We start from the raw sequence: 144,179 nt of genomic DNA on the forward strand, positions 1-144,179 counted from the left end.
GGAGAGATGACAAGGATTGTCTTTGGATCAGGTGTCCTTTTCCAGATGGAGATGGTGTGTGCTGAGACCCCAAGGAGGGGTCAGTAGAGGATCCTGTTTTGTTCTGGATCTTTTAAAACAATTTAGAGAGAGGAGCACACAGTACAATCTCCAAGTTTTTGAATAATACTAGACTCTTCGGGTCAGGAACCAATTTAAGCATTGGGATTGCTCGTGACCATCTCAAAATGGCCACAGACCCAGTGACTAGATTTGTGACAAAGAGCCACTGTAGTTCAGCATTGCGCATATGAATATTAACTAGTGGGCTACGGTGTTTGCAGAGAAGGCAGTCCTAGGTAGTAGGAGGCCTGTTGGCGCATGCACCATATTCACACTCACCAACGGCCCCCATTCTGCTTGGGAGATCAGTCTGTGCAAAGGCTGAAAGCATCTCACAACACTGATGCTTGGAGTCACTCAAGAACACCCTGATCCTGTCTTCCATTAACTGGTTTGTCTTCAACTGCTTTCCCACTACCTGGGAAGAGCTGGAGCAGTGGGGCTGCAGGGGAATGATAGCCATCTTCTGCTGGTTGTGGGCCAATAGAAGAGCCTCCCAACAGCAGGTGGCAGACTCCAGCTCCCTGAAGAGAGCCATGAAGGTGGCAGCCTAGACCCAAAGCTCTACATTCACCACCGTGAATCCCATGCTCACAGCACTGTGTAGTGTCACTGCAGGGACTGGTCACCTGGGCCCAAGATCGGTCTCCACCCCTGGGCCAGGGCCACCAGGGTCTGATACTGTTGATGGAACTCACGCCTCCTCTGGGGATGAAGGGGTACCCACATGTCTCTCTCCCCTTTTCACCCACCATTCCCACCACAAAAAAAAAAAAAAAAAAAAAAAAAAAAAAAAAAGTGGTCTTTTCACTCAGTTCTGCGAGGTCATTCGGAAGTTCCTTGTCATCCAAACAGCATTCAACTACCTCCATGTCTTATCTGCAAACTTGGAAACAGCAGCGAACACTGAGGAATTTCCAAGTTATTGTTAAAGATGTTGAATAAAACTGGGTCTAGTACTGACCTTCTGACTCCAGTGCTTCAATATTCTGGGAAACCTTTGTTAAGCCTGCTCTTTACTTCCTGCACTTTAACAAGCTTTTAAGGCTCAACTGATTAGGGAACCTTATGAAGTTTTATACACTTACCGACTTATACACTTACCAACAGTGTATGCCCCAGGTCCATCTTAGAAATTGGAAACAGGTTCTCTTCCAACAAAGCTGAGATGGAGAGCCCGGGTTTAATCATAAATAAGGCCCCAGGGCCCATGGCAGAGGGTGTGAGCAGAGGCCCCAGGTGAACAAAACAAAACCTCTGCAATCCTAGGAAGGGTGGTGAGATTTTTTTTTCCTTCCTCCTCTAAAAAATATTTTATACAACTTTACAGTTAGGCTTAGGTATGTTAAAGTTGCAAGTTTCATCAGCTGATACATTTAATACCATCCTCAAGACTGTTCACCTCAGACAAATACAGACAAAACCATGACAACACTGGAGTTACCGTAAAACTTACCTTGCTTTATTTCGATTAGTTTTGACCACAACTCTTTAGAATCTGAAACTTATTGAGTGCATCTCCTTCCCTTCTATTTCAACCTTGCCTTTTCTTTTCTTTTTTTCTTTTTTTTTTTTTTTTGTACTTGCCCATGAAATCTTTTCAAGGAGGCTCACGGATGGGGTTCATTTTTTTTGCAACTTACGGATGGGGTTCATTTTTTTTGCAACTTAAACCTAACTGCTTGAAAATTGAAATATTAATTTTCCATTCTCTAGAGCTGCACAGGCAGCAGCTGGATCACAAAGAAACAGCTATTGCTTCTGACTTAATTATCTAGGCATACATATCACCCACAAGGAAGCTTGGGGCTAAGGGCAGTAAGACTTTTGTTATTCGTCTTACTTCAGAGACATAATCAGACCTCACCGTGATTTATTACTACTGACAACTGAAATGAAATAGGGAATATCCAATCCATGAGGTACTAAGAACTGAAGGACCAATAAACCAAAACATGAATAATAAAAATGATCCATCAAGACAGACTGTGATATAAAGGCAATGATATACAGTACAGTTTTTTTTTTTTAAAAAAAAAAAAAGCTTTCTTTCCTCCCTGCCTCCATCAGATACTTTTACATTTTTCCTTGAATTCTTTTCTGCTAATTCTTAGCCAAAATAGGTTTATTTTTTCAAAGCAGTTTTATCTCATGGTGGATCACTGTCAATAGACTCTGCGTAGGCCTCCCAGCACTCCATGTACATTTCAGTTTTTCATCTCTATTGCCTTCTCTTTCCTATGTAGAGGGATGCTTTGAAAATTCCTCAGGCTCTGGCCACTGTTTTCACTCTAGATATTAATTTGGAGCCTTAATTTAAAATGAAAAATATTTTATGGCTTAGTTCTTCATCTTTCCTACCTGTCTCCAAAACGTCACAAAGTGTGACTGTCTTTGGAATACACTTTAACTCTTTGCCACTTACATTTGGTCACTCTTAGCTTTTTACACATCCAGTTTTCCTTTTCTAGCACAATCTAGCTGCCACATTGATCAACTAAAATTGCCTCCTCCTAATCTTTTCCATAGGAAGGTGGTGACAGTCCAGTTAAAGAACCTGGGAGTATGAACTCACTACCCCAACAGCTGCTTTCACAATCAACCCAACCATGTATATATAGATCCTTTAAATGGCATCAGAGGCCACCAGATGTCTGTTATATCCCATGATCATAAAAAATAGAGGAGTGCTCAAGGGAATTTCAGTTTTTCACCTTTCCTGAGGGGAAACAAGGAGAGTGTATGTGCATTTCTGTATGCCAATATTCAGGCAACTGAATCTTTTTATCATTGGTCTGCTCTACAATGATAATTTTGGTTCAAAAACATACAGCTTATGACTTTAAATTCCTTGTTTTGTAATGATATGCACAAAAAGCCATACTAACTATATTGTGATAACTGATATCCAGCCTAAATATTGCTTATAGGTCAAACAGATCCTTTCAGATTATTGCTAGTAGGTCAAATTTCAGATTGCTGGAGGCTCTTAAACTAGACATAGTCTCATTAAAAAAGGGTGTTCTCCCTACTCTTAACAGAAAGGCAACACTGCCTTAGTACTGACAATGCAACTCAGTTTTTAATCCGACAGCTCATACTAAAAACTACATGAGTACCTTACATCTACCTTTATGTGTTCTTTCGAAATAAATGGGACTCCAATCCCAAATGATAAAGAACTTGCCTACAGCCACTGTTACTGATGAGGAAGAGGAGCTGTTCAGTACTCCAGTTAAACAGAAAACTTAGGAATCAGTGAGAAGTTCAGGTAAAGAAGGCTGGGTCAAGTCCTTGCTTGAATTTCAGTTAAATAAAGGTTCAGGACATTTTTGCTAAGATAATGAGTGAGTTTGGAATTTGAATATTTTAAAAATGCTACAAACTTTTTTGGGCAATAGAGGAATAAGAACTAGTAATATCTAGAATGAAGAACCTTCACTAGAAGGTATATGCTCCTATTGGCCTGTATTTAGCAGGTCCTATAGATCAGAGATTCCTCTTTGTAGGCTGAAACATCACAGCAACAACTACAGTGTAGAAAGGCAGGGTGCTCTAGAAATGCTGCTAGGGTAGCAAGCCACGATGAAACTTGTCAAAATCTAATTAAGGCATAATGCTGAACTATTTAGACTGCTGTTGTACAAAGCATTGGTCTAGTCCAGGAGTTTAGAAGGGCTTCTCTATTTAATGTGAAATGAGTAACAGAAAGATGCATGTGCATAAAATTTTGAATCCTACCTAGGCTATAGTGAGCGAATAGGAAGTCCTGAGCACCTAGTGAGGCAAGGATCATTAATACCATAACAATTGCTTCCTCCTCCTCCTGCCCCAGCTTCAATTTCAGGATACTCACTCAGTAAAGTTTGCCTTTTCTTTTTTTGTTAGATGCATCAACTGGAAAGAACACTAGAATTTTACTATGCTCATTCTAATGCCAGATTTTCTTCCATTTTTACTCCTCTCAGGAAGATGTAATCATGGAAGTTTTTTCTTGAGGACGATCTTTTACAGAAAGCAACAGCAGTGTTAACAATCTGCTCTCTGATTCTGGCAACACAACTTCTCTTTGTGCAACAAAACTGGAGTTTACCTGTAGGACATAAAATTCCGCATATTACTGAGTTCTTGCTTGAGGAAACAGCCTTCAGTATGCATAATCAGAAAATCCCTGGATAAACTGCTAAATCCAGGTTTTACAACATGGTGGTAGTTTGTAGATTTGCAGTTTCTACAAGGCCTTATTTCATAAGATATACAGGAAAGGTGAAGTTGCTCTACAAAACAGGTAAATCCCTCGTTATCTTAGAAATAAATAAAAGTAAGTCCAACTGAATAACAGTAATCTCCAGCTCACCACAACACTTGAAATATTCATGCCAGCTGTAGTCATGAAAGATGAAAGCTAGTTGTGGATACATCTATAGCTAGCATAGATGCTGCAGTGTGATTCAAGCAAAGGAACATTTCCCTTTTACTTTGCTCTTAGCATTTTGTTTTTTCTCACTGATTAGCCAAATGATGGTTGTTGTGGTCTTTAATAAGGAGTGGAACATTTTGTTTCAAATTAAATACTATAGTTTGTTTCTCTGCCGTTTTAAATGTTTATTACTTCAGTTTCTCATTTCATTTTGAATTAAAAAAATACGATCTCTCAACTGAGAAGTAAAATTTTATTTTCTAAGTTTATTTATACAATCTTTTCTATGTCATCTTTATGACTAATAACATATGTATGAAATCTATAACAATATTTTGGGAGAGTGTTAGAGCAGGTAATTGTGCTAGAAATTAACTGTAGCTTTTTCATCTGATTTAAGGAATAATTCATCCTGTATGGACAGATAATAAAAACAGATAGGCTAACTCAATTTCTCAGCATTTTCTGTTTAAGAGTTACAGAGTATGATCATTTTGATCTAATAAAGTCATAGCTTAATAAAGTCATACCAGCTATAGTAACTGACTTGAAAAATATAGAGAACAGCAAGTTTTAATGGAAGCAGATTATAAATTTGAGCTCTTTCACTTTACTTTCCCATAAACTGTGATAAATAGGTTAATTTCTCTTCCATCTCCATGTAAGACTTTAGTCTGATATCTGGTTCCTGCTCATTAAAATTGTTTTTACCAGGTGCTTTAATAGCAAACACACACAGAAACATCACTGATGTTGTAATTTTCTTTTACTTCTCTAAATATTACTGCAAGTTCTCCATATGTATTGAATTTTATGAGAAGAAAAAAAAAAAAAAAAAACACCCCACACACACTATTTCTATATTCTTGCTCACATTCCTGACAGCAGATATGATCTTGGTTCACTCATCATACTTACTGAAGCTTTGGAGGTTTTTCTGGGTTAAGATCAGTAAGTTAAAAATTTTTACTTTATAACCATCGTTTATCAAGCTGATAACATTAAAGAGAAAAATATTTAGTAACAGTTGATTTCAGAAATAAATTCTGAGAACTGCTAACACATCTGCATCATTAGAACCTCTCTGCTGTTTCAACCCTATCTGGGATCCTCTTGTCTTCCTGTCTGTTGCTTTTTGTGATTCACAATGCATCATCTAGAGGTCCCACTTGATACCAGGTCTTCGTTATGCAGGACACTGCATACATGTAACAAAACCAGTGCCTCTGCCTCAAAGTCCACTCTGTGGTCAGCCCCACACAGACAATCCAGAGGATGGCAGGAACTGTTCTTTACAGCATATGTACAGCACGTCTTAATCCATGGATCTGCCAAAAGATCCAGTAAGTAAAAGATCCAAAAAGTGGAGAGGGAAATGCCTTGTCATAAACACTGAAACAACCACCTCTACTTTCACTACAAGTGCCTATAAAGCAACACACTTAATGAGGCAGCACTGGTCTGGTTTTGTAACCAGACTATGTCACATTAGCTTTTTTTCCTGTAATAATGCTGAGAATACACTTAGCTGACGTATATACGCATAAATTGCTAGCAGGATACCACACTAAAAAAGCCACAATAATAACATCAAAGTATGTCAGTGGAGGCATTCCCAGGAGATAGTGGGAAATGTTAGTGCATTACTTTGGTGATCCATTATCTCAGAAGCAGGTCCACATCTAATGACCTATACTCAAGAAAGATCAATCTTAAGAGTTACGTGAAGAACACCTACCAGAAAGATAAAAGGGGCAGGGGGTGGTGAGAGGAAGGGGACCTGCTTTAAGGTAGGCTGTGGGATAATATTTGCTGTTCTGATTTCAAGCAATTCTCTAAAAGAAAAAGAAATATTCTATGCAAGTATACATACCTGGGTATGTGTATGTTCATGACTTACATAATGGGTGTATGAATTACCAGCAGGGAAGAAAATGAACTCTTATGTTTGAAAACAAATGACTGCTAATGACCCATGAATAAATATCCATTTGAAACCGAAAATGGCATCTAAGACCATTAGAACATTCTGAAAGTTCTGAAAGTGGTTTTTGAGAAGGTTAGGATCAAAAACGTCTAACAATTTTAATTGCATCTTGGTAAGTTCATGCCTGGGCTACCATCAGGACTGATGTGCTCACCCACCCAAGAGGTGTTCCTCAGTTCCACTGAACGATGGCAGCACACTTTTGGGTGGCATCATAAGACTATAGTGTGCCCAGGAAAATTTGAAATAGTTTAAACCTATGAGAACAGCCTCTGTGAAGCAGGAAATGAAATGGCAATACTAATGAAAACTTTTAGAAAAAATCTTGTATTTATATTAGAACAAGGTACACATTTAATTATCCTTATATTCCAAATTTTTATTCGATTTATAGGCATCTACATCTAAATTCATATTAAAACTGCATCTTAAACAACTGCTGGTGATTACTTTACATCCCTAGCCAGCCTCATCCTTGCTCTTAAGTGACAGATTTTTATTCAGGTCCACAACTAACTGCAGCAGGCAGCCTTAGACCTTCCCTGTAGACACTGCTGAAGGTTATGTCTTTAATGAAAATTAATTGACTGACACGATAACTGAAATATTCAAAACCTATTGACAGAAACTCATGGGAATATTTCTTCCTGCAGACAAAATGAAGGGTAAATATGCAGTCGCTAACAAACCCAGATAATCTGAAAGGCGTGAAAAATGCAGAGGCTAAACAACTCGCCTACAAACACGCTTTGCAGCAAGCTTGGGGGCAAAGAGACACGAGAAAGAGGAAACGGGCAATTTAAACAAGATGACACCAAGAGCGCTACAAACCCACAGTCCCAGTAACAGTAAGGGTAGGAGTTTTCCTCAAGAAATATAGATGAGATTCTTCAGACTGTCTCAGTGTGTTTATATAAACTAAGTACAGAACTACCTCCACAGCTGAAGAACTATATCATTTGCTTCTTAAATAACTTGCTATATACAGAATTTCTTGGACCCTGACATCATTGCCTTTAAACTGAAAAGGCAAGTCCTATATAACAGATATAGTGCACCATCCAGCATTTGATGATGTCAGAAGCCAACAATCAGCTATACTTTCTATTCAAATTTATCCATTTATTCAAAGGAACCACGCTCACTCCTTTTCCTTCTTGCCTTCCTCTATTTCTAAATGACTATGTTTTCTATAAGAGGATTTGCATCAAATAATGAAGAGGGGAAACTCTTACTAATATAGTTCAAACAGTATCTGCAAGTATAACTCGAACAAACTTACTAAATAACAAAATTTCCAAGAATATGCCATCATAGGAGAGATTTTTAGACATAACATTGCTGCTAAGTCCACTATTATGGGTATTAAATAACAACAATGACATCATATTATGGATATGAGCAAAAAGTCACCAGGTGACACATCTCAGTTGGCAAGGACAAAGACCACAGTGGGCAGATTTGATATCTGAATACATACTATTTTGTTGGGCAGCTCCACAGACCACTTCAAAATAGCTTGGCTATTAGGCGAAGGGCTCCTTCCTTGCAGGCCACTGCAATGCGTTGCCTTAAGGTACCGTGGGTGCCATCACACACAAAGCAGCTTTCTGTGGAAAAACCAGGGACACTGGAGGAAGAGAAGAATTATTGGAAAAACAAAGCACCACAGTGGAACATTGTAATAGGTCATTAAGTGAAGCTCTGAGAACTGCCCAGCAAGCCCAGGATATGATGCAGAAAAGCAGAGAGCAGAGCAGTGGAACTTGCTCAGCGAGAGGTGGAACATCCACACTCACCCTTGAGCTAAAAGAGCTGCTACAGGCCACAGTTAGCAAGTGCTCTCCTGGTTGGGATCCAGGGCACTGGGGCGGTTCCTCCTCCTTGAGGAATCGGGGTTTATTGAATGAAGCAATCCAAGCTCTGGCTGCAGCCATCCCAGGCACTCTCCAGCTGCAGGATGAACGGGAAGCAAGACAGGCAAAACGGCATGCCACCACTGCTATTGAAAACGTCTGCTTCCCCACAGGGGAAGACTGTGGGCCACAGTTACTTGCTCCTGGGAAGGAATTCAATACGCCCACAACTGATTGCCCCAGAGATGGGAACACAGTCCCATGTTTTGCCTTGGACCGATTCATCGACCCTAAGGAGAAACACTTCTCCAGAACATCTGCAATACGTTCATGACAATTTCCCCACAGGAGGTGAGGAAACATACAGTAGTTTTTGAAAAAGATAGGCCTATCACTGAAATTCTGATGAAAGCAGAGTTTGCCAGATAGACTCTTTGATTTTAGACTTCTACACCATGCAACAGAAATGCAATTCCTACACAAAGTGGATGGATGAAAGATTACGTATACCAAATGAAATGGTAGTAAAGACCAATAATTTTGCTGAACCCACTAGCAAAAAGGAAACTCAGTATTCCTTCCTGGGAAGGAATGCAGATGCACATTTCTGGACACAGCCACCTTGCGAAACTGCTGCGTGCTGTGACCTATATGCAAATGCTAGGAACAGAACCACCACTTACACCAGTGCCCTGACATCCAGTTCTGCACTGAACATTAAATGGGAAGCCACCCATCACACCTCTCCCTGAGGGACTACGAAAAGCAGTAGAAAGGACTCCCCTCACCAACTGTGTGGAATAGGAGAATCCCCTGAGTCTGCAGATGCTAAAGGTGTGTAAACTAGCTCCAGAAGGGGCTGAATTTGAAAAGGGGCCAGGCTCTTGTGCCCACTTTCAAGTGAACCCCATTGCTCCATAACAATTCCTGTAAGGGATTTATATATATATATATATATATATATATATACATACACACACATATATATATACACACACACACACATATATATATACACACACATATATATATATATATATATACACACACACACACAAAATTCTCCCTGTTGGTGTTAGCTTAAATAATTACAGTACTTTTTCCCCCTCCACTTTTCTACTGGTCTTTTTAAAGATGGATGTCATTTATTTTTGGATGTCATTTAAAGTAAGAATATTCCTTATTTCCCTAACATTCCTTACCCAAACTTGCAGTAGAGGCTAACAATACCAAGAACAGCTGTTTTCTCCATGAAAGTTCGTCAGTATGAACTTTCAACCTCATATCATGACTCAAGGGAAAAAAAAACTCCACCAGTTAATGACACAAGATAAACATTTCACTAACCTTATTCCATTTCTATTATAGCTTTCTTCTGATCTGATTTCAATCATAGTATAGATGTAACAAGCTACCTTCAGAAACAGTCTGTTAACAGTCAGCTAAAATTTGTATCCAACTGTTGTATCCCCAATAACCATGTCTCTTTATATCAAGATACAAAAACCCACAATAGCCCACAGAAAGATAATATAGTCACTGCATCTAAGAAAGCTTAAGACAGGCTAACATTCATATACACAAAGGTAAACACAAGTAGGATTGCAAAGCCTATCTCTCCCAGGCCTTTTCATTTAAGTCGAAAAAAATATCAAGAAGTTTGTATTACTAGCTACCTAGACTTACTCCTTCAGTTGGTATTTCGGGAAATATTTTCAAGAACAGTTATAGAAGAAAAAAGGTTAAGATCTCTCTACAACATTTTAAACAAATAGAATGGCTTAAGCCATACAGAACAATAACAGTGACAAGGCTAAGGTAAGTCATAGAAGCTCTGAATTGCAGAGAACTCAACAATTGGTGACCCAAAACCACTCAGTATTATGTGAAAGAGGAATAAATGATGTAATGGGGTACAATGGACAAAAAAAGGACACCCACACACCCCATAAATGCCTAAGTTCTTTCCTCTTTTATTCTCATTTTCTTTCCTCACCTCCCAAAGGTTCCACTAATCTCTATTGGCTCCCTGGGCGCTTATGTTTTTGCTGTTGTTTTCTCCCTTCCATTTCTCCTTCCTCTATAGCCCATTGCTCCTCTCCCCGCCTCCTCCCCACTTCTGTGTATCTAGAGAACCCAGTATCACCAATCCCTTTGATTGCAATTTGTGCTAGTCTCTTATTACTATGCCTCTAAGCAGATCCTGTTCATTGCAGAAGCTCCTTTTTTTATCACTTTCCTCCTCCACAAAAATCGTTCTCTGCTTATCTGGAGACTGCTTACCTCACCCTGCAGCCAGCCAAAGCTCTTCAAACTGCTGTCTGCCTCTGGAGGGACTCAGAGAGATGAAGTAGCATATAGGTAGCTAAAGCTTACTCCATCTGGAGCACATAGCATGCCTTTCCAAACCAACCTTTTGCAGCCCAAGTTGTTGCATCCAAAGCCGTTATCAGCATTTAACACCCCCACAGGGTTTCCTTCCTGGAATTTTATTTAATTTCAAACTCAAATAAGATTTCACATATCAACCCTTTTTCAGGAAGAAATTCTGCAGCTTAAACCAGAGGTTAAGAAAATTGTTTCATTTTCTTGCTTTCAACCTGCACCTACACATTCTGTATGATGGTGTTTGCCTGTTATTAGAAGAGACTGGTAACTATTTCCTAGCCTTATTTTTCTAAACCTTTGTCATGACTTTGCTATCTCTTGTCAAAGGTGAAAGGTCCTAACCTGTGCCATCTATTTAAGCCTCACTATCTAGAAACAACCTAGATATTTGATTCTTCTTAGCAATTCTTCCAGTCTTACCTTGTATTCCCAATGTATTTTTCACTATATCTTTTCTCATACTGCATTTTTTGGAGCACAGAAATCAGCATAGCATTTGGGATGGCAGGATAACTGACTAGCGCATAGTAAGAATAAAAAAAACACAGTATCAGTGTGATACTTGTGCAAGGCAAAAATATTTCTAACTGATAATGCATTGATGGAGAAGCAGCCAAATAAATACCCACCGGGTTTAGCCACTGTCCACTCCACTCGGCATCTTGTCCTAACTAAAGGATGGAAGAGATGTAGCAAGTCTTCCCTACACACAAAATGAAGAATGTAAACCAGGCAAGAAATCCATTCAGCCCCAATTTTCCAGACTCTTGTCAAAATGATTACAATTCCTAAAGTGAAAATAAGCCACAGGGTCTTTACTACTTTAAGCAAGTAATGAACAATAGCCAAGTCAGTTGTACTGAGGCTTGAGATTCATCTCCCAGAGGAAATACAGAATTAACAAGAGTGGACACGCTGACTTTTGTCTCTTCCGAAGCCCAGACTTAATTTTTCTTCTATTAGGACTCACTGTGGAGAAATGAAACCTCTTCAGCAAAAAAGAACAGCAACAACAAAAAAAAAAAACAGCTTTAGCTTGGTACAGAATGTGAAAGTAATGCCATTCTGGTCTCTTCTGACAATATTTCTGCCACATATTCTCCTCTTATGTAAGAAAAGAAAGAGACTAACTGTGAGCTTATCTGATCTCAGTAATGAATTCCTACAAAATTAAGAAAAAGCGTTCTTTACAATGAATAGAAAATAAGCTGTGTATTCCCTAGTTTGCAAAGAAGATGCAAGACATTCAAAGAACATAGTCAAAAAGACAGGAAATTCCCTTTAAATTTCAAGTGCAATCATTCTGCACACTTCTTCATATGCATCTTAAAGAGCATGTAAAACAGAGACTTTTATGCCTGATTACCTGTAGTGATTTTTCACACAGCTTTTTGTGAGCTTTAGTTCTCCAGAGGAACCACATTAAACCTCAGACTATCACAAGTAACTGCTCAGCCATTCTAGACTTCATTCTACATTCCTAAATAGCACTAAGTGGGATTTTGTTGTTGTTCCAAAAGTATTAGGCTAAAAAATAGAACAAAGCAGCAGAAATAGAAAGCCAAAATACTGAAACAGAAACATACAAAGAACGCAAAGCTTCATCTTTATACTTCTGAAAGCCAAATTTGAGCATTCATAATTGCAGAGTTTTATTGGACAGCTCCCTTTGATGCATTTGTATGATAAACATTTTATATATGCACTTCATAATTTGTTTACAAAACAAGGCATCACTGAAGTCTAATAAAAGGGATTTCATCTAGAACCTTTTTACAAGATGTGTCTATTACAATAACGAAGCACTCAACCATTCCTCGTATTAAACACTAAACTCTGCAGCATTGCACAACAAAACGGCAAGTAGAAAAAAAAAAACAGGTTTCTTACGGTTTAGCCAGAACACTGAGAAGCGTTCACTGATATACAGCAATGCTCCAGATTATGTTATATCATCTGAGGGACGGGGAAGATTGTTTTCTGTGGAATAGCAAGCCATTGAAAAAAAAAAAAAAAAAAAAAAGTCAAAGCAAAAAAGCCAACTCAAATATTCAGCAAGCCAAGAGAGAAAGAGCAACCTTTCAGCATAACTCACTCACCTGTGTGTGTGTCACAACTTGACTCAGCATTCACCTGATTTACTAAGAGCAGCAATTTCCCCAGCACATTGGTAAAACTACATCAGGAAGCATGTGCAGAAAATAGTTTTAGTGAATTTATGCTACATTCAGATAGTTTTGAAATACTGTAAACTATTCTTTTCAGTAAATAGTCCTCACTAGAAAAAACACAGTAAAAATTAACTCTTACATTGCAACTGAGAAGCTCTCCAGCATTATCAGTTGTTTGAAACCCTTTTGAAGTTCACGTCTAAACATACTTGCGGCCAGCTTATATATATTTGCTATTAAAGGACCAGTATCCTTTAGTTACGTTGCTACCAAATGAATATATGCACATAGGAAGACCAGTCCCCTCTGCCTAATAGTCGAAAGTAGAGCAAGAAGAGGATGAAGGGAGGTGCAGAGCGCATGGGCCTAGCAAACCACTGCTGCTGCCACATAGAGGGAAGGGCGAGGAGAGAATGAAAATGAGGAGCTATGAAAGGGATATCTGCAAAAGCCTGCCCAGGATACCAAAACATTTCGCTCACATTGCACCCCAAGAATTCCCATCTCCCCTCTTTGGGGCTTTTCCCAGTTTAGAGCTAATCTTTTGTGGCCATGGATGACCGAGCTGAGCAAAACTACAGTATTCATCTCTCCAGTGTGCCACATGATGCCAGATGATTTTTTCCTTTTTCTGCTGAAAATGAATTTATACTTCTAGACACTGGCAAGACAGGACCATGCTGGAAAGGGAAGAGTTAGGCAACACGACGTTTGGTCTGTTTGACTGGTAGCTGGTACATTGCTAACATCAAATCACATTTCCCGATCTGGCAGGCTTAGAATTCCAGTATAAGCTCATTGTGTCAAAACTGTCATTTACCTAGAAGAGACTTAAATCCAGCCAATTCCAGGGTTGGACCAAACTGCTGTTTCTCTACTAGCTTTAGCCCATGGTCCGGAAGAGATTTGCTTGATTTCAAAGTGTGCAGAAAAATTTCCAAGTAAATTAGTCAGGTTAGAAGAGAGACTAGAGCAAAATACCTCAGGTACAGTTTGAACCGTCTTCAAATATCCCACTCTCCACTGAAGATACTTCTGAAGAGTGCAAAAGCTCACGATTCCAGGGATAGAAAAGGCATTTTTCTTGTAACAATTCCTGAGGTAGAAGGGAGAACTGTACAGGTGTTTTAGAAAACAGTTGAGTGGCACAGGGAGAGTGTACTGCAAGGTAAGATCTTGCCCATTCATATCCCAATGGTCCTGTTCAAAAAAGTGAGGTATCGGGGCTGTGAATAGAGAACAAAGGCAAGAGGTATGGCACCTATGTAGGTAGCCATACGAAGGATGTTCTGGGCTTTTCTACTGGTGTTTTTAAAATACATAAATAGCTATCATGAAATTATTAATGGTACTTGGATATGCAAAATACTGTACTGCAGACTGTATTTGTACTTTTAGTAATCACGAGGAAAATGCTATTAGCAAAAGGAAAAAAACAGAAAACAGGAGAATGATGATGACCAGAGCAGGGGTACCAAAGGGTCAATGATGGGACACCAGAATGAAAGGCAGAAACACAATGACTAACGTGGCACTCCCTACTCAGCAACAACGGCTGCAGGCAAGATGCCTTACAATAAACAATACAGAAAACTGCAACCAGTTTGTTGGATTAGATTAAGCTACCAAAAGATTTGACCCACCCTCCTTAAAATGGTGGTTCTTTGATTATGAGGCTCAGCTTGTGAAACTAATCTGCAGTATGAATGTCACTTGCAGAATACTAGTCTAAAACCAAGGCCTTGCTTGAGGCAGTACACCAGCAAAAAGGAACAAGATGAAAAACAGATTTTTGTGCCCTTATTTGCAGTAGCTTCAAGAGGAGAAAAAAAAAAATGACCAAACTGAACGAAATGGTCAAGGAAATCTGGGGGCGGGGAGGTAGGGGCAAAGGGAAAAGGGGGAAAAGGAAGAGGGAAATGAAAAACACACATAGACAGAAGTAACTAATCTTGAAGCAAGAAAATATTTAAGATACCATTAAATGCACGCAAGTCCTACGGATTCTGCCTGTTTCACTTGTGACTTCAAGTCTTTTTTAAAAGCAGTGACCAAAAATCCTACCATCTCCCAGAGGGAAAATGAATTGGGGTTGACAAACGCTTAGCTCAGGCTCCCTCAGAAACATATTTCATCTTTCTTTCTTGACATGACTTGAAACCCAGAAATATGAGTGTCATAAGAACGACTTTTCCAACAGAATTCATGGGCCAAAATGTGGCTGTTTTTAAAATGGCTGGGTTTTAGATAATGATATAATTTTCCAGTTTGAAAAGCCTTTGGTTCTGTTCACATTAAGAGTTCAACTCCTATCTATTCTCCCCATGCACATTTAGCAAACAAAAGCTAATTTACCATGACAATTGCAGACATTATGTTACTGATTAAAAATTTTACTGTCACCGAGTCTTTAACCTTTAGAAAACACTGATGATAATAAATTGTACGTTCAGCTAAAGCCAGGTCACACAAGAAACATCTGCAGAAAGGCAAAGAACCCCCATTCAGATGAAGCTGGGAGCTCTTTTCAAGAGTCACTTGCATCAGCCTGACTGTAATTTGTTTTCCACTGACAAGTTGAAAAAACAATAATAAAAAAGGCGTTTCTGGCGAAGCTAGACAAAACCTGTCCGTATCACAGCTCTGTTCCTGGAAACACTTGAACATAAAGAGTCTCCTCTGCACAATCAGCAGCACAGGCACCTGTGCTGCATTTGCACAGCAAAGGCACCGCAGTTAACCCTACGGAGGAAAAAACACGTTTTTGTATCCAGACGCACGAAACGCCAGGTTAGCGGCGCAGCAGCGCACAGCAAATGAACCAGGCCCAAGGTTAAGGGCGAAACCGCTCCCCAGGCCACTGCCCCACACTCCTTGCTGCAAACACACCCCACACAGCACAACATGAAGCTACCTCCCAAGCCCCGCTGGGCCTGCGGAAAGGGGCTCTCGCTCAAGGCAGCAGCACTCCCCAGCGCCGCGCTGCTCCTCACGAGGCGCGGGGCCGGAGCGCGGTCTGCGAGCGCCCTCTCTCTACGCTCAGGGCAAATTCAACGTGGAAAAAATGAATTTCGCTCGATGACAAACAGCAGAGGCAAGTCTGGCAACACGCTGTAAGGTGATGACTAGGAAAATACCACACGAGTCAATTTAGAGTGGTAGAGCCGCCCGAGTTACGGCCATTTCTAGCACTGCACAGGCACTTCCACCTGAAATAAGTAAACTAAAAATAAGTCCACAGGAAAAAAAGTGTTGTTCTTCCCAATTCAGTATTTATGTAAAATAAGGACAAGCAAATTGTGACTGACAACATCTGCTTAAGCAATGCTGGAAGAAGCAATTCAATTCACCTTCACCACAATACTTTTCATAAAGCACCCTTCAGAAAAGGCCTGCTGAGGCCTTGTCTCGTGCACATCACCTTGGCCTTTGAAATTTAGGCACATATTGCATAATGCTTTTTGTCTTGATAATTTGAACTGTGTTCAAGAATTCAAGTCCTCACAATCTCTGACACTTCCTCCCTCCAACTCAGTCCTCATTCCTTTCACATTCCTGTGAGACCACAAAATGCAGGTTTCCACTCCTTGTGACCCAAGCCAGACTCATGAAAAGCACTAACCGATGGCATCTGCCACCTCAGAGATCTCACCTCGAGCCTGGGTGGGACAGAGCCGAGCACCGTTGCATGGCACACGAGGTCACACAGGAGCTGATGCCCATCAGCTGCGTGTGCTGCAGACCAGCACGCAGGCAGAAGCTTCAGCTGCAGGCCCTAAGGGTAAAGGTGGGGGGGTCCTATCATGGTTTAGCTGGGCAGTTTCCAGAGCTTGAAAAACAAAATAATTACAGGGACCAAAAAAAATCTGGAAGATGAAGTAGTTCCTCAAAGGCAAAAAAAAAAAAAAAAAAAAAAAAAAAAACCACCAATAAACATGTCTCTCCAGCTCCTGCCATAACAGAATAATTAAGAGGATTACCTCCTTTCCCCCACTTCCCCCACCTCCTCCTCTGTCTTTTTCCCCCCCCCCCCCCCCTTCCTCTCCCCAAAATGAGAGAAGCCACAGGGAGCCTAATCACTGGAACTCCGGACTCACTATTGAAGGAAGTCACTCTGGAAAATACTTCATCTGATGTGCCCCTCATATCACATTCATACTCCCTAGGAGACAGACAAATTTAGTCATACTGTGAACTCACGTCTAGGTCTTTCTCTTCTTAATCATTTCCAACCATAAGTCTCCACCATCTAGAAGCAGATAAAAATTCTTATGTGTCCAAGCCTTTACGCTAACTGTCCACATAATGACATTTGCCCTGTCTTAGGGATATTAAACTAGCTGTTAGAATCATAGAATGCTCAAGGTTGGAAGAGACCTCTAGAGATCATCTAGTCCAACTCCCCCCTGCACACACAGGGTCACCTAGAGCACGTGGCACAGGACTGCATCCAAGCGGGTTTTGAAGATCTCCAGAGAAGGAGACTCCACAACCTCTCTGGGCAGCCTGTTCCAGTGCTCTGTCACCCTGTTAAAAAAGTTTTCCTTAAGTTCCTGTGGAACTTTTGGTGCTTCACTTTGTGGCCATTACCTCTAGTTCTGTCAGTGGCCACCAGTGAAGAGAGGCCAGCACCATCCTCCTCACTCCCTCCCTTGAGGTACTTGTGGACACTGATCAGGTTCCCTCTCAGCCTTCTCTTCTCCAGGCTGAACAGGCCCAGCTCCCTCAGCCTCTCTTCATAGGGCAGATGTTCCAGGCCCCTGATCATCCTTGTGGCCCTGCGCTGGACTCTCTCCAGCAGCTCCACATCCCTCTTGTACTGTGGAGCCCAGAACTGGACACAATACTCCAGATGCGGCCTCACCAGGGCTGAGTAGAGGGGCAGGATCACCTCCCTCAACCTTCTGGAGATGCTCTTTTTAATGCACCCCAGGATCCCCTTGGCCTTCTTGGCCACGAGGGCACACTGCTGCCTCATGGTCAACTTGTCGTCCACCATGACACCCAGGTCTTTCTCCGCAGAGCTGCTCTCCAGAAGGTCAGTCCCCAGCCTGTACTGGTGTCTGGGGTTATTCCTCCCCAGGTGCAGAACCTTGCACTTGGCCTTGTTGAATTGCATGAGGTTTTTCACCGCCCAGTTGTCCAGTCTGTCCAGGTCCCTCTGGATGGCAGCGCAGCCCTCTGCGGTATCAGCTACTCCTCCCAGTTTTGCATCATCAGCAAACTTGCTGAGGGAGCACTCTGTGCCTTCATCCAGGTCATTGATGAATAAATTGAACAGGACTGGACCAAGGACTGAGCCCTGGGGGACACCACTAGCTACAGGCCTCCAACTAGACTCGGCCCCTCTGATCACCACCCTAATGTTCTGATCACCACCCTGATGTTCTTCAAACATCATGCTAATCCTAGGATTAGGTTGTTGTTACTTTTAGGTCCCTAGCAGTAGAATCTGCAGTCTGCCGTGCAATAATAGCCATTATGTCAGGATGGTTATATTTCAAATTAGTTTCATTAAGCTCTTCAGATTTCACTTCCCTTTTCTTCGTGGCTATTTCATTTTCTATACATTTGCTCCTGATGGACATTCTTCTCTGTTTCTACAATGGAAAGCAATGAAGATCTGCCATCTACCCACCTTATCCCAAGTTACTTAGGCAAAGCTGGGGGGAATCGCAGCCTCAAAAGCCAGCCTCTAAGTGAAGCTTTTAAATCATACTTTCAATGCCATTAATGCTGTTTTACTGTTAGTGCAAGTAACTTACCTACTTCTATAGTAAGTGTGAAGCAGATTTCGATAGGAAGTTTCCACAAGGCATCTGCGCAACTCCCATCAGCAAGAGAAGAACTTGGCACTCCAGTGTTTTCGTAACACCCTATGCAAACCATTTCTTCCACATATCCACACTGTGCTACCATTTCAAATGCATGTCAAGTAAAATCAGGAGAGAAACAAAATTCGTTTAATACTACAAAGATGATGCAAGTAATTCATTTTAGTCATATTGTTTTACCGTTACAAATGCAAGTTGACTGAAATCAGAAGAGGGAGAATTATGTTTATTAATAATAAAACCATAAAGATGCAAAAAAATCATTTTAGTCAGGAAGATTAATAATTTTTCTTCAGTAATCTGTGTTTTTTGACTATGCATTTTGAGGAATTGACTCCAGAAGTGAGTGTATTCTTATTTCAATCAGTGTGTCCTAGAATTTGCGGAAGTATTATTTCAATTTCAGCGTAAAGCATAAGAAAACAGAGTTCTTGTGTCATTTTTGCCCTATTAAAATACCTCATAAACTAACAAATACTGTCAAAGCAAAAAAAAAAAAAAAAAAAAGCTTTTTTTATGGTATCGGAGAATAATTTAAATTTAAATGTTTAAATTTTAAAAATGGGGAGAAACTCTCTAGAGTCACGTGGCTCAACCTCCCTAACTTTGAAGCTAGATTAGGTTTCTCAGAGCTTTGTCCGGATAAGCTTTAAGAAGAAAATTTCTACAAATTCTCTAGGGCACTTGTTTTAGTGCATAAGCATTCCTCATTTGTAACACACACATCCCTACAGTGTATGTAATTTGCCTGATTTTTCATTTCCTGATCAATACCATTTTTAACAGATAAGTGGAACAAAAAGATAAGTCATTTTGTCAACCTTTGTAGTAGAAAGAAAGAACCTAGAAAGAAAAATGAAGCACAGTTCTCTTCTTGAGCAGAAGTGATAGCACTTTCTGCTGATCTGAGGCAAGCAGATCTGTTGACTATTCTCACCTGGTCTCTCTCTGAGCTTATTAAAATAATATTTGCATTTGCATCTGATAACTGCAATTGTTACCTTCACCCAATTGAGACTGCACATTGGGATAAAACTTTTTATTAACCTGCCCCCTAGGAAAATTGCCATGCAGCAGAACAGAGATGACTGGATGATCCCTTCCATGATCCAGCTGCCGCTGTTCCACTGAATATACATCAGACTACCCATGACAGAGGTGTTCATAACAAGATCACAATTCTGCTGGAGACTCAGCAGACCTTACACAGCTTCCAACAAGTCTTGTGGGACTGCTCACAGGCACAGTCTCTGTTGAGGCCCCCATCAGCAAGACACGCTCCACCCAACCAACAGACTGTGCACCTGTTAATCCACAAGCATGACAGTGCTATCAGTAGTACTTCACAGCAAACTGACACATACTTTCTTCTCCTGAAGAGGAGAGTAATGTGTTGTCTACTTAAATGCCCCCTTAATGTGTTGGCTACTTGAAGTTGGATAAATGGTCAGTATTGCACTTCTAAAACCATTTTCTGTTACAGGTGAGTTGAAGAAATCAATCTAGATACAGATATTTATTTAATAAAATCAAAATTGCCACTTTAAAATAATTTACTTTACAAAATCACCTAGCTGGCTGTCTCCCCTCTGTGCTCACCAGGTCTTTACTTCGTTTCCCAGCAGGGAGATTCCTGCAGGTAGGTCAGGCAGGAAGCTGTATTAAGCTCACGCTGTGCAGCTGCTCACAGTTACCAGTCCGGAGTGTTACCATATGGGATCACTGGCTATCTCCCCCAGTTGCTGTCTCCATGAATTGACCTGATCTCCCATGTTTTCCCCCACTTCCATGACCTTTGCCAAGACACCTGCCACCCTCTTTCTCAGGCTCCCTTGTTTCTAACACCATCCCTCTTCAAGAACCCTCTTCTAGCACTTCATCTTAATTCCAGGCCTGGAAGTCCCCAGTTTTCCCAAACTATACAATAACTTGTGTGCAGAGCACAAGACATGGTCAAGCATTGGCAGTTGTCTCAGGTCTCCATGCAGGAGGTTTCAGGACAGGACACACCAGTTTGGTCATAAGAAAATCTACAGCCAGCTCATACCACATGCAGTAAGTAAGTAGCAGGCTCACAGGGCTAGAGAACTCCCAGGAACTCCCAGTAGCATTACTGTTATTTGCTACAAGTGATTACAATTCAAGCTCTACCTTGGACATATATCATACTCCAACACTGCTCAGATTGCTGCTATGCCCATTCTCCTCATCTGTGTTCAGGATGCTGTTCACTAAACTTTCTGTGGAAGGAAATCAACATTGTACCAGCAGGCAGTGCATCCGTATCTTCTTCTCCTGCGTACACAGGCGAATGAAGGAGACAGTGATAAGATGACATTAGCACTGACATCTCTTGACAGTTCAGCAGGACAGTGACCGAACTTTTTCCAGGACATACTGTGTGACCACGCTCATCTGATCTGCAGTCTCTTCGCACATCTGAAGTGCAGCGTGGATTTCACCTGTGTATATAGTACAGAAATCATGGTCAGTAAGGCTGGAGAACACATCAGATGGATATCTCCTTATTTTTGACAAGGATTCAATGGGACCCAAACTCTCAAGCACATAAATGTTTCCCTAGTATTCTCCAATGGATATTTATTAACACTGACCAAGTATCACAGACCCGTGTCTCTGAATCCCTAGTCCTGCACCACAGTCTGTCAAATACTTCAGTTCAGCAAAGAAAAAGAAAAAAGGCAAAAAAAAAAAAAAAAAGGCAGATTTGATATTTGATTAAGTCTCTTAAGACTCAGTATCTGAAGTTTTAAATGTGACACAGTTAATGAAATTCCAAAATCTTCCTAGAAGGTTAACAGAAAGCAACAGTGCATCCCCAGAGGCTAAAACTTGGCCCCCAATTTTGAAAGCAATCTGGAAAACTTAGAAGGATTAAGAGATGATATAGAAGGTTATCTCAAAAGATCCTTTGGTCCATCTTTTCTTCTAGGAATACTGTAGGGAACCATCTTTAACTTCTTTGTTCACATGTACCCATCTAGAAACCAAATGCCATGTTCATCACTCCCTTTCTAAACACGCCAAAGAGGAGACGGACTTACCAGGACGGAGAGGACATGTTTTGGTGAGGGCATCCATCCCTCTTCCAACCTCATTCTGAAAATGTTTTGCAGGAACAATTTAAGCATATATTCAAAGTGCATTTTAAACTGCTAGATATGGCCAATTTACATCCTCCATTAATTTTATCATAAAGATGTACAGAAGAGTGTCTGGTCTCCAAAGTTTATTAAAAATCAAAGAATAGAAAACTTTACATAAAAATATGTCAATTTTAGCTTCCACATAGTTGTCCACACAAAAAAAGTTAAACATGATTTTTTAAACCTGTAGCACATAACCACAGTGATAGCCAGGCCAATTTATTTGGTTCACCATGACTGAAATGTTACATGATACCACTTTTTAAATGAATTTTGCTTGAAAATGGACGCTAGTATAAGACACCAACTAAAGCCTTTGAAGGCTCCTTAATGTAGTTTTATGGTCAATATTGCTAGTGTGTGAAGACTAAGCGGTACAGGCTCATGTAACAGCCCTTAAATATTATTCAGGAATCAGCTCACAATCTTTTAAAATTGTGATGAGTCTGGAGCATTAAGACAAACTTGTTGCAAACAGATATGCACTACTCTACTTTGGAATGTTGCCCTCTCTCCCCTCAAAGACCTGTTTGGATGTGACAGATTCAGCAATAACACAAACAACTCCTGCTTCAAAGGCATATCGCATATTGAAAAGCTTCATCATACCAGGCACCTCATTTTAATAGCTAGGCATCAGTTTTAAAACCTTCTGTAACTGCACACGGTGTAGGCAACCTGTTAACAGGACTTTTCTTCAGCTCTCCTTGCTAATGGACTTTGAAATAACTGATCTGGAGTTCTCTGCACAGTTTAAGAACTCAATAAAAAAAAAAAAGGGGGGGAAAGTCAGAGGGCATGAGATGTGACCTACTCCCAGGACAACTGTGGTGCTTTAAAAACTCAGGGTTAGGCAGGATGTGTTTTTCAAAAAGTTAAAGACAGTGTTTGTCATGGCAATACACACTTGCATAGTATACCTGTATGCATCTGTAAATTAAGTGCCAGCCACTCATACTGTGTACAACACTGGGCTGTGCTCTCCTGCAATACATTAAAAGATACTTCTTGCAATGCTTAAAGCAGTCGAAGTTCTTTTTGTATATTTGCTCTTAACAGAACTAATGCATACTGCTATACAGATTCCTTAATGGAATCAACATATTTCCTTTCTCCACATTCCTTAAGCCGGGTACCTCTGTTTAATAACATTGTTTGAACCTCAACATTAACAGGTTACATTACTAAAATGCATCAAAGCACGTAGCTCACAGCTTTTAAATTTCAAATCAGAACTTAAACCAACCTTTTCCCCCTTCCCCTCGGAAGTTTTACTTCTGATACTACGAATGCTGGATTTGTTTTCTAGTTAAAGAATAAACTAAAACTCATTGGTCAGAGCAAGACAACTGATAAAGGCCAGACAATGAGCTAAAAAACATAGAGTCAAAATGCTTTGGAGCTTAACAACTTCTTAAAACCGTCAGCCAAACAGCCTTTTCTTGTGAATCAAGAAGCCTTGAATATTACCAAATGTCACGTTTGTAACACTGCTCAGACAACCTGCCAAAACTATGAACCCAACTTAGATAATGCAACCTGGGAAAGGATCTGTAAATTAAAAAAACTCCTTAAATATAACTTATGAGACAATATGAAATTAAATTAAAAATTCCAAGTTATTGCACAAATTATACTTCCAATATTTACAGAGCAAAAAAAAATCTGAACTTTGAAACAAAAACAGAAGAGCAGCAAATTTATTTTCATGAATTCCCACTGGATTTGCTGCAAGGAGGAAAAAAAAAAAAAAAAAAAGAAGAAGTTTCCTTCACTTCTAAAATAATAATAAAAAATAAAAACCCACAAAGGACCAGATGTAGCCACAGCAAAAAAAGCCACAGCATTTGTAAATGTCCTTGCAGTTCTACTGTCAGAGCTGCTTCGGCACTGGATAAACCGTTGTGGGAAGGCAGAAAAACAAACATTTAATAAGGCTTCACAGATAAGCACAACTACTTCTTGAAGATGGACTGAACCACCACACAAAGAAACATGCAAAGAAGTCAGCAGCTGCAGATATTTGGCAACACCAATAAAAGAGTGTGCTGGACGCTGGTCTCCATGCCCCGAGTCGAGTGGCACTCGCTCCTTTTCAGTCCGAAGTGGGGAAGGTCAGCCTGGCATCTGCCATTATCTGCTGAGACTAATGGGCAAACTGTCTCTGTGTTTTTTTCTTCTCCATATATTACGATTGTACTGGTGGTGTCCTCGGTTACCCACTGGTTGCCTCATGCCTCCACTGCTGACAGGACTGTAGCCATTGCCTTGGTTATGGTTATGAGCCCCCTTCATGGAAAACTTCATTCCATTGTGCTGCTAAAAATAGAAAAAAAAAACAGCACTCAGTTTAGGCATACAAACAACCAAAGCAAAGCACTTATATCCAGTTATATTTCTTCAACACACAAGTCATTTCCACAGAACAGTGCCTGGAGCACACACTGATTCACACTTGTCTAATTTAGCTGCGTAAGTTCAACAGCACTCACAACTTAAGCAATATTTTCTGAAGTAACCAGTCTTCAGATAAAATGGTGTCAATTTAGAAGCAAAAGTCCTTAAACCCCTTTGATCTCAGTATTAAGCATGCTCACTGGCATCATCCTTATAAAAACAGACCTTTCGCATGAGATCACATATGGCTCTTGCAATCATTTTCTCTGTTCGGCCATGCCTGTTCTCAGCAAAAGCAGAAGCAAATGAGATACTCAGTAAGGCTTTCAGAAACATTATCATGCAGTCATGGAGGGACGTGAGGGCAAACCGTATGAGCCAACCTGGGACAAATGCCACGTGCTCTGCCCGTAGGTGAGCTGGGGCTGGTTTGTGAGGAGCCAGGAGAGCGCAGCACAAATCCTCCTAGTTTGATCACAGGGCCACCAGGGCTCCTGCGGCTATATGGCTCCTAGGCCATTCCTCACACGCAGAGCAAGGCAGAACAGACACAGGAAATGATCAGGATCACGTAATGATACTGGACTTGCATAGGAAAAGTGTCCAGTAACTTGGAACAGCAACTGCTGAAAAGATTTAGTGACAGCCAGAATAAACCAGCATGTCACAAGGTACTACAGATACTCCTATCACAGATTTAATACACCTTATGCCAATTTTCTGTATGCCATTAAGTACAAGAGTTTCAGAAAAGGAAAACTGAAACTGACTTTCCAAAGCAGACTTTCCAAACACTGGTAACTTCAAAACAAACTTTTTCTGATGTCTGAAATAGTAACTTTAAGACTGACAACTGGGCATCTTCAAAAAAAGAGCTAATAAAATGTTGAAAAAGAAGCCTAATAAAATGTTTTATCTGCTGAAGTGGTTAAGCAGGAATACCAAAGCTAACATTTGACTCGACCGCATAGAACATGAGATACCTTCAGCTACTTTACTGACCTATACTCCCAAACAAGCCTGCAGTGAAGACAAATACAAAAACACCAAGACATCAATCAAATTGCATGGGCACATACAAAAACAGTTAAGGCACAATTCTGTAAGTGACACTTTATATTCAAATCAGGATTAGAAGAGACTGAACATGAAGAAAAACAAGCTGGAGGAGACTAATAGTTAAGGAATAAAGTTAGCTGCATGGCAGCAGTAACAACCCTCTCCCCCTATGATGGGTGCCCTATGGTGACTCAATCAGCTTCCAACATGCAAGTCATACACTCCCAGGTAAGACAGGCCAAACCCTTTTCTTAGACTAGCAGCAGGAGAAGGAGAAAAAAAAAATCAAGGACAAACAGTAAAAAGAAACGCAGAGAAGAATCCTTCATTATCAGAAAAGAGGCAAAACTGTCCAAACTTTATTTACTGAAAGATACAGCTACTGGAAGCTATTTATGGAAGCCAACATATGAAGCTGAAAGCATTTTAAATGTATATATTTGATATTGGCAAAAGGTCCTCAATTCAGTCTTTATCTTGAAGATTTGGCAGGAAAAAATAGCACGAATCATCTTAACTCCTTGAACCGGGTCACCACAAGATCAGGCAAGGACCATTGCCCATGCAAGAAAACAGACGCAACAAGTGTATCTTCCTGTAACCTACAGAGTTCTGCTACCCATGGTATGTTCAAAATACAATTAATTCTCCAAAGAAGGGTTAATAAGCTAACCAGAAAGTGACCCCAGTTTGTCCCAGTAAAGCACTTTGTATTGCATTTTAGGCCATCAATATAAAATCAGATAGAACGTGATTTTATCTAACCTGCTGCCTTGTCATCAGCTGGCAGCACCTGCTTCAGAAGTGTGCTCAGGACTCCCAGGGCCAGAAATGACACCTTTACATTCATTAGTTCTCAGTGAGGTATCATTCACAGGTTTGCTCAAGGTGTTTTTGTTTAAAGCATCCTGGAGTGGCAGTGTTAGCACAGGGTAAGTGTCCTACGCTACAGTATTTCACAGCTCAACTACGCATCACTGTTCTGAATGATTTTTCAGTTCTTAGTTATATATTATGTGTCACTGCTACTTGCCTTCTCCTTACTACTGCTGACTACAGAGACTTCTATACCGCCTTATTCCCTTCTCCAGGTGATGAATCATTCATCTGTTATACATGAACTATTCCACTTTGAGCTCCCTCGCATCCTTCGCTAATTCTATTCTATTTCTATTATAACTTTCTTCTGATCTATGAAACTACTTGCTGCTCATCGCATTAGAATATACATGGCTTTTTGCATATTTTCATCTTTGCTGTTTTCCATTCCTAATGTGCAACACCTGAATTGACTCAGTTTTCAGTAGGAAAGAGATTATAAAAATATTTTCTACAACGAAAAGCCAAGATCTCACCCTAACAAGTAGTTCTCATTGCAGCCCCACCACTCTATGAAGTTTGAAACATTTCCTTCTCTCCTGATACATCTTTTGAAAAGTCTTTCTCAAATCTTCTCAGCTTGTCAGCTTAGTAAAACCAGCAAATTTTGCCCTAAGTTACTCATTAGCTATTAGATGTCAAGCAATATGATGCCTAGTACAAATTTCTGCAAGGCTTACCTTTCCTGCAAGAGGACGAACTACCTTTACTACATAAACTGAAACTTATTGTAGATATTTTTTGTCTTTAAACAGCAAACAATTTGGAAGAGAATCTGCTGCTTTTATTTCTTTCAAAATTTTTAGTAAAGGAAATTTACATAATGCCTTTTGGAAATCATAAGCTATACAAAACAGCATCCCCTGCCCCACACACATCATTATCTCCCTACACTCAGGTGTTGACCCCTCACCACCGCTGAGGGCTGCAGATGATGGCTGCAAAAAAACAGATAACCAAAAAAGCAAGCTCTTTATCTGTGATGTGATAGACAAGTCCGGTTTAAATGTGGGCTTGACCTCTTTGAATTTCTCTTGATAGAATAACTTCCTGTCTCTGTATATGGCTGTTTTGTACTTAAAAACAGGCCAGGGAAATAAATTCCATAGCACGTACCAGGTTAAACAAAAAGTTTCCATGCGTTTTAATAGAAATTTTAAGTAAACAAACAAAAGCACTTGTTCTTGACGTTTATTTCAGAACAGCAGGAATCTGATGGAAATTGGAATACCAGATAGTGACTTGCTGAAGCAATCCAAGTTTTTCTTCTAAAATACCAGCAAATTTACTATTTCAAACTCTTACACTCAAAGACTGTCCTCATAAAAAAACAGAATTGGCAATACAGCCAAAGATAAGTCACCTACACATGGTAAAATAACACAAGTATCAAAAATAGCTGCAGTCCAAACCAACGCTTAATATTTCTCTGTTCCCCTATAAGTAAGGAAGAAAACAGAGAAATGTTAGCCATGAAAACAAACTACCAGTATTCTTTACTTTAAAAGAAAAGAGATTACACACACATACAAGGCTCAGAAATAATTAAGAAGGACCTAGGAAGCTAAAGAAAAAGTTTAGAAAAGGATTACGTCAATTTAGACAGGATATATACTTACTACTACATTGTTAACACTACAGGATTAATGGCCATGATTAAACCCACTCTATAGTTCATAGGAATTGTAATCACTCAAACTTGTATACTTCAAAATCATCCCAAGTAAAATACTAGTGTAGTATTATGAAGACTACTACACCATTAACTTTTACTCTATCTCCCAAAAAAACCTCCACATATATCCTCAGAAAATATTTCATTGGAAGATTTTTTCAGTTTCTCACTGTATTTCAAACTTGTTCATTTTAGGCTTCTACTAAAAGAAAAAAAAAGGGTCTGTTTTGAAGATTTGCATTCGCTCCTCATTCCCATAGCATCTTGAACACAGGCAAAATTTTGAAAAACAGAGGGCAATGACCTCAGCAACTTCTTAGAAAGGAATATATGGATGGTATCAAATATTATAAGATGGTTCAAGCTATCCTCAATATTTTAAAAGCCAGTTACCTGGATCCTATACAATATTTATTGCAATTTTTCTGCTATTGGAATGTGGGCCATTAAGTGGTTTTATCTAAGAGATAGATTTTCTAGCATATAATGTTGACAATTTTACATCTTTAGACCTTCTGTTGAAAGTTGGACCCTAGATTAGGTCATCCATCTAGTCAAGCTGAATGAGTTCCCATGCAAGGAAGGAAAACACCAGATAAAGATTATATGTAAATATGTGAAAATTTGATTAAGATGACAACTATTACCCGAGTACTGTTTTCAGCTGAACTGCCTCTGAAATTCAGAAGTATTTCTAACTCTTTTTCCTTTCTCCATTCTTTAAGAGGAAATGTTACATATATCTTTTCTGAAAATTACACTAGGAAGAGAAGCAGCAGTCGAAGTAAAAACAAAATTCAACTTCTCTCAATTCTTGCATGCAGTAAATCATAAACTGAATGATATTGTCGTTTACAAGATGGGAGCTTCACATTTAAATTTGAAACTGATTCCAGAATATGTCATAGTGCCATCCTCCTCCTTTTGCCTACAAACACACAAGGACACTGAAAAAAGAATTCTAAATAATAAGGACTAAATAAAGGACAAGAAAAACGCACTTTGATTGAACGAAGAAACTTTCAGTACCCAGAGAGCTAATATTATCTCTGAAGGAATAAGCCAAGCCCTTTCTAAATTGAAATTACCATACTAAAATTCTGATGCATGACTTTTTTCCCTAACAGCATTTAGTGTATTGGTACATCTGAACAGTTGAGGGCACCTGCATTCTCAGAAATATTTGCTAAAATGGACTAGAGATCAAGCTTAAGATGAATTAAAGCATACTTTCAGTGATCAAAGTGATCTGCATACAGACCTCACATCTACAACTCACCTGCAATGTCTCTACTACAGCTTTTCTTGGACAGAACTTCCTACAAAACAGTACAACACAAGGACCAGAACTCATTATTTCTAAATATTTTGACTCAAATTTCTCGTATTTGCTTAACACAAGTCCAGAGAGCACCCATGCATAAAGCAAACTCCCTTCCTCTGCATGCCTCCCCGCTCCCCCCAGATTCGCTCATTTTAAAAACACAAGTTCTTCACAATCTCAGAGAACAGTTTTGGAGCCCTGGAAAGCACAGCCAAGTAACAAAGACAGAAAAAGGCCACCAAAGCGTTTTTCAAGATTCAAGCTTTCAGTCAAGATCCAGAATTCATTCAGTGTTTTGCCCCTTCACAACTGAGGCAAAAACTCTGGATGCCAATTTGTTTTGTACCAACAACTGTTTTACTTCAGATCTGTTTTAGTAACTCAAAACCAAGACCACTAAACAAGCCTTCTATCTCTTCAGATTTACATACTACTTGATAGACAAACTACCCACGTGAGGTTAATATTTTAAGAATTGGAAGTTAAAGAATCTAAAAATCTATAGATATCCCACCAGATTAAGGATGAGGAATGCCAAATACTAAAGGAGTGAGATGCCTGATACACTCTCTTTGAGGAGCCAGCATGGTGTATAGGGGCTCACATATGCCAAAATGCAGCTCCAACTCTGGAGCATTTCCCACCCGTTCTTCTACCCTCACTTCTAATACAGCAGGTGGGTAGCTTTATGGTGGCATGGAATTCAGTGCACGCTATTTGAAGGTTGCCCTTCAGGGGTTTCTAGACCGACAGCACAGCACAAGTGATCTACACTTCCAATCTGATCATTTTCTCGTCAAAAAATTGCTCCGTTGAGCTGGCTCGTACCTGATTACTGGCGGCCACTATCAAGGCTCTCGTAGGCGCAGATTGGGGTTTACCACTTGGCATAGGCAATGCAGGTGGTAAACTGGCCATAAGCTGAGTCGGTGCTTGCAGACTGAACTGGTAAACACTAGAAGTTGTGCAAGGTGGTGTATCAGAATCCTTTTGGCAGAGAAAAAGGGGAAAAGAGAAGCAACTTTACAGAAAGCACAGTACATACAGACTATGCATTTGAAAATGCACCTAAATACCAACTCATGTGAATAGAGCTTAACTTTTTTTTTCCAAATGGTAGAAAAACAAAACAAAACAAAACAAAAAAAAAACACACACACAAGCCAGCACTAAGTTTATTTCATACATCTAGTAAAAATCTAATTGAAGCTGCATCAAGGAGACAATTTAAACATGCCTATGACAATCACAGATCAGTTTCCAGTCAGCTCAAACCAAAGACAAATACACAAAGTTATTTCTCTATCAAGTTAGAATTAAAAGGGAATGAAGGGTGAAAGAATTAGGAGCAGTGACAACACTGTTTGCTATAAGGGCTATAATTTCAGGTGTAACAGTATCAGTCCTCTGAACGGTGTTCTGATTTGTACTTATCTGTACACCAGAGTAATTCACTAATTGTTACAGTCTTCTCCCATTCTAACCACCAACAGCGAAGTTAGGGCTCCACCTACCAAGAAACAAGATGATGATCTGCCAGCCACAGCTACTCTGTAAGCAGCAGGGATCCACCTCCCTGCTAGTGAAGGCTTCTCTTCTTATCACTTTACATGGGACACCTGAGTGATAGTTCATTAGAGGGAGCAAAAAATAATGTAGGGCTACAGAAAGTACTGTAATGGAATATTATGAATTTCCTCCTACCAGCTTAGAGGAAACAGCAGTTAGAAAAGCGTTAGAAGCAGCAAGTCACATTGGCAATGTTAACACTGCGCTGCACGGAGCACTTGAACAATAAGCAAGGAAGCAAGCAAAGAGTTGAGGGTCACAGGAATTACTGAGGTCTAAAAAATGCCCAACTGACTGCCTGCATTCCTAAACGTATAATTCTTTAAGTCAAAATAGTTGCAATGCAAGTTATAGCCTTTTGAAGCAACTCTGCACATAGATCTTGAATAACTAAACTTTTTTTAAACCCTAATACAGTGGCAACAGAAACAGGTTTCTCCACCTTATGAAGGTGCTCCCCCCACCCCCCTTCCTCCTTAATTCTAAAACAACCTAAACAAAACTAAGAGGGTTTTGGGGTTTTTTTTTTTTCATATCTGAAACCTATCCCAAGCTCTGTTCCCCATTCCTATCTGTCTCAAAAATCAACAAGAAACAGGTCTTGGCCAACAGATTTAACACAGACCACCCCATCAGCTACTGGCAGTTCAGGAGTTATCAAATGAGAAGATATTCTGGCTTAGGTCAATGATCTTCGCTGTTAAGTCTACTGCCCTCTCTTTAAAGATTAATGGCCTGAAAGCAAAAACTCTTCACTCAAATCAAGCCAACTTTAGTGAATGGAAACAAGTATTTTAAAACATTTGTCTTGGGCAAGGAGAAGACTGTTTAAGAGAGAGCGACTAAGCAATTCATCGCTAGGAAGCGAAACTTCTACATCAACGAAAGTGAACTCCTACACAAGAAACAGCCCTCAATAAATCCATCAGATCTAAACAATCATTTCTTTATTGGCCCATATATTCTTTAGTGAACACAAGTGTAAGTTATAAAATGAAAGGCGAAAAGGAGCAGCTTCTACCCTTCTCAACTAGTGGGAAAAGTTAGCTTCAAGTACTTGCAGCAAGAATTCACTAAAGGCAGACCATACTAGTAACAAAGACAAACTATGCAGATCCTTAAGTTATTTACCAAGTGAAGTGTTTGCTATAAAGATGTTCCATGAGCAACTATATACTCTAATAGTGTTTAGACAACTATGTTTGTAATGGAGGTGAATGCAAGGCACCCTGCGCAGGCGAGATAAGTTTACTCCTTTGCCTCATCCAACAATATTAGCAGCTGAAAAAGACTAGGGTCTCTATGAAGATGAAACTACCATGAGATAGCAGAACTCAGACACAGATAAGAGACTGGTGCTAAGATCACACTTTAGGCAGTACTGGTTGTGCAATTGTAAATTACAATGCAAAGGAGGGAATAAAGGGAGGCGGTCAGTGGTTTGAAGGGATGACTTGAGAGCATGCTCATAGTAACCACGAGCAGGCAGATGGGAAGGAAAGGAGGCCTTAAGGTCTATCCAAACCAGGACATTACCTTCTAGGACCCAACCTTCACAAATCTGACCAAGTAACAGCTTTAGCCTTTTCCCTCACTCACAGTCTTCCTTTTCTTTCAGGCGAGATAGGTAATATTAGACCTTCTGAAGATTCACATGGCTGTCCAGCTGAAACACTTCCCATTTAAGACTCTACTGTAGAAGATGACTGGCTGACTTCTCCTTAGCATCAACGCCCATTTCTTACGGAGAGCAGTACCTCAAGCAGTACCTTTCCTTCCCAAAGACTAAACTTGGTGATCAGAAAACCGAGTCTAACCTAAACAAGGACTTATTAGAAGGGCTATATCCATCTTGTTTAAATCTTGTTTAGTCTTCTGGATAGAATTATGTGCCATGTGCCGTTTTGAAACACTACACGAGCTCAGAAGCAGTACAGAATCTGTAACTAAGTCAGTATTCAGAAATCAAACAGAGAGATAAAACCCAAATTTCTTGCTAGGTAGCATTTTTCTTCCTCAAAAAGGAACTGTAGGCATCTTAGAAGAAAGCTTCTAACCTCCTCCCACTGATTACACAACTAGATTTCTTCTTTCCAACAACATACAGGAACTAGAAATTGCTCAAGAATAGCGGCTTCAATAAAAGCTATGTTCTGTTTTTTTGAAAGGAAAGAACTTGAACATAGTCAGGAGGAAAAAAAAAAAAACACAGTGCCTACAGTTAATGCTTTCCAGCACATAGGATTTTTCTCATGCTCTTGTATGTGTGACAACATTACAACTGCTAGATTGGTCTAATCACTAGCTACTGCCAGTCTTGTCCCTCTTGCCTTTTCTCCTATTCTTGCCTCCTCTGTTGCACCAGTGGTAGCAATTTGACATTTGATGAGCAAATCCATGGAACTAATTTTGTCAGTCAAATTCAGAATTCAGTTTACCATACATAGCATTAGCTGAACATCAGTGCAAAAACACAGGGGCAGAGTCATCCCTAAAATCTAATCGGACCAGCTTAGTATTGGTGTAAAAACACACCTCTTGAAGAGACATTGCCTAGAAGTTCAGGGCCAGGCACTAAAGTCGCATCTCAATGCATACTTCCATATGAATTTTTAGCTCAGGGAGCTTAACTCTGCTCAACAAACTCGCACTTTCCCAATGTGATTTTGTGGATTCATACCCTTGCCCCATTTCATGTGCATTAGTTTATACCATTTTTCTCCTTAGTAGGTGGAGCCATAACTTTAATTCATGTAGCAGATTAGAAAGGAGAGGAACAGAATTTGTGTGGTGGGTCATAGGATAATGAGTTTGATAGGCATCAATACGGTTGCATCATTTCCATTTGCCAGCTTATAAACAATATACAAGTCTTCAGTAATATGCAGTTGGTTGAGTGTTTGTGTCTGAAAGTACATTACTTTTACAAAAGAAAAATATGTTAGTCGTGCTTACAGGAGAAGGGAAGAAAGAAAAGTGAAACGAAACGACAGATACAGGAAAATCAAGCAGGCATCCTCCCTCTAGAAGTATTAGTGTTTTACAGAAAGACAACTAAAAAGTTAATCTAATTAGCATCTACGATAATTTAGGACAAGCACCACGTTATCTTCCACCAGGCCGAACCATGGGCTTTTAGTAGTTGTTTTTAAGTCAATATTCACTGTATTTTAGATGAACCATCTTAAATTTAAGAAGTATCTCCAGGAAGTGTTTCTTTTCCAATCTATTCTGTTACCCCTGATTTGTAACATTTCAAGCTGCACAATTAAAAGGCTTTTCAAATTCAGTAATAAATCACTCAGGACTATTTATGCAAGCTGAACACATCATGTCAAAACACTATAGGCATTCATTTTTGGTCTTCTTTCATCCTAAAGTGGCTTAGAGACTCTTTTGGAGGGTGATTATGTTAGTCTTAAGATATGGCAAAAGTAGAACTAGCAAATGGCATGAGAAAGTACTGACCTGACCTCAGTTTGGCAGGGAAGCAGCATGTGCCTCACCTCACTGAGAGCACAGTAATCAAATCCAACTTTACTTGGTGATTCGCGCCTTTCCTCTTTGCCCTTTTTTGTTTAGAACCACTGGTTACTGAATAAAAAGTCTTTTTAATTTGTGGCTCTAAAGTGCCTCCAATGGCTTTGTGGATATGTGCTCTTATATAGCAAGAAACCGCCCATACAGCTGATTTTGAAAAACTGTAGCGTATCGCGAGATGAGACAGCTCACGATGACAAATAGGAGTTAAAAACAAAAAAGACGTGGGACTATGTGATGATAAAGGAAAATAGTCAAGAGTAGCATTGGAGAGAAAAAAAAAAAAAAAAAAAAAACACTCCTCCCCTCTGATCCAGAAAAGATGTGAGCAATCTGCATAATAAGAACACAGAAAACTACGTTTTAAAGCATTTGGGGGTTAAATTCTTAAAGATTCCAGAACAAAAATCAAGTGCTTTTTTCTCCCTGGTAGCTTCAGATTATTTGTGTTCAGGAGTGCCCACAGCTCTATTTTGAAGACAATCTGGCTGCGAGTCAACGCTTGCGTCTTTCATTAAAGATCAAGAGGTTATTTTTCACAGCACTTGCCTCCCTTGATTTGCTCAGTGATGGAAAAGGAAACTAAGATACAGAAGCTGCATTGCTGATCTCGAAGACAGTTGATTAGCTTTCCACATACACTTTGAAGGGTTACTTCGGGTAGGACATATGAATATTCAAAGGGAAAGAATGGTAGACAAGCTCTTGCTATCACACTGTCTATGAGCCTTCTGCTGTGCCATCCTCTTCCCTGCCAACTCCCAACATATTTCACTATGGAATTGTAAAAATTAATTGTAGTCATCAAGCAGATTTAAAAATATTACAAGGGCAGCAATTGTTCTGAAATGTTGTCAGTGTCTGTCGTGTCCATAAGCATATGCCTTAGATTTGCAAATTTAATCCCTTTAAAAGCAGCATTTATCAGAACAGGGTATGTCATACACTCCCCGATGGGTACAACAGCCTTAGTAATAAACAAAATTCACAATATTTGGCTAATCAGAAAAAATGGCAGATTGTAATAACTACAATAAAGGCTATGTTGAGTTTGACGATTAGGCCGCAATTACTGCAGAGCAACTAACTGCTTCAAAAGTCAAGTAGATCTCATGCTGTCAGCAAGAGGATAGGAATAAAGAGCACTCATTTTTAACCAGCCATTTATATACAATATTAACACCCAATCCAAGTACTGAGTACTTAACATGTGAAGAAAGCATGTTTGGGGTGAAAATCTGTTCCAGGAAACACTTGAGGTACTAGCAGGAAAATCCCCTAACTAATCAAGTAGTGAAATTATGATAAAGCCTTTCATAAGGTCTAAGCAACAATAGTTATAAGCTAAAAAATGAGAATGGTCTGAAAGAACACACTGTAGATATTAATAGAGTTCAGTTTTATGTTTCTTCCCCAAACTAAATCTACACAGGCAATAATTTGAGATGACTATATAGTTCTGAGAATTGAAAATGCTTCATGAAGGAATTTTGCAATAGAAGACCTGCAAAGAAAATTGCCACCAGAAACACTGAGGTAAGAAGTTGTATGGAATTTTTTAAATCCAAGAGACAAGGCTGTACTGGATCTCCAACGTTACGTACACAGAGATCTCAAAAGAGCTTTAAAATTCTACAAGGAATTGTACTAGTAACTGCTATGTAGCTACCATTGTCACATAAAATGCTGAGCATTATTTGGCACAATAGCAGCAAAACTGCAGAGCATATTTAGCAGCAGGAATTACACGAGACCAAAACAAGACCAGAAAGCGCCACCCACACACATCCATAATTGTTTTTACTTGCCAGAGATTGTGTATCAGGCAGTTGCTTCTCTGGCGCTGCTCTAGGGTTTCCCGAGATAATCACACAGAACTAGGACTAATGAAACAGGGATGCTCTATGAGTGAAGTGTTTGACTTCTGTTCCTTAGAATAAAAAAACTCACATATTTTGCATTGTCCTTAATGGAAAAGATATTTATCAAACACTTTCCACAAAGAATTACATACAGCCAGCAGCACTATCCACTCCAATATTTGATACTACTAATCTGGATCACTAATAATCCAAATGTGAGAATGTGCAGTACTCTCCCCCCCGCCCCAAAGTGGAGCGGTAGCCTGCTTGGTTACTCACCTGTGGGCATGAAGGGGAGGACACACACTGCCTTTCTATTAGGGTAGAAAAGGGCATTTTAAATGCTACACAGCAGAATACTGCACTGAGGAAAAATATTCTGCATGGACTGGTTTGGCAGTTACAGAACAGAGGAGAAAAATATCTGCACTCAGGTATGTTCTCGTAACCAGATTCCTCATAGCAGTAAGTCCTTTCCCTGTGTTCCTCAGTTTGCTCCTGATGCGTCCACCACTAACACTTGTTGGTGATGCAAACACAGTTCTCAATGGAGCTGAGGCAGCAAGACAGGAACTGCAGTACTCAGTATTTTGCAGTGAAGCAGATCAAATCTATCACTTGAGACAGAGAGCTCCGTAGTGATGTGTTCATATTAGCAGGACAAATCCATAAGCTGAGCATCTGTTATCACACTTACGTGAGAGATGCCAGAAAACAGGTTCTTCTATTCTAAGCAGTTTTTGGTATGAAATTCACTGGACCTTACAAAAAAAACAAACATCCTTTTGTGACAGATTTTTCACTTTCATAGGACATCTATCATGGAAAAACAGTATAGTCTCTTCAGTCAGACACTGCCATCGTAAGTTGTTTTACAACTAGTTTTACCGTCTTGGAAAATCTGTAAAAATACCTTCTGTACAAGTTATGATTTGATTTCATTAGAAGTCATTCTTTATTTTGAGCTGCATAGATGGTGGCCCAGAAATATGTCCTCCTGTGAACTACTTCTGGACCTGCAGAGATGGAAGCAATTGTCTACCTGAATGCAAGGCAATGGCCTGAGGAAAGACCTATACATTTAGAGTAAGCGAGGAGAGAGGGAACACTGTCCTTGAAGGAAGCAGTTCTCTTTTTCCTCCAAGGTACACAAGACTGCATCTTAGAAACCTTATCATGAGTAGGTCCCTGAAGGAAGAAAAGTGATAGCAGGAACAAAGGAAAAAAAAATTGGAATAGTTACCTGAAAGCTATTATATAGATGGATTATTTCTAAACATGCCTATCCAGCCTCCAGAAAAACCTGCTCCTTTTTTGGTCTATTATAACATCGATTCTCCTGTTGCTGAACAGACCTACAACCAATGCTATGTGAGAATTGCCTACACATGCAAGACCTTGTCTATTCAGCTGCTGAACCATATTTATGGAATATAAGACAAAAACTGTAAGGAAGCAAACTCTTAAAGAGAAACGTATAGCAAACTATTATAAGCAACAGCTCTAAACAGGATGAGCTACAGGTTTTATGAAAGACGCTACTGCATCTGTGATTAAGATGCCCTGCTTTGACAGGGCTTGGATACTTAACTGCCAACATCTCACCCAAGCCGCAGAGGTTTCCAAGGGCTTCCAGGTTTTACTGCCAGCGCACAGTCCTGCCAGAACTTGGGGAGCTCTGTGCTGGAGCAGGTGGGGGATATCCAAGCACCGGGTTGAAAAAGGCCACGTGGGCAAGCGAGGCCGCAGGCAGCCCCCTCACTCAGCGTGTGCCCTAAGCAGCCCGTTTGTTACCCTGGCAGAGGGCTCCTGCCAAGGACAAGGTGCAGCCGAGCACTCCGTGACCAGTCCAGCTTTGTCACCAAATGGAAACGCGTTACTCCCTGTTGTGTCGGGGAGACATTAGAGGGTACTCATAGCTGATGCACAGGAACGGGTATTCTGCACAAACGCAGAATGCACACCTTGTGCCTAGGGCAACTACACTGACAGCACAGGGAGAGATTTTAAGATTTATTTATTGCTATTAAAGCACCACATGACATAATATTTCTGCTAGCAAAGGATCAAACTGCCAATCCAAAATCTTCTTTCACTCATGAAGAACAATCCTGCTCAGAGCTAACCCTACGTACACCTCTACGCTGATGAGTTACGCTGTTACTGCCTTGTTCTCAACTGGTACAGAAGTTCACTACAAACCAGCTTGCAAGAAACATGCTAATACAGCATTTATCACCAGAAGCTTTGGCACAAACACCAGGTGTCATGGCCAGTGAATGTTCCCTTGCTTGTATTGGGGCACAGTATTATCCTGGATCAGGCCATGGCAGCCGCTCTTCTCCAGCGGAAGAGGCTTCTCTGCCTTGATCAGACACAGCTCAGGACTGTTGAGCCAGAGCTTGTTCAGCCTCACGTACACCAATGCCAGGAAGATGGACTCATCAGTAGCCTGTCAGAAACCTGCCATTTCATTGCCAAGTAAGGTAACGTGCTGCCTCTCTATTAAGGATATAGTGTCAATGAATGAACAGGGCTTAGACTAGGGCCTGCCACAAATACAGGGGCATTATTTTACCTAAAGGCTTTATTTTGCACTAAATGGTAGCACTTTCATTTACTTTGTGGATGCAGAGAAATTGCTTGCTGTCTTTCTTGCTGAGAAATTCCTTCCCACTTTTAATATTATTTTTTGACATTAGGCGTGTCAGACAAAGATCAGATCACAAACTTTCATCTTTCTGTGTTAAGCAAATAGGGAACTAAGGAGAGGTCCCATTACTTTTTATTTTTGGAGTGCATATTAAGCTGACATTTGCATTTCTCATAAAACTCAATCTAACAGCAATACCCACCTTGCTGACACATTCCAAACAAGGACATGTCTAGTATCACCAGCAAGCATCATGCTGTGCTTTTTTTTCCACTAGCCAGATGGCTGCAACACTAAAGCATGTACTAAAGCATATAAAGTATATTCACTGAAGATGCAGTAAGAGGAAAATTCAACAAGAATATCCATCAGTGTTAAGGAGGGACAGAAAGAAGAGTAAAATGTATATAATGAAACCATTTGTCCCTCCAACATTTGCCTACAATTATTTCACTTTTTACTAAATACAATCTCCAAATTTTATTTCCTTTTTAGACCAACTTTTGAAAGCAGTCAAGAAACAACTACGTAGACATCTCTTGGTATGACCCAGTGTTGCTCAGTATTGTAGCCCAACTGGGTATTACATCTTGTTCCACTCACTATCTGCACTTACAGCACAGGTGGCCTCAAGATTAAAATGAGCATGTCACACCAAGTAACGTAAATTTGTGCTTTATAATCTACACTGCCCAACTCTGCGTTGATTTAAAACAACATCAAAGCAAGATGCCTACAGAAGCTGTGTCTGAAAACACAACTAGGGATTAGTGCCCTCTCTCTCAGGAGGTTACAGACTACACTTTCAAACTGTAAGCCAAAAGCAAGACTTTACCTACGAGGGTCTCCAGGCATTCAAACATGAACTGATTCCTCATTTGAAAACAAGGAGTTTTATTCACCTTCACAACAGGTTATGATGCTTATGATCAATTTTAGATGCAGGAAAAGAGGAGTGAAATTTGATAAAAGATTTTGCCTGATAGAGGAAGTATTTATGAATAGATATTTCTACTCTACTAATTGGTTTTATTAGTCACTTTTGAGTTGGAGGTTTGTAGGTTATTGTGTCTAAGCATCACCACTAAAGGTACCAAAGGCTTAGGACGGAATTAATTTTCATCCAATGAAAAAGTGTTTTTAAAATTTAAATAATTTTCTGAGCAGAAGTTACTCATTTGCCGTGGAAGCTTAGTGACAGCCATTACATTTAGGGCTGCTATTTTTGTTCTGAGGCTTGGATGGGCATGGTAGAAATCCGCTTCTTTGGAGCATTTTAACCCATTCAAAGAAAAAGCTTACAATGTCACTGCTGGAGAGCGATGACACTGAAGAGGCAGATGACCCAGAGGATAACTGCTGGGTGCTGGCCAGCGACAGAGCCAGGCGCTGGTTGTAAGCTGCCTCCGAGTCTCTGTTCGGTTGCTGTCCTCCATTGTACGGAGCAATCTGGTCTCTTATTTTCAACCTGTTATCTGTTAACAAAGGACACGAGGATCATTTTAAGAGCAGAGAGCGTAAACATATCAATCTTGCAGTCTAAAAACAACTTCAGTTTAACTAGCAAACAAAGTGAAAAAATAGGCTTAATACAGAAAACTAGTTTTAGGTTAGAAAGCAATAAATTGCTTTAAGTTTTGCCTACATATTTGAACCATTTTTTTTCAAAGCACAGATTTTTTTCAATTGCTCCAAGAACATACCAAGTTCAGGTGATAAATTAATTTTGTTCCCCCACTTCTTTTTAATCCAGGCTCTGTAGTCAATCACCTCTTGGGTCACTTTGATGATTCTACCTAACGTGCTAAAAAAAAAAAAAAAAAAAAAAAAAAAAACGTGATTGTTAAACAAAGCCATTCAGTTACATATTTGCAAACATTTCAAAAAGAGATCAAATTACAGTTAAATCAAAGCAAGTTATTCACAACCAAGCATGTTTCTGATCTTTCACTTGCTTATAGCAGCATTTGGGCCACTGAAGAGTCATGCTTTTTAAAATTAGTGCATTACTTACCTTCTGCCATACTAATATGCAAACAGTGACACATTAATAAAACTTTTTTTTCTGTATTTCTAAATCATGCATCTTAGCTATTAAGAACGCACATACAGATGCTAATGCACCTAATACAGCACTTCACAGGTTCTTGCATTTCTCCATACAAAAATAAATGTTTTTACAAAATCTGAATTACAACAGCTACAGGATGCACTGAACATGTTAATATCCTAGACCCCCAATTCCTCCTCCTGCTGAAGACAGATATTCTCTGGTCCTTTCTTATAGATTTATAAGAGAAGTTAAAAGGTTTAAGATCCCTGCGGTTATAAAGGAAGTACCATGGATCGTGAGGTAAGAGAAACGAGAAACAGACTGGCTCCAAAACCAGAACGAGCTAAAACTTAAGACGACTCATCAGGGCGAATGGCTGAGTTAAAAAGCCCACCTTGTCCTGTTGAACAGTGACTAATGTAATACATTAAGTGCAGAGCAGTGGTTTACAAAATAGCCTCTCAATATTCAGCCACTTGCATTGAGGGCCCTCTTGAGCAGGAGCTGTTTGAGAGTTTATCTTTTGGCCTTTTCTTTTATCAGGATCTTTTTGTTGAAATTCTTACTATTTACTCAATGATCAATATTTAAGAATGACTGACTACTGCGTGAAAATGGACCGTGGAAAATTACCACGTTGGGAGAAAGGCAATTGTATTTCAGCTTTGAAAGCTCTCAATAGTTCTAAATAAGCTTATTTCACATCATAAAGGTGCAACATACCTTTACTGGCATTTAGTTTTGTGTGTTCAATGGGAAGGGATGACATCTGTAGTCAAAACGCTTCAAACTATCCAATAATTTCCTAGTAAGACTTTAAAAAGGAGCAGTGATTCTCCTACTAGGTTAGGGATTCCTACTTCATTGCAACATCAAGTGCCATGTACTCAATGTTTAGACTTTCAACTTTAAAGACACATCACTGTGTTAGTACTGAGAAAGCTGCCCAGCATCTAAGCACATATTGGACCAAATGATATCACCTAATGCGTAAGTTAGGAATCCAGTGGGTGCGCAAGGACCTCATGGGCATCTGCCATACTGGCATCCACCATTTTATTACTTAATATAGATAAATGAAGTGATACATGCTGGAAAACACAATCTAAAATAGCACATGAATAATTACAGGCTTTGAAGTAATTATCACCATTCAGATGGTAATGGCCTGTGTTATAATAGTAATTTCTTTGAAAAGCAAGACTCAAAAGCTAAATAGAGCATTAGAAAAAGGAACAGAATAAAAGAGGATAGCATTTTGTCAGTGCACTAGCCCATGATGTAGCACTGTTTTTAAACACTCTGCGATTCCAGCTTCTTGAACTCAAAAAAGAAATATTTGAAAGCAGAAGGAAGACAAGACTGAAAGACTGCAGGAATGTGGCCCTGAAGTTGCAGTTTCCAGGAACTGCCAGCATGGAATTCAAACATAAAAACACTGGCTCTTTAGCTCTGGGAGAAAAGGAAATCCAGGAGGTGGACGTTTCACTCCAACAAGCCTTCAAAGAGACACAAGCTTTTATTCCAGGATGACCTATAGATTCTACAACTATTATCAGCAGTGGTCTTAGAATTAGAAAAGGAACAAATGAATGAGAAACTCTTCAGGAGACAGTTAGCTTGTCATGTCTGAAGCTTTGCCATGCCTTCATATACCAGAAAGAAAATGAAAGACCTAAGATGGCATTTTTATTGTCCTGGAAGACTGGTATAAAAAACGGTGTAAGCAACAATTCTATTGCCACATCAGCAATTATGGTAGCATATGATAGCATGCAGAACCCAGGAATCTTCTCTTACCAGCTCTGTTCACAGAGGAGATTAAAGCTCCAAACTGTGCTTTTTTGGTGGTTGTAGAGTGGAAGATTTATTACTTACCCACCAAAATTTAAAAGTCACTATGAGACATCAGATTTTGAAAGGTGATTACATCTGGACTACCATAATACTTAAACAGCAGGGCAGAGGAAAGGAGAAGCAAGTGTGACCAACCCAGACACTGCTCTGGGAAAAAAACAGATGTTTCATGTATGGGATTCAAACATAACCTTAGGGTCAGTAGACTTCTCAAATTTTTTTTTGAAATTGTGCTTATACTTCAGTGCTTTCAGCCTTCAAATGCTTAGGAACAAAGAGTAACTGTTGATCTGCCTGGCCACTAGTACTAGGGGATTCTACTGCTTTTTTTCTTTGGCAAGGCCAGGAGTTCTGCATATGAGACATTCCTAGCAATCTTCTAAAGTCAATTGTAAGAAGTGGAAAAATACCAAGTTATGTGGTTAATAAAATTAGATAGCTCTCCTATGAAAGGTGGCCCACTTAGAGATTTTTCTCTGGAAATAATACAGTAAAAACAGAAATAAGCTACTTGCATAACCCAGGCTCCTAACAACTATTTCATGATAAAAGTTTAGAAGCTCCAGTTTAACATACCACACAGTTTTTCTGCCCACCTATTAATTTGCAAGCCCTCAGGTCACAGAGACATTGTCATTACAGCACAATTAAGATGCAGACGCACCTTGAAAATACCCTTAACAGGATCAAATTGCTGACATGCAATTCAGTGAAATCAAATATCTAAAAGTCCAGTCAAACTCCACATGAGAAACTGCAAAAGCAAGGAAAAAAAAAGAAAAAAAAAGGGTAAAATAAAATAAAATAATGTAAGGAGACCTTAGCCAAAGTTATGAAGTACCTCCTTGGTGTTTAAAGGAACATATAATCTAAACCTGATTAAAGTACATTTAAGAAGGGTCTGTTTGAGGATAAGTCTAGAACTTTTTACTAGACATATCTTTTGTTTAAGAAAAACTGGTGTTGCTGATACCTCCCAAGGTACACCATGCATTCTAGGGAGTCACCCACTGTTCAAGTTGTGAATGAGACGTAGGACTGCATGTATTTCTAATTCCTGGGTCAGAGGAGCTACCACGTAAATTACTCATTTCCTTTAATAGCTCCCAGAGCTCCCAAGACTATTTTGGCTGCTCACGGACAACCTAACCTAACATACAGACATGCTGGCAGTTAGGTGACCTGTGCACTAAGACCAGGCAGCTTCCTAGCACAGGAGGGGTAGATCACTTCACACATGGTGAAGACTATCGCTGCTTGGAAAGTTATCAGCTATAAATTATAATCCCAGACAAGCAGTAGTAAAGCCAGGTGAAGGTTTCCTCACACTCTGAACTCTAGCCTGTATGAGCACATACTCGTAACCACACGACATGACAGTACTCAGTAAGCCAACATCCTGGGCTACAGACACACTTAAGCCAAGGATGCACTTGTACCCAAAACAGTGGAACTTAGAGCTGCTAAGTGGTGTCATACCACTGCATCTTTTCCAGTAGGTCCCACTGCTCCTGAAGCAGTTCCTACTATAGGAACTCCTGAGCAGTTCCTATTGCTTCTCTTACCTTTCATCTGCCCATTCTGCAGCCACAATACAAGCTGGATCAGCTTATTGACACGACAGCCCAAAGGGTGGATTGCTAAATTTTCTCTCAGAATACAAAGTTTATCTCACTCACCTTCTGACTGCAGCAGCAGTAAATCAGATCCAATGCAAGAGTGCAGAACGGGTAAACTGATGAGGAGGGAAGTCTCTCTCCAGCAGCCCATGGCTAGTTAAGTTATACAAGGTGTAATATGAAATTACACCTTAATATATTATCATTGTCAACCTCCACAACAGCTAGTTGACTAGTATCAAAGAAAACGAATCAACAAATGAAAGTTTATTGTATAACTTCTATTCCTCATTAAACCACAGAAAACTTCATCAGAATACAATGGTAAAGACAGTCACTGCAACTTTAGAATATCACTCCTTACACCCAGGCTTTGTTTAGACAGCTAGTTTAGGAATGGCACAGACATTTTTCTGCCCAGGGTATGAACAAAATCACCCAAAGCACATTCTGTGACTGAGTCTATGCAGAATATGGCCTGTTCATAACTACTTTATAGTCAGACCCTGTGGCCCTGAATCCTAGTGACCTCAAATACTGGAAACATCCTGTGATTTTCAATCATCCTGGTTAAAAGTCACAGCTCCCAAACTGATCTCACGTATGAGGTATACAAGCTGAAAATGAATGGCCAGTCTCTTCTTTCACCTTCCTGACAAAGAAAACTCTCTTTCCAAAATGACAGGAATCCATTTGCTTCCATAAAATCTTTGGAAGTGCCAACTTCTCCTGAAACCTTCTTGAAAGATGATGAGCAAGGCATAGTATGTATAAAACAGTGCAAAGGTAGTTTTCAGTAATTACCTCCAAGTACACAATTTGAGTACTGTTTCCACTAAGTACAGTCATAGAATCATAGACTTGCTACAGCTGGAAAAGACCTTTAAGATCAAGTCCAACCATAAACTCTTCAACACCTTGCCTGCTAAACCATGTCCCCAAGTGCCTTATCAACATGGATAGAATCGCTATAGCTGGAAAAGATCTTTAAGATGGAGCCCAATTGTAAACCGAGAAGTCCAGACAAGATACTTTTAAGATCCATTACACTTTCAAAGCTTTTACTTATATGTTTAAATGAAGAAGCTGGAGAAATAGACTTTGATCTGCCCACAATATGCTGTGTGTCTTATTGGTACAAAACATGGACAAGAGTAAGGTTTGTGCTAAAGGACCAAAAAAACGACTTTTTCTGACACGGGGCTTACCAGAAGTAGAAGAGGGCTTGTACTTGAGTTCCAGGATCACCTGGAAACATGCAGTGATTATGAATACCAAGAAAGATTTGAAAGCTACAGAAATGGTCATCAGCAAAACAGGTTTTAATTATAACTATACAAGTAGCAAAGCTTTATTTGAAAACTTTTTTTCTTTGAAAAGAGTTGATATGAACTCAGATCTACCAGCCATTTTAAGGGTGAAATCTTCATGCTTGTCTGAATTGACAAAACTGAACAAAGTCAGCCTGAGGAATTCAGCTTCTTCTAAGTTCTTACTCTTTCAAGTGCTCCTCACAGGCTTTATTCTGTCTTCTAGCAGAACATCAAACAGCTAAAACAAGTTACTGCTCCTAAAGGGAGCCCACTCCTTATAGCTTAACCTATCAGTAACAAGCCTAGAAAAGGAAAAACAGATCAGGAGAAAGGGCTTCTGAGTGGCTCAGCCTTTAGTTCAGGCCACCCAAAAAAGTTTATATACGTGGACCACTCTACCACCAAATTTGTGGCAGATGGATCCGAGATGTACCTGGAATGCCCAAGCACATCATGTTCAGCCAAAAACTGGGACAGAATGTGGACTGCTCCTGAGCATTTGCCACAAACACGGTCCCAAACAGCACATAGTTCACCTACAGAGCCTCAGCTGTTGACACGCTGGTACTGGGTGAGACAAATCGCACAGAGGGCTTTGCGCAACGCAGCTCACCTTATAACACTGTTCCCTCTAGCACAATGGCAAGTTACAAATGCAACTGCTTCTGAGATAGTCTTCACTGGCATAGAAGTAGAGGAAACACAAGTCAGACCTACCACAACTGAATGCTGCTGCTGAGACTTCACAGGTTTGGAAAATTGTGACAAAAGTCAAGCATTTCCCAAAATAAAGTAAACATAGAATCATAGAATGCTTAAGGTTGGAAGGGACCTCTAGGGATCATCTAGTCCAACTCCCCTGCACACGATGTGGCACAGGACTGCGTCCAAGCAGAAGTGTACATATCAACTACAAGTGCTCATATCTGTGGCTTGCATTAAATAGTTACAAGTAGAAACACTATTTAATGTGTAGTATAAATACAGGTCTCCTGTATAGACAATAACTATATTCTTTGGAAACATCACAGCTCGGAAGTTAATGAGGGCCAAGATTGAAGACAAGTAAAACTTAAGGAATTTCGAAGTTGTTCTATCCATACTTACATGAGAATGAAGTACAAATTTCATTTTGCACATGACAAACTCAGCCAGTACAAATTTTACAGATGCACCTCTAAGTTATATTAAACCAGCAGGGGCTCAAATGTCAGAGTATTACTCTTCACACATCACTTTTCCTACGTGTCATGGTCAAATGTGCAGTCACAATCTTGCAAATTTAACACCACAGAAAACCTAGAGACTTATAGACACTGTCAGTTTTAAATCCAGAAGTGAAAGAGATTGGATACATTCTGTGGTAAACAAACTATAGCAGAACTTTTTCCTTTCAGTTACATTAATATCAAGCATTAAAAGTTTTAATAAGGTTTGGAATTGTACCTAGGTGTACCTTGTTACAGCCACTCCTCCCTGTAACCAACTGAGGAGTTCAAAATACCATTGGGATTCTAGGCAAGTCCTTAGGAGATGCAGACACATCCTCTGGTCTAGCCCAATTTGTACTGAGGATTAGAAGCACATAGCAAATAAGGGAGCATATATACCATATGCCATAAGTCTTTATTTTCTTTCCTCTCCCTTTCCAAAGAAAAAGGTTTATAAAAGCATCAGCTTAAAAAACACTTTTTACTGTCTTTCATAGAAGTACGAGACAGCTTCGAACTATGTTAAAAAGCAAAGAAACAAAAATCCCATGTATCTACAAGTATGGTAACTTTTAAATGGCATTTCTAAAGTTATGGCCAAACTGAACTGATTTTTCTAACAGTTTTAATTACTAATAAAACCTTTTTTAAAAAAAAATCTTATGGAAGCACATGAAAGAACTAAGCAAATTTCTAGCTTTGCTTTGTCTGGTTTTAAGTGCAAATATTTATTCACATATCATTTCTTTGTACTGCCACGCACAAATATATCATACCAAGCAGTAAGACCTTCCTTTGAAGCATTTTAAGCAGAACATTTGGGGAAAGAGCAATACATCATCTGGCCCCCTTCTACACTAACGGAATATTACGTTGGACTCTTCCTGTTTTTTTTTTTTTAATCAGTCTGCCTCCCATGTCTGCACACACTAAAGGTATTAGGTTCTTACTGGGCCAGCCTAAATCTCTGGGCTAATTCAATACAGCTGCAGTTAAACAATAAACAGAATTATTCTCTTATTGACAAGATCCAAGATTAAATAGACAAATGGATATTCAAAAAGTGGACTAATTACCTCTCAGAATCTCTATTTGGATATGATCTTGCAAGTGGTGATACTGCATGGCTAAGAACAATGTAGGCATAATCAAAAACTTGTTTCACTTGCATGGCACCGTAAGAACTTCTGCCAACGTCGTTTCCTGTAATAATGTGACAGTCATCAGGTCAGGTTTTTTGGTTTGTTTGTTTTAATACCAGTACCCAGAAATATATTCATACTGCAAGCTCCGAAGCCTTAACAGTACCGCTCAGCTCTCATTATTCAAAGATGTCAGCCCATTCTGTTCACGGCAGGCACAGCTAAATGTGCCTATCTAAAGAAAGCAAGCTAACCTTTGGAAGCAGGCTTCACAGTACGAATTCAGTTTAGTACTTGGAAAATGCTATTCTATCAGCACATGGAAGAAACAGAATGTAAAAAGACAGCTAAGTATGCTTTAGCCGATCTCTTTAACAGAGAACCTGTCATGCTTATGTTAAAGCATCAAATCACACTTACCAGTAGAGTCTGTGTAGGCTGAATTCAGCTTTCAATTACCTCTGTGCAACCACATTACCTCCACAGGGCCTTCATTTACAACAACCTCTATTTAAGCTTATCAGTACTACAGATGAATAACTCACCTCATATGGATTATTTACCTACTAGAATAAACCAATTATATTTGTTTTAATTAAAAAAAAAATAATCAAAAAAGACCATCTCACAGGATTCCAAAAGCTTGTACTTAAGCTAAGTTAGTGGCACTTTGTCACTCTTTAGACAGGAACTGTAGGCCTAGCAGAACTTCTAATTCAGTAGCAGGTATGAGGAACTGAAGAAGTTAACATCCTAAAGCTTCCACATTAGTGACAATGTACAGGCATCAGACTTCCATTCAGCACTTAGAAAGGTCTTGCCAGCATCAGCAACTAACAAGCATTTGGGCTTTTTTTGGTAAATATATTTGGCACCAGACACCAACTGTTCACTGTCACCACTTCAATTAAGAAGTAACCAACTTCCTTCAAAACACGTCTGAAATACAGACTAGGTCTCAAGTGGGTAGAAAGCTGCTTACAAGAAAAGTTTGTTTCTTTTCTACCTGAAATTCCACAAGACCATGGGAAATAGGCAAACCATAGAACATGTTAATTGTAAGTTTACAAATCAGGGTTTCGCAGGATTAAATATCTTAGAAGACAGACAGAGAAAGGATGGAGGTCACTACTTTGACTCTAATTAGACCAATGTTGACTTAGGGAACCCTTTATCTGCTGAGCTATTTTTTGCCCAGAACACAGTTGTAGGCAAACATCCTGAAATCTACCATCTCAGGGGAGGGGGGCACACTCAGCCTTGGCTTTCCTACTAGATAACACATTTTAGTCTTTCAAGTTTCTCCAAACATAATGCCATTTTTCAGGAAAGCATAAATTAACGAAAAGAGATTGGGAATCCATGGGCATTTTTGGAACACAGAATTTCTTTGGCAATGTTCATGGTCAAATAAAACAAAAACAAATTAAAATAGGTTCAATGCTTCCTGAAGTAACCAAGTTCTTAAGGTATTCCTACAGGAGCCACTGCAGCTACTAGACTCAAAATTGGAAAAGTGCAATCTGTCCCTCCCTTCCTCTATAAGCAATATTTGCAGTTAGACTCTGTCCTGAAGTAGAAGCAGAGACCACTGTTGGCCTCGAAAAGTAAAACGAGGAAGAAACAGACTGAAGTTAAGTTCAAAGCTTCAAAGGAAAAGCAGGTACTGAACTTCCCACCCTACTTAGTCCAAAGGCAGCTGAACAGACACAAATGTATTTCACTGGCCAAGAAAGCTGAATATGAAAATATTAAGCAAATTCCACTAGAGATAGATAGCATCTTCACTGTGAGATGCTATCAGCACAGGTTGTCCAGGTGCATAACTGCCCTGTGACAAAGCTACTTTCCACTTAAAGTGCTAAAGATACACGCAAAGGAGAGTAAGCTGAGGAGCAAAACAAAACAAAAAATTATATAAGAGTTCAAACACATGCAGCTGTACCTGCCACTAGATTTCTACAACAGGAATTGAGAATATATGTTCAACCAAGTCCCATTGGTTTGATCTGGTACTAAGGCAACTGTTGATACAAGGCTGACATGCATCCTGCAAGGACCTACTCCAAATGAAGACTTCTGCTCACTCCTGTTGACAGTGGGTGCAACCTCCACTGCCAGCTTAAGAAGTGATGAGCCTTCCCTAATCCATTTACAGCAAACTCAAGCAGTTTAGTTTACACCACTAACGAAGTTGTGTATTAGTCTTCACTGAAGCAGATTTGATAAGAGACAGCACAGTTCAGGAACCTAAGCCAGCTGTTGTGTGAATTGAATTGTTCTGCACCTCCAATTACTTCATAACGGCATCTGCCTCAACAGTCTTATTCAGTTTTACACTCTGCACTGACTTGCACTGCAGCTGAAAAAGCAAGTATGGAGCCTAAGCTATTGTGAACTTCACCAGTCAAGTCTGCATTAGGCAGGACCACACTCAATTCACACAGCAACATATTAAAGAAGCCAGATAATCACGTACACATATATGTTGTCCAGAATTTTAGAAAGGTTTTCTTCTAAGGGGTCACTCATCAGCAGATCACCTTTACACATATTTCATTCATCCCAGTCAGACTCTACAGGCTGATCAGTTAAAGCATGTTCTTTCACTCAAAAACAAAAAAAATTCTTAAAGGCTTCAACCCTCAGCATCACCAAGTAACCTCCCAAATAACTCAACCCTCTTTTCACTGCAGCAGAAGCAATTCCTTCCAGAAGGAGCATGCCTAACACTTCCAAGAGTAGCTATCAGTATTATCACTCAGTTAAGCAGTCTTACTGAAGTAATAACCTGAAGTAATTTTAAAAGTAGGGTGTGGAAGAGTAAAGGTAAGGCAGGGAACAAGGACAGAAGCAGATCTGTTCATTTCAAGCTGTTACCCAATAAATAACTTTTGCAACATTCAGCATTTAGGAGCTCTTTCAGCTGCTAGTCTCAATATATTTTTTTATTTCTATAAATGTTTTTATATACCGACATGCACACATTCATATATTCCAATCATGAACAGCAGGTATTGAAAAGCTGTGATGAATACACTTGGGCAGATACTAAGGCCAGAATAGGTACTCCCAAAAGCTGCTGTTCACCTCAAATTGATGTACTTAGAAAATATCAAGATGTAAAGCAAAAAATAATAATATAAAAAAATGGACCTCCAAGTTAAAAAGCTCCTTTTCAAAGCAGCTCTATGAAATCTGGCATTTTGGGTTTCTGTTAGTGTCTGTAAAAATTCAGAACGAAGAACACCACCACTTTCTAATGAAAAGGACAACACAGATGAAGATGCAAGCCTTAAACTATGACTTATCTACTCTACTCTTGCTGCCAAACTGAACCAAGATCCAAATCATTCCAATTCTGAGTTATCAAAAATGCAACTTTAATAATTCTCCAGCTCGAAGCTAAAAAATGCAGTCTTCTCTAACAGCCCACTGAAAGACCAGCTCCACATATACGAACCTCTTGGAAGATTACGACCCTCGACACTGCTTCACCACATTCCCCTGACCAGAAAGACTGTCACACTGAAGATACCTGTAAGTGACCAACTCCGCAATCCTCCTAAAGAAATGCTTTCAACACAGCTTCTTCACACCACATAGCAAAGGAATTACTGTCTTGAGAAGCTGATGTGGTGGCAGCTACAAGGTACTCTCAGATAATCTCTTTGCAAGGAAGAGGAAAAACAAAAATTTGAATATCTGTATCAGGCCAAAAACAACACCATAAGAAATATCATAGGATAGAGTAGTCCAACATCTTCAATCCAGATTTCAGAAATCTGCTGCAACTTCAAAGCGCAAACTCTTGACATCTTTCCTGAAATCTTTGTTATCAAAACAGAGATTAGAATCCTCTAGCACGGGGTAAATAATCTTAGAGAAACTCAGAGGAAAGCCTGTAGCACCCAAAAGAATCTGGTACAAGGCAAACATACAGAGGGAACAGCACTAGAGCTGGCTGATGTCTGTTGCATTAGAAACACACTGAGCAGTTAAAAGGCCATATCTTTTTGATGATATACTTTTTCTGCTAGCGAGACATCACCACTTCACAGAGAAGAAATACCAGTCCTCAGACTCGAACAACACTACATTTAATCCTGTCCTCTAAGACTTTCTGAAGCTATTAATAAGCTATATCTTTCAGCACACTATTACACAGTTTGTGCAAATGCTCATAGCAGGAATTCTCACACTACTTGGATGATGCTGAGAAATGGAAAAGTTGCTTTGTTTTCTTTCGTCTCTACACTTTGTCTGTCCAGGACTAAGCCATCTTTCAAGCTTTTCTTCTCAGGCTTAACTAGAATTTGAGAAAAATCACAAGAACAGTCACAAAGAAGACTAAAAATTGGTCGCATGTGAAGTGCTTCTGAAGGGAAAAAAAAAAAAAATCTACAGCAGTTTAAGCTAATCTGAAGGCAGACAACAGCTGTCCCTTCACCCAGATACTTGTTCCCACTACCATAGTGGTACTAACCCTCAAGGAGTTAGACACCGAGCTGATCCGACCTCAAATTAATATGGAGATTACATCTTGTTCATCTGAACAAGAACCTAAACTCCTGGAACAGTTCTTTGTATAGAGACACAAACAATAACAAATCTAATTATTAGAGTTTTAGATACTAATTATATACCCTTAATAGGCACTTCTAGACACTGTAAGGATATATGATTATGCCTTGACCTAAGGAGGCTGTATTTCCCAGATGTGATGCAAAGAGCCATTCTGGATCTCCTAAACAATTTTCCTCCCAGTTCCAAATTCTGAGCTCTATGGCAGCTGCTAGGTGATGTCTTTTAGGAAAAGCTCTCCAAATGATGTATTTCAAGTTATTGTCAACTTTCACTTGTGTTGCTTAAACACCCTCTCCTGTAAGAATTCCATTAATTCTATCTGCAGATCCTCATCTGAAATCTAGTTCTTAACAACTCTGAGAGCACAAAAATAGAATCTTTCTTCCAGAGTTCTTTGGTTCTTCAAGTTTCATGCTAAAGGAACAGTCCAGAGCCCCCACAGGACTTGCCATTTCATTTCAAATGAATGGAAAGTAGAAAAAAAAATCGAAAAATTGACTATCAGTAATCACCAAAACATTCTAGAGTATAAACAAACTCTTCTCTTTCAGTCCTAAGCTAGCAGACATTAAGAAAGAAGACTGACACAGTAACTGCCCTTTATTTTACAAAAATGTAGCTCGTGCTACTACTGACCTGGATCTTCAGGCAAGTAAGCACACAGCTCCTGATTAAACCCTCAAAAACACCATTAGGTAGTTCTACACATTCACACTTAGGCCTACTCAAATGCAAGAATTGGTAAGAGTTGCCCTGGACACAATCTCAGAGCTACATATCAGAGCTGTGGTTAGAAAAATGAGTATCTTTGCTTGCAACCTGTTCTAGAGGAGTATGAACATTTAGCACAGTGAGTATTTAAAAAGGAGTCAAACTTAGCTCCTGATCCATGGTATTTGCTTTAGAAGTGCTATACATAAGCAGCCTACCCACAAGATGTGACAGTATAAAGGAGTTTGCGTGCCAATTACATTCTAGAATGCTCAAGTCCAAATCAACTGAATATTGACTTTGTTAAAAAGGTTTTTTGGAGTTCTAGTTCCAGTCTGAACAGAAGCCAAACTGAGTAGTACCAGAACATTTTCAGGAGTTCAACCAGGATTAATCTTGATTTTACAAGTTACTGAATCAAAATGAAATCTTTTACTTCCAGAAGTACATTCAGCTAAAAGGGACACTCTGCAGAAGCACCTGCACAGCACAGAAGCCATTTCCACAAGTCAGACTCCTCATACCAACAGCACACTGCAGCCTCTCCCTTGCTCCACACTCCTGAATGTGAACTCATCTTTCTGTGCATTCTCTGCTGTGTTCCTCTTTATGAAGGTACTTCATTTGAGGCTTTTCTTTCCCAGATGGGACAATTTAACTGAAGAATGGCACTGCTAGGGAGACTGGGGTGAGAAAAACTACGTATTTTTTTCATTTTCTCATAATGAAGAATTGAATTCTGTCCCTTCTAGAAATCTCCTTCCAGGATTTCCTGGACCTACCTTTCCTTCCTACCCTCAGCACTATTAGAGAGCCTTACTGTACACTCATATATTCCTGCATTTCCGTACATCTGCACTGTATGAGTGCAACCAAAGTTACTGAAGCTACGAATCTTAGGGGATTTCAGTTCCTTATCCACCAACCCACCTCCATAACTGCACCACACCACCAGATATATTCTTTCCCCCAGTGCAACTTCTCAACCCATATGACAGACTTCAGGGACTCTCGTATGGCATAATTTGAGCTAGAGCTCCACAAAACTGCCAGAAATGTACAGTCTTACCAGGCAGGAGAGGATCTTCAATACATAACATGGATGGTCTATATCCATTCGTCATGACTTTCATGATTTCTTCTTTGGCAATATAGGCACCTCCATTTTTTATTCTAATACCAGTTTTCAAGTAATTAAAATTCCTTCCATAGAGTTCAAAAAATTCTATGAGAAGCATTCCAAGGTTTTCATCAGCTCTTCTGGCATCAATTCTTGGATGCAGCTGTGACACAAACAGTTGTTAATTATTAACAGCAAACATTTGTCAGATCAACACTATGTAACAAAAAAATTTCTCATTTAAACGGTTCGGTACAGCCTCTTCACAGAAATTTGAACTGAGGGCATTAATAGTTCATGTAGTGAAAATGCTTTCATTTAACCAAGAGGGGGCAGCACTTAAGTAGTGTATGGAGGCCAAAGAATATTTCTCCTACCTTTTCACCTAGCATATGGATAGTTAGCAAATCCCTTTTCCTACACTAAAAGCAGTAAGGAGTACTGCATTCTACATTAAGGCCTAGTTTGTGAAAGAATAATAGCTGGTTTTTCACACAAATTCAGGAGGCTTTAATGTTTTCAGAAAATGACAAGGTGAGGGAATCTGTCTACCCCAAAATATGGTCTTTTTCTCAGTCTCCCCATATGTATAATCTACTGCTATATTCCAAATACTCATTTTAACAGCACTGGAATACGTGGTTCTTTTTCATCATCACAGGCACTGACAGCAACAAACATTTTACTTGGCCATGCTGACAGAAAAACTTAATATCACTTACAAAAAATACTGGAGGAAATAAGTCATTAACACATTTGTGAGTCACCTAAAATATCTGCCAGTTTCGACATGTCAAAGCCTAACCAATCTACAGCCAATTAGGAAACAGCAGAGGTGTTTAATGTCATAGTCCTAATGAGCCCTTAGAAAGCAACTACCTCCACATTCAGTATCAGTGGGCAACAACAACAGGCTTGAACTGTTTTCTGGCACATTTAGGAGACAGCAGTACAAATGTTCCAGACACTGGAACCGGCTGCCTAGGAAGGTGGTGCAATCCACACAAGGAGGGGAAGCAACGCACCGCCCCAGAGATGTCCACAAGGCCCCTTCTGCTGCGTCAGTTCACACAGTAAAGCCAAATTCTCAGAGGCTGAAGGGCGGGCAGCAGCGGTGGCCAACACGCACGCGCTCAGAGCCGCAGCAAGGGCGAGCTGCACGGGGCCAAGAAGAATCAGAGGGAACAGCACCGTCCCTAATGGGGCATCAGCACAGAAACCAACATTTTCAAAGATTTCACAAGCAAATAAGGCATTAACTTACCTGTAGGAAACTAATTGCCATTAAAATTAGGCTGTAAGAGCTAATTCCACCAGTAAAAACTTCGTTCAAGTCCCTCTGAAGGAGGAACTGTTTTAATACTAAAATCAAATATGGCAGCAAAGAGTATTTCTGCAAAGCAAAATAAGTTCTATCAATAATAATGTCAACTTTCCAAAACAAGAGCTAAACAATTACAAAATCTTGTCTTCTAATACAAAGTGTTATTCAGTAGCACACTATATAATGTCTTCCTCGAGGGAAAAAAAATGCATTTTTATTCTAGAAACTAGAAAAAAGTAGACTTCAACTCTTAATCAAACAGTCTATATATCAAATTTAATTTTTCTCCCTCAAACAAGAGGAATTTTTATACTCTTCCATAAATGACAGTGTCCCTCATTACAAGCGAAGTTTCTCATCTGAACAGTACTTTCATTGCAGAGCATAAAGCTAAGCTTGATTTGAAGCACACTTCCACAGAAAAAAAAGGTTTCAGGCATTTTGTTTAGCAAGAGAATATTCATAATCTAACATCACAAACTCAGATAAGGAAACTTGAATCGCCTTTCTTTAAAGAAAAAATTTAGTATCTCACACCTAGACACAACTGTAAAAGTCTTTTTAGGATACAGTTTATCCATAAATATCTAGCACTCCAATATTGGAAAAAAATCTATGCATCACCTATCATTCAATGTACATTATTTCCAGTTTCTGATTTATAAAGACCAAGATCAAGACTTTTTAAAAAGCTTCCTTTCTACCAACTAAGGCATCACTGCATATATATGAAAATATCCATATAGAAAACAATTACAAATCCACATTTAACTAGTTTTAATGAAAACAGCCTTCAGCAATGAGCTTGCAAAAGTCTTCGGCCATACCAAAGAGTTAGCCAAGCCCCTTAGCACCATTCCTTAACAGTACAGCATTAATTACATGGCAATACCTTCATGTATTCCTTGATAAAGCGAGCTGTCTTCACACCAGTTTCCACATTAAAACTGATGTCAACTTTTACTTCTGTTTCTTGGTCAGTAAGTTTTATTATTGGTACCTGAAAAAATTAAGACAATGTTTTATGAATCCATCAGCACTAATGCTCCTCTCCAGCTACTGTTAAGATATGGACATAATCAGTCCAAATGAACGTCACATTCAAGACAAAAAAAAACATGTTTTTTGAGAAAAGACAAGTAAATTTGTGAGGTGATCATGAACATGTATAATCATATTACTTATGATCATGCATGTACCTTCCCAGAGCTGTTAATTCCTACCTTCACAGCCAAAACATCAACGCCGTTTCATGAGACGTTTTAAGTAAATGACTCAATGCTGTTAACAAGGTACATTCTATGGCCATAACCTGCATTCAGCTAATCATTCAATGTGCTAAACAGAGATTAGTCTAGCAGAAAAAGGAAGAGCTGCCTGCTCATTTATCAACATGAAGTGGCTCACTACAGTCAGGTGAAAGCCAGGCTGGTTAAAAGCAAAGCAGGAACACTTCCTCTTCCAGCAGCAATACGTCACTAGATAAATACCAACAGGCACAATCTCAAACCACTGCCTTCAAGGCAGTATCTTGAGAAATGGTATTAAAAGCACTACTGCATCCTAAACTTCAACTGCTAACTTTATTTTGAATTGAATTGAATTTATTCTTGATCTGAAACAGAAAGCAGAATGAAGCATAGTATTATTTTGCAGTAACAGCAGAGGAAAAGCATATATCAAGGTCAGTAAGACTGATTTGCCTAGTGCTGTTCACCTTCACTAACTGGCATTACTAATTCAGAAAATTCCACTTGCTCTTAGGGAAACCAAAGGCTACCACAGCTATTACCTGATGCTCCTCCAACAGAAATAGTCACGTTATTTCAGAGATTACAAAAGGTAGTGGCTTGCTACTGAAAGTTTGGGAAATACTGCTTGATATCCCAGAGAAAATAATACTTGCTCAGTGAAGTAAAATTTCCCCACTAAGTTTTTAGGCATATTCAATATTCAGATCCATTAGGCTTACAAGACTGATGCGAAATAGCTTCACATCTAAAATAACGACCAGTGACAAAACGTGTTTTGGAAAGGAAGGATAAATGTTAGGTTTGGAACACTTCATTACACCATTAGAAATAACACGAGCAGGAAAACACTGGTTTCAAGCTAGGCAATCCTATTTACTGGCCTCTTGCACGTCCTCCTACAAGTTACTGAAAGAGCTGTTATATTATACAAATAATTGTTTTATTAGATATGTGGCTAATATTGACTTTTAAGAGACCTTATAGCAAAGACAGCATACGTGCCCAGGAGTATTGTCTTTCATGTCAAAATCCATACGCTACTGCTACGCACTCACACATTCTGCTAAGATCTTGTCCAGCCACAGCAAAGCACTGTGCTCAAGATAACGCTACTTGCTTCATGAATGACTAAATATTTATCACTTTCCTATCAAGCAGTCTGAAAGCTTCTCCATTGAATATTTCAACAATTATGACTTACCGTAGCTTTATCAAGTACTTTAATGGAATACGGCTCAGCAACGCTGTGTTTTCGTAGTGCTTGCTCCAGCAGTTGTAAAGGGGGGCGCTCCCATTTCCCAAAAACAACTAAATCAATATCGCTGAACAAAAAGAACACAACAGGAAATGCACTAAGTCTAGGAGAGAGCAATCCGCTGAATAAAATGGTGAAACTAGTCTTCTACATATGAAAGTCCACAGGAATAACCATTTTGCAGCCTATGCTTCTAACAAGCTTGCTTCAGCAAGGGTAAGAAGAGATGGTCTTGTGTGCTTTAAGTCCCAAAATAAGTACTCTAGCTTCTTGCTCCCATTTCCAATTCTCGTGACTTCCATGTGGGCAGGAAAGTTAGCCAGCCAAACAAGCTTATTCCAAAATTGTTAATCAGAGGTGAGATTGCAGTACATAAAAGTATGCAACACACACACATACACAAAAAGTTTAACCCACACAAGTTTGCAGGTAATAAGAACTGCCAGATTATCTATCCAACTATTAAGTGATATTGAATTAAACACTGAATTTAGTTTAATCTCCTAAAAGCTGGGAAAACACAACTGTGATAACTAAGCTGTGTGACTTTGCAGTTATTCTGTTGGTAAGTGGCAAGGTTGACTTTTGATACTCACATTATTCAACAAAATGCATAATCCCTAAATAGGAAATATTAAACATGTGAATTTTATCACATTTGGAAAAAAAAAAAACAGTCATCTCAGAAAAAACAGAAAAGCAGATGTATACAGTCCGCAAAATGTACGAAATTCAGATACCAAGATATCACATACATCTACAATCTTTTAAGTTCAACAGCTCCTTCCTTGGTCATGTGTGACACTATGCAAAAATTCTACTGGAAGTTTTATATTCTGGTGTAAAGAAATGGCAAGATTCAGAGAGGAATTTTGCCATTTCTTTAAAAGATAACAAATTGTACATAAATTATCACTTACCTAGTTGGGAGATAAAGTCCTGTACTAAAGCTGCCAAATATCTGGACCTAGAGAGAGAGAGGAGGAGAAAAAAAAAAAAAAAAAAAGGTACACATCACTGGAATACCTTATAACTATGAATGTTCACTTCAGTTTCGTAAGATTTGTTTTAACTTTTCTGAATCTGTCAGACAGAGCCCAGTAAGAATACATTACTGAATTTTACTGAATTGCTTACTTTCATCAAACTAAGCCTGCACACCTTTTCTTAAATATGCAACTCTGCAGAAAATAGTATTTTCCCAAAAGGAAGGGACTGCAAGCAGCAGAGCATAAACTATTGGAACATGTCTTTTTCACTTCTATCATAGTAAAATGTATCAGTTGCTTCCTTCCTTCTTCATAGACAGCTTTATTGAAATGAGAAGGAAAGAATTTTTTTTTCAGAATTGTTAGATTCGATGAGCAAATATGCTTTAATTCAGAAGAGCAACTGTAACCATAGTGAATTCTTTTAAGTACCCAAATTAAGCAGTTCTGTAAGATCACAGTATGCCAAGAACTGTTTAAAAAATTAAAATTCAGATGAATCAAATTAATGGTCAGACCTCTAAAACTTTTGACCTACATCATCAAGCACACATTCCATGCAATCTCCTAGAGAAAAAAGCACGGACAACTCATGACTGTTGCCCCATCAATGTGCAAACTTAGCTGTACTTTGTGCAGCAGCCCCAGTTCTAGAAAGCAGTCATGAGGTCAAGACAGGAGGCAAAATGTAAAAAAGTAATATTGAGGCCCCCATGAGCATTTTGTGCCAAGGAAAAATAGCAATTTAGCAATCTAGACAACTCATTTTTCTGACAAAATAATCCCTAAAGACTTGAATCCAAATGTGAGCTTAAAAACTTTATCAAGATCAGATTAGGTCAATTAGAAGAAGCAGTAATTAACAACACTTTGCAATCCAATAATACTTTTTCATAAAGTTTCTGGTAGATATAGGAGAATTGATCCTGAATTGAGCCTTGATATTCCCTTTGCTACACCCTACTGTTTCATAGGCTAAAGTTTTTTGGTTTTTTTTTGTTTGTTTGTTTTTACTAACTAATGTCATTCTTCCTTATTGCAATACAATGGTAACTTTGCCAAGGATGTACACAGAAATTCATCCAATCCTTGTCAGCCAGTGCATAAGGCTTAAAGAATTATGATATAACCCCAAGAGGAAGAGGCAACGGTAACAGTTCATGAGTAAAACCAGAAAATATGTCAGTTGACGCAAGTCTAACCCAATTCAAAGCAGCACATCAGATGCACATGACAAGCAGTGGATACTATTGAGAAATGTGTTTCATATGTGGACATTGAGACACAATCACAGAAATACCACACCCTACCAAAAAAAAATAGTGCTTACCTAAACAATATTGAACATTAAAATTCAATCCTGTTTTACCTGGTATGTCTAAAAGCTTTGCTAAACTAAAATTAAGTATTGGGAAAGTCTACAGCAAGAGAATGAACTAGTCCTACTCTGTGATACATTTTAAATACATGCACATTCTGGAAGGTGTGTTAGATATCTGCCATTTTTATAATTATTTCAGAATTTGGTGCCTCTGATCAAATTCACTGCTTACCATTCTTTTGTATTTTTCATTGACATATGTGTATCACATATGTCATGAGAAGTTAATATCCTTTTGTTCCAGAACACAGACTGCATCAGCTGATTTTCAGGAACAGTTCACTGAAGAATCCCGGTAGTTTTCACTGACTTGCTTTCTCTAGGCAGAATTAGGCTCAGAGACCAAACTAAATACCTTATTAAATTCAGTGGCCTAAAGAGAAAAAATAGATTGGGTGTGATGGTCCAAAAGCCTAAGTCTGAATCAGCAATAGCAGTTTTCAAAGCTTCCAGGTATGATTCTAATTAGATGGTGAGGAAAGCTATCTAAAAGATAGGATAGCATTTTTAAAAAAGAATAGTTTAAGTGGGATTTTCTTTTCACACAGCTCGATTTCTTTCTAGAGATTTCAGATAGGATGGTATGTGACACAAGGTATATGAGTAGCAAGAAGTTTTTTTTTTTTTTTTTTTTTCTTCTACAGATGAGTGGCTCAATACACCTTCTAGAGTAACCTAGTGTTAATCAAGAATACTTCACTAGGGAGGACACTGCAAACATTATTCTCAGAGTAAAAACTGCTATTGAGGGACTTACCTAAATCATGGACTGGGGAAGGGGGAAGGTTTAAGGCAAGCAGTTTGTTCATTCCTTAAGCTTTAGACTACACACCAGTAGTTTGTAGGTTCTCATTTCTGAGGTTAAATGCAATATCTAGGAAACCGATGACACCAGCTCTGACATTAAGTCCACTACCTTAAGTTGAAGTCTTACTTTTTCATTCCCCACCCCCCGCCCAAACAAAACAAAAAACACAGAAATAGAGAAAATAAGTGAATTAAGTTCTAAAGTTTACCACAAAAGTAAATTAACAAAAGCTCAAGTTACACTCACATCAGCTGTAGGCCAGAGATCCTTGATGACCATTTCTATTCTTTTCACCACTTCCCTTCTCATAGCTGCTTCCTCAGGACGAGGGGACATGAAGTCATAGAAGTCAATTATTTCTTCATGTAATCTAAAGGAGAATGTAGCATCAGTTATAATGGTGATTTTGCTATAACAATGAACTGAACTAAAAACAAGCCACAGGCTTTACTTAATGTCAGATTTTAAGATTTTTCCATCCATGATTTCTACACCAAAACCTACATAAAAAATTAGTGATCTAGACATACAACAACCAACCTCCACCACACTGCCTAAGTGCTAAAGATACCAACTGAGACTAGCTGCAAAAAAAAAAAAAAAAAAAAACCACCACCACCACAGTGGAGGCAGTTAAATTGAGCTTCTAACCCCCAAGGGCATTTCCTCTTAAAAAAATAAAAATAAAAACTATGCAATGATCCAAACACGAAGCAAACACAAACACAAAGAACTTAGAGCAGGCTCATTCTTGCAGGGATTCTTATTTCTGTGCATGTGGGTGTTCATGAGACTCGGAAAGAGGCATTCATGAGTTTCTATAGAGGAGTACAGAATGCATGTTTGAGCACTCATTGACATGAAGAGTGTGGTGAACCACATCTATAGTTGCCTGCTGAACAGCTTGACAACCTTGGATTCCTTTCACAACTCAAACTCTTTATGGGCTAGTTATTCATAGAGGAAGTTACCTTTCAACTAGACTTAACTGAAACTATAAAATACACTACTACCAATACTAGTTGAGAATTTCTCACAGGGAATCTTCATATACCTGCTAAGTCCTTCCTTTTTTTCCCATCTTTCTGATATGCCAAGAGAGGACACTCACTAACCCGTTTTGATTCCAGTTTCCAGGCAAACGGAACACTTGGGGTCACAGGAAAGCAGCAAGTCATGCCAGCATGGTGGAAGGAAGGAGTGTGGTGCATAGTTTCTACCACGGAATTACTACTACGATATGTATTTTCCTCAGATCACATTCAGAAGGTGTTGCCCACATAATTTCCAAGTACCAGGACGCCGTTTAACGCACATGTTTTCACAAAACGTGCACGCACAACTTCTGAAGAGCACACCTACTTAGAATTACAGCTTGCACTCCCTCATTTCCCGAGCTGGGTCTCTGGGTCTGGGTTCCCACTGAACACAAGCTACCCAGCAAGCTTACAGACTGAGCCTTTTAATTTGAAATGTAACAGATTCCAAAACTTTAAAGCAAGACTGAACATATAAACTAGCTCCTATTTATTTTGTTTGTTTCTAGAAAGGCTAGAAACTTCTCCCGCCTCCAAGACCTCCAAGTCCAATGAAGAAAACATCAGAATACAGCTGTCAGGTCTAACTGCAGACTTCCTCACAGTTGGAGGCGACACCAGAACAGATGGAGCAGTCACCCAACTCCCTTGCAACCTACATGTTTCCAGTAATTCTGGCATACTTTTGAGTGGATCGCAAACTAGGTTTTTAGAAGCTCAAAAGGATTTCAACTGATTTTTTTCAGGTAAAGCCCACCCACCATGTACATACCACCTATGCTACTTTTCTTTAGATACGCCTCTTCATATTTACTAGCACTTAATTCTCTCTGCAATTTTTATCGATTATGAATAAGCTCCCACTTCTGCAGTCAGCTCTTCTTTTAGTTTAGTTTTAACATCCATCTTTGTCTTTTCCTCATTCCCTTCTTCTCCCCTCTCCCCCCAGTTATTTATGAATACACAGAGCAACAACAATGCCCGAGTAATTGCACTGGTAGCCTTCCTTTATTATAAAAGTAAATTATTTATTCTTTCACTTGACAGGTAATCCCATTGTACCAGGGGGCACGGAACAGCTCAGTTTTTACAGTTTCAACAAACCTCAGAAGTATTCTTCAAAAAAAATGCAGTTCTGTATCAAGCTGACCACGTGGATATGGCTGATGAACAAATCCTCTGATGAACTGAGATCTACCAGGCCCAACTGCCTTATATAAAAACTTGCACTGACCCTTTCAGTTTATGCAGGCATCTTAGCTGTGTTGTTAATACTGACCAAATCTGATCAGTGTAGGAGGAGATAGACACATTCCTGAGAAAAATTACTTATAGCAGGTGTCCTATATTGAGAAAGGAGGAAGGCAAAACAGGTCTGAGTTCCCCTACACACTGCAGCCTCTGCCTAACACAATGGGCTCTCAACAACAAGCCCTAAGCAGCAAGGTCAAAAGAAAAGCCAGAGCTTGCACACACATCAGCATCCCACTGAGCTGCTGTTCATCACCAGCATGAAAGACTCAAACAGTAATGCCCAAAATACCTCTCCAAAGCTAGTTCTTCATTTCCTTCCAGTGGAAAGATATCACTTCACTTGTGCTTCAATTTGTACAAGAAAGCACCCCAAGAGCTAAATTGTCAAAATTCACTAAAAGTTCAAATTATACACTGTGGCTTTGTGGTGAATTTCCTCTAGAGCTTAACTCTAGTTTGACACATACAATCAGATATAGCTGTACATCAGTTATTCTACCAGCAGATTTAAATATTTGTTACTGAAATTTAAAACAAAGGCTCCCAAGAGTTAAAGCAAGCTCTAGTAAGAACTCTCTTAACTTCTTCCCTAGCAAAGATCAATGGAATCTATAGCTGTGAACTTGGAGTTTTACTGACTCTGAAAGTTTCTTACTTATGATGTTCTCAGTTTTAAATGCCTTCAGCGATACGAAGACTAAGATGCATTTGGAATGGATGCATTTGGCAAGGAATGTGAAGGACAAGAAAGGCTTCTTCCAATATGCAAGTATCAAAAGGAAAACTAGGGAAAATGTGCATCTTCTGAATGGGGTGGGTACCCTGCTGATGAAGGATAAAGAAGGCAGAGCTACTGAATGCCTTCTTTGCCTCACTCCGAACTGCTAAAAGTCGGCCGTCAGGAATCCCAGACAAGAGATGAAGTCTGGAGAAACAAAGACTTTCCCTTGGTTAAGGAGGATCAGCTTAAGGATCATTTAGGCAAACCGGACACCCACAAATCCAATGGACCTGGTACAACGCACCCATGAGTGCTGAAGGAATGGGCAGATGTTATCACTGGGCCACTCTGCATCTTTGAAAGGTCATAGAGAATAGGAGAGGTGCCCCGAAGACTGGAAGAAAGCCAACATCACTCTAGCCTTCAAAGAGGGCAAGAAGGTACATCCAGGCAACTACAGGCCAGTTTCATCTCCATCCCTGGAAAGGTGATGGAGCACAGCTCATCCCGAATGTTGTCTCTAAGCATGCAGAGTACCAGATGATCAGGAGGTAGTCAGCATGGATTCAAGGGGAAAATCATGCTACACAAATCTGCAAGCCTTCTGAGATGGAGTGACAGGCTGGGTAGATGAGGGGAGTGCAATGTACGCTGTTTACCTTGACTTCAGAACAGCTTTTGGCACTGTTTGCCATAACATCCTCACAGGTAAGCTCAGGAAGTGTGGGTTAGATTGTCAGAGGGGCAGATAGAGAACTGGCTGAATGGCCGAGCTCAGAGGGTTGTGATTAGTGGTGCAGAGTCTAGTTGGAGGCCTGAGGTGTCTCCCACGGGTCACTACTGGGTACGGGCTTGGTCAGCTTATTCATAAATGCTCTGTATGAAGGGACAGAGCTCACCCTCTGCAAGCTTGTTGATGATCCAAACTTCAGAGTGGCAGCTGATTCCCCAGAGGGCTGTGCCATTCAGAGAAACCTGGGTGATTCTCCAGAGGTCCTTTCCTACCTCAACTATTCTGACTCTGTAACCTGTTCTCAAAATCTTTGACTTGACTTAGAGATTTATACTTCATATGCTTAATGCTCCTGTTTTCCTCAATTCAATAGCTTCTACTGTTCAGAAAACATCATCTTGTTTAAGTCTTTTGGAATAACTATCAATGGAATCCTCAGAGTCAGCACATAACACAGCCTTTTCAAGCATTTTACCTATTTGGCTGTTCCTTTTAAAGAAGTCTCAAAAATAATATGCTTTTTAAAATTAGCTACTCTAGCTGATCTTCTTTACTGAAGCACACAACTGGAATAAGGGCCACAAGAAAAAGTAGTTGTGGTATTTCTAGAGCCAGACGCCACATGGTGTTCAGAACTAACAATTCCAGAGTTGCTTCTCTTCTGGTTGCAGGAGTCATTCAGTGTCTAAAAATACAGATCGCAATACAATATTCGGCCAGCCAATACAAGGACAGTTTTGCGTCGAGTCTTTTGCCCATATAGCTCCTGTGCTTTCCGTAAGCACATGCTGCTTCCTAATTCAGGACTGTGACAGTATCATAAAAAGTTAGGAACACAACTCACGAAGAATGAAGTACCTTCTCACACAGTTAGCATCTTCACCTTTTTTAAAATTACAGTTTCTTTCAGCCTTGAGAAGCCTCCAATTAGCTAAGACCTTTACCATTAAGCATCATAGAAAACTACTGCCTGGGCAGCAGTTGAACTAGGCAACAGGACAGATATCTTTTGTTTTTATCAAAAATGCATCTCCTTTAGGGTCTTAAGAAAGGCAGAGATACATTTCCAGTCTTCAGGTTAAAATAAGACTAAAGAAAAGTTTGTCCTCAAACTTTTGTAAGGATTTTTATTAAAATTACTTTTCTAAGAAAGGTCACTTACCCTTACCTGTTTTATATACAATACTGCTTTTGGATACAGTAAAAGATATTACATTGATTTGTTGCATTCGAATTTCAGTGCGAGGAAAAAAATCTCCTACAGCCTCAAACTAGATAGTGAATGGAAAAAAAAAAAAAAAAAGCTAGAGACCTTGTTTCCTCAAGTAAATATCTAGTTTTTCTGCAACATGTGTGCACTGTTGGGCATATAAATTATTCTAAAGAAACAAACAGAAACAGAACTGCATCAGTTACTACAAATATGGAACTGCTGACTCTTTAAAAGCTATACTTGCTATAACAGGTAAAGAACCCTTTTCTAACTGAAAAATATAACAGGTCTGCTCAGAATCCTTCTGAAAGGAAAGGACATATCCCAGTTAGAGCATATTTTGTCTAACACTGCAAGGGGAGGAGGTATCAAAGGTCTGGAAAGAGCTGGGAAGGCAAAGGCAACATTTCAACAGCTTTACTGAAATAAACGTTACAAACAACATGATAAGCGTGTACCTTTCATAAGGTGCCTGAAGACTTACTGCTTTCAAGTTTAAATAGCAAAAGTCTCAGTAGCCAACATATTTCAGAAACCTGTTGAAATAGCCTGCCTCCACACCAGGTGGAACTACCACAAAGCACAATTACAGTATCACGGAATTGAAGGTAAAGCTTTACACAGGTACAACCATGTAAAACAAAAGAAACAGTTACAGTGTTGAAAATGCCATCACCAGTTATAATGATCAACGACACAAGCTAACACTCTGGAAAAGAGCTTAGTGAAATATAGATGAAGACAGTTGAAGCAATAGCATATGCTGAGTATATACACTATACAGAGAGTATATACACTATGTTCTGCAGACTTTTCCCAGCATAATCTAATATCAAGACATCCCCAAAAGAAACAAAGATAAAATCATGACACAGAAGAGGAAATGGATTTTCAATTCTTCTTTTGTATACCAGCAGAACCCACCACCATTTAATGATACTCTATGGTCTGTGCAGTTTTCTAGGCCTACCAAAGAGAGAAACTATGGAGCTAAAACACTATACCAAGTACTATATGTCTGCAAACCACTGTTAACACAATTCAGACCTTGATTAAAAATTTGCAGCAGAAAAATATCTCAAGTGCGCAGAACCTACAAAACCTCACAGTTATGAAGAGGCGTTTTATAGGTAGGCATCCTGACTGCTCTTCTCAAGTAAGACTCAAACTCACTTTGCTAATTAACTATCAAAGGGAGGACACAATAAAAAGCTAATTCTATCATACACAGAGCCAAGTGGGTAATTGATAAAAAATTTACTGTACCTCTTCCACAAGGGAAGAGCTTGCTGCTTTTGTTTGTTCCCTAAGCCTTCTCCTGACTCCCAACTCCTATAGCCAGACTCAGCCATAATTTTATGTAGAGTTTCTTGTCAAATAAAATTTATCTCCCAAATTTATTGCACTTGATAGTCCAAGTACTCAAGAAACTAAACTTCATGGACTGAGTTAAGCTACAAATTTTCAGATTTAAGCATCTGCATTTGTTTGTACTTTGGAAGGGAAAAATGATAGTAAAAAAAATAATCTTGTGATGGGTTATCAGTCCAATAAAACTTAACCACTTTGTTTTCAAATATGACTGCAAGTACTTCAAAAAAGGGCCATTATAAAAATCTAAAAATTAAACTGATACATTAGCACCTTCAAGTTAATACATAACAGAACAGACCTACTATGTAAGCTCCTGAACAGCAGCATACCATGCCCAACCTACACTGCTGACATCACCATAACATCAAACGTTATATTTTGTTGTGAAGAAGTCTACCATACACAAGATCTTGGATGTCAATCAACAAGTTTACTAAGCCATTAAATAGAATTACTAAACACTGAAATTCCAGATCTAAATATTACACTTTCCCAGCTGCCCGAAGATAGCACATGATAGCACATCCAAAAAAAAACGCAAGGGCAGAAACACATGAGCAGTGAGGTCTCCCAGTAGATCAGCAGGTATGCATCATATCAGGCCACTGTGAACTTCAAGGGAAGCAACTCTCAGCTTAGTCTTGAGGTGTCAGCACCTGAGGTGTCATTCAAAAGACAACTGGCAGATTAATGATATTGGAAAGGATTACAAATAACTTGAGCTACACACCTGTGTCTGAGAAAGGATAAATAACCTCAGGAGCACAAGACTGACTCAAAGGCAGTCTTAAATTGTGGTTATCAAGTCCTCAGAGAAGCTAAACATTTCCCCCCACCACACTTCCTCAGATAAGTTTCCTAGATCCCTACTTTACAGGGAGAACTGGTCCAAAACCAACTTCAACAGCAGAAAAGTTTTCAGAGTAGAATAAGTGTCATCTATTCCTGGTAATCTGGTATTAACTCAAGCACAGCACTCGGCACTGCACTGGGATATGAGGAATGCTAAGCAGTAATCTTTAAAAAATAAAAATAAAACCAGTAATCTTGACATACATAATAGACAACCTGGTCAAAGCAGGAATCATTGCAACACACAAGTAGGTTTGTCACTTTGGCTGTTGTAAATGAAAGTAGTATCTTGCAGAAAAACATTAGAAATTATCTGCAAGAACTACCGAGCCACAAAGAAAGTCCTATTAAGAGTCCTCTTGGATTTCCAAAAGGCATGTAACAATGTCTTGAACACATAATTAGAAAGACTTAGAAATGCTGGTATGGGATAAAAGACCTTCATGCAGAGAAAGAACTGCTTTGGAGTAGGATACAAAAGACAAACTCTTGAGTTTTCATATTAAAGAAGGGTCACTGGTAGTTCCACACTGCTCAACATCCAAGGGGACAAATAGTAAAGCAGAGAAATGTGCTGTGGCTGCGAGGTTATGTGAAATAAGCCGGCTGAAGAACTGCGGGACACTTCCAAGCCAGAGCGCACGATGAAGCAGCAGGCTGAGCCTGAGGTACAACAGCCAGAGCAAGGCACACGCAAGAGGATTCCACCTTTGAGAAGACGCAATCACTGTCTCTGCACTGAGTTTCAACTCCAAGAATCAAGCTGTCTATGTAAGAATTCTCTAAAAATGTTTGCTCAATACTTAGTACTCAAAAAAAAAAAAAAAAAAGGCTCAAGTGTTAGTAACTAAGAAGCAAAGAACACGGAAAACACACAAAAAAATGCAGTAATACCAAGATGCTCTCACACAGATCTGTTTCACCTTATTTTTAAAGATAAAAGAGAACTGTAAAACATGTGTAGATGAACATCCAAAGGCGTGGAACACTTCTACAATAGAAATAACTAAATAGACTAGAAGTCCTTTGCGCCAGGAAAAAATGGACAACTGTCAGGGGCAAAAGGGAATGGAAAAGTCATATCATGTCAAATAGATGCAACGAGTGGGCACAAACTGTCTCATTAATGCAGAGACTTTGGGCTGGCACTAAGTATAACTTTCAAATGACAGGCCCAAGATGAAAAAAAAGAGATTTGAATCTTTGCATAATGCATAATTTAACTGAAGAGCACCTTGCATCAGGATACCGTTGATGTCGTAAGTTCATACAGACTCATAAAAAAGTAAGAGGCATTCATGTATAAATTCCATTAAAAAAAAAAGCTATTAATAATGCACAGGCAGGTAGGCCTATAGAGCCACAGCTCATTGAAATCTGAGAACCTGTTCCAGGAAATACCACCCTAGGCTCATGCTCATAGATTCCTCTCAAAACATTTGGCAACAGCCTCTTTTGCACTCACGCAGTACAGCTGTTCCTATGTTCTTAACACCAATTAGGTCTACTGCCAAAATTGAACAACTGAAAAGTATCATGAAGCCAATGTCAGGATTAAGCTGCTCTAAGCACATCACATTCTCCTCTAAAAACAGATGTGGACACCTGTCATGCAAACCCTTCTCATTTCTTATCACTGTAGTTAAACCTTTCTGGTTTAAACTATGACATTATCTCTCAAGACTAGTAATGCCAAAGTCTGCCTTTCATTCCATGACTAAAAGCACCAGCCCCGCTAACGCTCTGCTAATTATCTCCTCTGTCGCAAGGAATGCCTTGGAGCTTTACCTGCTTAGTACTGCAGATTACAAAAAGCATTGACTATTCCCTTGGTTTGACAAGTCGTCCAGCAACTGCCTCTGAACTCTGCTGCACTCCAATCTTTAGGCATGAGAACAAGAATCACTTGCTGATACTTCCTCAAATCTCCCTCCAGAAGGCTACTTACCACGACTAACAGGCAACTATCCTTGCCTTTTGCCTTGAACACGACCATATGTACTGCCAAATTCTGCCCTGACCTCAGTCACAATCTACAGTGCATGGCCAGCACTGCCTGCCTCTTCCACTACTTCCCACACTTCTACTACAAGTATTCGCTTCCAGTAGCAGGATAATAGAGATAGAGTGGTGTGGATGAAGTATAATTCTGTGTTGATACTTTACCAGAAAGTTTCACAACAAGGCAGCAGCAGTGAGTACAGTGAGGGGGGGGAAGCACAGTGAGCCCTTTCAAGTGCTCAATGTCCAACTGCAAAGATTCCATGGAATTTCAAAAGTCTCAGTTTCTTCAGCCTGGCCAAATTACAGCTGAATGTTGATTTGCAAAAGCAGCTGTCAATGAACTATGGCTGCTAAGTCAATATGGCACCCCTACTCAGTAACTAACAGTGTCCAGCAGCAATGTAAGAGATGTGGGTTGATAAACAGAGAATTAGAGCTATGCAAGGAAAGCCCAGCAAACTCGTCTTAGTGCCAAAGTTCAGCGACAGAACATACAAACATATATATACATATATTAAATATATATTATATATATATAAAGCAAGAACTTACCACATCAGCACATAGGTGAAAAGAATGAAAGAAGCCTAATACAAACTTAAAATACAGTAAAGACAGCACATCCAAGTAGCTACAGAAATGGATTTCAAAACATCGCTTTTGGTGCATAGTGTTCTCAGTTGCAAACTGAGGCTGAAGGCAAGTGGTCTAGGGGAGCATCATAACATTGTTTTGCTTATAGGAATTCTTCCCAAGCATCCAGTACTGCTCACCAGTCAAGATGCGCAGCTGAACCTTCCCTTGGCCTAATTAAATACGTACATTCTTGCTCTCTTGTGCTCTACAATACAGTTGTTGTGCCATTATCAGGAGAGGGTAAGTAACAGGTCTGGGAGAGAAAAGATTGCCGTAAGTCGCCAGCTCCCGTGCAATGCTCTATAGCATGGGCAGAACATTATTTCACTGTATCCCAGTGCTTCTGTCATCCACACTAACCCCAGGCAAGCCAATTCTACTGTTTCTGCACAACCCTGTTTGCACCTAGTAGAAATGCCAGTTGTATGTAACTAATGAGATTAGTGGAGAAAGAGTGGATTTGAATACTTAAAGTATTAAGCAGGATCGGCTCATGCTGTTAAAAATACCTTAATTCTAATTCACTTGGTTAAATTCATATTAAAAAGGGAAAGAATTAACTCAGATATCATTCTACTCAAGCAAATAATTCTATCTTAAGAGAAAATTGCTATCTTACTGTCGACACAACCCTAGCTGTACAGTCCTCAGTAAGAAGTTTGAAACAGCAAGTCTGTATTTTGAAACAACCTTCTCCAACACTTGAAAACTCTCTAGGTGCTAAAATTACTCAATATACTTAAGTTACAGAGATTACAGAAAAAAGAATTACTTTGATGTGCTTTAATATGCTGAGCAGCAGGACCTTAACATTCTACATGAACTTCACAGCCACTTAAGAGTATAATTTACACTAGCAAGAAATCATGTGTAGTTCTGCACAGCCACAATCATTTGAGCTAATCTAATAATACTGAGACCCTTATCTGCCTCACATCCAACACACCAGTCAGTTTTTTACACTACATGGTATTCCTCAACCACAGGTATTTATGCTATTGCTACATCAACTAGAGGAGAAAATAAGGCTTTCCTAATCCTTTTCATTCTATGTTTCCTAAACATCTTGGAAAAATACAATATACAGGTCACTAGCAGCTAGCTAAAGCACATCTTTAGGATAAAATCTAATCAAATACAGCTATTGTCTTCTATGAGGGATGGGTTATATATCCTTTACAATACAAAAATTTGCATGCCATTTTCAAAAGGCAGCAAAAATAATAAATATGGGTCCACTAAAAAAAAAATGCTGTACATAAAGCATATGAGAAAGACAGTAAAGCATGGCCTTGGTGTTTTTAAAGATCAAGGCAGCTACCATCACCAGGCCACTGGTTATGATCCATAAGGGAGAAAGATAAATAAATAAATCACACAAGCAAACAACCAACAGCTACCACCTCCTGTAATGACTTTTTAAACTACAGAGCTCCTCCAACTCTGAATAAGAAAATCAAAAGAGAAAGTGGCATTACTGCAAAGCACACAGGCACATCAGCAGAAGCACTGCTGCAGCCTAGGAGCCATTCTAGTTAAAGAAGTGATGCCTCGAGCATGTGCAATTGCAAATAACGCTAGACAACAAGTCAAGAACATGCATGATCCCAGAAAAAAAGGCTGTATGGATCTGTTAATTTCAGTGTATTTTTAGTTAAGCAGACAGATAACACATCAGTCTAACTTCAGGAAATAAGCATTAAAAAAAAAATCACTAGGAGCCAGATTGTTACAGAAAGTAGACACCTAAAGCAACTCCATCAGTGAGACCATCTTTATATTATTTCAGTCAGCAAGTATCCCACAAAACAACTTTAATATGAAGGAGAGAAATATGTTTAGATTATGTGTTTGTCCAAGATTCACCTTGAGTAAAAGATTCAAAGTTTAAGGCAGAAAATGCTTCCTAAGTAAGTCTATAGTCTCAATTTACATGCTCTCCTTTAGCATTAGCTGCATGGTACACAGTTGAAAGCACTGCATTCAGGGTTTTGGGGAGCTTAATGATTTGGCAAATTAATCCTGAGAATCTGGAACTAGGAGGCTCACATATGCTGTATCTATCTGTCATAACATCCCACCCCTAGCATCAGGCCTCCCTGCACTAACATAGACCACTGCCAGAATGGCAGGAAACAGCACAGCTTCCACTTTCAAAGATCCCTAGCAGAGAGCTGGTCATTAATTCAGCAACAAGAATAACCACTGCCAAGCTACTGAATAACACAGCTGAAGCTTGACCAAAAAAAAAAAATTGTTACATATGGATTTTCTATATTTTTTATACTTAAGTTGCATAGCTTCTATTAAAGGAAATCCAACTGGAAATAAGAGGGGAGAAGAGACAAGAAGGGTATGTGACTGGCGTAAGACAGGGCTACCCAAAGATAGAGGACAGAACTTGCAAAACCTGGATTGAGTTCTCTGACTTGCCATACCTTTGCCTGGTGAATTGGCTTTGGGATAGTGACTTGTTTTACGCAGATAAACTGAAACATTCACCAAGATCCTACCGCATTTGTATGAAAGTGGTACCAAAAAAGACCTGACACTTTTTATGGTACTATTATAATTTCAGAGCAGCAACTTAATACAGCACACAAAATCCTAACATATGAAATGTTCATCTTAGCTTCCTGCATCAATTTAAGATTAAAAAAAAAAAAGTCACAAATGCCTTGCCGCCCATCAGACAAGGCTGTTTTTCAAAAGCAGAACTTAAAATACATTTTTAACACTTCTTGATAAGTTTAATGCACCCAATGCTCAATGAGTCCGCTCAAAAGAAATATCCTTAAGTAGGATTTTTCTTTCATCCTTAAGTGCCAGTCCCACCTAACTTTCTCTGCCCATAAAACTGTTCCCTGTATTATCCTATTATTCCTACCTATTTCCTTCCAGAAATATCCAGCTCAGGGTTTTAGGGGCTCCAAGAAACTTACTTAAATACCATTAAGCACATATTGTGTGAATAAAATGATTTTTGAACTAGAAAGCATTATTCCTCTTGACTGGATAAAGTTCGGCCACGTGAAATGAAGAAACCTCTCCAAGCACCCCAGAAGTCCTTTAAGATCTACAACTTGGCTGCACACAAATCAGACTCGATGGAATTATCTCTTTTAGCCATAGTAACAGTCCATTAATATGACAAAGCAACATAGCATAGGATAGCCTTCATAAAGAAATGCATTTATTCTTCAGAAAGCCAAGACTTCAGACACTGGGCAGCTGGATTCATTCCAGTGCTGAAGTGTTTCCCTCGAAAAACTATAAAGACCACAGCGGCTGTCACATTTATTTCAGCCTCAGATCAGGCGCTTAAAAATCAATGTTCTTAACACTCTCCAAAGCCACCAGTCTGTCACAGACAGCACACAGATACTTCTAAATTAACACAAGCTTTTCCTCCGAGTTGCCCCAGAACGAAGCCTCCCACTCCTGCGATGTGAACCGACTCCCTGGAGCTCTACAGAGCTCTCCCCTCCCACCCCTGCTTTAATTATTACAGCGATCACTTCGAGCGCTCCCGACAGCCGCCTGACATCTTCATTTCTCGGAGAAGTGCAAGGCCCAGCCCAGCCCAGCGGGTCCGAGGGCTGCCTCCCACACCGCGGCCGAGGGGCATCTAGGAGAGCTGCCGCCCGCTCGCGCCCCCAGACCCCCCGCGGGCGGCACCCCGGCCCCGGGCAGGGGAGAGGCGGCCCCGCTGCTCACCCCTGCACGCCCGGGCTGTATTTCCTCGTCTTCCACGGTGTGCCGGGGCTCTGCAGCGCCGGCTGCGGCGGCTGCCGCTGCTGGTGCGGGGAGCTGGAGCCGGCGAGGCCGCGGCTGCCGGAGAGCAGGTAGTTCATGCCGTAGGTGCTCGCCTTATTCTCGCGTTTCCTGCGGCCCGGGTGGTACTGGTGCTGCTGGGGGGAGGGGGGCGGCGGCGGGGGGGCGCCGCGCGCCGCGGGCGGCGCCCGCTGCGCGGCCACGCCGGTCACCGCGCTCTTGTGGAAGTTGAAGAAGTCGCCGGGGCCGGCTCCGCTGCCCAGCAGCCCCGCAGGAGCCACCGCCGCTGCCCGCGGGCCGCACGAGGAGGAGGAGGAGGAGCCGCCGCTGCCGGATCCCGAGGAGGAGGAGAAGCCGGGACTCTCGGTGCCGGACTCCAGCGACGAGCACGAGGAGGAGGAGGAAGACACGGAGGGCGACTTCTGCAGCCGCCGCCCGCCATCGCCGCCGCTCGCCGCCCCGGGGCGGGCGGCGGGCACCAGCGCGGCCAGCAGGGCCGGCGGCGACGGCGAAGGAGAGGGCGGCGAGGAAGAGGAGCCGCCGGCGGCGGCGGCCGTGCCGAGGCGGGCGCAGCCGTGGCCGCGCAGCAGCGACGCGGCCGCGTCCAGCGCGGGCGAGTTAAGGCAGAGACAGTGCGGGAAGCCGGCGCCGCCGCGGCCCCCAACGCCCTGCGACGTCTCCCAGATCTGCATCCAGAGCGCATTCGCGGGGCCTTTCTGCTCGGGCTGGATCCAGGCCACGCGGGGATCCATCCACGCCCGCCCGCCGCCGCCCCTCACTCACTCACGGCCCGGCCAGAGCGCTGCGCCTCGCCTCGGCGCGCCGGGGCCGGCAGCGAGCGCGGCTACGCGCAGGCCGGCAGCGGGCGCATGGGCGGCGGGCGCGAAGGAGGGCGGCGCACGCGGAACCCGGCCCGGCCCGGCGCGCTCCGCTGCCGCCGCCGCCGCTCCAATGTGGCGTCCCCCGCTCCGAAGGCAGACAGGGCAGTGCGCATGCGCCGCCAATTTTAAACCTTAACCGCAGACGGCCGCCCTGGCAACCGCACATGCGCGCGGGGCGCCGCCGGCGGAGGGCGCGCTAAGCGGGAAGGACGTTGGGAGCGCGGGCGCGCGGCGCGGCGGGGGGAGGGCACTGCGCCTGCGCGGCGCGGCCGCCGCCACCCCCCGCCGTTACCCGCCGCCGCCAGCTGCGCGGCCATTGGCCGCGCGGCCGTTAGAAAGGGCAGGGAGGGTTTTGAGCAATAAGATAAACGAAAAGCAAGGAAGGGTGGGCTTCAACCATGGGTTTTGCAAATGCATTCCCTGCTTTCTTTCTAATCCTGTGATTTGGCCTCTTCTTCAAACATCTTCAGCATACGTATGGATCAGAAGTGTTCTCCCCACACTGCCTTCAGGATCTCCAGTGGTCCAGTCAGTTGGATACTGCTGTGATCTGACTGCAGAACAGCAGAGAGAAGGGTTGATCATGCACAGTGACAAATACTACCTGGCAATCCCAGTTACAACATCCCTCATGGGCAGTTGAATAGTAATCGCGAGGGATCTAGTGGCTTGCTGTCATGACAGAAAAGGTCCCATTCTTCCTAACCCACTCCCTTTCTTTGCCTGACCACACATTTGACCTACACTCTTACCTCGATGTTGAACAGTGAGACAATTTAACTTGTTAATCCAGGGGAAAAAAAAAAGTGCATTCAGAATAGTTTTCAGCATGGAGCAGCATACATTTTCACAGGAAATACAGCCACATCTCCCTTTTGGATGATTATATTTCAGTTTCAGCTTCAGCCAAATTCATCTTTGGTTTGGCAACAGTGACAATGCTGGAGGCTTCGATAACTGTGTAGTTGATGATTTTGACAGTCCTGATGATGGCAATGCCAATACTGTGAATACTTCGTATGATTTGGTAAATAACGGTAGTAAAGCTCGATATCTAGGAAGGATATATATACAAAAAAATGTTGCCTAGTGCTTGCTGTTAATGTATTTTTTTAACAAACACACTAAACTCATTAACACAAATAAAGGCAGGTATCTCATATCTCAGTATCTCATACCTTTAATGGGGCTAAATTTACCTCCCCGAAAATAATGAGATGAAAATGCAATATCCCATGCACGTGTTTAATTCTGCTCTCTGAACCTGGGGATTGCCATGACTATGATTCCATAAGGGTGACATAAATGCAAGAAACTACAAACAGATTTTCCAAAGGCTCACGCTTTCACGCTTTTGTTGGAGTATGACTCCAACATTTTCTCCCATTTGACCCTGATTCTGGTCACCCAGCATCTCCTTGCAAGCCTCCAGCCCAACACCTCCTCCACACTCCCCAGCTTCACTCTCCTTTTCATATCCTTTGCTGCCGATATTGTGGATGGAAAAGACATAAGGGGAAGGATTAGCAGTAGGTGTGATCTGACACCTATCTGCTGAAGGCACTAATAGCCAAGAACAGCACTAACCACAGTCTCTAGCTAAATGGGAGGGTGAAAGAAAGACTGTGCAGCTAAGAAGGGTCATCTGTAACATACAGCCCTGAGAATGGGCTCTTCAACAGGAGGAGATAAGGAGAGAAAGTTTCCTTAGCTGCACTCTTGTCATTACTTTTTTTTTCCAGCAAATACATTTCTAGGCAAAAGAGAAAAGACACAGCTTTCATACCCCAAATTGAGTTGATGGTAATGGAGACACAAGTAGAAAGACAGAACTGGAGTTTCTGGTTCATACAAAGCAGGATTTGTTGCCTCTAATCTGTCCTCTGGAAACACAGGCTTCCAGACATCAATTTTTGCTTGTTCATAATGGCTCCTGTCTCCCATTAATGAAGGCATAGCACAAATACCCCCAAAGAGGCTAAAATCATGTCACCTTCTCTCCCTTTAATCTTCCAGTTGTTTCAGTCTTTCCTCTTTCTTGTCTCAACAGGCTCTTCTGATGAACACTGAGCTTTGGCCAAACTCGCGGTGCTGAGGCATGTTCATCAAGGCTCATGAAGGCTGATAAGGCTGAAGCAGCTCTCAGCCACGAGCCATCGCTCTCCTCCTGCCTTCCACTAGTCTTGTAAAGATTGCCAGCCCTTTGCTGGAGAAGCTTAATAGATGATAAATCAGCTGCTGAACAGCTGCTGCTTCTAGCCAGGCGTGGTTTATTCGCATTAAAACCCTTTCCTCGCTACCCACATAAAATAGCTGAGTGCTAAGTGGAGCAAGTGTGGGAGGCAGTTCACAAGTCACCCAAATGTGCCTGCAGTCAGGGTGGCAGCTTTGGGAGCCAGGCTGCATGGACAGCCAGGTATGCGCTTGCCTCACAGCTAGTGGTTAATACACCCGGTGAAACTGCCAGAGGTGTTTCATCACTGCATGCTACATAGATTTTTAGTGCTACAACAAAAGCAAGATAAATGTGTGACCTCGGTATATACATATACATACATATACATATATATACTTGGTGCTGTAATAGGGATTACTTTCAAAACACCACTTTTTTAATTAAAAAAATATATAACTGCATTTTTACAGTTTTTACAGGGCTAAATATTTAATTGTTATGTTTAAGAATGGTCTATGCAAAAATTGTTCTTGTGCACTATTTTGCTTCCCTTTCTTGTCTGGAAGTCTTTGTTGGAAGTGTTTGTTTCTAAAACATTCAGTTTTTAAGACTTGTCATTTCTCAAGAGAGAATACATTGCCTGCACTGACACCTAATTGAATACAATTAAGTCTTAAAGGCTTGCTTTATTCAAAAGCATACTTAGACATTGAAATTAAATTGTGATAGCAAGCACAGATTGCAATTTAAGATGATTTTAAAGATATTTTAAATTTTGTTTGTAGACCATATCTGGGATAGAGGGATCATAAACAAGTGAAGCTTATATTAAATATCTATAAATCTCTGTGAAATATTTTCCTAAGCAGGATCTGAAAAGCTGTATGAAATGAGTCTTCATGTCCTGGATAATGCCCTACAGGGAGTTCATTTTGTAAGAACATTGGCTCGCCACTGAATGACAAGTTGAGGGATACCTTAAAGAGGCTTTCATGAAATTTCATGACAATTTTATGATTTTTGCAACTGGTCAGGCTTCCACTGTTAGTCTTGTTTGTAATCACAGGATCATTATGCAGGTTACTGTGTGGAAGACAGCTGAGGACAACCTGAAATTGCTGTATGGATCCTAGCAATTGCAAGGGATCCCTGTTCAAAATATAGTTGCATGTGCTCTAAAAGCTAGGAAAAAGTAAATCTAGCTAGACCTTCAGCTAGGAGAAGACTCTGTAAGTAGTCATTCATCCCAGGAACAATATTAGAAGAAGATTGCTTTCCTTCAGATCTGTAAACTTTTTGCTGAGAAGAGCAAGACAGTAGAAGAACAGGATTAAGCAAGTGGTGAGGCAAACTGGAAAAGCTAGGGAGATGGGTGTACAATTTCCTTAGTGAGGAAGTGGTCCGGGGCCCTCATTTATCCCATTAACTTGGTACTAGATACAGCACCGGCTGCCCGGGAGGCTCATTTACGCCTATCAGGATGACTATGCCTGGAATTAACAAAAGCTATCTCGTGTCAGCAGAGACTATTGGGGTGAAGATGCAACTCAGTTTTATTAGCTCCCAAGCTAGATCAAAGCCATATTTAATCTTGCACTGATTTCTGGGAGCTGATTTATCTCCCCCGATAAACTGCCCAACCTTTTTATTTGTTCATCCTGCTCACCTGCTCATCTGCAGGTAGCATGTGCACATACCTATATGCACTTACTCTTTACATAGAGACTGCCCTGTGTCACACTGCATTGCAATGCACTTTCCTCTCCATCCCTAAGGATATTGACATCCTGCCACGTCCACCTTCAAAGCTATTCTTTTAAACCATGTTTGGGCTGCATTTGGACATCTTGGAAGGATTTCCAAAACAGCAATGGTACAGCACCTGTATAAAAGTGCTGACCCCATGCATACTCACACTGGCCCATGCATATGTGAGCAGAAAGGAACAGGAAATGAAAGGAGAGCAGGATTTTTGGCAGGATGTATCATCTGTCTGCTCAGCTAAAAATGCACTGAAAACACTAGGGCAGGAACAGATCCATACGGACTCTTTTCTAGGGTCATATGTCATACATGTTCTCGTAGGTAACATTGATGTGATGCATCTGTAGGATAGATTAGATAGGGACTTGTGACCACAAGGTGTTCAAGAGAGAGTCAGATACTGTCAGAGAGAGACACTCCAGGCTAAGCAGGGATTATGAAGGCATTAAACAGGATAGATTTAATAAAGGATTTACACTCCAAGCTGCACAAGATGCCTCAGGAACTGCGTGGAGGGGTCACTGATGGTAGGAGGCTGCTGGTGGCATGGGTTGGACATAAAAGTTGGTTGCCCAGATAGTGCTCAACTCATATCCTATTCATCAAATCTACTAGATCTATTTCTCAACTGTGCTAACCTTGAGAAGCTACTGTACAGGAAGCAGCTAGGGCTTGCTGACAGACTGGAATGTGCATGCCTGGCCCTGATGGGAATTTGGCCAGTGTGTAGTTTCACATGCTGGGCCTGCCACCACGTGCTTTGCCAGCCACCGACTCCTCACCAGATCTTCCATAGGTATTCTCACTGCAGGACTGATAAGAAAGAACAAGCAGGTACAGCAGGTAATTTAGAATGAGGCAGAAGGATAAGACAGGAAAAGTGTGAGTCAGTAAGACAGAGCATGTCTAGACATTTAAACTCATGTAGAGAAAGGCCTGGACTAGGGAGAGAGGAATAAAGTAGGTGGGATGGAAGGGGCACTCAGCAGGGGGTAACAGAGACTGGCAGGCCACTGACTCACCCACCCTTATGCACACCTTTTGCTATTTACTCTTTGAAGGAGCTAAAGTCCAGGTTAGGGACCAGCAGGCCCCTCAGTGCTCGATCTCTCCCAGACCTTCCAGAGGCACTGGCACAGGCACAGACTGTGAGTCTGTTCACAGTATTGATGTCCTATCTCAGTGAGCACCAGCTTCACAGTAAGTTCACGTTTCTGTGCTCCTGGACTGACAAGTGCTCTGTGGCCATGCAGGTAAAGCTGAAGAATGTAGTATCAATGTAGTATCAGGGTTGCATCAACCTCCTTCTCCTGTCTGGAAGTATCAGGCTTATATGGAGCCAAGACAGATGTACTGACGGCTCCAGGACTGCTTAGCGGGGCCTTGGCGGCCTCTTTTCATCTTCAGAAGAAAACCAGCTTCTGTTCCAGAGTTGCGTGCTGATACCTTCGAAGCTGGCTCCAGATAGTTCCTCCTGAGGTGGTGATTGATACGGTTCCTATTTTTGATGGACAGCAGTGAGACGGAATTCCTCTCTTGAGCATGGGGTGAGAAAGTGACAGACATATTAATGTAATGTGAGCCTTGAGCTTTTTTAGGTATGTATAAAATTCTCAAAACCTGGCCAAACCACTTCCCTACTATTGTTAAGATCTGTGCTGCCAATTAGTCTTGCAATGCTGTGAGGAAACAATAGAACAAAATGTGTTGAATGAGTTGAATGAGTAACTCGTGTGTGGTCTTTACCTCTTACTTGCTGAGTTCATTTGCCATAGGTTAGGAATTTAGTCAGGCTGGGCATGCAGACATCTCCATAGAAGTAGTGGAGAACATGAAGCGATTCTACTGTGCTTGCCAGATGCAAACATAAATCACTGTTGCTTAAAAAAACGCTTCTCTAATGTTGCCAATTAGTTTTAATGTTTCTGTTGATTCCTCCCATTACTGATGGCCTATGCCATGCTCTCGAGAGTTCATCCTTTCTGACAGTAGTGTTCTCATGGAATGCTCTGTCAAGGATTCAGCCAATTCCTGCATTAAATAGGCTCCTATATCTCCTTGTTTGTATGGATTTATGAGCAAGTGCCCTCTGTGCCTCTGATGGAGATTCTCTCATGATCATTCTCTTCCCTAACTTGCCTAATAGTACCAGTCTCTACCTCCATACTTCCAGCTGGGACATTGGAAGAGCCTTCCTGTAGAAATGCTACTGCTGTGAAGTGTTCACCACTTCATAGTCTTCCCTTGGGTTGTATCTGTTAGGAGTGGGGAACAGGAAACCTGAGGATTACTGTACAGTTGTACAATTACTGTGCAATTACTGTCCTGGGCATGGGGAAGCCTCCTCTTTTACCTTTTGCCCCATTTCTTCCTTCTGTTCTCCTTTTTCCCCTTACAAGAGAACTCCTTTCTCTGCCCTGAGTGTGATATGTCTCCTGTAGGTGACAGCCCAATGGTGCATAAGGCCACTTAGCTTGGCTGTAACGGTCCTATTGCTTGATGCTGGCTTGTAAAGACACATCATGTTTTTCCTAGCCCTGGCTCTGGCATAGGGCTGGAGGACAGGGTAGAAGTGGTTTGTCAGCCTCTTTAGCCTTGGTTATGCCATCTGCAGGACAGACAGCTATACCTGTGCTTTCAGCACAGCCCCTTGGAAGAAGTCACTGATGTTTGTAGTGCATGGCATTATTACTTGCTGGGCCTGATCTATATCTGTTCCAAACTCTCGTTCAGGCTACATCAACTCCAGCAAGAATTATAGATGAAATATTTTGGTCTCACAGAAGTTACGCCTGCACTTACCTAAAGGAAAGGGAACTGGTGTGTGACTGTCTCAAGGCAGATCTCATCACATACCCAGGAAAGTTTTAAATCAGATCTGCTAGAACAGAATATTTACAGCATACATTATGAAAGATAAGACCCCTTCTAGAGAAAGTAAGGGCTCTGGCTGAGTGCCCAGCCTTGCTGCCAAACAACTGGCCTTGCTGTTGGAGCAGAAGGAAGGAAAGGGACATATGTTTCTCCGAAGGAATGTGTGCAGAGGTTAAGGGAGGTGAGAACTTGTTCCCACAGACAAAAATTAGCTAGAGACATCACTAATTCCAAATGCGTATTTGGCAACCTTTAGGAAAACTGATTTACGTGAAATGAAAGACCACTGAAAGGCTGCTGTTCAAAATTACCATGGAAAATGGTAATTGCTTGAAAATTGATTGGTTTCTTGCTTGAAAAATATGGTACAATGGAAATCAGTCTTTAAAACAATAAAACTGTGTTAGACATTTTCTGTTTTTCCCCTACATCTTTTACCAGCTGGCCACACTCTCACTGGCTTTCCTTTACCCTATACCAGAGCAGAGTGCAAATGCATGGGCCAGTCTGCATCATAGCTCTTTTTATTTGTGATCACTAAGTGAAATATATTTTGCTAAAATTAAATTATCCTGCAGCAAAAATATGTTATAAAATTAGATTTTTCTTATCATGAATTGGAAAGAACGTGAGAGGTAACCAAACACATAAAATGAATTTCAAGTGTCTGTTATCCGTCTTGTGATCAGTTTATAAAAAAAATAATAAATTGACTATGTATTACTTATAAAACAATCTACTATGTGAATAAAATACTGAATAGTTTTATCTTTGTTTGCTTGGTTTTTAATTATACCTGTATAGAGAAAGCTTGAGCAGGAAATAGACGAAATTCACCAAGTCCATTATTAATTCTAAACGTTCTTCACAGAGACATTGTTTAGAAGGGACTGGTGGAGGTGCTTAATCCAGTCTCATTCTCGCAGCAATGCTATCACCACCAATAGATCTGCCATGGCTGTGTAAAGATGCAGCTTACACATATAACGCTCCTCTCCCCTTCAGTGCAATCTGTTCTAATGCTGGGCCACTCCCCACTCAACAAGTTTTCTGTAATGTCCAACCTGAAGCCCCACACTGCGCCTCGTAGGTGTTGCTGCTTCTTACACCATCGGCCACTACTGAGATGAGTTTAGTCCTGTCGGTGCTGTGGCTGCACTACTAATATTTTAGGCAGCTACAACTTAGCCCCTCAGCCTCCTCTCCTCCAAAATAAATGAGCTCCCTTTGCTTCTTGTCATGGACCACATGCACCTGGGATCTGGGCACCTTGGTTGCCTTCTCCTGGACCTTCTACAGCTATTCAGCACCCTCTTGAATTAGGAGGGCAGAGGCAGCAAACAGAAAACAGTCTGCATAGCAGTCCACGCAGAAGGGTACAAAAAAGTCACCTTTGTCATCAGTCATGGTATCGTACACTTCCTCGGGTATGACATGCCACAGAGCACATTCCCCAGTAGCTGTTGGAGCTGCTGCGTCAGCGGTGTCAGGGGCTCCCACACAGACAGACCACCTTCAAGAGGCTCAGTGCCCCACAGCAGTGGGGCCAAAAGATGCAGAAAGGGAAGAGTTGTAGAGACGACGCAGTCAGCAAAACAGAGCTCAAGCAGGGAAACCTCCAGCAACTGCATGCAGCTAGATAAGCACCTATGAGACAGGACTATAGGAAATCCACTTGCACCCCTTCTGGGAAATACCTAGATACCTCTCTGAAACACCTGTACACGGATGCACACAGCATGGGGGATAAACAGGAAGAGTTAGTCATCTGTGTGTAGTCACAGGGCCACAATCTCATAGAATCATAGAATCATAGAATCATAGAATGCTTAGGGTTGGAAGGGACCTCTAGAGATCATCTAGTCCAACCCCCCTGCATACGCAGGGACACCTAAAGCACGTGGCACAGGACTGCATCCAAGCGGGTTTTGAAGATCTCCAGAGAAGGAGACTCCACAACCTCTCTGGGCAGCCTGTTCCAGTGCTCTGTCACCCTCACTGTTAAGAAATTTTTCCTTAAGTTCCTATGGAATTTTTGATGTTTCAGTTTCCGGCCATTTCCTCTAGTCCTATCAGTGGCCACCACTGAAAAGAGACCATGACCGTCCTCTGCACTCCCTCCCTTGAGGTATTTATATACACTGATTAGATCCCCTCTCAGCCTTCTCTTCTCCAGGCTGAACAGGCCCAGCTCCCTCAGCCTCTCCTCATAGGGCAGATGTTCCAGGCCCCTGATCATCCTTGTAGCCCTGCGCTGGACTCTCTCCAGCAGCTCCACATCCCTCTTGTACTGTGGAGCCCAGAACTGGACACAGTACTCCAGATGCGGCCTCACCAGGGCCGAGTAGAGGGGCAGGATCACCTCCCTCGACCTGCTGGAGACGCTCTTCTTAATGCAGCCCAGGATCCCATTGGCCTTCTTGGCCACGAGGGCACACTGCTGCCTCATGGTCAACTTGTCGTCCACCATGACACCCAGGTCTTTCTCCGCAGAGCTGCTCTCCACAAGCTCGGTCCCCAGCCTGTACTGGTGTCTGGGGTTATTCCTCCCCAGGTGCAGGACCTTGCACTTGGCCTTGTTGAACTGCATGAGGTTTTTCACCGCCCAGTTGTCCAGTCTGTCCAGGTCCCTCTGGATGGCAGCACAGCCCTCTGGGGTATCAGCTACTCCTCCCAGTTTGGTATCATCAGCAAACTTGCTGAGGGAGCACTCTGTGCCTTCATCCAGGTCATTGATGAATAAATTGAACAGGACTGGACCAAGGACTGACCCCTGGGGGACCCCACTAGCCACAGGCCTCCAACTAGACTCTGCACCGCTGATCACCACTCTCTGGGCCCTGCCATCCAGCCAGTTCCTAATCCATCTCACTGTCCACTCATCTATCCCACACTTCCGGAGCTTGCCCAGGAGGATGTTGTGAGGGACGGTGTCAAAAGCCTTGGTGAAGTCGAGATAGACGACATCCACCGCTCTCCCCTCGTCTATCCAGCCGGTCATTTCATCATAGAAGGCTATCAGGTTAGTCAGGCAAGATTTTCCCTTGGTGAATCCATGCTGACTACTCTTGAGCACCTTCTTGTCCTCCATGTGCCTGGAGACAACAGCCAGTATGAGCCGTTCCATCACTTTTCCGGGGACGGAGGTGAGGCTGACTGGCCTGTAGTTGCCTGGGTCCTCCTTCTTGCCTTTTTTGAAGACTGGCGTGACATTGGCCTTCTTCCAGTCTTCCGGCACCTCCCCCGTTCTCCAGGATCTTTCAAAGATGATGGAGAGCGGCTTAGCTATGACATCTGCCAGCTCCCGCAGCACTCTGGGGTGCATCCCATCAGGGCCCATGGATTTGTGGGTATCGAGGTTCCTTAGGTGCTCTCTGACCCAATCTTCCTCTACCCAGGGCAAGTCTTCCTCTCCACCCGCTTCTTCTCATTGCACAGTGGGATAGCGCAAATGACAGGAATGCTGTCAGGGATGGCCGTGCGCTTTTTAGGAAAGACAGGCCAGGAGGTGGGGTGGGGGAGTTGCTCTTTATGTGAGAGAGCAAAGGAAATGTATTGAACTCTGCCTAGGGGTAAGTAAAGAGCGGGTCAAGAGCTTATGGGTAAGGATTAAATGGCAGGGTAACATGGGTAATACTGTTGTGGCTGTTTACTACAGGTCACCTAATCAGGAAGAGGAAGTGAATGAAGCCTTCTAAATAAAAAGATGGAAGTAGCCTCACCATCACAGCCCCTGGTTCTTATGTGGTACTTTAGCCACCTTTATATCTGCTGGAGAGACAACACAGCACGCACATGCAATCCATGAGGTTCCAGGAGAGAACTGATGATAACTTCTGAGACAGGGGCCAACAAGGAGAGGGGCACTGCTGGATCTAGTACTAACAAAAAAAAGGAAGAGCTGTTTGGAGATGTGAAAATTGGGGGCATACTTTCAATGATGATGGAGAGTGGCCTAGCAAAAAATTCTCTCTCTTAGGATGCATCTTCGTAGAATCATCAAGGTTGGAAGGGACCTTTAGAGATCATCTAGTCCAACCCCACCTGCACACGCAGGGTCACCTAGAGCACATGGCACAGGACTGCGTCCAACTGGGTTTTGAAGATCTCCAGAGAAGGAGACTCCACAACCTCTCTGGGCAACCTGTTCCAGTGCTTTGCCACTGTTACTGGCAAGAAATTCTTCCTTAACTTCCTGTAGAACCTTTGGGGCTTCAGTTTGTGGCCATTTCCTCTAGTCCTATCACTGGCCACCACTGAAAAGAGGCTATTCCCATCCTCCTCACTCCCTCCCTCAAGGTATTTATAGACACTCCTTCAGGCTGAACAGGCCCAGCTCCCTCAGCCTCTCTTCATAGGGCAGATGTTCCAGGCCCCTGATCATCCTTGTAGCCCTGCGCTGGACTCTCTCCAGTAGATCCACATCCCTCTTGTACTGTGGAGCCCAGAACTGGATGCAATACTCCAGGTGCGGCCTCACCAGGGCTGAGTAGAGGGGCAGGATCACCTCCCTCGACCTGCTGGGGATGCTCTTCTTCATGCACCTGAGGATCCCATTGGCCTTCTTTGCCACAAGGGCACACTGCTGCCTCATGGCCAACTTGTTATCCTATCAGGTTCCAGGGACTTGTGGATGTCCCGTTTTGCCTAAATGATCTGTAATCCAATCCTCCTCCACCACAGGACAATCTTCCTTTCCCCAGACTTTCTCTCATCTCCAGGGTCTGGGATTGCTGAGGCTGGCCTGAAACAAAGGCGGCATTCAGTACCCCTGCCTTCTCTGCTTCCTTCATCAACAGGGCCCCTACCTCAATGATAAAAAACTGGGCAGAGTAGCGAATGCCTCAGAGGACTCTCAGGAGGGCTCCCTACTACTCAGAGGGACTTGGGCAGGCTGGGAAGCTGGGTGGAGAGGAACTGAAAGAAGTTCAACGACATTCCTGGCCCTAGGGAGGAATAATCTCACTACCCAGTACAGGCTGGGGGCTGACCTGCTGGAAAGGAGCTCTGCAAAGGAGGACTTCGGAGTCATGGTGGACTATAGAGCGACTGTGAGCCAGCAATGTGCCCTTGTGGCTAAGAAGGCCAATGGGATCCTGGCCTTCATCAGCAGAAGTGTTGTCATCAGGTCAAGGGATCCTGCCCCTCTGCTCAGCTCTGGTGAGGAGATATTCAAAATCCTCATGGATGCAATCCTGTACAACGTTCAGTAGGTTACCCGGTTTGAGCAGGGGTGTTGGACTTGATCCTGAACCTCAACCATTCCATGATTCTGTATATCAAAATTGCCTTCATTTCCAACTTACCTTCAGCCCTTTGGAGGTACGAGCTTCAGTCTTTATTAGTCCTTCAGATTGCCTTTTGTTATTGCTGGCACATGCTAGTTCCTTTGCATTTCCTTTTGTGGTTGTGGCATAGAATGAGCTACGGGGATGCCTCAAACAATAGCATTGGCCTTGACAGGAAGATGAGAATGTACAAAGCTACGAGAGCTCCTGGGATGGCGGTAAAACGCTTTATGTAACATGGCTGCTCATAGTTTCAGACACTCACTTCAGTTCCTGGCTTCTGTAGCCTGCAGCTAGGAGAAATATAACCCTGAACCAGAGGAGGGAACAGTCTTTTCAATTGATACTGTGGCTTGCAATTTCTGCTCTCGGCAGCATTCGGTAAAGACTGGAAGCTCTAATGCTATATGCTCTCCCAGTAAGCCCATGACTATACAGTGCCACAGTAAGACAATTCAGAAGTATTTGACCTGATTTTACATGTAACAATAAGTTAGATAATCAGTACATTTTAAACAGTACCAGTTAACCCAGTGTTAACATAGAGACAAAATGCTAGAAGATATACCATTACTTGGTACAGATCTTTTGTACCATACATGATATAAAACCATGTATGTATTTTTATACCATTTCTACATTACTTTTTGTATCTTTTTTGGATTGGAATCAGAAATGGGAACATTCAGAAAAATTAGGAAGAGTTCTGTTGCAATACATGTAAGCCAATGCAGACTGACAGATTTACTTAGAAATCTGCCAGCTTTCAGAAATACAGAAGAGGAACTGTGTATGCTTGCTAATTATCTCTGAGATTTTAGCCACAATAGCAGACTGCATTACATTTGCAAAGGAGTTACCTGTTTTGTCTGCTGTCAACTGAAATTAAAAGCTGTTGTCATGGTAATTCACTTACTATGAATAATTAGGAAATATAAATTACTACTACACTTCTACTGCGTTTTGGTAGCAAATCTGTTAAAGGTGGTAATTACAACTTCAATCAGTTGAAGTTTAGAACATCTATCTTCCAAAAACATTGCATAACAGTTGCAGTTTGAGAAAACTGTTTAAACTGAGAAAACACTTTTGCCTAGGTGCACAATGCAGTTTTACTCTGTAATATTATAAAATAAATTTGCAAAAACCTTAGCCTAATCAAGTGCAAATAATCGTTCTGAAAAAAAAAGCAATGGCGTGTTTCATAAGAGCATATATGAATAATTTGCAGCATTACTGCAAAGAGACTGAAGGGGAAAACAGATACTTCTAAATGAGAATTTAATAGTATAATGAATCAACAACATAGAGAGCTGCAGGGACTAATTTACAGAGAAGAGAAATCAGAGGGAAAGACTTCCAACACCAAAAGCCACATGGTATCTAATGAGAAGACCAGGCATCAGTGAGCAGAGGGAGGAAAGAGTAGAAAACTGTGGGAACCACATATCATGGATTTAGATCAGGGCCATTTTGAATGAAACCTTTTGGTTTAATCAAGTTTTTAAATCCAGAAGTGAACTGATCATAAAAAAAAAAATCAAGTGAACTTGTAAAATGAATGAACTAGTAACAAGATAAAAAAACACATACGAGGCAATCTCACTATCATTAGAGACTTTTATTTGAAGAGAACATTATTTTTGGAAGAGATTTTGGGGGACTGCCTCTCACATTATTCCTTTCCAATGACTTACACAGTACAAATAGACCTCTGCAGAACAGCATTGGGTCTTATCTCTTCATAGAAATAGCTTAAAAGATTCAAGTGCATCTTCTTCATAGCATTTACTGAGAATATGCTAGAAGGCAATGACAAATGTGTGTGCAGACCACCAAGAATGCTTTGCATCAGGTCTGCTGCTGCATGGCCCATAACACTCTCCTCCTTACCATTTTGAACCATGGATCTAAACATGATGTCCAGGTCTAGGATGTCACAGGAACAATTTTTAGGGAACCTTTAGAGGTAATTACTACAACAGAATGCAAAACTTTGTATTTCAACTTTCATTTGTCTTCCAGCAAGACAAATTGTAATTAAAATTGCTTGCTTGTATGGGTTCTGTGTGTGCTTCTGTGAACGTGCATCTGCATTGCTGCAGAAAGTGGGCCAGATTTATCCAGAGAAGGTTTATTTTTCTGATAAAATGGACTGATGGATGTGTGAAAGACAGTTTGGTCAAGAGAAGCTATTACTGATAAAACGTAGTAGTAAAGAACCAGCTGGTACATTCTCATACTACAATAATCAAAAATTGTAGGGATGTTTTTCCAAAATAGTCTACAAATTGTTTGTGGAAGGTAGTCAGGATTTCTTGCCTGCTGGAAGACTGAAACTTTATATGACAACTCATTTTTATGTTTTCTTCATTTCTCCAAATTATGTGCTGCAGAAATGCAATTAAAATAGTTGAAATGCCAGGTTCTGTAGTTGCGTAAACTGAAAATTTCACCTGAATTAACAGCAGGAGGGAATCCGAAAGAGTATTGCTCCCACTTTGCTTCTGTTATTCTTTAATCTGCAGGTAATTGCAGAGTACATCTTCTGTGTAATTAAGGATGTATCATTAGGCAAACTAAATTTATCTTGCGACATTTAATAACCTTTATGAATGCATCTCATCAAGTTCCTATATGCCTCTGGGTATTCTAATATAACCTAGCTGCTAAAGTTCTTGAAACTTCCTTTGGGATACTGGAATTACTGGTACAAAAGTCTTGGCCAACCTTCACAGGTTATACTTACATATATGATTGCTTAAAAAAAAAGAAGTACTCAAGCAAAACACACGATTAAACATCTTTTATTAGTAGAAGAACTTTGGCTAAGATATAGGTGCTCTGAAAAGAGATGTCTTTCCTTGAATAGCTACAGCTATTACTGCTCAATAGAAAGCATACTTACTTTCTTCTGGAAAGGACAGCATACAAAGTTCATTTTCATACTGTGCGCATTTAAGTCAGTATCATGTTTTGTGACAGATAAGCTCTGTGAAACTGCATGGTAAACTATGACAAAGAAATTCTGTCAAAAACATATAGGATTTGACCGAGTTAATTATATACACATGCAAGAATTAACTGTCCAATAATTTCTATATTTTACCTATGAAAGCTTTCTGCAGTATAATACAGTGAGAATATAGAATTACCAAAATCAAACAAAATTTTCTTCTCAGTTTTTAAACAAAATTAACCAGAATTTCTGAAATCTCTGAAATTCACATCCCATAGAACTCAGCATTTCCTTTTCTGTAACAAGAGAAAGAACATTCATAAGCTCTCAGCATATTTCACATATTCCATCCTGTTGTACATAAAGCTGAAGTTAAAGTTGCACAGACAAAAACAGCTAACCTTTTACTCAAGAAAATTATTTTGCAGCATAGAACAAGAGCAAAATTAAGAGATCAGTACACATTCTTCTGTAAACGTTGATACAGTTATACACAACTGTAGTTACACATTCCTTGAATTTAAGGACGTATTTCACATCATTCTGAGATAAAAACAAGTCAGCAGAATTACTCTGATCATAGATCAGACAATTGTATCAGAGATCATAGAAATGATCTATTTTTTCCTTTTACAAAATTACTTTCCTATAACCACACACATAATTGCATATATTCGAATCAAAATATGTACCATATAATAATAAAGGGAAAATGAGAGCATTTTTATTCTCAAGGATTTCAACTGTACTTTGTAACAGATGAAGTTAGGCAGGTAAGGCATCTTTAACATTACTAAACATGAAAGTTTATATACAGGTGTTTGTCATAATAAAAGCTGAAAATATCTTTATATACGCATTTTGGCTGCTAGTACATATTGCCTACAGTTGTTGTTGTCAATCTATGTTGCAAAAAGAACAAATACAAATTGTGCATGTTATTGTTGTGGCATAGATGTATGTGCCTGTATAGTATCTTTTCTTCTTTTATTCATTTAAACCAAGAATACACATTACTGTGTATTATTGCAGAAAAAAGTGATCAAGAAAATTCAGTAAAAGTGTAATAATAGCAGTTAGTGGTAGTAATCTGACTGTTCTAGTACATTATTTGTTGCAACTTCTATGCTCAAATGGGCAATAAATAACTTCCTGTCTCACTCTGAGATCAGACTTTTTTTCTTTTTTTTTTTGTACTGAGTGGCAGGAGGATTAGGCATTTGCATTCGCTAATTTTACCAGAGTGCGGCTGTCTGTGGAGCTTAAAGTCTTTCCCTAATTCAGGAACTGAATACTAAACTGTTTCTCTCAATACTTTATTACTAAAAGAATTTTTGCCTTTTCATAAAAGACTGCGCACAACAGCAAAAATAACATGGGGATGAGAGATTAAATTGCAGTAGCCAGATATTTTTTACCCAATGCTTGTCCCTTTAGTGCTTGTTTTAACAAGTATCCACAAAGATATATATTAAAAGTAATGTGTGCTTATTAATTAACAATAAACTATTTAACCCTCTAAATTAGGCATCATTAGATCATCCACTTCACCATCCCTTCCCCAAGGAACTTGATGAGTGAGTATTCACCAGAACAGCTATGAGCAAAGGTCAAATCACAGTGTCATGATGAAAACAGAGGAAGCCTCAAACTTCCCAGGGAAATTTGTAAACATAACAGTCCAAAAAGCTTAGATAAGTTGAGGGTCAAGTAATGCACCAGCTGACACCTGGGTTTAAAGGGGGGTGGGTGGGTTTTCCTAGATTCTCCCTAAGCAGGATGTTGGCTGAGAGCCCAGTCTGTCATCCCCAGCTAAACAGCAGCACGGACTCCATGGCCAGAGTGACGCCAGCTGGGTCAGTTATCACCCCTAGGAGCCTGACAGTTTCTCTCCACTTCTCCTCAAGGCCATGTCTGTGAGTAGTGACAGAATTTTTACTAGACTTTTTTTTTTTTTTTTTTTTTTAATATCAATTAACAATGGCCAGGACTTCAGGGCAGTAAATACTGTATAAACATGGCAGGAAGGAGAGGAAGAAGAAATAATTAAGTGTAAGCTTGGGTAGCACATTCCTTCAGAGCCCAATTCTTGAATTCATGACATATATTTTAAAATTATTATCTAAAACATTAAAGGTACTGGTTCTTCCCTCAGATATATTACTTTGACTATTACAGTGGTGTAAATCACTATCAGAGGCAGAAATTTGAACTTTGGACAAAGCCTAATTCAACACCATACTGGGAAAGTCAACATCTGGCAAAATTATATTAAGTTTGCTTTGAAGAAAACAATCCAAAATATATCATGTAAACATATCAGAAAACTCTAGGCAAAAGCTTGATTCCCACAGATTTCTGAAGTACCTTAGCAGCATTTTTTTCACATTTCCATATAATTCTTCAGATTCTTTAGAAATTCTGAAGATTATTTTTAACATCACAAGGATACAAAGGACATAGATATGTCCAATTATACATATACTTGGGCTACTATCATGTTTTTGAAACCCCTTTTCGGTCTTTCAAATAAAAGGGGGAGGAGCAAGAACTGCTATTAATAAAGCAAGAAATAAAAACTAAAAGATTGCAGAGTTTTGGAATACAAAACCACTTGGATTAGTATCAACAGCAGAAGGAAGATACAGGCTTTTTTTTTTTTTTAAGCAGCACAATAAGGGTTCTATAAAAATTTGAAGATTTTGCATAACAGTAGAATTGTTAACAGAGAATTGTTAACAATGCTAAACTGACCTAAACAACTCAAATAAAATGTTCTCCCACGGCATTGGGTGACAAAGTGCATTTTGAATCTTATTGGAAATAGTTATCAACTTTGAAAAAAAAAAGCGATTAAAACAACCTATTATTTGCATAAGATACCTCTAAGGCTGTCCGTGTGGCATTAATTCTAATCTATAAAGTGTCCATGTCTGCGTCAGAGTGCAAAGAGCAGGAATAACAAGTAGTCAGTCATGTAAGAGCGACTTTGTTCATCTTCTCTGTGTTAGGATCTCACAGAAATATGGCAGGGAGTAGAGGAGGGATTCGGAAGGCAAAACAAATCAACCTCCTTTGAGGCAAAAGAGCACACAAGACACCATCCAAAACGCGTTAATAACGATCACTGGCCTCATGGCACCATCCTCAGAACAGTGTGTCTGGAGCAGATGAAAAAACAGAAGGCTCTAGGGGCAGAAAAGAAAGGAACAGAAGTCCTGTACAGTATGGTAGCTTCCAAGTCCTGTACAGTATGGTAGCTTCCATGATGTGAATCCAGATACGCTAGCTAATGCATTTATCACTGTGCTCCAGAGGTAGAAAAACACTTCCGTTCCTATCACTGTGCCCAACAGATTTGGGGTTTTCTTTTTGTTTGTTTGTTTTAAGAGGAAAAAAAATAATTGTAGCACTGATCCAGTAATAATAGTCATGCTGATGATTGGAGATTATTAGCTGGCTTATTCTTGTACAGGGTTAGCTGTTGCAGAAAGTAAACATCTCAAAAACACTGTTACCACCAGAGAGATATCATATTTCCAGCACAGCTCAATACACAAATGGAATCAAAATTTTTCTCGACTTCGGGTAGTCTTCAAATTTCTCAAGATACCATCTGAAAGACAAAGAGAGAAATCCCACTAGTATTGCACCTTCAAAATGTCATCAAGGAAATTAAAAGGAGTAATTGTACAATGCTATCTTTGGCTCTAAACCAAGAAAAAAGTCTTTAGAACCTACTCTGGGTAGGTTCACTCACGCTGAGGAAATCTGTTCTCCATTAAAGCTACTGCTGCCAGCAATGGGAAATCATAATAATGTAAATATAGTGTAAATACAACGTAAACGTAAAATAATAAATGTTGAGAGAGCAACCAGGGAAGCAATGGCCTGCTGTTGTAAAATGTGTACTGTAATATATCCTATTTAGAAGCAGAAGGAAAAAAAATGCCAGGAGGATAGCATGCAGTGAATTTTATAGCAACTACATGTGGCAGCAAGAGATTCTTTACATGCTGGAGCAACAGCCCTGTTCTGGATTGGAATAAACCCATTTCCAGTCAGGATATGCATAATCTAGTCAGCCACCAGACTAGTCCTATTGCTACTGGGAGACCTTTACTCTTTTCAAACCCAGACTGTTTCAAAAGAACACATTTATAGCACTACCAATTGTAACTTCTTTTCTGATCATCTTACTTGACAAAGACTTTTCCTGCCACCTTCAAGTATTTCCTGTTCTTCTAGCATGGAAAACAGGAACTACTTTCACCTCAGCTCTACTAAGATGCAGGTATTCTTATTGACAGTCATACTGACAGCTGGATAAGCACAGAAGAAACAACAGCTGACCATTAACCTGAAGTGCTGCTTTTGGGGTTCTGCAGATTTTCACTTTCAATGTAGAGTAAGCGCTCATGCCCTATCTGAATGGTAATATGTGCAAGGAAAGCCCTGTGGATCCCTCCATAGCAGCATGCACTGAATGACTGGCTGCAACTGTGCGATACCAACATTACATTAGTTAGTTTCTTCTGCATTTATTCCAAGTTTTCTAAACTGAACAGCCAAAACCAAAACACATCACTTACATAGATTTGACTGTCTTTAATTCAGTACTGAATGCCTGCAGTTACTGCAGTTATGAAGGGGAACTGCATACCAAGCTACTTTTAGACGTACAGAGTCACCACGTCAAGGAAAGTGTTTATTCTCTACTATTCAGCAGTTAAGAGGCTCTGTCAAGAATACAGTGTCCTGTTTAGGGCTCCTCGTCCAACAGAAACGTACACGAACTAGAGAAGAGTCCAGCAGACAGCTACTAAGGTGGTTAGGTAGCTGGACAAATATGAAGAAAGGCTGAGTGAAATGGGTTTGTTCAGCCTGGAGAAGAGAAGGTTAAGGTGGAACCTAATTGCAGTCTTTTAGTACCGACAAGTAAATTAGAGAGAAGACAGAGGCAGACTCTTCTTGGAGGCACACAAGAAATGTGTGCCTCTACAAGTGGCAGAGGCTACAAGCTGCATCAAGGAAAATTCCAGCTGGACATAAGGACAGAATTCTTCCTCTTGCGAATGGGAAAGCACTGGATGAGGCTGCTCAGAGAAGAGTTGAGACCTCCATCCTGAGATACACTCAAAATTCAACTGGATGAGCCACGAACAAGCTGGCCTGGCCTTAAAGGTAGCCCTGGCTGACAAACGGATTGGATGACCTTGAGGTGTCCCTTCCAAACTAGACTGCTCTGTGCCTCAGCTCACTAGTGGCAGAAGATAAAACAAGGGGAAATGGTCACACGTGACAGCTTGGAAGGCTCAGGTTGGGTATTAGGAAAAAATCTTTCATGGAGAGGGCAATGGAGAACAAGACCACTCCAGGAACATGGTGAAGGAAAATCTCCATCTCCAGAGGCTCTTTTCAAAATTCTGTTAGACAAAGCCACGGCTGATCTGATTCACTTTTTCTGTTTCCTCATACTATTTCCAGTCAATTTCCTCCTTGAATTGAGGTTTATTTCTCATGCAATTGAGTTGCATAGTGAGAAGCAAAGCAGGAAGTTGAAAATAACAAAAATGATTAACACTTAAATTGTACGATTAAGGTATTCAAATCATTTTAAATCTGTTATTCTTTAAAGAGCATTCTTCCAAGAAACAAGTTTTCCCTCAAACTTGATTCTTCTGTTAAGAGAAGAAAAGTCAGCATGTGATTACAGTCCATTATCAGTCTGATGGATTATTTACAGAATAGGGACTATTAAATACTGTATATTAAGCAATATAATTGTTGACATTTACACTACACTATACACTTGATAGATTATACACTATCCATATTACATCCATATTATAAACCATAATGGAAGCCCATAGAATGATTTTCCTTTTTTTTTTTCAATATTGTAGAAAGAAGTGCAAGGGAAAGAGGAGTATACTATATCTGAAGGAAAGACAATTTTCCTAAACGAGTCTATAATCTTTTTAGGCCATGTTTAATGAAATATCATTATTTTGACCTCACTGTACATTGTGTACTCCTTCTCCTTATCCCTAATACTACTGTGGCGGAATCTTGCTCAGTTTAATACTACTCAGAGAGTATTCTGTGTTACTCAAGACTGCAGTAGCCAAGCCTTTCGCAAGACTTGTTCTGTAACATCCCTACAGGTTAAGGCATAATTTATAAAATGGAAATAAAGTGTGACATAAAGACAACAGAAATTTTAAGATACAAATACTTACTGGTGGTGTTGTCTTGCCCGTGAACCCAAGATGAAAAGGCTGCACAATGCAAACGCAAGACTTTGAATGGTGCAGCAGGCAAGGGCAAACCCAAACCATTCCACGACCTCTCCAAAAAAGTTTGCTCCGCTGACATATTCAAACATTCCTCCTAAAAAGCAGGACAAATTTATTCTAATAGCACCGTAATCAAGGAGAGCTTCAATAATCTCTCTTACAGGTAGCACAGTAATCCATTTTTCAGTTAATATAATTTTTAAAGGCAGGGAAAGCAGTATTTTTCAGTTTAATTTCAAAGATTACTTCTGATCTCATTCTAGAACACAGATCTTTTCCAGCTCCAATTTTCCTCTTTAATCATGACAGAGAAAAGCAGATTTATTACTACCAGAAGCAATTTCATGCCTTTATAGATAATTACTTTACAATAATACTGAACTGGCTCTTTGATCATGAACTCAAACTTTTTAAAATGTAAAGTACACCTGGCATTAGTTAGGATATAGTGTCTAGTTTTTTTATTCTATTGAAGTACTTCAGAAATTAAGTTAATGATAAGCACAATATTATTATTATGAAGTGGCCATACATTTTTTACTCAGGCAAATTTATTCCCTGGTGTAAGATGGGGTTTTTTTATGGTTTCTTTTTGTTTGTTTGTTTGTTTTTTTAAGATGCATCTTTTGTTCTTATCTCTAGCTAGGTCTAAGGAAAGCTTATCTTAACTGCTTCAATCTTGCCATTCAGTGAAATAAGTGAATAACACTGGTTGTTTATTTCTAAAACAATTATGCACAAACAGTATTTATATCTATTAAAGATACAAACCAAACTTGGAGAAATTGCAGAATTCAGAAGTAACTTATTTCCTACTCTCTGAGAGTGTAAAATGCCTGGAATGCCCTAATGCTTCTAAGAATGTCAATAAACCTTCACCATTCATTAACTTTCATAAGAAGCCCTTCCATATTCTGTACTGTCCCATGAGGAACAAAACTACCCAAGTCTAACCCTCTTTGGATTTCTGTCCTATTTCCTCACCACAGTATTCCTTGCTTGTTCTGATTCCTTGAGATCCATCCCTCTGCAGATATGGAACAACTGCTGTGGTGCATACAACTGATTAAGTATCTGAGCACCTTTTGCCCTTCCCCACAGTGGGATACTAATTTATGTCTCTATTTTCTTCCCTCTACCCACCTGCTGACTCTCCAGAACGTTGTGGAACGCTGTGGAAGGCTGTGTTAGGTTTGTACTACTTTTTAAAATAGGATCAAAATTGGCCAAGAAATTCAAAGGTTTGTGCAGACCACATGATGCATGCAACTGTCTCTTTACAATACTTGGCTTAAGAGAAAAATGTTTCCCAAACTGTGAAATTACTTCTTAATATAGACTACTTCTACATTAAGACACTTCTAATCTAAGCCTATGCTACTGCATCATCCCAAAAATATACAAAGCTTTAGAAGGTGTTCTATTAGTATATGTTTCTGTAATATTTTTTACTCACCTTTTGGTATTTTATAACCAGTTTCCCCTGGTTTCCTCAGATTTCTGAGAATATGATCAGAATGAATATTGATTGCCATGCCAATCACCCACCCTAGAAAACCTGAAGAAAAATATTTAAAATAGTAACTTCGATACACTGAGTTGAAGGGCTTGATCAGAAAACAACCTGCAATCAGATATTTTATATTACATATTAGGCAACATATCATCTCAAAGTTGTATTAATACAAGCAGTATAAGCAATTGTAATGACATTATGCACAATCATAATCCCACACTGAGCCCTTCTGACAGGAGACTCATAGCAATTAACAGGTCTCTCGATAGGAACAGTGCTGTATGAAGTTTTATTCTTATGTTGCTATGTTTCTATAAAAGGTTTGCATACACCTCTCCCTTCTGTGCAGAAAATTGAATACAACATTTTAAACAAAACTGAAGGAATCAGCTGTTCTGATTCCTAACGAAAGAGTATATTTAATTTCTCCTTTTCAATATGCTAGAGTTTTCACAGCAGACAACTTTTGCCCAACGAAGGGAACAATGAGATATGCAGTGGGTCCAGATGCAGGACTAGTGCAGAAAACATAAGCAAGGGCTTCCAGGAGTTAGGCTTAGGCTTGCTGAGTACTGTGGGTACTGAGCTTGCCTCACATGCCTTTAATAATGTTCCACAAGGAGAGAAGAAAAAGGTTTCACTTTTCCAAGATGGTAGATGAGTTCCTGTCTTACTGCCTCAACTTCAATTAAGTACTATTCCCTTTTCTGTAGCCTAAACCCAATCTACAAAACCTGTGGCAGAAACTGAATGCTAAGCATTTTACGCTCCTGAGGTAAACCAAAGGATTGCCAAATCTGTCCAGAGTTGTAAATGTACAGATCTGTCAACCTGAAAAATACAGGATCAACGTGAACACTGCTCATATTATGTAATCCACAGAACAATTTATGTCACTTTTTGCTTCTCAGCTGCGATCCCATTTCTACTGGGTAGAAGTAAAACACTGAACCAGGAGAATGTATGCTTAGGTTGACATTCTTTTGAAGAGTATGAAATTAGTTTCTGCTCACATTTGGCTTCCTTCGAGTAAGTGTTTGGTGACATTAGCAACAAGAAGTTGGAGGTACACAATAAATATCACCTTGACTGTGAAGTAATCTTAAAACAGCACTAAATTGTGCAAGAACTGAACCACCTGGATGCAACCTAATTGTACAAACTGGTGGATGAGTAGGGTCTCATGAAGTCTTATAACCACCACTACCCGGAAAAAGAATGTGAAGTAGAGCAATGAAAATGAGAATTTCAAAAGGGAAGCATGTTCTCACCAGCAGCCTGGGAGGTGGTCGTCAGCCTACCGCTTGTTTTTAAGGAAACCCCAGCTGCAACAACATTCTGTACTAGCCATGATCACAGGAACTAAAACTTCTCTTCTAAATCATTTAGTCGTCAAAACAACCAGTCTAATAAATTTATCCGCACAAGACCTCCAAGTGGACCAAATACTGCACTAATTCAGTGATTTCAGACACTTCACATAGGCGATGGAATCTACAGTGCAAGATCAGGGATCTTTTTTTTTTTTTGCTTACTCTCATGGTATTTTCTTTTGCATATGCTACTCCTAATTCCCAAGATCCATCCTAAAATTTAATAATTGGGAAAAAAAAAAAAAAAGTGAAATTACTGGAACTACTGGGTGACAGAAACTGCAGTAGAAACTTCTGTCCTCAAGAACATGCCACTGCTATCAAATCTAAGAATGAACTAAATTGCAGCTTTACAGCCTAGTTCAGAAAGGTCTTTAGGAAGAGTACACTGATTGGGATATTTGTGAACAAGATGTATGATATTAAGGCACATATATTAAGGAATTCTAGCTCAACAGATCTATGCAAACTAGTCAGAAATCTTTCTGACTAGCTCTGTGTTTACACCTTGGCTGCATGCTGCTTTGAGGGGAAAATGAAAGAGAAAATGAAAGGGAAAATGCTATCCTGAGCTACAAAAGAAATAAGATCCTAACAGATCTTTCCACACTGTACCTGAACAAAGAGGTGGGAAAACTTTATTTTTACCATTTGTTGTGTGTGTGAGGCACTTCACTAGTAACAGAGAAGCGGGAATATATTTTATTGATGACAGATAGTGACTTCGCTTTGCTTTCCAAACTCCTTCCGAAAGGAGTCTGGGTACAGCTGGCCCCAATTCTCATCCCACACTTGGTCAACAGTTTATCTCTAAAAGATTTAATGTGCACATGAGTTAAAACTCAGCAGAGTTTCCCAAAGGTTTGTAAAATTATAGCCTAGTATTAAACACTTACCAAGGATCTGCAGGACATAAGGAATCTCTCAACCTCAAGGAGTAACCTTGAGATGCATCTCTGCCTAAGAGGAGATTCTGCAGTGCAGCCTGATGCCATGCAGGAAAACTCTTAAGTGCTCTGTGTTGAACACTATTTATGTGGGAGGAGAGAAAATGATGATTGACTAGATCATAATTCACATGCTCAAAAGGTCTTAGCTGGCACATACCCATGTAGCCCCTATCTATGCGGGGTTTACAGGGAGGTCAGGTAGAGGGTGAAAGGAGAAGGGTAGGAACACACCAGCACAGTGACTTCTGGACACCATGGACCTCGTGTCTACAATCAAAGGGAAAGATGGGGAGGCTGCTTCTGCTCCATCTCCGCTGTAGCCAGGACCAATCACCTTGTATTAATTGAGTGCAAACTGGGAACCACTGCTCCTGGTATCACTGGGAATGTCACTTAGGGGCACTGGTCCCTCTGGTTCAAAAATATTACACTTCAATACCAGTGTTTTCTACTGGTATCAACAATTTTTTTTTTAAAAGGAAGCAAAATGCAACAAAAGAGAAGCGAGGGGAGATCTTATCAACGTGTACATAAGTATCTAAAGGGAGGGTGTAAAGGCCATTGGGCCAGACTCTTCTCAGTAGAGCCCAGTAACAGGGTGAAAAGCAACAGGCACAAAGTGAAACTCGGGAAATTCTGTCTGAACATAAGGAACAACCTCTTTAATGTGAAGGTGACTGCGCACTGCAGCAGCTTGCTTAGAGATGTGGTAAACTGTCCAACCCTGGGAGATATTCAAAAACCACCTGGACCCATCCTGGACAACCGGCTCTAAGTGACCCAACTTGAGCAGGGCAGTTGAATTAGATCTCCCAAGGTCCCTTCCAGCTCAGCCATTCTGCAATTCTTGTTACACTGCACTGTTCTTCAACTATGTCAGTGGTGATATACTCACATAGTTTAATATTAAAAAAAAAAACTTTAAAAAACAAACAAACAAAAAAAAACCACACTTTTAAAGATCTCTTAGGTGTTAACCACTAGTGGCCAGACTGTTCAGGAATAGATTTATCCAATTAAATTAATATTGAGAATCAAAGTCCTGGCAATGATCTCTGGCACATAACACAGTATTCCTTTTATGACACTAATTGTAGGATTTATTATGTAGCACAGAAGATGCACCTATTTTTGTTCATGGACAATTTTATTTAATCAATTACGTACCGATGAAGTCCTAACTCATGATTCAGTTTGACATCTGCCTTGATGTCTTCTAACCACAACTGCCAAAGACCTGTATTTTATGACTTCCAAGTTCTCAGTCTCCACACAGCAGAGCCCAGAGTTGGGCACACGCTCCCCATGACTTGGCTTGCACCCAGGCAAGGACATGCAGGCAGGAAGGGAGCCTGCGTTTGCTCCAGTAGAGTCCGATCCACAGCTTGAACACACAATACGAGTGAGCTCAGTAGACTATTAAATTTGAGAGGCTTTTCCCCCCCTGCTCCTTCATCCTTCAAAGCTCCTTGCTTTGTAAGAAGGGATCACCCGTAGCATATGGATGACAGATACTATGAGAGTTACTAAATATCCTATGTCCTAATAGCCAGATTAGACTTTACTCCTGGCTGTCATTAATCACACCTATTCCAGGTAAAGTGGAGGTAGAATGCCTGTTTGCTCATCCAGCCTCCGCAGGCAACTTCAAACCAACATTCTCTTGCCAACACCTCTAATTTATAGGTGTTGCTCTGCTTGCAGAGCTGCTGAGATGACATAGTTCTTTCGAAACCCAGAAGGGTTAGCCATCAAAATTAGCATTTTAGCAGGTATGAAAAGTGTAATAAAAGACAAAGGAATACTGCAAAGGTATCAATGAAGTTAAAGCAGGCAGAGAAAGGAAGGAGTTCCTGAATAAAACTGGGGATGAAATAGGGAAAAAACCCACAAGATTGACAGGGAATAATTGGCAGTAGATGCAAATGCAGATAGTATTTGGTCCTATATCTGGCACTAACCATCTCAGGGTACTGTGGGTGCTCTTGATAAGTTCACAAGCTTTTCAGTGGTACATAGATACACACTGGAAGACTGTGATGGCAACGTTCCCGCATCGATTGGGAATGTAGTAATTGCTTTATGAATTATTGCACTGCACCTTAAGCAGATGTAAAGTTTCCCCTGAAAGGAACCTAGTTCACTACTCCCGAATTAAATCGGCACCCAGTACATAGCAGCTGTGAGGGAAGCACACTGCTAGCGTAGATTAAAGCTACTGCTTTCCCATGGCTCCCTCCTGAACATCTGAAAACAGACATTCAACCTAAGGACCCCCAGACTGAGAACACAGTTCTTCAAAACCCTTTGTCCTGATAGTTCATTAGCCTCATTCCTCCAACTCTATTTTCACCACGAATTTAGTTCACTTCAGCTTCCAGCTACTGAATCTCCTTCGCCTGCTACTTTCAGACACATTTCTGTTCCTCACGTAACTTAAACTGAAGTGATAATCTCGTAAAATTCCTTGGCAAAGGAGTGTTCTTGCTATTCCACTCAGGTTTTCTTGTCGTTTTGTCAGAGGCATAAGACATTGACAGATGTTTTTCAAAGTTTAGAGCATCGTAGTACAATTGTTCAGAATGTATTCAATGTGCAACAGAGCCACGCTGCATCCAAGTGACCAAAACTACAAGCACGAATTATTTAGAGGTACTTGCTGGGATAAACACAAATTAGTAATTATAAATATGCGCTAATAGATATTGACTCACAGTTTGTTTACAGAACTGAATTGAGATAATCTTTTGATTAGGCAGAAAAATTAAGACACCAAAAACCTCAGCTTATAGTCTATGTTGCAACAGATCCTGTACAGTTTGCCAGGTCCATCTGAAATTCCTGTCAGCTTAAACGTGGATCTAAGAGTCAAGCACCAAAAGAGTTTCAATTTTATACAAGTGCCCAGCTCCCACTGAAAATCATTCTCTTGTGCCTTATTATTTCCTAAAAAGGGAAAAAATTATCCTCCTAATTTGTGCAAGATAATCTATTTAGCTTCAAACCTCTTCAAGCTTACATTCTTCATACAGAATTTAGCTTAACAGTCCTCTGTTCTGATCTGCAATAAAGGTAAAGACTTCTTAAACTTGAGAAATCCATGAGAAGACTAATTTGTTCTGGCTCCAGAAAGAGAAACTGTATCGGTCAGATCAATGACTGACACGGCCTCTTATTCTCCAACTACCTTAAGCTAGGAGTAAATCTTTTGGTAAAGATTTCATTAGGAAACCATATTTGATTTTTGGTAGCTGAATACAGAGCAAAGCCTACATTTTTGCTGTATTTTCCAGTCATGTAAATCTATGCCTGACAACAAGTATAGTGGCAGCTCCCGGGAGGACTGAAGGATCAGCCCCTACTCCATGTTGAGATAACTTAATTTTTCACAACAATGGTCCCATTAAAAGATTCTCATTTGTGAAAGTAAACAGCTGAATGGCAAGGACATCTAGAACTAGAAATGCAACTGTCCTTCAGTAGATCTTTATTCCATTCATTTGCTCCTTTTAGTCTGAAACCATATGAACTTTATGTTGTCTAAACACCATGAAACAAAGAACTTTAGTTACATTAGCTCTTTGCTTGTTTGTTCTAAACCCATGTGCTGCCGGTTTCATTTAAGGCCCCCAGTTCTCAGGCTGAACAGTACATGACCTTTATTCATCTTTTCTTTTCATGCTAGTTGAGCTTATTCCCAGGTTTACTCTGGAAAACTACATCTGAAACTGTAAGAATCAGTCTTACAGTTGGAAGTATCTTAATCTTTTTTACTGTACACCTATTGTACAGAGCAAAAACAACAAAGCTATTCAGAATTCTGAATAACTATTTTGTAATTGAACATATTATGATACAAATATGATAAGAAGCCATAAGAAAAAAGGGTGTTCTACTACCGATGTTATCACAACACATTTCAACTTACCTGTAATGAAGTAAGGCCCTTTTAGCCAGTCTGCAGGGTATTTTACATAGGCGCTTAAGGTTCGGCCTTGCAAGTACCCGTTGTAGGCACAGAACAGAAGCGCTAGCACAAAAGTGAAGAATGGGGTTGGCTTTCCTTGCCGGATCAGAAAGGGAAATATGAGTGACCTGTAATAAACAGGGAAAGAAGAGTTACAGTAACAAGGAGAAAACAAATATTTTGAGGCCCAAATCTGCAATCCATACTCATATCCTACTTTGTAAATTCTCATTAGAGTCTTTGATCCCAGTACAGAAGGATAATGATGCTTTAACACCTAAAAAGGTGTCTCACTGCCTAGTGGGAGTTACAAGGACGATCCTTTCCTCCCCTTTTTGAGAGAGATTTTACCTCAAGCAATTACTTTGAGCACTTTAATAAAGAAAACTGATATTAAATGCAGCATTTTCTCATTTGTTCTGAAGTCCTAAATAGTGCAATCATGGATTCCAAAGTGAACTTGATCTTGTAATCCCTTCATAAAGTTCCCTGGGACTTCCAAGTGGAGAGGAAAACATCAGCCTGAAAAACACTTCAGTGTGTTATAAGCCTTTAATCCAACGGGGACACCTTGCAACCAGGATCTTCGTCATCGCCACAAGTAATCTTTATCTGTACGGAATGTGAAGCGCTAATAAGGTGACCTGCTACAAAAATATGCCCAGCCATGTGTTTCACAAGCATGCGTGTAAATACACGCTTGCAGGCACGCACCCCACAGCTGGGCTAGGACAAGCAAATAGAAAACCCGAGCTAGAGCAGTCAGGCCAGCAGGGCAAAGGTTAGGCGGCCGCCGCGGCGGGACAGCTCGCGGGCTGCGGGTGTTTCTGCTGCAGGCTGCGGAGGCGGCCACCGCCGCGCTGGACACCCCGCGTGACTCCTCCACGGTGCAGGATCTGCGGGCCCGACAGAAGCTTTGATAACCTCAGTGCATACGCAGCACATCTGGCCAAGGAGGAGCAGGGACACGCATGTTCCGGGGAAGGCAGCCCCCCTGAACAGATCCGACCTGACCACAGCTCCCATGCTGACCTAAAAACAGGCACTGAAAAGGAGAAACAATCAGTGGGTCCAGAAGCCTTTGATTACTCTGCAAATGCTGCTAATGTGACAAATTCACACTCCGTGTGTGAACGGAATCCCAAGCGGCTGCTTCCCTAGCAAAATCCTTGGCCTGCTTCCCTGGCATCACTTACCAGACAGGCTCCAAATAAACAAATAAGAAGGGAGGAAAGTCCACGCTCTCCCGCACGCAACCACCCGGCTCCGGCCCCCCACGGCACGCGCAGCCCCGGCCCCTGCGCGCGTTTGCGGCCCGCCCGCGTTTCAACGGGCGCCGTTCTGAAACGCGCCGCGCGGAAACACCGTCCTGCGGGTCAGCCGGGAGGCGGCGGCGGCCCCGCGCGCGGCGCCCACCTCTGCGCGTAGTGCACCACGAAGAGCGCGAGCAGGACGGCGTTGGGGCGCTCGTGGAGGCGCCCGCCGCCGCACACGGCCAGCCCCAGCGGGATGAGCAGCGAGGGCAGCTCCTGCAGCAGCCAGGCCGGGCGCGCGGGCACGGGGCAGCCGAAGCGGCGCGACGCGTAGCGCCCGTAGGGCATGGGCACGAAGCGCAGCAGCAGCGCCGCGCCGGCCCCCACCGCTACGAGCCCCCAGGGCAGCGTCTCCAGCAGCCGCCGCTCCGCCGGGCCCGGCGCCCGCTGCGCCAGCGCGCACACATCCATGACCGTCACCGCCGCTGCGGCGGCCCCGCGCCGACCGCCTCCATTCATGCGGCGCCGCCGCCCCGCCCCGCGCCGCCGCGCACCAATGGGGCACGCGGGGCGAGGCCGCCGCGCACCAATGGGGGCAGGCGGGGCGGGGCCGCCCGCAGCCCGGCGCAATGGGAGGGCTCTGAGCGCCGCCCCTCCGGCACGGGGATGGCGTCACGGCGGGCGCACGCGCACGCGCACTCGCCCGCCCCGCGCCCGCCCCGCGGCGCCAGGGCGGTCCGGGGGGAACGGCGCCTGCGCGGCGCGCGGAGCACGTTGCGCGACCGTGGGGCCCCTCTGGCGCTCCGTAGCCGCGCGCGCGGCGGGGCTCGCCCGGCGCTTCGCCGCCATGGGCCGCCGCGCGCGCGACCGGCGCCGCCAGCAGCAGCAGCAGCAGCGGGCGGAGCGCGGGGGCGGCGGCGGTGACGAGCAGGCGGTGAGCGCCGGGCCGGGGCGGCGGGGCGGCGCGGGCGGCGGCGCGTGTCTCACGGCGCCGCTGTTGGCAGGGCTGGAGCGGCGGCTACCCCGAGATCGTGAAGGAGAACGAGCTGTTCGAGCGCTACTACCGCGAGCTGGGCATCGTGCCGGCCGGCGAGTGGGGCGCGTTCATGGCGGCGCTGCGCGAGCCGCTGCCCGCCACGCTGCGCATCACGGGCTACAAGAGGTGAGCGCGGCGGCGGGGCCGGGCCGGGCCGAGCTGGGCCGAGCTGGGCCGGGCCGGGCCGGGCCGTGCCGCGCTCACGAGGCCGCTCTCCCCGCAGCCACGCCAGGGAGGTGCTGCACTGCCTCAAGAGCAAGTACTTCAGGGAGCTGCGCGATCTGCGCGTGGACGGGCAGGAGGTTGAAGTGCCGCAGGCGCTGAGCTGGTAAGGGGCCCGAGGGGCCCTGCGTTGCGTCCCTTCGTGCCTCGTTTTTTCCCGTTCCTTTGCCTCTAACCTTTGTTTTTCTTCTTGTCTTCCCTGTTTTCTTTTCCCAGGTACCCAGAAGAGTTAGCCTGGCACACGAACCTGAGTAGAAAAATATTACGCAAATCGCCAGAACTGGAGAAGTTCCATCAGTTTCTGGTCAGCGAGACAGAGTGTGTAAGTTTAAGGGCACTCGATTCACAGAATCATAGAATGGTTGAGGTTGGATGGGGCCTCTAGAGATCATCTAGTCCAACCCCCCTGCTCCAGCAGGGACACCTGGAGCACGTGGCACAGGGTGGCATCCAGGAGAGTTTTGAAGATCTCCAGAGAAGGAGACTCCACAACATCTCTGGGCAGCCTGTTCCAGGGCTCTGTCATCCTCACAATAAATAAGTTCTTCCTCATATAAAAATGAAACTTGCTATGTTTCAACTTACCACTTGTCCTGTCACTGACCACCATGGAGAAGAGCATGGCCCCATCATCCCTGCCGTCACCCTGTGAATTTCGATATTTCTTTGTATGCAGAGCTGGGTTTCATTTCAGAATATTGTCAAGAACTCCACTGTGCCTCTTGTTTCAAGCTCAGGAAAATCTGGGTTATTTCCCACGTTGCTTTTGGCAGTGATTCATCCTGTAGTTCCAACACATAACTGCACTTATGTGCTAAACCCAGCTCATTTTTTGTTGGGAATGTGACAACGTGCACCTCTAAAGTAATTAGTTAACTGTTATTGTAAGAATTAGTTACTGTTAGAAAACTGATGTTTAAATCTTTGAAAAAAGAATGAACATATGTGTTATGGAGGCACATTTCTCATTTGTATTTAGTTAAAGCTCTTCTTTTGATTAGCAAATGCATCTATAGAATTAATAAATCTACAGTGTTTCATCCAGCTGAATTTTTAGATAACTTCATGTTTACCCCATTTTAAGTTTGGTGCTAAATGCTAAAGTTTATTTCTAAGTTTACAACCGTTTTATTTTATTATACTATGAAGAATTTTAACATATGTTACCGGAGAAGTGCTTTCTTTTATGGCATAAAAATGAGGCTTTGAGGGTTTGTTTTTATTTACTTTAAGGGAAACATCAGTCGTCAAGAAGCTGTTAGTATGATCCCACCTCTGCTGCTTAATGTTAGTCCTCACCATAAGGTAAATTTAAAATATACTGTGTACTGTTTTTTTTTTTTTTTTTTTTTCTTAAAAGACACTTTGTCTAGAAGTTATTTCAGTATCTGCATGTAAAGGACAGCAATTAACTACTTTTCCGATCACAAGTACATTGTCAAAGAAAGAGCTGTTTTTTCAGCCATATTTAATATCACATAAGAAATGCTCAGTTTAGAATTAGTTGCACAATCTTACTCCCAATGGGTAGTTGCACTTTGTTGTATGTAGCTTAATGTATTCATGTTTCAGCTCCTTTTTAAAGAATGCTGACTAAGTGTTTTTAATTCTCCATCCACTATCCACCACACGAGGAGCTGGCATCCTTTTCGAATGATAGTATTTTCTATATTTTGAGAGTCTATGGTTGCAATGGAAAGTTAGTTTCAATTCCTTTATGCCTTTTGAAAACATTGGGAGCTTCTGTTCCATAAACTTGTTAGGGAAAGTCATTTTGGTGAAGTGAAACACATGACAGTAGCTAAAAATTATAGGTTGCTAGTGAGGTGATTAAGAATTGCCTGTGACATTTTCTTATGGCAGATTATAGGCATGATATCTGGCAGCAGGTCTGATAGTAAATGTCTTGTTCTAACTTAGTGATGTCTTAATATACGACATATATTTTCAGAATGCACTTGTTTGCAGTCTGTCAGGTGGTCATATTTTTTCCAGGCTGTTAGTGAGCTACTCAGAAGAAAAACTTCAAGCTTCATTACCGAGGAAAACAGTGCTAGCAAATTGTTTGCTGTGAAAGGGACTCTCTAAGTGTCTCAGTCACAATGAACCAGGAGCAAGAAATATGCTAGCAAGCAGCTCTTAGTGACTGGAGAGCATTTTGTTGCCTGAGGTGGGGGTTGAATATTTGTCAAGCATTTCTTCCAGGATATAATAGAAGCAATTTATGCTTCTGATTTTTGCATTAAAATACAAATATGAGGATACTATAGTAATTCATTTTTACAAAAATGTGTTTTGAAATATGTAATATATATGATATTTAAAAATCACCTGTCAGATATTCTCTGATGATGTTCTCTGATTAATTTACTGATAGTTAAAAAATAATACAACATGCTCTTGGAGGTAACTTTACCATGAGTGTGTGTATACGGTTCCAATTAACTCCAGTCACAATTGCTTGTGAGCTGATAAAATAACCATATCACTGTCTCTCCTTTCAGATTGTTTTGTTTTGTTTTATTTTGTTTTATTTTTTATTGTCAGCCAATACGTTTGTTTCCTACAAACTGGTAGTCTACTGTATTTCGGACTCTGTATTTCTTGATGCATAAAAAGAACAGAAGTGTACTCTGCGTTTTTGCAAAGATGTGTGCACAGCAATTATAACTGCACAATTAAAATTGCAAAAACTGCAAAGCTGTAAAAAAATTTGTAGTCCATAGTTAAACTATAGGTCCAAGAGTCCATAGTTAATTTCTTAATTGAAATAAAAATAAAAGGTAGATGTTTTCAATTTTTTTTTTTTTTTGTAGATTCTGGATATGTGTGCTGCACCTGGATCTAAGACTGCACAACTTATTGAAATGTTACATGCAGACATGAATGTTCCTTTTCCCAGTAAGTTTGGAAAAAATACAGGAACCTCTGTGACTTTAGATTTATATTTTTCTCTTGCAGAAGTTTATTTTTAATATCACAGACAAATAGTAACTGCATTTAACTGAATTTTCTAAGTGCTGGGATTAGATGAAATGGGAAAATAAGCATGGAGTGCATTTTTAGTTCTTTAAAGATAATGCCTAAGTGGTTTCCCACAATTCAGGAAATTCATGTGCATCCTGTTCTCTGATCTTGTTTTACCTCCACCTTTCCCTTGAAACTTTGTGGCTTGAAATAGATGGATTGTGTATTTTCACAGCTTATACTAGGTGTGATCAGAATTTAATTTCTGTTTAGTAGTTAAATTTATTTAGTTAGGTGGTGCCCCACAAGTGCTTGTGTTTTAGTGGTGTCCTCTACAACTTCTTGCATCAGTCATAAAGAATATCACATTAATCCTTTCTTTTTAAGCTTCAGAATCTTTACTTGCTGTTACATGCTCACAGCAAACACTCCCCATAGAAACTGTAAGGTGGGGTTTTACTTATTTTGGGGGGAGATTTGTTGTTACACCATCTCTGCATGTCAGATTTTTGGGGAGCAGTAGAAGGTTTCTCTCTGTTGTGAGGGCTTTACCTTATCTGAGGATGAAAAAGCTGATGTCTTACATCAGCTGCATAGGCACTAGAGATCCTGATGCTGTATTTGACATATCAATTCAACCCCATGATGCTTCATTTTATTTTATGTTCAGTTAAGAGGTCCTTTACTTATGGTCTTCTAAATAACTTAAAAAAATCTAGTAAATGAGTTATACAAATATGAAGATGAGGCAGTAAACCTTTTTAAAAATATTTTTTCTACTCAGTAGTAAAGCATCCTTCTGATATTTTTTGTTTCCAGAGGGTTTTGTAATCGCTAATGATGTTGACAACAAGCGTTGCTACTTGCTGGTTCATCAAGCTAAGAGGTTAAACAGTCCATGTATCATGGTGGTAAACCATGATGCCTCCAGCATCCCTAATCTTCAAATAGACATTGATGGAAAAAAGGAAGTCCTCTTCTATGACAGGATTTTGTGTGATGTCCCCTGCAGGTATCTTGCATGTATTCTTCACTGTACAGATTTTATTATGCTAAGGACAATATTTATTTGTTTCGTCACTGAGTTATCTTTTCTGTGTTGCTAGTTGAGATGATTTATAGTGACTTCCAAAACAGGTGAATCTGTCAAACAGTCATCGGTAAGGGTGTACCCAATCAAGGAAAATCTTTTTCGTTATAAATGGTTCTTAAATTTGGTTGATTTAAAGGCTGTAGATTTTGATCTCCTTGCATTCAGAATGCTGAAATACAAAGACAGCTTAGAAGCAAACAGTAAAACATGGGAGATCTAGTCAAAGCCCAGAGAGGTTGTGGAGTCTCCTTCTCTAGAGATCTTCCAAACCTGCCTGGATGCCACCCTGTGCCACGTGCTCTTGGTGTCCCTGCTGGAGCAGGGGGGTTGGGCTGGATGATCTCTAGAGCCTCCTTCCAACCTCAGCCATCCTGTGACTCTGTGAATATGGGAAAACACAAACTTTTTTTTTTTTTGGCAATACAAATGACTGATACAAAGTCAGTTGTATCCACATAATAATGCAAATCTGTTCAATCTTTGTTATAGTGGTGATGGAACCATGAGGAAAAACATTGATGTATGGAAGAAGTGGACTACACAAAATAGTTTGCAGCTCCATGGGTAATAATATTTATTATACTTCTGCACTTATTTCATTTCTCTCCTCCTTATCCCATCTCTTCAGCACTTGCAGGCTTCCATGTAACTAATATATGACAAAGCAGGAATTATGAATGGTTGCCACTTTCTTCTCAAATTGAGTACTTAGACACTCTTCTGAGAAAGCATTGCTAGTTCAGATGTGAGGTTGATCTCCAATGAAGCTTGTAAATCTAAACTGTTTGTATACTTAAGAATATCTGGTCCATTAATATTAATTGAATTATTAATTTAAACACGGTAGCTAAAGTAGGGAACAAATCATTTGGGTAGGATTCTTAGCATTTAGGTAGCTAAAATACTTAAAAATAGCTGATATAAGAACTTGTAAAATTCAGTAGTAATGTTTCAATCATTAGAATACTAGAGATCATAGAGACAGTTGCAGTTACCAGTCAGTGGTTGATTTATGTTAATTGATGGTGAATGAACACTTAGCCTATTGCAGCTGCATGGTAAAAAGCAGTAATTTAATCATGGATGAAAGAGCTTAGAACATTTTAATGTGCGTTTGTAACTAGCTAAGAATGCAGCAAGTTACTGTGACTCAGCTGCCATATGATAACTTGTTACAATTTGATAAATTATTCCTATTTGCATTTTTTATTTTAATTGCAAGTGCACAGCTAGGGTACAAGCTGCTAACGCACTGTGGTGGTATTTTTCCAGAAGGCCTGTGCTAGCTAGGCTGTATTGTCATTATTTTTAATAGTCAGATTATTCTTCATTTTAATTCTACATTTCTAAGAAGAGGTTTTGAGGTTTTCCAGTATTGGATGCTTTTTTATAAACTTCAAGGGGCACTCTATAGAACAAGAATACAGAATGTTTTGTTAAAATTTATGCAAAAAAAAGTTAATGTTTGACTTAAGTGCTGTTTTATAGGTTGTACCGGTGTAAGAGTTGTAATTGTAAATGCCTGCAATATAGAACTAGCTGAGTTAGTTTAAAATGTTCTTTAATTTGTGCACTGGTGACAGTTTGGAACTCAGTATGTGCTCACTTAGTCCGAGGAAAGTAAAGTGTCTGCAGTACAGTTTCACCAGTAAGAACATTTTTATGGGAAATCTTTCTGGTTTCTGAGTGATACCTGGCTGGATCAAGAATGTTTTTTTTTAGATTGCAGCTAAGAATTGCAACCCGTGGTGTTGAACAGCTTGCAGAAGGTGGGAGAATGGTATATTCTACGTGTTCGCTGAATCCTATTGAAAATGAAGCCGTGATTGCAGCTCTCCTGGACAAGAGTCAAGGTATGGATCTTGGAGACCTTGGAGAATTTGGGAAAATACTTTTTCAGTGCTTGGAAGTGATGACCATGACTGCAGTCTTGGCTGCTGGCCTCTGGGTCTTTTCTCTGGCCATTTGAGGTGCTCTGAGACCTCCTCAAAGGCAGTGACATGTCCCAGAGAGCAAATGGCTGCCCTGGGGCTTGAATGCAGCTGTAGGTTTAGAGAAGGGTCAAAGTGCTGCAGCGGCCTGTAATGGGACATTGGACCTGCAGGGTTTGCTTCATACAATGAAAATCAATCCTAGAGGCTTGTGGGTCCTTCTGTACTGACTCAATATCTTGTGCTTTGTGGTCCTGCTGCCTTTGGAGCAGGTGAGAAACCTTTTCCCCTAGGGCTGAAGGAGTCAGGAAAAGGCACTTGTACCACGTAAGTTGCATTGCTGGGGTTAGCTGCTTCTGATGGACCATTCAGTGCCTGGTGCAGTTTGGAGGCATCAGCTGAAGTCATGGTGTATTTGGTGTATAAAATGGTCACGGTGCGTAGATATTCATTCAGGAATATTCAAAGGACGGGCCGAAACTTCAAGTAACACGACTCACATTTGAAAATGTCATTTGAGGAAGGGATTTTGCCTATGAATTGTCATTTCACTTATTCATATACTTGAAAGATTTACCTGCAGCTGTTACAAGTAGTCACAGTAAATGTTTGGCAATGTAGAACGGGTTGATAAGTTCTGAAAAGTACCAGGAAAAGCCTACCTAATTGCTAAATAATTAAAGCATTCAGAATCATGGAAAATGTATGTTTTTTTCTAGAGCCATCACCTACTTGGACAGTTTTTATGTCATTGTTTTTAGAGTCAGGGCTGCTCAAAGATTTTAATCTGTAGGCTATATATATATATATATATATATTTAAATAATTGACATATTTTAAGTATATAGTCTTTTGTTCTGCTAGGCTGTTAGTACTTACTCTCCTGTTAAGTTTGGACTTCTCCCTTTCTTAAAAATAATTTCCTCTCGCACTGGAATATCAGAATTTGTCGAGCATTTCAGAAAGCACAGGCATCCCCTGTCTGGAACAACCATGTTTAATTATGTGGGTTGTGGAGTACCTACTTAGGCAGCAGGCAGCTGTTACAAAAATATCCAACCATTAATTTTTGGTTAATTTATACAGATTGCAAAACTTCCATAATTATTGTGAACAACTCTTCCCAACTTTCTTGCCCAAGTTATGCTGTAGTAATTGTTTTACACTTCTTAAAAGAGTTGAAGTTTTTTCATGTTACGAAGTCTTGAGACTTTATGGAAAACTATGTTTATAAACGTTAATTAGGAACCCAATTCTCAAATTTTGTTTTTAACATTTTTTATATTCTTGGGCTTTCAGGTGCCTTAGAACTTGCTGATGTATCTTCTGAGTTGCCAGGTTTGAAGAGGATGCCAGGAATTACAAAATGGAAGGTATTTGCTTTATATTTCTGTAAAGTTCTTGGTCTCTACTGGAGTGTTAAGTTAGGGAAGAGTTTGGAAATGTACAATTCTAAGACCTCAGATTGAGCTAAAGTAATGTTAGGGATTTGCTGCTTAGAATTTTAGACTATATAATATTGTAGGGAGAAGGCTAGAATTACTTTTGATAAGCCAAACACAGCTCATCTCCCTTGTCTGCTTTTTTTGTCCTTTTTCTTTGCTCCAACTTCTTTATCTTCTTCATATAATTCCCTTTCTTATTTCAGTTTGTGTCCTGTAGATGGCAACATCAGTTCAGCTAGTTTATTCTTCTCTCTCTGTCTAGACAGATTCTGTCAGGTTCTGTGCTTTTCTAGCTGGTCCCTTTGAATTATTCCAAGAAATAGTTTAACAGCCTTTAGTTCCAAATAAGCTAGAAAAATTGCAGTGGTGTGAGTAATCTTGGTATATTAATAGAACCCAGAACCTTTTATTCCAGGTCTATTTGATTTCAATTCTAGAAACAGACTAGTAGGAAAGGGCAAAAATATCCCAAGCTTCTTCAGCTTCTTTTAAGAATATGGGAAAGGAAAGTAGAAGATCATTCTGGCAGTAGGGAAAGAAGCGCAGATTAAATCTTAGTTATGAATTTGTGCCTTTCCAACACAATTGGTTGTTCTGTCTTCCCCCACTATTTCACTGCTTATGACAGTACAGTCTGCAGGATGGTGCCTGTATGAAGCTAGGCTAAGGAGCAAGATACATGAAATAAAGATTTACTTATGCTCTACCATTAGAAAGCCAGAAGCTGAATGGTTTCTTTCTTGTTTTGATCTAAAAGGTTTAAATTGCATGCTTGTACCTGACCAATAAATGTGCAATGGACAGCTAGATATATGATCTTCATTTTAATTTGTTCCTGCAGTATAAGGCTCTAAAATATAGTCATAAAGATTGCTAAGAATATATTGTGCTCCAAGCAAGGCTTTTTTTTGGTCATTGCTTTTGAAATACAAATATCCCAAATGCACTTGAATTAAATCTGTAGGAAGTTTCTAAGACTTGTGTCTCTTCAGCCCTTATTTGCTGCTACTACATTCTTTCAGTTCATTATTGAGTATGTTAGCTTGCTTTGATGTTGTTTTTACTCCATCTTTTGTTTCTTGGAGAAACATCTGTTCAGTGGGTGCTGTATGAATGAATGGTTACATTGAATGTATCTGAGCATCAGCTGATTGTGAATGTCTATAAACAGCATACGAAAATGCAGTTTTGTTCAATGCACAGAGGTGCTTGCGAATACACTCTACTCTGTCCTCAAGCAGGCTAATGAATGATGTCCAATTATTTCTTACGGAATCTTGAAGGCAAAAACTTTTAAAACATAAGATACAGTAATCTACTTTGGCAAAGCTGTTACTTCTTTACTTATGAGAAGCTAATGAAATGCCCGAGAGGAAAGAGAGCTGCATATTCTCTTACCTTGCCACTGCAGTGGTTACGCTGTGATGTTAGACTGCTAAGCCAAAGCTGAACAATGCAGGGCTGTTAGACAGTTACTCTGTCGCATCCAAAATAGTTTTAGACTCATTAGCACTTCCAATTACTTATTAGTCTTCCTGTTTGTCTCTGTCAAGCTGAATTTGTGACATGCAAAGAAGAGCTGTTCAGAATCACAGTCTGTTTTCTCTCCATCTAGCAATCTGACATGTAGCGAGTTTAGCCTTGAAATATTAAATCTGGCAGTACAGTCCATTCTATTTTGGTAGCAGAAGCCTGTAAAGGCATGATATTTTAGGTGTGATCTCATCAGCAGCACTGTAGCGCAGTTACTGAGAAATACCCCAGTGCTTGATGCTAAAATCTCTGTTTGAATTTTCTTAGTGAAATTGTCATCTAGATGAATCTTAGGTTTCAATTTCCAGTAGGTCACTTAATGGGATCTTTAAGAATCACAGAAAGTTATATGTCATGAAATGTGTGGGGTTTCTTTCACACACATCTGCAGATGTGACTTTCCTTACAGCCCTAACATCCACTATGAAACACAGACTTCTAGAAATCTTGAAGTTAAGATTTTTCCTTTTTTTTTCCTTTGTTATTCTTGCTAAGTCATTATTTTAAATGCCTTGTTAAAGCAGTTGTGGCTTTAACTCTTTTACTTGTGCTCTAAAAGAATCCTCCAAAAACTGTGGCTCTTTGAGTGAACATAGTAGTGTGAACAGAGTAGCTCTACTCAGCATCTCAAGCTGAGCTGATGGATGTCTTCTGACTCCTAAGGGCATGAGCATTGGAAAATACACAGGGATATGGTTCTTCAGTAGCTTTCCTTAAAAACATTCTCTTGAGGTATATAGGTATGCAGTGTGGGGCTCTGTGCTCACCAGGCCATGTTGAGAACTCGCATCTTTCTAACATAAGGAGAAATGCTTCAGATTCCTCATCTCCACTGAACTAGTCCCTAGGAGAATTCAGTCACCCTTCTTCCTTGGAAACTACCCCCAGTAGAATGTCACACAGCCAGTCTCATGGAGAGAGAGATAAGTGATATATCTTAAATGATCTTTATAAATTCCCCTTTTATTTTTGGGGGGTCTGCATATATTCCGGAAGTTAACAGAAATCACTGCAGTTGATTCTACTCTAATCTTAACTTGACTGCCTGCTCTTTGAAGTGTAAAGAAGCATGACTGGCAAAAATTTCCTCTACTTTAGGTGCACGCATGCAATACATATATAGGAAGATGCCTTTCAAAGAACTTAATTTACTGTACCGGAAAGTAACTTATCTTTTGCGGATCCAAATCTTGTTTTGAAAATATTTGAATTAAAACTTGTTAAAATGTTGGTCCAAATTGTTCATGTTATTCTTTTTTTCCTCTTCTGAAGGTCATGCTGAAAGATGGGCAGTGGTTTGAGGAGTGGAAAGATGTGCCTCCTAATAGACAAACCCAAATACGTCCCACTATGTTTCCAATAAAGGAAGAAGAGAAGCTAAAGGCAATGAATCTAGAGCGTTGGTAAGTTTTCCCAGAGTACATTTAATGAAGTTTAGATGGTTACCTTTTATGGTAGGGGGAAATGATAATTAGGTGTTCAAGTTAAGAATGTGTTGCAGCATAGATCTACGTATATTTGTGAATATATTTTGGTTCCTTAATGTGTAATGACAGCACACAATAGTTAGATTCTAGTGATGTCAGAGAAATTATTGGAGGTTGCTTACAAGGTAGAAATATTAATGCAAATAGGCCAAATTATTTACAACCAATAGAGATGCATAGGGAGAATTGCTAGGAAAGTACGTAAAACCTGCGCCTTTCAACAGCGTGACTAATTTTCTATGAAAGTCTTTCCATGGCTATTCTAAAAATACAGCGTTTAGAAATGACTCATTAAAGCTCAGCAGCGATCAGTGAAATGAGTGTATTGCGTGGATGCAGGTTATTTGCCAGAATGCTCTGTTTTAAATCCTGTTTTTACCTTGATCAATTAATGTGTGCAGTCCCAGTGGGGACACTTAGTTTGCTCTAGAAGCGAATATAAATGGTACTTTTATTGCTCTGAAAACCTGAAAGCTGCTGATGAACAGATGGCAACCTTTCTTTTTCTAGTCTTAGGATATTGCCGCATCACCAGAACACAGGAGGCTTTTTTGTGGCTGTATTAATAAAAAAATCTCCAATGCCATGGAATAAACGCCAGCCTAAGGTAATTTCTCTTAAAAAAGCTAAAATGATAGCCTTTTAGTGACAAGAATGTGGAAGAAGATCAGAAGCTGCTTTTAGGAATGTGTGTGATCCCTCAGTTAAAGCTTTTCTACTGCAAATTGTGATTTCAGGGCATCCTACTCTGTGGCTGTGGGTCAGGAGTGGTTCTCTAGGTGAGAGTCTAGCAAATCCTCAGCAGGAAAGTGGAGCAGCTTCAGCCATCTGACTTGAAGCCTCTGTTAGTTGTCTTTCTTGCTTAACCAGCAGGATTTAAAGCAGTCAGATTTTCTTTGATCTCTTAGGTTATTTGTATCTTTAAGGAAAACCTTCTTGTGTGACTCCTTTATAGCTCTCTCCATTGATTGGATTTGCTTCGTTAGAGAAGTTATCAGTAAAATTTATGAGGCAGAAGCAAGCTTCATGTGAATAATTCATGCTATTGTAAATTGACTCTCAGGAAAAGTGTGCAGCGAGGTGTGTGAGTTAGTTCGAATGCTAGGAAGAAAAGAACTGGTCTTGAATTAAAACACCCTTCTCTGTGAATTCCTGGGCATTTTATAAGTGGCCCAAGAATACTTTTCTTGGGAAATCGGGGAGGAATTGCCCAGAACAATTCCTGATAAATACCTGGTAAATGTTAATTTTGATGGAATCTTGACTTGGTAGTTAGAATCTCTCCATAATTACACTTTTTAATGAATTTGCATTAAGAGCATACACACATAGGGAATTTCGCTACCTCTTATTACCAGTTAGATATTATTTTTGCTCTTTTGAAAGTACTTACTATTATTTGAAGCAGGTTAATCAGAAATTACCACAAAGAACAGGAGATACTGTGGAGGCAGCAGCTAATTTGGATGAGGGAACTGAAAACATCACTGAAGAACCAGCAGTTGCGGAAAATGAAGAGTCTAAGAAAATGCAAAATTTGTCGAAACCAGACACTGAGCAAAGCAAAAAGGAAGGCGTGTGTGGGTAAGAGACCACATCTAAATATTGGTGTTGTAACAGCTTCCTAACTGCTGAGTATTTTCTAGTTCTTAAATTATTATATTTATTTAAAAAGTGGATCGCTAAGCAGTTGTTGAATATTCACAACTGTTTTACGGTCCCATGTTTTTTACCTTGTATTTCAGCAGATTAGGAAAGCAATCATCACACTCGCCAGCATTTGCAGAATCGGTTAGGCCTCTCTTCTGGGTTAGGCCTTTTTTCTGCTTTAAAGAAAAAATTGCTTTCAGAAATTAACCTTTGGAAGATCCTTTTGTTACCTTATCAGTGACATTATTACTCCATCATATATGCAAATATCTGCTTATTTGTATGGGCTTTCTGATCTCAAGCACTGCTTTCACTTTCTTACTTTAAGAAAATAAATTGTGGGTACTGATGTCTTTAATTAATGAACACAAGAAAATGCCAGTTGTTATTGAATATTATCATTATTTGTGAAGTAAGTGTTGACTAAGTGAACGAAAACTACAAAGTTTAAACCAAGCATTTTTACTAAATTTTGGCAATGCTGTTTGTTTTTTAGACCACCACCATCTAAAAAAATGAAACTGTTTGGTTTTAAAGAAGATCCTTTTGTATTTCTCCCTGAAGATGATCCATTATTCCTACCTATCCAGTAAGGAAAAAAATTTCTGTTGAAGCAGAGAGAAGCTCAGTTGTTTAGGGTTATTAGTAATTTAGTTCAACACAAAAGATGGGTGTGGTTGTTGATACATGTTTTTTTTTTCCCTATCTTTGCACCAGGTGTCCCTCTCCTCAGCGCACAAACTTTTCTTAAATTAATATAACCAACTAAAGTCATCTTGGATTCAGTAGGTCACAGAAGATAGCTACCCCTAGAAATTTCCAAGTATATCTTAGTGGGTGTGATGGCTAATGTTTTGTGATACCATGAGTCTTAGAAATGCTAATACACGTTCTAGAGCTGAAGTGTCAAATGACTGAGGGTTTTTGCAGGTATCACTCCAGGAGTAGGCTAATCGATGCGTTTTGAATATCTAAGCTTACTTAATTAAGCATTAATGTGTTCATCAAGCCTTAATGAATATTTTGGTCACAGGAAATTTTATGCATTGGATCCTTCATTTCCCAAGATGAATTTACTAACTCGAACCCAAGAAGGGAAGAAGAGACAGCTGTACATGGTTTCTAAAGAGCTCAGGAATGTGCTTCTGAACAACAGTGAGAGGATGAAGGTATGGTTCATCTCTTCAGATTCTCACAACAAGCTTCAGAAGCATCAGGAGATGTCTCCTTATCCTTGATGCAGAGCCTAATGCTAATATAGAGAAGTAGCCCTCTTTTATTTTCACTTAGCTTTACTGAATATTTTTCTCCTCTTCCATTCTCTTTTTAAGAGAGAAATAATTCTTTCTGATAGAGGAGTTGTTTTCCAGTTTTTTTTCAATTGGAAGGGAATTTAAGAATAGGGGAAGGTAATACAGCTGCTGTATGTGTACCTGAATTGTTACAAGGTCTTCAGGTTCTTTCACAAGTGTTCATCGGTTTACTTTGAAACCATTATGATTATACGAGTCCCTTATTGTGTAGCAAGCTTTGAAAGCCTACCAAAAATAACAAATAACTTCAGTTGAATTAAGAACTGGTTATATTACACTGGGGCATTATTTAAAAGCAATTGATTATATTTTACAATGTTATGGTAGATGCATATCTATTCAGTACAACAATTGAACATTTTAAAACGTCATTAAGAAACTGAATGATCATGGTATAATTAGTAATTTGTGTGAATTAGAAATTGTGGGAAAATAAGTTGAGTTTTTCACATGACTTTCAATGAAAAACGCAAGTGCTAAATATCTATCTTAAAAATCATAGAGTAATTTAGGTTAGAAGGAGATCCGCTCTTGAGGCTTCATTTGTGCTCCAGACAGGGCTAACTTCAAAGCTAGATCAGACAAGGTTCGTGGCCTTGTCCAGTTGAGTCTTGAAAATTTCCATTGATACTCAGTACTTCCTTAATATAGTCAAGATTGTAAGTATTTACATTTATCTTTTTATTACACTGGCAAGAAATGGCTGCATAATTGACCAGATTTTAAGAAAATGATACATTATATTAGGCTCTATGTCTTTGGGTACCATTATGGATAGTGTCCTAATATTAAGCATTTGTGTGTTTTTTAAAATCTTGGCTTGATCGACTTGCCCAGAATCACCCAGAAAATTCTTACTAAAATTAAAATTAGATCTTAATTGTTCAGTGCCCTCATTTTGAAGCTACCACTTCTTCACTGTTTGTTTTTCAACAACATGGAAAAGAATGACAGTTCTTCATTTGGGTACTGGGATTTGTTCTCCTCTCTCCCTCTCAACAATTGAAACTTGGGCTTCATTGTAATATAAGACAATCTAGGTTTTGGATTTTGCTGTGAGTGTAATTGATTGTCCAACATAAATGGGTATACATTGAGGTAGTAATATTTTCCTTCCTACATATAATCAAACAATTGAAGAAAACCGAAGTTCATAATTCTGATTTAGAATTATACTTTTTTTTGCTTAAAAAACTGCAGGTTATTAACACAGGAATAAAAGTCTGGTCTCGCAACAGTGACGGTGAACAGTTTGGATGTGCCTTCAGATTAGCACAAGAGGTAATTCCATATCATTATATTTTCCTGTTTTATTTCCAGCAGAACCTAGAACACATCTGGCAGAAATTTTGTCAGATTAAGGACCATTTGAGTTTTCAGTATTGTTTAAAAAGCTGTTAAAATTGTTTTCTGATACTTACTAAAGTAGATAGTGTATTTAACTTTTCTGTTCTTTAGAAAGTAGAGATTGCATTTTGAAATGTATTTATTTATTTAACAGGGAATATATACCCTATATCCATTCATTCATGCAAGGATTATAAATGTCTGTATAGAAGATGTTAAAATTCTGCTAACCCAGGAGAATCCATTCCTAAGTAAATTCAGTAGTGAAACACAGAAGAAAGTCAAAGATATGGGTAAGCTTCTGGTTTGTGTTATGTCCAAACGAGCATTATACAGTGTTTTTAAAACACAGAAGAAATGTCAGACTAGATGTTTTCGCTAAACATGTTGGCTAAATTTGTCTTAAATGTAGCTGTTAAATATGTCGTTAAATAGGACAAAAGCCCAGGGTACTGGACATTGCAGACCTTTCTGGTTATAGGCTCTGAGGTTTACTGACACCAGAGGACAGAACTTTCATGAATAAAGGTTTATGATACACTGCTGATTTTTCCTTCTGTCATTGCACCAGTTAAAGCTGTTTTTGTGGCATCAGCATCTGGTTTCTCATGATTGTACATAACAAATTTATTCAGATTTGATCTTAAGTATGTGAAGCCATGTCTACCCCTCATATTAGATTTTTTTCCCGTCCATAATGGATATTTGTAAAAATTTGGCCTACTTTTCAGTCTTTATATCATTTTATTTCTAGTCATCCCAATTAGTTGTATGTTGGTGTGGGATAAGGCAAAATGTGGTGGATAGACTAGCTAAAGAACACTTTGTGTAATGTTTGAGCTAATATAGTCCTGTGTTCATTTTACTACTCAAGTAAAGTTCCTTGCTGGAATCACTGAGAGGATTAATCCACTCTTTGGTTTTGTGATTTTTATTTGTTGTTTTATGTTTTTGGCAATTCTTTATATAAAACATATATGAATACTTTTGTCTAAAAAAAAAAGAATAAAAAAATCAAATTACCTATAGTTTACTGCATTTGTATAGAAAAGCCCTGCCCAGTTGTGACACCATATTCCATGGCTATCTAAAAATTCCAAGGTATCTGCAGGACTTTAAAATAACCATCATTTTAACATTATACACAATAACATGTCCTTTTTATTCCCCCTAGCAATGGGAAGTATAGTTCTGAAGTATGACCCTGACCCCGAGTAAGTAGATGGATTGCTCTTTGTTTATTTCCTTTTAAAATTTGGACAAGACTTTCTTTTTACTCAGAAAAAAAATTAACGGAGGCCCAGAGATGTAGTGATGTTGACAGTAAAGTCAGTGCCAGGCACTTTCTTTCCTTGATAATTCTGTGTGTATTCTACTTTGCTTGTCTACTGTCAAAAACAGTTGTAGGATTTAGCTCTATAAAGGGCAGACATCAATCTTGCCCGTCAGGGCTCCACAATGTCACTGCACACAATTCTTTGTTTCGCCGTTGATTGAAGAGTTTAGAATTGAGAAACTTAAACCTTTTTATTGTTCATTTTTGTTGATGAAGCAGTATCAGAAGCTCTTGAGGATTTTTGAAGGTAAACTTACATCTAACTGCTGTTTGCAATAATTTTGAAAATACTAGACCCAAAAATTTGTTTAACATGCTGAAATTAGTAGCTGAAATTATGTTTGGGGATTTTTAAGGCTTACTTGCTATAGCTGAGTTACAAAGAATGTACTTACATCTTCTGTAAATAGGTATAAAATGCATATATTGTTAAAGAATATGCATCTAGTTATAAGGGTATGGCTGTAAAATAAGTTTGCATGATTAATTTTCTCATAGTTAACCAAACATAACCTTTTGTTTGTAGAAAACCTGATTCTCTTCAGTGCCCCATAGTGCTGTGTGGCTGGCAAGGAAAAACATCGCTCCGTGCCTTTGTGCCCAAGAATGAGAGACTTCATTACCTGAGAATGATGGGAGTTGAGGTGTTTAAAGCAAAGAGGAAAGAGGAGGAATCAGAAGGTAAAACAGAGGAAGAAGTTGAGTGCAAGCAAGCACAACTGGAAGAAGGAATGGATGTGGAAGATAAAAAACAGGATTCAGTCACCAAAATGGAAGCAGAAACAGGCGAGGAATCTTCCAACACTCCTGGAGAAAGCAGTGCTATGGAAGTAGAAAGTAAAACTGCGGTTTTAGATGAATTTAGTAAAAATGCCAACAATCATGTAAGCCAGGAAAGCAAAGACTGATGTAAGTAGTGTGGATGATTAAGTTTTTCCCTGTGTCACTTAACAGCTTCCATGAGGCTCGCATCCAGACTTTTGTCTTTAGCTGGGAAGTTCATTTTAAAATTTCAGTTGGAATAAAAGGTTCCATTTTTAAAGTTTTACCTATTTTATTTTTTAAAAGAAAACTGTAAAGAGATTTCTCTTTACATTGGGCTTGTTTTTACCCATTTTCAACTCTGTATTACCAGTGGGTTTTTATGTCTGTTGCTGGCAATGGACCATGCACCAGTAAAGTCTAAAGCCTGTCTTGGAAACAGAATAATGATATATACGAATAAATTGCTTATCATATTGGTCTGAATCTTGTGATGAATCTTTTTAGAATAATAATAAAAAAAAGGTTTTAATTCAAAAGGTACAACTCTAGGAAAACACTTTTTTTTTTGCTTAACACCACTTATCCCATCTCAACCTGAGAATGAAGTTTATGTAGGTTTTTTGATGGGTAAGAGTGTGAGTATGCACGCAAACACCTGCATAGGATGCCTCAGTAGCAACCATTAATATAAAATACTAGTTATTGTTTGCTCAAAGTAAAACAATGCACAATATCCTGAAGAAGAAACACACGTCGTGCATGTTTGTGTAGTGCCAGAGGTTGATGTCCAAGATTATTCTTCAGCATGGCAATATTCAGTGTCAGGGAGAGCAAATAATCCGGAGACCTTAATAAGGACATTTCCACTGAGCATGTCTCAAACTCTTGTTCAGAAACTTGCCTGGTTAAGAGTCTTCAAGTGGGAGTCATCTCTAATTTTTGCAAGCTACGTGTTTATAGCTGAAATTACAGTGTAAAAAATAGGGGATTGGTATATATACTGTTATATAGAAGATGCTTACAAGATGTGATTTAGGTATAAAAAAAGAGATTCGCTTAATCCAACCAAAAAAAGATACAGCCATCTCAGAACTTCATTATATAAAATCCATCCTTTGTGGCGTAGCTTCTGCAATACTCTTTGTCCTTGTTATCAAGTTGACCTGAAAGGAAAGTGACTGTTGCAGAATAAGTCGTATCTTCCAGCAGGACTGTGTGATGCAAGTATTTCACAGACTGTTCTCATTGTCAAACTGAATTTTATGATTCTAATTTTTACTGACAAAGTCTTAATATTGCTTGGATCCATTTGCTGTACCTTCCTACAACAGACTTCTGGATGCTTGTCCTTGAACTACTTCAAGAGGAGTATTCCTGAGGGAGAGGTATAAAACCGAAATAATGACATGTCCTCTGATAAGATATTAAGACTCATGCAGTGAAAAAGCATTGACAGGAGTCATTTTCCTCTTGAGAATCCATAAAAGTAGGTTAATAAAAATTCAGTTTCTGCCCTTGTAGTTTGCTTGTTGGAGCTGTTTTCAAAACTTCAGTTTTTGTTCATTCTTTGAGTTGATAATTGTGATTAGGCAGGTTCTTTTTTGGCAGCTCCATATGCTGAAGAACAGTGTAGCATTTTTTTTAAATGACATTAAATTCTTAATGAAGTCTGTCAGGAAAAAATTTCATGGCAATTTCAAACTTCCAGTATTACATTTATCCTGGGTTTTCATATCTTAGCATTTATTCTGAAATACTAAGTATCAGAAAGGGAGGAAGGCTGAAAAATCATTGTCAATTTTCAAGTCCTTCTCTTCAACATGACGCTCTTGCCCTTTTCACCACTCAAGAGAGCTAATTCTGAGGCAGTCAATTTATAGACCTCATTAAAGCATGAAAGTACCAGAGATCAAGTACTGAAAACCTATGAAGAGCTCAGCTTGTTTTGAATGATGCCCGCTCTTGTAGCTGTTGCTGGAGTAGTAGCCTGAAGTTTTGTTTCAGCTGGTGACTCTGCTAACGGTGTGATTCTGGGACGGGTTATTCTGACAGGAATACTTGCAGATAAAGCAGATTCAGACAATTAAATCTGCAGTAGTCTAACTGCATAAAAAAAGTGAGGCAGTCCTATTTTTTTTTTTTTTTTTTTGCCATTTCCAGATAGCAGTATGCCCAAAATTGTAGATAGGGCTTGAAAAGCCTGTCCTAGCTTCCCAGGTTGGTTGTCTTTTGAAACAGGGAGCATTCTGTGTGTTTTTCTGTGCTGAGAAATGTAGTATGTGCTATTATATCTAAAGGTCAGATGCTGAACCTCTTGTTGGCTGCCTTTGAGCATAAATAAGAACATGGATTTAAGCCTCTTAAATCACCCGATTGGAAGTTCATAAATTCATGCAAGCAGGCCATATTAAATGTGAGATAGATACAGTTTGCAGTTTTGCCTTCAGTATTTACCTAATGTTAGCTGGTTTGGGGAATTTCATTAGAATTTGGATCATTTAGTTTGACTCAGAATTCATATACCATAATCTAATGCTTTTGGGGTGAATTTCTTTTCCTTAAACATCTGAATCCTATTAAAAGGATGGGAACTTCTCAAAGCATTTATACCCTTTCCTGCCTATAAGCTTCAGATTTACTCTTAGGTAGTAAAATGAGCCCCTTGAGCTCCTGCGCCAGTCCCAGTCCTGGACAGCACCAAAGGAGAATTTGCATCTTTCTTCTAGTGGGAAAGGTCTCACACAGAAAAGCACAGTTTTGTTGGGAACAGCATTGGGTCTTGCAGTGTTTTCTTTCTAGGACAATTTTATAAGGAAGCTTAAAAATAAATAGGCATGGATAGAATAGCAGGTCTATTATTTCCAATAAAAGTCCAGATAAAATTGGCTGAAGGGCTTTTTAAGGTAACTACTTAGTGTCTCTTTTTTTTTGTCTTTTCATAAAGCATGTGTTGTAACTTAAAAAAAGCTAAACTTAAAAAAAGTAACAACTGGCTAGAAAAGAAGTGAAACACAGGACAGTGACTCCTGTTTGAAAGGTGAAGGTGGCAGCCTGGAAAATAACCATGTTAAATAACCATAAAATAACCATGTTGCCATACAGGAACGACAGAAGAATCACGGTGCTGAAGTTTTCGGGTGTTTAATAGCAACACTGAGATTCAGCAAACAGTCTGTCAATACTTGCAACACAAGCATGCAAGGCTGGGCAAAAACCACATTACTATGTCTTGCTAATGCCTATGCTGGTACTGGTACCACGAGTAAAGCTTCAAGTAGATTTTTTTTCTTTTTTTTCTTATAAGTTAACCAGAGGAATTTTATGTCACTCATGAAAAAGAGATGCATGGTCATTTACATTTATTCTCTCATCTGGCATTGGGCTTCCTTCCAAACAGAACAGCAGAGTAGAACTCTCTGATATGTATCTAGCATTTAAAATGCATCATCTGCTACCATTATCCAGGCAGCAAATAACTTTTTGTCTTCCAGGGTTATGCTAAATGTACAGAAGTCAACCCATTTGACAAAACCAAAGAGAATGATAGCATTAGACAGCTCTGCAGTGCATTGCTTCGTCATACAGTGACATTTAAAGGGAGCCTCCATCCTTGGAGGTGTTAAAGTGTCAGCTACATGAAGTCATGGCTGACTTAATTTAGTGTTGGTCCTGCTCTCAGCAGGAGCCTGGGCTTTAAACCTCCAGAGGTCTCTTCCAACTGACACCTTCTGTGCCTCCGAGGAAGTTCCAAAATAAAAAATCAGTAGATTCTTTTTATTCTTTTTATTATATTATTTTTACTTTGCTGGAAGATTGTAGCTGCCTACTTGAAAGCAAGCTAGTATGGATGGGCTAAGCATTTTTTTTCCTGAATATTTCTTATAGAGAACCCAATAATCGCAACACAACAATCACACACTAGGCTTGTGCTTAGCTGTGGGGGCTAGAATTGAGGCACTGCCATTTCCTGAAATCACACAAAGTCATGCTCAGATCTGCATTTGATCATGCTTTGAACATATATAAATGTCCAGTACTCTGAAAAACACTAAACAAAGAGTGTCCCTTCTCTGCCCAGTAAGAATGAAAGCCCATTATTGGAAAAGAATATATACATATATATGCATATTATCCAGTACGGATCCCAACAGTAGCTGCTCTCAGGTGCTCAGGCTCTCCAGCCGCTGTCCCTCGGATGCCCCACGCGCACCTACACATACACACACAGTGGTGACTCTGCTAACTGATCCACACTCAGGGCTTCACAGTAGCAGGCGCCCAGACCACCCATCCCTGGTAGTTGGCCTGGATCTCCTGGTCCCTCCAGTAGCCAACTGTCACATTCACTGGGCTCTCCGGTATCCAGCCCAGGCTCGTGGTCTCTGTGATACTTGGCTACCAGGCTTGATGTTACCTGTGGTTCCTCCCCTAAACATCCTCACAGAAAATCTTGCACAATCCCAAAATGCTCTTCCCCATCATGCTGAAGGGGATCTCATACCGTTATAGGCAGTAGCCCCCTCAACCTGCAAGGTGGTCTGGGGAGAGTGTCTCACATTGACTCGTCTGTGGGGTGTCACACTTGGGCAACGGGGTTGTTTCTCGCCTTGTGATAGCCCTGGGCGAGCTGAGCCTTGCTACTTGTTTCCTCTAACTAGGTTAGTGCAGTTTATGTCACTCTGTTCCTTGTGTTTAAGCTTTTCATCACACAACCTAACTCCATAAAGAGCATTTCGCTGCGCAGGGTGCTAGCATGTGTCCTGCTCTACTGACCTTGAGGTCTCTGGTATGACTGGCAGGTCTTTCATCTACCCCAGAGATTTTATACCAAGACTTCCTCAGGGCCTGGAAGCTCTTTAAAGCGTTGAGGTTTTCAAAACTCTTCAAACAGAGAGTAGAAGAGGGAGTTTAGCTCTGCAAAACCTACCTATCTAAGCAAGTGGTGGGAATCTTAGGTGCTTCAGAGGAGTGGATGGACCTCTCCGTTCACTGCATGGAATGTCACACTTGCTTCGTCTACCACATCTCCCAGGAGGTGAGGACTGATGTGTATTCCTCATTTCTCTCCTGTCTCAAGGACGAGACCCCTGCCAGGTCCTTCTCTGCAGAGCTGCTTTCCAGCAGGTCAGCCCCCACCTGTACTGGTGCATGGGCTCTTGTACCCTGCACTTGTCTTTTGGAACTCCATGAGGTTCCTCTCTGTCCATCTCTCCAGCCTGTCCTGGTCCCTCTGAATGGCCGCACAGCCCTCTGGTGTATCAGCCACTGCTCCCAGTTTTGCACCATCAGCAGAATTGTTGAGGGTTCATTCTGCTCAATCACTCAGATCATTAATGAATTTAAATAGGATTGGATTCAATATCAACCCTTGGGATATACCATTAGTGGCCATATTTTATGTGTGGATCATCATTAATGTAAAGATAAGCACCTCTCCACCTGAGAATATATATATGTCAATGTAGAAAGCATCTGGAACTTGTGAAAATGCCTTGTCACATTTACTCAAAGGACCAATAATTTTTCTAAAATTATGGATTATGGAGGTAGAAAATCTGTTTCTCAGCTCTGTTTGCACTGCAGGCTGGAGCTAAAGGGCACAGCTATATCATTTTTAAAACAGGAACAGCCAGAAGCTCACAGAATCTATTCAACCCCCTTCGCACATATGTCCTGCAAGCAAAGAGTACTTTAATGCTTTGTGTCTTGCTGTCTGATGTAATGAATCTACTCTTGGGGACAGCCTGAAAGTGCTAATGAAACAGCAATGAAAACTGCTTCTCATAACCTCTCCCAAGATCCTTTTTGGATTTCTGAGGGGAGAGTCTGCCTTAATTTTAAATCCTCTTAAATCTACAAGATAGGATTTTGGATAATGGAATTTCTGATCCCAAGGAGAGTAGAATCCAATCAACTACTTCTCCCTGCTTAAAAAAAAAATAGCTCTGACATTTGGATAGATGAAACATAAGGTTTTTCCTTAGTTTCGGTCATTAATAAGGCCTCTAGATATGCAAGGTAGCCCAGTATGTGCACTCTTGTTGTAAGGACATACGAATACCATTAGGTCTGCCTATTTGAAGCAGACTGCCTATCATACTGATGAAAGAAAAACCTGAGAAAAAAGAGGATACCTTTGGGCTCACACCCCCCGCTACCGAAAACAGGCAGAACTGAGTATAACTAGCTGATAACCAGATATCTGCTTTTTCTGAGGAAAGCTATTTCTGTTTTTTCTTATTTTTTATAGGGTATTAAACATTAATCTACAGAAATGTTGAGTCACCTGAGGTAGAAGACGCCTTCTTTGGCGCTGTTGTTAATATGGAGAAAACAAAAGGTCCTTTTGGAAGCACATCTTCCAAAACAGTCTAACAGAGCAACTTCTCTCCTCCAACTTTATTTACTCCTACAGATATTTCTACAGCACCTCATATTTTTCAGTCTCAGTCAATCTATTCTCAGTTCCTCAAACTGTTGTTTGCACAGGTACAGACCCTATGAAATTATTTTATTTTATTTTATTTTATTTTATTTTATTTTATTTTATTTTATTTTTAGTTTATTTCTGTATTTTATGCTCTCTTAGCTTTGAATCTGAAGGTTTTTTAAAGTTAAGGGCGTAAGTGCGTTCAACTGGTCAGATTTACATCTTAGTTATATTTTCTTGGGGGAGTATTTAAATCAGTCACTGCAAAATCAGCTATTTAATAATAAATGACTGTAATAATAAAAAAATGGGTTTTAGAAAGTGCCACACTGACAGCCTTCAAGTTAAGATGATCATTCCATTATTTTCTGGCTTCTCCATTTCAGCCTTTTAAAGACATTTAATGAGGGAAGCTCTTTTCTGATCTCTCATGACTTCACTCTTTTTCAGAGTTTTTTTCCACAATCCTAGTCATTTGAGGAGTACTGAAAAGTCCAACATGGTAGAATCTAGTTCTCGAGGTGGCCTTAGATGATGCTTATCAGGCTTCTAACTTATTTTGTTACATCTAACTTATTTTATTGTTCTCTATCCCATTCTTTTCCTGGTCACTGACATCTTTGTCATTATATTATGTGCATGAACAGTCTCATCTTTTTGGAAGGCTGGTTCATGTTTTTAGGCATATTAGTCATTATTAGAGGACAAATTCAAAAGAAATAATATTCAATACAGCTTGAAATTATCTGCAAATTCCTTTCCCTTGACCAATGTTTTCTTCAGGCCATTCAGGTAACAATGAACTGTGCACATCATGATTCTCCTTAGCCTGTACTTCTCTTGGTAAGTTGCCCCTCGTTTTGCATTTTTTCCTTATATGTGTTCATTCTATCATATTCATCATTAGTAAACAAGAAGTTCCCATACCTTATATGATTCCTTTTACTGCTGGAACGTCCACTAATGGAAGACCATCCACACTGTCAGGAGGCTGGAGGACATACCCAGGGAGGGCTGGCCAGGAGGAACAGATTAGTTTATCCAGGAGAAGAGATGGTAGGGGAGATCTAATCACTGTCTTCAAGACACAGGTGGCTATCAGGAAGACAAAGCCACTTGTCAATGCAAAGTGACAGAAGCAGCATTGAGGGCACATATTGCAGCAAGAGACACTCCAGCTAACACAAGAGAAAAATTCTTCCTCAGGAGAGGAGCTGAGCACTGGGGCGGTTTGCCCAGAGAGGTGGTGGATCTCCATCCTTGGATCCGAGCAATAGTCTTGGAGATGTTTGCAGTTTGGCCAGATGAGGCCCTGAGAAGGTTGGCCTGGTCTGGAAGAGAGCCCTACTTTCGTCGGGGGATTTGACTATATACGATATCCAGAGGTTGGTTCAAACTATTGTCTTTCTGCAAATCTGTGATCACTCCCTGCATGAAAGTCTTTAGGAATGTGTGGACAACCACAGCCAACTGGGAATTTTCTGCTGATAGTATCTTTAGACCTATTGTGGCAATCCAGATATCTCCGTGTTGCATAGTGATTAGGGGACCATGTGAGCTTGTGACCATCCCTAGTCTGCAGTGATTTAACAGCCACTGAAACCCTACTGATGCTACGTAATATTTCAATGTTGATATGGTTTTCATTTAATGTAAATCTAAGTAAATTCCAAATCCAAAAAAATCTGTATTTGCCAAATGCAGTAGGCACAATTTCACTGTTCATTTAACAGAGTCTAAAAGATGACCGATTTGAAATTGTTGAAGAAATTTTAACAATTCATAGCAATGTTAGATTACTCTGGTAGAAAGAGTCCTTTGTCTTGGCTTTTTGTATTGCTATATTGTGTCATATCATCACTTCAATAGGACTGTAGAAAGTACAAGGCTAGTGAACTGTGTTGTGTTTCAAAATACTGTGTTGCTAGCTGAGAGATGCTGCAGTACATGTGTAAAGAAATGCCAGACACCCACCGTTCTGATTTTCTCCTGTTCTGATTACGTGGTGTGGAGCTTTTACGTTGAGCTGTAGATGCCACATTATCTCATAATGATCATGAATTTCAGATAGAGATGGCAGAAACAAGCAAGTTCAGGATATTTTCATTTTCTACGGAAACCTAGAATCTGGAGAGAATTATCTGGCTACTAGCACAGGGAAGTCCGTGCTCCCTTTGACTTTGGCAAAGACAATAATCCAATGAAAGAAGGTCATCCTCTGAAACTGTGTCCTGGCCTGAACTTTGACCAGAAGGGGTTCAAGACATGATTAACTGACATGTGGCAAAACACGGGTAGGTGGGAATTTTAGGTACCTCATTTCAGATGATGTGACACAGGCTATGTGAAGGGAAGCCTGGGTGCTACTGAATGATAGCCTGAGAGGCAGAAGTCCTGGTAGGATGTTCAGAAGAGGTTGTGAAATCATCCTCTTGTAAAGAAATACTTGTGGAATGTTGTTGATAGCAAGCATGTTTGTTTTGTTTTGGGTGGCTTATGTTTGGGTGGCTTTAAACAAAAACCAACGAAGAAAGGTCAGTGGAAAAGAGCGATAGATTTATGTGCTGATGGGTCTCCTTTAGGGCCCGTGTAATGTGGGCCAGTCCCATGGAAAAGTTTCAGATGCTCTAGAACATCTTAGTGACAGTTAGAGACAAACCTAGGAAGTTGTGTCAAATATAAGCATCATTCGCCACAACTAACAAACAATTCTCTATGGAGAATGAGTTCATGCTGCTTTTCACATGATAGTATTTGAATCCAGTTCCAGTGTTCAGGAAAATTCATGTAATAGCTCACTTGAACCCCTTGAATATTAACTAATTCTTTGATGTTTTCCTTAAGGAATTGAAGCAGGTCGTGGAAGTGGCATGCTTTATTATGAACTGAAATTACACAAAAGTTTTGCAGTATTAGAATGAAATGAAATCTTTAATCATGCTATTACAGAGACCGGTGTTCCCTCTGAGAAGAAATGACGGGGAAAATGTAATACTAATGGGAAAAGAGCTATCTGGGCTTTGTAAGAAGTTTGAACGCAGGGTGAAGTACTAATATTTTGTTCGGCAGTCTGGCTTGGCACAGCAGTGCGGTGACAAATAATTCTATTGACTTTAGTGAACTATCCATATTGAACATGAGAGCAGAACTTAGTCCAGTTCATAGAAAAGTGTATTAAATCAGATTTGATATGAATTTTTCATGAATTCAAGTATCATGCATCAGGGTATTTTCCAATATTCTTTGTAGAATCTCAATTGTTTTCAAAAAGTTAACATAATTTTCTGTCTCCCTAAATTAATTTTCTGTCTGCTGCAAGGTAGACTAAACTACTTGTCAGATCAACACTTGTATTTGAAGTTATGACCAGAAGCAACATATATACACATATGTATGTTTGCATGTATAAATATGTATGTGTGTATATATATATATATACACATTTGTGTTTTATATATAAATATCCATATTTTATATATAAAAATACAACAGATTACATGCTATTATCAATTACTAACTTATAATAAGTTATATATCTTTAAAATATGTTAATGATTTATCTTTTATATGTACTGTTTTCAGTCTATATAAATATGTATTACATAATATATAAATATATTAGAGATTAAATACACAAATTTTAATTTCTTATTAAAACCTGATTTTGTTGCAGAGGATTTAAGATAAGCAAAATGTTAAGTACTGTTTTATTTTGGTTTGGTTTTAGTTGCTCATTTGAAGAAAAAATAATAATAATACCTTTTAGAAGCAGTTCTGTAAATGAACAGATAAGGGAGAATATCATTAATCAATCAAGGCTTGGAGGAAGCCCTTTCTTTGCAGCTATAAAAATGCAGAATCTCATTATGGATATAAATCTGGCCATGAGGCAGAAAAGAGGTTTTTACCAGAGGTTTGAAAAGAGGCTGGCATAAGTGTAGAACCATCAAAATGTTTAACAACATTAAACTTCCATATTGATTTACATAAACTATTAAATGCTGATTTGGAAAGAGGATATGAACAGTGAATTAGCACAGCCTGTAGAAGCTATTTATTTTATTTAAAACTTGTTAGTCTGCTAGATTTAAGTTAAAATCTATCAGAGCCAATGAAGGACAAATAGATGGGCTGTGCTGAAGTGACTGGCCCTCCATACCCAGCACGACAGAGAAAAAAAGCACTGGAGAGAACAGAAAAGTCTTTGAACATTTTTTCAGGGTTTTAAATTGATAAAAGCAACTTGGGAATGAGCTCTGGGCATTACTACACACAACTTAGAGCGCTGCTTGATGCACAATTCCATTCAAATAAAATACCAAAATGTCAGGTTGAGACATAAACCAGAGAACTGAAACAAGAAATTTCTCTCTTTTAAGATTGCATTTATTTGTATCTCCCATAGGTAAGCTGGGCTCTGAGCAGATGTGCTCAGGAAAAGAGGACAAGATCCAGCAGCCACATTCTGCAGTGTGGGAAATTCCAGTTGGACATGAGGAAAAGGTTAAGGCCCAGGAAAGCGATTGAGCTTGCCAAGAGAGGTGGTAGGATTTCCATATGAGGGGTATCCAGGACTCACTAGGATGCTGCCCTGACAGAGAAGTTGGTGTTTTCTGAAGTAAGGATCTGAGATACCTGACTCCCATGGGTCCCATTCCGATCTAAAATCTTTCTCACTCCCAAGACAAGAATCTTTCTTACACTGTCCTCTAAGCCCCTGGGATACAGAGTTAGATGACTGTCTGATCCAGCTGGAGAATGCACTTGCACTGATCTCAACATTTCGGCATTATCTAAAAATGTAAAACAGATGCCAGTTTCAAATCTTGGCTAGCACAAGATAAAACAGCTGCTTTTATTGCACCTCATGAACATAGGATGGAATTTACAAGGAATAGTACAAGATTATGAGATAGCAGCTATAAAAATTGCCCTACATTCCTAAGGAAAAGCACTGCATTTTCCTCTATGACTGTACAGCATGTCTAGAATCTGTGGATGCCCCTGTGACAAAGCTACTAACCAGATAACACTGTCCCACACATAACATAGTATGAAATCTATGATTCCTTTCCATCAGTTTTAAGCATGCCAACATTTGGAAATCAGCAAAAATCATGGCATCCCCTGAGAGATACCTGGCCCCACTGCAGGCCATAGACAGCTCCTACTGGTTTCCACAAGGCCACTTTCTGTTTACTGGAATAACTGTGTCCCTTTACAATAGATAAAAAATGCTTTTTTATTTGAGTAAAAAGCTGGTAGTGCTGATTTTTTTAATTACTTTCGACCTTGAAAGGAGAATACAAGTTCAAACTTTGTCTGAAGCCCTTCCTCTGCTCCCATCTGAAGTGCTCTACTGCTCAGGAAGGAAGAGCCTGAGGTATGACGGGCGGGCGAGGTATTTCCTATGAGCTTGGATTTAACAGTGTGAGTCACTTCTATGGATTTTTGCCTTACTGCTAGAAGGTGGAAAACAGTAAGAGAGCACAAGGAAGGATAAAAAGGTGGTTGTCTGTCTCAGCTGAATTCATTCTCTTGCTAGCTGATTTTCTTAATTTACTCCCTGAGGCAAGACCTGTCTAGAAAGTAACACCATGGCTCGTTGCTCTGGATTAATTTAGCTTTCCTTTCCTCTCCTTTTGCCCCATCCAACTCAGCCCTCTGCTTCCACCTCACTGCAAGGACTCTCCTCTCCTCCCCTTTGCACTCTCTTGTGGTCTCGAACTACATTTACCATGGAGCACATAGTGGAGCAAAAAAATGGAGAAAGATTTAAAAGCAATAGTAATATAATTTAATGTGTGCTTGATGCAATGTTGCAGTGGTTAGGGGATCTAGGTAAAGTTTAGTATCAGTATTAGTATCGAGCTGGATGCATTATAGTTTTATGCAATTCAGGATCATCCTTTCAGCACTGCTGCTTCACACCTCATTCTGAAAAGCAGGGAGAGGAACAAGAAACCTTCTTTCCAAACACACCCTTCATTCAAAACCCCACTTTGAGTAGTTCGAAATGGTTCTAAAGTGAATGGATTTTTCCTCCGTAAAAATAGTTGCCTCTCTTGAAGCAGAAGGGTTTGGGGTTATTTCTTTGGCAAAAATCTTTTGGAGTGACAATAATAGAAAATCAAGTTATTGTAAGCGTCACGTTTCATGACAACTTCATCCTGAATTTAGGTTTTTTTTCATTGCTGCGTCTCCCAAGTTTTGCTGCAGTCTGTTGCTTATTTCCTTGTGTCCTCTTTGCTGGACTTCTCGCCGTATCTTTTTGCTTTAGTTTAGCCTTTCCACTCCCCAGACTGATTTGTTCAACTATCTGCCTGCTCACAGACAGCAGGCAGAGCACTTATTTTTGTGCTTTATTTACCCACTGATTCAACTTCTTTCCTACAAAGCATTCCTCACTCCCATTTTGCAAGATGAAGAGGATGTGAGGTAGTGGTTGGCAGGCCCAAAGGAATATTATTTTGAAGAGCAGTTGACCTTTAAGGAGCTGATGAGAGAAAAAAAGAAATCAGCAGCCCAACTATATTTAGTTTAGCACACACAATATTGTTACTGTAGACAGGCTGAGCCATCGCTGCAGTCACTGGCCATAACTGATCGACTCGGCAGCTCCTTATTGGGAAGGGAATAGATTGACTTGCGATCGGTGGTCAGGGAAAAGGACATAATTTTCTTGCGAACTCCAGAGAAGGAGACAGGAGTTTCTGGGCTGGAGCAGTGATATTCACCGCTTGCTTATGTGCTCCACAGCTCAGTTGCTTTTCTGAAAGAAAGAACCAGCACTGCAAACGTGGAGGGAGTCTGGGCTGTGGGCATGACATGGGGAAGTAAAATGGATATCAGGGATGATGGAGCATAGGGAACACAGAGCCCAGCAGTTCACAGCGTGGCTTCTGGTATGTGTTACATATATGTGTGTATGTATATACATATATGTGCATAAGATTGAATGATTTTAGACGTAGCTGCAAAAAAAAAAAATAAGATTTTTTTCTATGGAACCTGCATCTTGTCCTAGGGTCAAGTAACTATCGTCTAGGTTATTTTATCTGTAACAGCAAAATTACTGCGAGTATCTGTTGCCTGTCCCGTAGTTTTGTTCTAGTTATATTATTGCACAACTTCTTTTAGTTTAAATTCCTTTTGCTTAGCTTTGTGCAAATATGTGGTTCTGGTAAACACTGCTACAGTTACCATAGTGCTTTCCTTCAAATACAATTTTCTTCTCACTGTTAGGCTTAATAAAATGTATTTCCCTTTAGGTTTTTTTTAAAAAAAGTTAATCATTAATTCTGTATCTTGGGCTAATCAGGATATTTGCATAAATGAAGTCATGCTCTAGTGTCTGCAGGACTGAGCCTCGGGCCATAATTTCTTCCAAACAAGTCCCACACTTATAGCTGTGTTAAGTAGCAGCAGCAACTATGACATCTGAGTGTTTAAGGGGACAGGAATTTGCTCAGAATGCGACCTGTTCCAGCCCCTCTCTAAAAGAACAGGAAAAATATTATTATTAGGAGATAAGCACTTGGCAAACCTGCTTTTGTAACTATTTTTAACGGATTATCTCCAGAGGTTTATTTGAAGCCTGCTCGCAATTAGCTACACCCCAGAGCTGTCACGACTTGGTGCTGCCCACTCGCCTGCAATTATAGTAAAGCCAAGCATTCCCTTTCATGGTTCAAACCCTAGATTTTCTCCATTTTTTTGGAACTGGAATAAGATGACCGGTATGTAATTAAAATCACACACATCTGCAGCGCTTCTAGTTATGAAGTGTACCAGTGTCACTGCAGTGTGGCTTACCTCTAGAAAGCCTCAAGGTGAGGGCTTGCGCGGCCCACACATGGGCAAAAGCCTGCGCACAAACTCATCACCAGAATCATTTTTAAAAGCACTAAAATTCTACTGCAAATTTGCAGCTCTAACTTCATATCGACTTAGAAATTTATGAACAACAGTGAGATTTAGAGACTTGCATTTTAAAACTTAGCCAGGACCTTTCAGCCAGTCCCAACCCACCACACTAGGGACTGTGTAATGGGCTGTGAGCCTGTCTGAGCTGTGTGCCCTGCAGTTAGCACTCTGCTCCAGCTATAGTAAGGTTTGCAAGTGACTGAGCAAGACCCTGAAGAGATTTTCAAATGTTCATTGGCTTAGGTCCAAGCCTGGGGTCATAGAACTGCAGAGGATTTAGGCTAGAAGGGACTTCCAGAGATCGTCCAGTTCGATCTTGTGCTCAAAGCACTGGCAAACTTCATAGCTGAATGGGTTGATGAAGGCTTCATTTAGATAAATTTTGAAAAATCTCAAAGAATTCAAAGATTCTACCAGCTCTCTGGGTCAGCTGTTCCCATGCTTAATTACTGTTGTGGTAAAGGTTTTCTTTCTGTTCAATCAAAACGTCCTCAGTTGCAACTTGTCGTTATCTCTTTCCATTTCACTGTGAATCTCTGAGAAGAGTCTGGCATTGAAGGCTTTGGAAAATCCTTCCCTCTGCATTTTTTTTTCAATATACATAGTGTTATCTTTGTATTAATGGACAAAAGCCATTTAAACCTAAGAAATGTTTTTACCGTGAGGGTGGTCAAACACTGGAGTAGGTTACCCGGAACAACTGTGGAGCTTCCACCCTCAAAGCTATCCAGCACCTGATGGGGCAACCTGCTTTAGCCAACCATGCTTTGAACTGGGGAGTTGGACTAGATGATCTCCAGAGGCATCTCCTCTGGCCCTTCACAGCAGCCTGAACAACTCCAGCCAACCCCAGGTCTCTGGTGTCATGTCCTTTTCCCAGTTCCCTGACCACTCTTTGAGTCTATGTACCTTAAATAGCCCACTGACACCCCACATTAATTACATCACAGCTCCAAGTCCCTTCTGAGCTCAGGTATAAATGACAATTTTATCTACATTGCTGGTAGAGGAGGCTGTTCTCAAGGCCTGTCAGAATTAATAAACCTTAATGGCCCTGATGAGCCTCATCTGGGGTTTTAACCCACTCACCCTGCTATGGGCCCAGGAGCTCCATTTAAGTGCAGCCTTGGACTTTCAAGCCTTGCCCGAGTTACCCTGTAAAAGCACCTGTTTCCAGCTTGGCCACATCCAGTGAGCCTCATTGAGCCTGACCTGCAGTCTGACTTCCCAGGTTGACTTCAGGCCAGTCTTGTCACTGTGGACCTTCCTCAGTCTATCCTTGGCTAACTTTACCAGACCTCATTCTGACCTGTGGCTTGGCTTCAGACCATCATCATGAACTTGTCTGGTGACCTAGGCTCTTGGTTCAACCTGACTCTCATCTCCAGGTCTGTCCTGCCCAGGTACTGTGGGGCTGGGCCCTCTGACCTGGCTGGCAAGCCTCCTGCCCTTCCATCCATGTCACTATGCTCAGGTCCTGTCTCCCTGTCTGTTGGCTGCTCCCTGACATTGAGTTCAGCATGCTCTTTTCTCTGATCTGGATTTTGCCCTCGTCTTATAAAATAGTGTAGGAGAAAAAGGCAAAAAGATGAATTTCCTGGTGGTCTTCCAAATTTCTACACATACTCTCACTTTTCATCCCTGCCAGTTTGGCTTTTTTTAATACATATTCCAGGATTTTATGATGTTGTCTGTCAGAAGCTTTCAAAAGAGATCTAGAGTATAACTTGAAGCTTTTCATTCAGGGAGCTGCAATAACTTTATTTTCTTTCCAAAAAAGTTTAACTTTTTTTTTCCAATGCAGTTACAGTAACTGATGGTCACCACGTGTACTCTTCTGGAGACTGTTTCTGACTCTCCTTTTATCATCCTCACCATGCACACTCAGGCCCCTCTAGTTATTTTTATGATTTTTGTTTTTTCATAAAGAATTTAAACTATTATGGACCATATCCAGCTGTCTTTTTGAGAACTGCTACACAAGTTGTAGATTAGACAGCTCCTAGTAAAGCCTGGTCAAGTCATCTGTCAGTGAGGTAGATCTCAAGGAAAATATTCTCTTTTTCTCTTTTTAGGTCACTCCGCTGGTCACTCCGCTTTCTCTGTCGAAAGCTACCAGGAATAATTGAGTGGCAGCAGAGTTGTACGTAAGAGTACATCAAGAGTCATGCTTGTTCTGTTTAGGGTGGAGGAGAGGTGGCAGGTGTCCAAACATAAATACAACTTGTTTCCAAAGGACCCCCAAGAGGCCCAGTGCTTGCGGAAAGCAGCAAAACTGCACTTGCCACGCTAATGCCGAAACCAAGTGCACTTGCAGTGTTATTCCATTTTGCACAATGTAGACTATGAAGGAGCAGAAACACAACACTATTCACTGCTGCAGTGGTAACAGCTGTGCTGCTAGGCCTTGGCCCTTGAACACATCAGCTCTTTGTTCAGGCGCTTTGTTTTTCTGAGTGCTCTGTCAGGGCTCGTGAGGGAGGGCTACTTGACAACACAACTTTATCTCAGAATCGACGCTCAATATGTCATCACTGAAGGTTTTACTATCTAGGAACAGCAACGCGAAGCACACCGGGGAGCAGAGAGGGAAAATTCAGACCCTCGCACTGGCCTTCTTCGAGTCTACAAGGTGGATAGGGGAATTAGATGTGTTGACCAGAATGGGGTCTGTTTCGCAGCAGAATGTGTGCATGAGACAGAAGCTAGTGTGTGGTATTGTGATGTATTCCAGGTGACAGTCCCTCCCAGAAATGTTATCAGCATCTCAAACATTGCTTCACAAAAAGTTTGGAGGATGCTGTAAAACTAGCAAGAGGGCCTTTGGCTGTAGGAATCCAGGAACAGCTCACACTAGCAACCATGAAAGCTCTGCAGTGTGAGATAACAAGTTTGCAAACTTGGCTTACAACAACTTGCTTGCAGAAAACCCCATGTGTAAGCTTTAGCTGTTTTGCTTTACATGCTTTCCTTTGTGTTCTCCCTGCTGATGGAGATACTTTATGGTTTTGCATCGTAAGGAAGGAGTTGCTGTGAAAAGCCTGCTAAGCTCTACGTTCTTCAGTGACAGCAGAATTACAAGCCAGTAAACAAGCCAGATCTCAAAACGCCAGTTTACCTGGGAAATACTTATAGCAGTGGAGCATGTGTGTGCAAAACCTTAGTGTGACTATGCTGCAGTATCCCAGTAGTATCAGGACAAGGCACATGCTAATACATGTGTCACCAGCTGTGTTTCCTTTCCATCAGTGCTAGTGTAGTTAATTAATTTTTGAATTCACATGTATGTAGCCTTCCAGGTACCTCTCAGTCATTCTCAGTTTTGCTTTCAATTATGGTTGACATGATTTAATTCTTAAACGTAACATGATGGAAAAATACCTCTCTGCATTAATGTAATTCAACGAGCTTTAAATAATGAATGAAGGCATATTTCTGAAAGTGTGACTGAAGTCGCATAGTTATGAGCTTAGTGAACCAGACAGAGTTTAACATATTAGGACAGGCACATTTTTGGCCATAAAATTTGTTTTCCCCGCAGTTCTGAAGAGCAAAGCTGGTAGTGTATAAATAATGCCGTTGAATCACATAAATATTTAAGTTGGAATGGAGATCTGTAGTTCAAACTCCAGACTCGCTTCAAAGCTGTATCAGGTTGCTCAGGGCACTGTCAGCTTCAGGGCACAGTCTCAAGTCTCCCAGGATGGAGATTCATTACTTCTCTGGGCAACATATTCTCGGCTTAACTGCTCTCGTGATGAAGCATTTTTTACTCTGCCCACCCGGAGTCTTGTGTGCTGCGACTTGTGTCCATTGCCTCTTTCCCTTCTGCTGGGCATCTCTGAAAAGGGTATGGTGCTATCTTTGCTGTCATCTCCCTTTGGGATTTGGTTGACTGCAATAAGACACCCCCAGGCATCTCTTTCCAGGCTGAACAGAGGCCAGGCCTCTCTCAGCCTCTTCTTGGTGGCCATTCGCTGGGTTCCTTCATGTTGGCCAATGTCTCTTGTATGGGAGAGCTCAAGCTCAAGCTCTAGCTCTCCTATGTAAGACACAGTGCTCCAGATGTGCTCCCACAAACCATAAATAATTTAAAATACATGGGGTCCCTGAGTCAGAAAACACAAAAATACTTGACGACAAAAGATAATGAATGTTAAGTGTAGCAGCAAACACTGAGTTTAAATTGAGCTGAGTATAAACCACAAAGGTTTTGGTGTGTGAGGAGCCAGAATTCTCCTTTGGAAAGACACAACTGCAATGAACTTGCCATCTTCTTTAGCGGTATGAACAAAAAGAGCAAAATAAACAAATAACACCCTGCTGGTTTTGCTGCTGTTATCTCGGTGTTCTATTTTTAAATTAATCAAACAAGCAATTGGGGAAAAGATCAAGTAAACATCTAAATTGTTGTTTCTATTTCTGTGCTAAATGCTATCACCACTGATTTGCCCAAGGCGTGAGGATATTGTTGGCAAAATTTGGCAGGTGTCAGATTGCCATTTGGCTGCTTCTAGAACGAAATGCAGGTTTAAAATGCAAACTCGCATGACCTGTTTCAAGGTTTCCTTAGTGTATCAGTAAAGCTTGGAAGTGATTTATAGGGAGATAAAATTACAAAGGAGAGCAATGTGAATTTCAGAGGGAGTAACAAAATTGTTGGTAACAGAGTGGTGGCAGGGGAAGGAATCGTGGTCTGTCTTCATTCTGTAACTTCTTCCCATGCCTTCCCGGCTGCTCTTGCTGCACCAGTGCACCTCTACTCTTTGCTGTACGAATGAAACTGCCTCTCCAGGGCAGTTGTGCAGATAACAGCGAGTGACTTCCACTCAACCTACCTGCCCTCAGACCTAGTTTGACAGCTACATTATTCTTCAGTTTAAACAAGACTTTAATTGTGTCCTATCATATAGGAAAGCCCACAATACATATTTAGGAACCCATCTGTTCTGCAAAACTGAACCCAGGTCAGACACTTACGAACAGTTTAACTTAATCCAATGAATATAGAAGGTTGTAAAGTACTTGCAGGATGTGGGTGCAAGATAGACTATGTGTTGCCCAGATAAGCTGAGGGGCTTGAAGACCCCCCAGCTTCCCAATGCTGACAATGCATGCCCAGCCCTTGGTTGCTCTCTTCCACTTAGATCAGGAATCTGCTGGAATTCACTGGAAAAGCTGGGAAAGATAGGTGTCCAGCAGCTTTTCCTCAGCGTCGCTACTGTCATCTTTTGCAAGGTGATACGTGTTGCAGAAATTACTTAATATAGGTTGGTGCTTGCCAGGTGGTGATG

The 144,179-nt window shown here is 40.4% G+C and overlaps 3 protein-coding genes across 5 annotated transcripts; 1 reads left to right on the forward strand and 2 right to left on the reverse strand.

The window, feature by feature from the left end:
- Window positions 1-22,766: 22,766 nt before the first annotated feature.
- TENT4A (terminal nucleotidyltransferase 4A) lies at window positions 22,767-75,978 on the reverse strand. 3 transcript variants are annotated; one of them, XM_088525846.1, is made up of 12 exons: window positions 75,048-75,978; window positions 61,753-61,876; window positions 59,249-59,295; window positions 58,275-58,395; window positions 56,713-56,820; window positions 55,761-55,889; window positions 54,446-54,659; window positions 48,013-48,139; window positions 40,587-40,687; window positions 40,186-40,358; window positions 30,088-30,246; window positions 22,767-24,241 (listed from the first exon to the last, which is right to left on the reverse strand). In XM_088525846.1, exons 1-12 carry the CDS (start codon window positions 75,854-75,856, stop codon window positions 24,059-24,061), a joined length of 2,295 nt encoding a protein of 764 aa, XP_088381972.1. In that variant the 5' UTR covers window positions 75,857-75,978; the 3' UTR covers window positions 22,767-24,058. The 3 variants fall into 3 exon arrangements, with proteins under 3 accessions (XP_088381972.1, XP_088381964.1, XP_088381980.1); XM_088525838.1 differs by having other exon boundaries at window positions 22,767-24,244; XM_088525854.1 differs by lacking the exon at window positions 30,088-30,246 and having other exon boundaries at window positions 22,767-24,244.
- Window positions 75,979-94,551: 18,573 nt separating this feature from the next.
- SRD5A1 (steroid 5 alpha-reductase 1) lies at window positions 94,552-106,875 on the reverse strand. Its single transcript, XM_088525808.1, has 5 exons — window positions 106,568-106,875; window positions 105,113-105,279; window positions 98,802-98,903; window positions 97,289-97,439; window positions 94,552-94,662 (listed from the first exon to the last, which is right to left on the reverse strand). Exons 1-5 carry the CDS (start codon window positions 106,873-106,875, stop codon window positions 94,596-94,598), a joined length of 795 nt encoding a protein of 264 aa, XP_088381934.1. The 3' UTR covers window positions 94,552-94,595.
- A 195-nt stretch (window positions 106,876-107,070) lies between these two features.
- Window positions 107,071-125,012, forward strand: NSUN2 (NOP2/Sun RNA methyltransferase 2). Its single transcript, XM_088526277.1, has 19 exons — window positions 107,071-107,139; window positions 107,409-107,566; window positions 107,664-107,768; window positions 107,879-107,984; window positions 108,896-108,967; window positions 110,479-110,563; window positions 111,449-111,641; window positions 112,212-112,286; window positions 113,445-113,575; window positions 114,953-115,026; window positions 117,904-118,034; window positions 118,629-118,725; window positions 119,527-119,702; window positions 120,265-120,357; window positions 120,802-120,937; window positions 122,282-122,362; window positions 122,583-122,721; window positions 123,603-123,642; window positions 124,291-125,012. Exons 1-19 carry the CDS (start codon window positions 107,071-107,073, stop codon window positions 124,670-124,672), a joined length of 2,343 nt encoding a protein of 780 aa, XP_088382403.1. The 3' UTR covers window positions 124,673-125,012.
- Window positions 125,013-144,179: the final 19,167 nt, after the last annotated feature.

Source organism: Tinamus guttatus, unplaced genomic scaffold (genome assembly GCF_059628265.1).
Source record: "Tinamus guttatus ecotype Peru unplaced genomic scaffold, ASM5962826v1 Tinamus_guttatus_pri_ptg000025l, whole genome shotgun sequence".
NCBI lineage: Eukaryota > Metazoa > Chordata > Aves > Tinamiformes > Tinamidae > Tinamus > Tinamus guttatus.

What these genes read in the sequence shown, in the direction of transcription:
- TENT4A (XM_088525838.1), bottom strand. Translation starts at nt 75,856, where the DNA reads ATGGATCCCCGCGTGGCCTGGATCCAGCCCGAGCAGAAAGGCCCCGCG. An exon ending in AAGTACTTGATAAAGCTACG is followed by an intron (nt 56,821 to 58,274) that starts GTAAGTCATAAT and finishes TAATTTTTTCAG; the next exon opens with GTACCAATAATAAAACTTAC. An exon ending in TAATTTATCACCTGAACTTG is followed by an intron (nt 40,359 to 40,586) that starts GTATGTTCTTGG and finishes CTTTGTTAACAG; the next exon opens with ATAACAGGTTGAAAATAAGA.
- SRD5A1 (XM_088525808.1), bottom strand. Translation starts at nt 106,875, where the DNA reads ATGGATGTGTGCGCGCTGGCGCAGCGGGCGCCGGGCCCGGCGGAGCGG. An exon ending in GTGGTGCACTACGCGCAGAG is followed by an intron (nt 105,280 to 106,567) that starts GTGGGCGCCGCG and finishes TGTTTATTACAG; the next exon opens with GTCACTCATATTTCCCTTTC. An exon ending in CGGGCAAGACAACACCACCA is followed by an intron (nt 94,663 to 97,288) that starts GTAAGTATTTGT and finishes TTTGTCTTTCAG; the next exon opens with ATGGTATCTTGAGAAATTTG.
- NSUN2 (XM_088526277.1), top strand. Translation starts at nt 107,071, where the DNA reads ATGGCGTCACGGCGGGCGCACGCGCACGCGCACTCGCCCGCCCCGCGC. An exon ending in TCTCCTGGACAAGAGTCAAG is followed by an intron (nt 113,576 to 114,952) that starts GTATGGATCTTG and finishes TTGGGCTTTCAG; the next exon opens with GTGCCTTAGAACTTGCTGAT. An exon ending in AAGTATGACCCTGACCCCGA is followed by an intron (nt 123,643 to 124,290) that starts GTAAGTAGATGG and finishes TTTTGTTTGTAG; the next exon opens with AAAACCTGATTCTCTTCAGT.